The 143,316-nt window shown below is 39.4% G+C and overlaps 7 protein-coding genes across 9 annotated transcripts in view; 5 read left to right on the top strand and 2 right to left on the bottom strand.

The window, feature by feature from the left end:
• kcnk12 (potassium channel, subfamily K, member 12) overlaps window positions 1–4,284 on the top strand; it is a 49,140-nt gene extending 44,856 nt beyond the window's left edge. The window contains exon 3 of the mRNA XM_008429921.2: window positions 1–4,284. This exon is cut by the window's left edge and continues 674 nt beyond it. Within this exon, the coding sequence (XP_008428143.1) occupies window positions 1–219 (219 nt within the window). The 3' untranslated portion in view covers window positions 220–4,284.
• Window positions 4,285–20,004: 15,720 nt separating this feature from the next.
• msh6 (mutS homolog 6 (E. coli)) lies at window positions 20,005–27,970 on the top strand. Its single transcript, XM_008429920.2, has 10 exons — window positions 20,005–20,427; window positions 21,588–21,790; window positions 21,898–22,076; window positions 22,191–24,747; window positions 24,948–25,231; window positions 25,311–25,428; window positions 25,935–26,024; window positions 26,099–26,253; window positions 27,477–27,676; window positions 27,753–27,970. Exons 1-10 carry the CDS (start codon window positions 20,153–20,155, stop codon window positions 27,832–27,834), a joined length of 4,143 nt encoding a protein of 1,380 aa, XP_008428142.1. The 5' UTR covers window positions 20,005–20,152; the 3' UTR covers window positions 27,835–27,970.
• Window positions 27,971–28,808: 838 nt separating this feature from the next.
• Window positions 28,809–41,172, bottom strand: fbxo11a (F-box protein 11a). The gene is made up of 22 exons (XM_008429919.2): window positions 40,838–41,172; window positions 37,799–37,923; window positions 37,615–37,696; window positions 36,372–36,516; window positions 35,830–35,959; window positions 35,250–35,333; window positions 35,042–35,174; window positions 34,854–34,960; window positions 34,627–34,738; window positions 34,011–34,117; window positions 33,508–33,645; window positions 33,114–33,331; window positions 32,859–33,039; window positions 32,607–32,729; window positions 31,629–31,714; window positions 31,431–31,507; window positions 31,195–31,338; window positions 30,983–31,093; window positions 30,771–30,878; window positions 30,581–30,689; window positions 30,391–30,489; window positions 28,809–29,404 (listed from the first exon to the last, which is right to left on the bottom strand). Exons 1-22 carry the CDS (start codon window positions 40,929–40,931, stop codon window positions 29,275–29,277), a joined length of 2,643 nt encoding a protein of 880 aa, XP_008428141.1. The 5' UTR covers window positions 40,932–41,172; the 3' UTR covers window positions 28,809–29,274.
• A 17,742-nt stretch (window positions 41,173–58,914) lies between these two features.
• On the top strand, window positions 58,915–86,850 carry foxn2a (forkhead box N2a). 2 transcript variants are annotated; one of them, XM_008429917.2, is made up of 6 exons: window positions 58,915–59,369; window positions 73,400–73,977; window positions 80,064–80,188; window positions 80,348–80,397; window positions 81,011–81,079; window positions 82,901–86,850. In XM_008429917.2, the coding sequence occupies exons 2-6, from the start codon at window positions 73,414–73,416 to the stop codon at window positions 83,323–83,325; spliced, it is 1,233 nt and encodes a 410-aa protein (XP_008428139.1). In that variant the 5' UTR covers window positions 58,915–59,369; window positions 73,400–73,413; the 3' UTR covers window positions 83,326–86,850. The 2 variants fall into 2 exon arrangements, with proteins under 2 accessions (XP_008428139.1, XP_008428140.1); XM_008429918.2 differs by lacking the exon at window positions 81,011–81,079.
• A 3,550-nt stretch (window positions 86,851–90,400) lies between these two features.
• ppp1r21 (protein phosphatase 1, regulatory subunit 21) lies at window positions 90,401–105,935 on the top strand. 2 transcript variants are annotated; one of them, XM_008429916.2, is made up of 22 exons: window positions 90,401–90,999; window positions 92,862–92,930; window positions 93,486–93,632; window positions 93,797–93,898; window positions 93,983–94,147; window positions 94,247–94,305; window positions 94,638–94,732; window positions 96,047–96,099; window positions 96,211–96,360; window positions 96,479–96,580; window positions 96,664–96,752; window positions 96,859–96,995; window positions 97,677–97,769; window positions 98,731–98,858; window positions 99,443–99,592; window positions 100,270–100,362; window positions 100,883–101,137; window positions 101,535–101,570; window positions 101,687–101,803; window positions 103,316–103,414; window positions 103,504–103,632; window positions 105,768–105,935. In XM_008429916.2, the coding sequence occupies exons 1-22, from the start codon at window positions 90,940–90,942 to the stop codon at window positions 105,795–105,797; spliced, it is 2,358 nt and encodes a 785-aa protein (XP_008428138.1). In that variant the 5' UTR covers window positions 90,401–90,939; the 3' UTR covers window positions 105,798–105,935. The 2 variants fall into 2 exon arrangements, with proteins under 2 accessions (XP_008428138.1, XP_008428136.1); XM_008429914.2 differs by having other exon boundaries at window positions 97,602–97,769.
• A 2,620-nt stretch (window positions 105,936–108,555) lies between these two features.
• ston1 (stonin 1) lies at window positions 108,556–128,090 on the top strand. Its single transcript, XM_008429913.1, has 11 exons — window positions 108,556–108,705; window positions 113,096–115,001; window positions 117,361–117,563; window positions 123,176–123,277; window positions 123,382–123,508; window positions 123,676–123,725; window positions 124,955–125,048; window positions 125,144–125,604; window positions 125,973–126,209; window positions 127,570–127,659; window positions 127,751–128,090. Exons 2-11 carry the CDS (start codon window positions 113,162–113,164, stop codon window positions 127,856–127,858), a joined length of 3,312 nt encoding a protein of 1,103 aa, XP_008428135.1. The 5' UTR covers window positions 108,556–108,705; window positions 113,096–113,161; the 3' UTR covers window positions 127,859–128,090.
• A 1,024-nt stretch (window positions 128,091–129,114) lies between these two features.
• LOC103477044 (lutropin-choriogonadotropic hormone receptor-like) lies at window positions 129,115–141,217 on the bottom strand. Its single transcript, XM_008429912.2, has 12 exons — window positions 141,107–141,217; window positions 140,784–140,976; window positions 140,392–140,463; window positions 136,729–136,803; window positions 136,397–136,471; window positions 135,375–135,449; window positions 135,009–135,086; window positions 134,766–134,834; window positions 134,301–134,375; window positions 132,957–133,145; window positions 132,734–132,787; window positions 129,115–132,182 (listed from the first exon to the last, which is right to left on the bottom strand). Exons 2-12 carry the CDS (start codon window positions 140,951–140,953, stop codon window positions 131,033–131,035), a joined length of 2,082 nt encoding a protein of 693 aa, XP_008428134.1. The 5' UTR covers window positions 140,954–140,976; window positions 141,107–141,217; the 3' UTR covers window positions 129,115–131,032.
• Between the last annotated feature and the right edge of the window lie 2,099 nt (window positions 141,218–143,316).

Raw genomic sequence — 143,316 nt, 5'->3', positions numbered from 1 at the left:
ACTGAAGCACGGAGACTATCAGGGGAAATGATCTCCATGAAGGACCTGGCGGCATCGAACAAGGTGTCGCTGGCGATCATGCAGAAGCAGCTGTCTGAGTCTGCCAACGGATACCCCAGGACGGTCTGCGGCAGCTCCCGCCATAACGGCTTCTCTGGGGGGGTCGGGGCGCTTGGCATCATGAACAACAGACTGGCAGAGACAAGTAACTCAAGGTAGAACTCACAGAGAGGTGGAAAACAAAGCATTCATGCTCCTCTCAAGCCACACTGCAGAACATTGACATGCTAATGAAAGGATAACTTGTTATGCATGAGATATATCATCTTTACTCCTGACTGGGATTACAAACCTGCGGTGAGGATGGCGGCATGAAGAGAGAATCACAGAGCTGATCTTAAAGCATGGTGACCCTATTCTAGACCTAAAGCCCTGAAATAAAACAAGTCACTGAAGAGCTTGGCTGGAATCCCTTGGTGCAATCGGTCAGCTCGTCAGACTTTTTATGGCTGAATCATTGAGCTGAACAGAAGCCAAGTGAAGCAAACTGCACAGTTTTTACTGTCTTGGGGTGTTGCCAGGTCATTTGAATGTACATATTGGATGCTGACGAAAACAAGTATAACCACTGAATGATATAGCACATACTGATCTATGCATTACACTTGTCATGCATTTTTGCACCATTTCTCAACCTTCCATATTTTTCTCCCCTACCACATCCTTTTGGTGATGATTGATTTCTTTTCCGGGGGCAAACAGTGATAAGTAGACTTTCACCGCATGGCCGTGATGTAGCTGATTAAAACAGGGCTGTAGCACAGGATGCCTTTCCAGTGCTACACCAACAGGATACAAAGGGTTATTTCCTCTCTCTGCAGATGGAAGAAAGACGAAGAATGAAAATCTATTTCATGTTAGAGAGGGACTGACTTTCTTATCAGCTATAAGCACATGCTTGAGTGGCCATAGACATTGACTTGTCGGGTAAAAGAAGGCACCATCCAAATCTTTCTTTCTCTCTGCCATGTGTGTTAGGCTTAACAGCGAGGGTGATAAGGAGTTTTAGTGTTTAAATAGTTATTGATTGCAATATCTTAAAAGTATTTGCAAAACAGAATAAATGAGAAAACATACTGAACGTAGGTTGAAGATGTTTAGGAGATACAGTCAAGTGCTAAAGCTTGGTCATAAATTTGTTTCTGATTTCAAAAAGTTTCAGATTTAGTGCCTTGCAAACGTACTCTTACCGCATGAAAAGTTTATTATATTACAGCCACAAACTTCAATGTATTTTGTCGGGATTTTATGTGATTGACCACAGCAGTGCACACCTGCAACGTACAAGGAAACCTTTTCAAATGAAAACTGTTCAGTTCCCTTTATTCTACCAGGTCAGGAATAAAGTTATGAAGAAGTTTATAGCAGCGATAGATTATAAATCATAGGAAGCTCTGTTCTAATCCATCATCTGAAAGTTGGAATTAATATTAATCAAGGATAAATTAATGTCTCATTAATCAGAGACATCCGTGGTAACTCTTGAGGAGAATTTGTTCACAAGACAACTATCAGCTGTGCCCTTCAGAAATCTAGTTTTATTTTGTTTGAGTAGCAAGAGAAAACATTCTGGAAGAAAATCTGAAATAAATCCTGTCTGCAGTTTGCCAGAAGCAAGAGACCAAACATCTAAAACAAACCTCTGCAACTCCACTCCTCAAGAGCCACTGTTCTGCAACTTTTGGTTACATTCCTGCTCCAAAACACCTGAATCAAAAGGCTGAAATACATACTTGGTATGTCAGAAAGTTTTGCGAAAGCTACAGTCACTAATCATTCATTGTATTCTGGTTTATTGCAGCAGGGATGTTGTGGCACTCGAAGACAGTGCTGTGGTGAGATGAGACTAAGATTTAGCTTTTCGGCCTGTAAGCAAAATGTGAGACTTATCACTGTAAACATGGTGTCCCATGGTGATACATGGTGGTGAGAGTGTCATGCTGTGAAGATTTTTTCCCTTAAGCAGGTTCAACAGATCATGATGGAGGTAAAACCAGGGCAAACCTGGAAGTAAACTTCTGAAAGGCAGCAAAACAAGCGAGGCTGCTTCACTTTGCAGCAGGACAAATTTAAACATACAATAAGATTGTTTAGATCAAATCATATGCATGTCTTAGAGTGACCTAGTGAAAGTCCAGTATTCTTCATGAGTCAGAAGAAACATAGAACAATGTAATTTTTCCTACACTTTCACTAATGCACTGCTTTGTGTTGGCGCTAAGTCTAAAATCTGCGTAGAGATCAACAACGTTTGTGCTTTTAATTTGAAAACAGTTTTAAGGGACGTGAATATTTTTGCAAGGCATTGTACAAATTACAAAAATACCAACCTTAATTTATTTGAGGTGACGGATCACTTCAGAGGTTGTCAGCTAATACAAAAGTCACATAAAAAAAAGTGAGGAAAGATCTTAAGTACTTTTAGAAAAGACTCAACTGTTTGAAAAATCACAAAGTATTCAAAACCAGTAAGGCTGGAGCAGATAAAAGGGAGACAGCAGAGCATCTCCAGGCAGCAGAGTCTTTCTACCTTGTGATTTAAATAAGAACCGATGACCAACAGAGAGGCTGAAGGAAGAAAACTTTCTCAAAGAAGTATTCACACATGACAAAATCTGCATTCGACTTAAAATCTTCCAGTAGATCCAGCAGACTGAGTGGTGCTGTTGCAGCTTTTACAGTCCAGCCACTCTCGTAAATATTACAGCTTTGCAAGACTTATTAAAGATAGTTTCTCATTCTTGATGTTTTATGCTCGCTGCTCTTTAGAGGGACACATGCAGAGTTTTGATGATGTTTTGCTTGGGGACTCAGCATCTCTCAAAGAAAAGGTTCCCAAAGCAGGATCGATACATGCCTACTAACGGGAGTCAGATGCTTTATGAACACCTGCGTTCTTTATTCTACGGGCAAACCTTTGTTTGCCATGATTTAAATCTGAAGCTTTATTCTAACTGCTCATGAAAATTCATTTCATTTGCTTCAGGACAAAAAAAAAATCACCTTAGTGTGAAGGTGCTGTTGGATAACATCGAGTCCTCTATACAGTCTGGCTTTGAAATTGCTGTTTCTATGAGATATTTATGTGTTAGATATATGAAGCCATGCGATGTTTGATGTTCGGAAACATCGACTCAACAGAGGAGGACACATTTATAGCTGAACTGTGTTGGTGACAGTGATGTGGGTAAGGGAGGTGGGGGAACGGCAGCAGAAAGTTGCGGCGGCGTTAATCGACCCCTTCCAGATCCAGATTCATGCTCAATGCAAATTTGCGGCCACGGGATCACCCACTGCCACTGTCTTTCTTCAACATCTAACGTCCCTCAATGCACTTTGTGTGTGTGTTTTTTTTCTCTTTCCTGTGTTTCTCCAGCATCTCTCCTTTGACTTTGCACGCACTGAAGCAAACTCCCTCCTGCTTCCTTTTCTTTTCAGATCTGCTGCTCCTGCTCTTACACTGTGAATAACAGGCATGTCATAAATGTATATATGTAAAGAACTGGAATGTCTTTTAAAGACCGTTCACAATAGGGTGTGGACTGAATTCGAAGCTCTGAGTTTTAGTGCATAGATCTGAATAATTTCCTTTGCTCCCTATAGTCTCAACCAAGAGGAATAGAGAAAATGACTCAGGTAGTTAAATTTTCATCCTGGCTTAATTTTGTTTTTGTTTTGTTTTTTTCTGCATGCCATTATGGTAAAGCCATAGCTGTATATAAAACAGAGTACTGTTTCAAATCTATTTTTCTACATATAGCTCAAATATCTACACACGGAACAAAGTCTCTGTTTCAACTTGTCTGTCATACAGTCACTCAGCAGAAAAATGGAATAAAAGAACCAGAATTTGTCCATCCTGCAAAAGCACGAATGCGGGAAAAGAATGAGAGCAAAACATTTCAAAATGCACAGAATTTGTTGCATTTGTTACTGTTTTTGATTGGAACAAGTTTATATTTTATATTTCCCCCAAAAAAACTAATGTTGAAGTGGAGATGTGTTAAAGCTTACAGCAGCACTACAGCAGTGAACTTACACACCCCTAAAATGTTTTAGCAGTCATATGGGTATTCTGTACCAAATTACATATTGAATCCAGTGATGATTTCCCTGCTGTAATTTATCTCCAGGGGTTAGAAGTTGAATTGCTGACAACTCTTTAAAATAATCAATAAAGAGTAAATAATGGGGCTGCACAGTGGCACAGTTGGTAGAGCTGTTACCTTGCAGCAAGAAGGCTCTGGGTTCGATTCCCGGCCCCAGCCCTTCTGCATGGAGTTTGCATGTTCTCCCTGTGCATGCGTGGGTTTTCTCCGGGTACTCCGGTTTCCTCCCACAGTCCAAAAACATGACTGTCAGGTTAATTGGCCTCTCCAAATTGCCCCTAGGTGTGAGTGTGTGTGTGTGCATGGTTGTGTGTCTCTGTGTTGCCCTGCAACAGACTGGCGACCCGTCCAGGGTGACCCCTCCCCTCGCCTGGCACCTCAGCTGGAGATAGGTACCAGCAACCCTCCCAACCCCACCAAGGGGCAGGATGTAAAGAAAATGGATGGATGGATGGAGTAAATAATGTTATGAACCCTCACCTTTCCTCTAAGAGCTAAGGTTAAAGTGGCAGAGGTTCCATTACTTCCTTCAATAATACATCTATATAATCAGCTGCATATCCATAACCTTACTCTCTAAAAGGAAGAAATTCTTTAGCATTTTGTGGTCCTGTAGCATTTTGTGGTACAAAATGCTGATAAATAAATATAATCATGTTTTAATCTGTATTTTTCCTGAAACTGAAAACACGTCAAGCTTTTCAAGATACAAGCAGTGGCGCTCAGATATTGGCTTAGACTTATCATGATATGACTACAGTGGTTTAATGATTTTTACTGTCAACAAAAAACACAAAAATGCACCTTAGATGATTTTTAAAAGCAGGAAATTTACTTTGAACTTATTGTGGATTTTCTATAATACACACAGTAAAAAGAATTGAAATAGATGCTTGAATATATACACATACACCCCCACTAATCAAAAATGCTTTTGCAGCCGTCAACCAGGTTCTGGTGTAATTTTGTCTAAATATTTGACCACTTTTCTTCTCAAAAATGGAAGTACTCATTTAAAATGGTTACCTTCATGGCATAAACTTGTAGAAAAAAAAACTGATTTGACAAAAACATCAGAATTGGGTCACTTCAGGCTACAGTATGAACGTAGCCAAAAACCTCAAATCACTGGCGTTACCTAGCAACCCAGTGAAGCCCAGTCCGTTACCTAGCAACCCCAGCTGAGCTCCAGGACATTTAGTCAGCAGAGAGATCTTATTTTCTCAGAAATATTTGGTGCAAGAAAACGTAATGAACATGTTTGGTGTTGCCCACAGACCTGTCCTAACCTGTTCCAGGGAGCATAATTGCTCATCTTTAAGTTGTTATTGATTACAACACTGTTTTAGTGTTTCAGCAGCACTGAAACACTAAAACACACTCAGGATGATGCTGCCACAACCATGCATGTGTTCTCAAAGTTTGAAAACCTCAGCTTTCGTACTCCAAGCTTTCTTCTTGGTACTGCGGTCAAACAACCCAAACTTTGTTTCAGCTGACCATAAACCATTTATCTACCTGGATAGCTTATGTGATTGATCTAAACATTAATGAGGCTCATTTATCCAAGTACAATGGGGTGTGTGTATATATATGTTTAGCCTGTATTTAAATTTCAAATCCTGTATGGCTTAAAAAAATAAAGCCATACAGGATCATTGAAATTTCAATTATTGTTTTGTGTAGCAATTCCGCTTAAAACAAAAAAAAAAAAATAACTAAGAACTGTTCAAATCTATCATCAGAGGCTTGAAATTAAAACGACATTCAGGTCTATGGTGAGTGCATGAAGACTTCTGGCTGATGCTGTAGTCATATCAAGAGTAACATTTGGTCACCTTATATGCATGTGTGGCTTTAAATCAATTGCCTTACAGAAGTCATTGCATATAACAAACACCTTCCTTTTTTTTTATGGCAAGCAGAGCTTGTGCAAGTCGTACCTCACAATCCTTTTGCAGTTTGCAAAATTGATTTCCATTGATTACAATGGTTTTAATGGCCCTGCTGTTCTCTGTATCTTCTGTGAGAGAAAACAGTTGGTCAAGTAAGCGCCGTTTGTGTTTGGTTGCAACGGGAATTTGGATATCAATGTGTTTGCGTTTTAATTAATTTATTCATGTTCTCAATAAACCCTACGACTAAAGCGAGACGATGCAGAATTCAAAAGTGGGAGCCGCGCAACTTGCCGCACAACAAAGCAGGCCCCGGTGGCGGTGCTGCATGAGCTGCTGCGAAGTTTTCAGTGTTAATTCAGGCTTGAACTGTTGGAAATGATCACTGACGCTGTTTATTTCCCGTAAACACATATTGCGCTGTGTTCACATGGCTCCGTAGGCAGCGGCTCTTCATTAAAATGTCATGCTTCCGTGGCAAGCACGATAATAAAACAATTAGCTTGACACGGGGAAAAAAAAAAAGGCTGGAGATGCTGTTAGTGTGTAATTTGTTGACGCGGTTGACGGAGCGGTGGCAGAATTATCTTTTATTTAGCATTTCCCTCCATAATCGCAGTGTGATGCATAACAATTTGCTCTCTTGGATTTGGGCGAAGAACGAGCGCGTTAGCTTCTTAGTGTTTGCGACATTAAGTTGGTTGAAGGTCGTATCTGTTAGATCTATTCTCCACTGTACATGGCTGCTCAGAACTTTAAAAGTTGTACAGACTTTAATTTCCCAAATTTAAAGGACATTTGTGCCTTTTGTCATCTTCTTCTTTTTCCCCACAAAGGCAGATGATTTGGAGCCACACTCTTGATTTAGAAACTCTGCCATCTTTACTTTAACCCGTGACTGTACTCACCTCAGCACCATTTCATACCTCAGTGTGTCTCATGTTGCTTGCTTCAACATCCAGTTAATGTATGCAAATGAATTCAGTTTGCAAGTTGCACATTTATACAAATGATTGTACTTTTATATTTATGTAACGGAAAATGAAACCTATATGAGACGAGAAAGGAGTTACATTAAATGATAATGATACTGACTTTTCCTCGTTTTATTCATTCTTATTCTGTGCTAATGTCTTGTTTTAAAAGGTTTCTGAGAGAAAATGAGCCAGTAGAAGGGCTCAACATGGCCTAAAGGGGAAAATCTTTCAGCCATTTAAAGAGTTTTCTGAAAAATCTTTGTTATAATAACTGATGTTACATGATTATTGCATTATAATTCCCTAATGATCCTTCTGGAGTTTTCTCAGACAGCAGCACCAATTCCAGGAAATTACTGCCAAGAATAAGTCTGCTCATAAGCTTCAAAACGCTACAGATCTCGTTTGGATTCTTAGGATTTTGTGTGGATTAAACAAAGCTAAAACATGCTAAATAATGAGCTTGTGTGAGGGATTTTCTCTACATTACTCTGAGACAGAAATGTTTTTTCCCCCCTTTTTTTCTTTAATTTACAGTCTTTGTTTTAATTTATCCCCCAGAAAATAAATGTAAAATTAGAATTATACACTATCTGCAGCAGAGGCTTGCCACAATTATAGTCTTGCTTTATCATCTCAAGAGCATAAAAAATTTAGTTTAATAACTTTGCAACAAGAACATTATCTTAACCATGTAAAAAAAATATCTAAATATCCTTCAAATGGACCTTAAACACTACAGTATCTTTATTCTTTTGTGGGAAACTAGAACAAAACATAGAGTAAAAACAGAATATATAAAATACATTTTTTAAATTTAAACTTTTAAATCAGCAATAAATATCAGTTATGGAGACAGAAATTAGATCTGCAACTTGTTGGTTTGAATTTCCAAAGCCAATTTTCCAATGCAAAATTATTTATACTCCTTAAAACGTTTCTGTCACCTTCAAGCTAAAAGCTAAGTGTAATATTGCGATTTTTGGTGAGCGATACAGAGTACTGCATAAGTCCTGCATTTAGATTTAGCCTGGATTTAAAGGAACTCAGTGTTTCAGCAGTTTTGCAGTTTGTTCCAGATTTATGGTTCACAGAAGCTGAATTATGCTTCTGCATCTGGAGAACCTGAATTTTGATATAACCACAGCAGATGTGTAATAAGCATATTTGTACTCTTATATAAAACCTTTATTTTTAATTTCCTTCTAAAAAAAATCCTTGTTCATATTGGTCCTTTATTCTTACTTTATTTTCTCTAAAGTCTTGTATTTCTATTTTTTGTTTGCTCACTATGAGCGCTCGAGAACTAAAGTCAAATTCCTTCTTTGTCCACACACAAAATTATTCTGATTCTGATGTTGAAGCAAATATTTCCGAAAAACTTCATCACATTTTTGAGCAAATTTATTGAAGGGGGACTTTTTTTTTTTTTTTCCTACTAATCGCTCATCATTCGATTGTATTCATCGATCTGATTTAACAGTAAGTTATCAGTGGTTCTCGGTATGCGATTCTGCTGAATTAATTTCCTTGGACCCTGTTGCAGGCAGAACACATGCAGGACCATGAAACAGCTTGGCTTTTACAGTAATGGGCCGATCAGGATGTTAGGCATAAAGGGGAACCTGTAATTGCATTCATTATTGAGATGAGTCTGATCCCAGCAAATTATGCCAAAAAAAAAAAAGCAGCATACATTATCTTGCTGCGCAAAGGCCGAAAGAGAAGCCTGTGCAGAGGAAATGTGCCACAACGCCTGGACTCAGCAGCAATTTTCTGTCTCGAAGGCTTGATTCTCCTGTGAGGACGGACAGAAAACATTCCAGTGTTGTTGCTGAAGCAGCGAACACCCACCTAAAAGGACTGCAGCTTTTCCAGCTCCTTATGCTTAACAAATCGTCAGCAGGGTCTTTGTTTTACCGGAATACTGGCACATTTCCAAAGTTGTGTGAAATAGCGGGAAGAACATCTATTTCACCAAAGAAGTCTATATTTTTTCTTTCTTTTTTTTTTACACCAGCACCTGAAGTTATGCTGTTATTCAGAAAACCATTAAAGATAAATTCTTTCTGTGTTTTCTTTTTCTTCTCAGTTTTATGACTTTCCAGGCGTGCAAACAAACCGCTTTGCCACACTCCCAGTTTCTCCGAGTGAACAGAGAGATTATTCCAGAGGGAGACGGGACTGCAGTGAAATCTCCAGCAGCAGGCTGAAGTGTTTCCTCTGGGCTTCAGCTGGTGTCACTGACATGTGCCTCGCTTCTTACACTGCGGCACTGAATCCCTGCTGTTTATCAGGGACTGCTCATGTCGTTTGTTTTCTTTTTTTCTTTGAGTATCCTGTTAAATGTGAAATTCTCTGTTGAAGCTGCAGTTAGATAGCATCGCTTTGTAGTAGCTCCTGATAAAAAAATACCCACTTTCCTTCGCTCTGAATGCTATTCGTCTTCATTTGACTTTCTCATGAGGGATCTGACTGACAAGCTCTTCATAGACGAGTGTTTTTGACTTTGCCTGTTTAAATTCGATGTCCAATCAATCCTTAGAAACCCAAACAGCAGCAGACGCTAATTGAGTTTGACATCAGGTTCAGATGAGCCTGTAATCGTTAAATAATCAAAGAGAAGCGCATTTGTAATACATCTACTTGGTTCCGAGAGGATGACTATGATAAAAGAGATTTCACTCATACAACCCCTAAAAGACTATCATTTAATCTTTTAATAATTTTCCAGTTTTAAAATTACTTTTATGTCTATGTGACACATAATTCAACAGCATATATTTGATAATGAATTAAAAAAGGAGTAACAATCTGATGTGCAAACCCTTGGATCAATACTTCCTTGAAGAAACTTTTGATTCAGTTTTCCTGAGTTCACATCTGATATTAGTTACGGTGAATCTGTTTTTTTTTAAAATAAAGTTCTGCTGTCCCTAAAGGATTTTTGTTTATTGCTGTCTGCTGTGATGTCAGATGCGTTTTGTTCTTCTTAATTTGATGTTTTTGCTCCGCTGTATGAAATTAAGTCAAGAGAAGTTAATAAAAATGAGTCAAATGAAGATATTGGACAAAAGTGACTTTACAAAAAGAGGAATTTTCTCCAAAAATAATGAAAATATGAAACACAAACTGGTCAGAAAAGCTGCTGAGGGTAACACTAACACTGAACATGAATTTCTGGCAGCCACTGGTTGTGTTCTACATGTGACAAAAATCAAACAATCTCCTGCTTTCTGCATATGCCTGCACTGTGGAAGGTTGCAAAACAGAATTGATTTCTTCCAGCCAAGAGATCTTGGCATGGCAAAAATCTCCTACATCCTTGTGGGAAAATGTGTTGTTGTCTGATAAAACCAAGCTTATGCTTTTGGGCCACAATTCAGAGGCTTGTTCTGTATATTTTGGCCAAAACACAACGCAGAAACTGTTCACCAGCAAAAGAACACAATACCAAAAGCGGTGGCAGTATCATGCTCTGGGGTTGTTTTTATTTTAATGGAGCTGGAGTTTTGCGTATGAAATTACAAACAGTTCAAAATCTGAATTAAAAATAGCTAAAGATCAAGAAGGAGTTCATTTTTCAGCATCACAAACATTCAAGGTAAATACAGAACGACTTCATAGAGAAGAAAGTTATTGAACGGCCTAGTCAGAGTTCAGAACTAAAACCAAAAGAAAAACTGGGAACGAAGGTTCACCTTGCAGTTTGAGATTTGGAGATTTTTTAGCAAAGTAGAGTGGGGTAATGTTGCCAGGTTGACGTTGCATTCCTGCTGATTTTTACCAAAGAATCTTGAATGTTAATTATATCAAAAAGCTGTCCCAAATCATCAGTCGTTTTGCTTTTTTGTTTTAAAGCCTCCAAACAAAGTTGTTTGTTGTTTCACAGTTGAATTGCGCCAGATGGGTTTTCCAACACAAATAGAATGTGCTTTCAGATGAACAGTCATGGACTCATTTTCTACAGCACGAAAACACGGAAGAGTGCACAAAGAGTACCCACTGACCCTCTGTGTGTGACGCTACACAACTTTATTTCACCAAAAGATCTCCAAACACTGCTGGAAATGCAGCTGCACCATATTTCACCGCGCAACATTACGCCACATTAAGACACGTGTTGGACAGTGGACTCTGTATTGAGTTAATTCAAAGTTTATTATCTGAATTATGCAATCTATCTCTGCTCCAGTGGGCGCGTTTAAATCCACAGCTGGAAATCATCTGTTAAAACATATCAGCGCTGCTCAGTCAGTGTTGAAATTTTTTATTTTTTTTTCTTGGAAAATGCAGCAAAAAATAAAGTACAAACTGTAAATCCCGTAAAAGCAGAACAGTAAATTAAGTGACCGAAAGATTGAGATTATCTGACATTGGTAGCACAGAATGCCGAAGCTCCAAATTGATGCTCAGTACCTGTGATTTTCAGCGCTGCATTAAAACCTGACACAAACATGTAGTCGAAATCAGTGCATAAGCTCAGGAAACTCTTCCAAACAGCTGTTATCTCATTCTGCATGCAACACAACAGCATGGATCTGCTGTAAAATATTCTGGGTGCTGAACTGGCCTGTCTGCTGCCCAGATTTGTCATCCACTGAGCACACATAAAAATGAGACTCCAAACAACTGAAATTCAGTTAAACCAAGTGGAGTTGATCTGAGTTTCAAAAGGCTTTTCACGGCGAGTTTTCCCATTTTTAGCTGCTATTTCTGAAATGATCAGTAAAAAAAAAAATGAAATCATAAAATTTGAAGTTTTGCAATAAAAAAGTATTTTGTTTAGTCAAGTTTCAGACTGCAAGCTCAGGTCTTTACATGCAATATTCATGCCTCACCCTGCAGGAGTACAATATTTCAAAACGTCAGGAATCACCTTTCAGCTGAGAAAAGCTTGCCTTACGCTCGCTTTTTATGTCATCAAACTATCCAGAAAAGTATGTCAAGCATACAGCCGAGCTCTTATGGCGTCTGAACAGACCCGGAGTATGGCTGAATTAAAAGGTAGTGCGTGAAAATTGTTAAGCCGTTGTCGAAATGATCCATTTGCATACAGAGAAGCGGATCAGTCTGAGCGATGAGGCAATTACCCTTTTTACATCTTCTCCTTCAATTACCACTGGAGAGGAGGCAGAGGGTTAACAGATAAAGCCGACTCACCAGTTCAGCTAATGCACTTTGATATGATCTTTGATTAGCAGAGAGCGGCGTTTAGCAATACAGGAAATATTGGCTGTCTGCGTGGCTAAATTGTGGGAGTTCACAGCGGATAAAAGGCTAATCAAGTCGAAGGTGAGGAGAAAAGCTTTTAGCTTTAAACACCTCAGTGACTCGGGGCTGCAGGTGTTGGGGACGGCACTTTAATGAATTTTTATCGCAAAAGTCAGAAGAACAACAAAACTCCAAACTATATGCTTAACGAAAAAAAAATTATATGCACTATTTCTGGGAGTGCATTAAATGTTAGCTAATAAAACCTTGATTTAACATATTAGTTTGTGAGTGCAATTTTCAATATTGGTTGAATTCCAGCGTAAGTATTTATGATTACAATTTGCTGGATCAAGTGGTTTTGTTCTCATTGATCATGTGAGTTCATTCAGAGGAGAACAATGATGCTGATTGTCTGTTTTTTATATCAGTTATTTTGTGTGAATGACTGTCAGTAAAAAAAAACAAAAAAACAATTGAGAAATGTTTCAAGAGTTGTGGCCTAAAACATTTCTAGCAAAGCTTTAGATTATATTTCACATGTACTTGACGTATTTCATTCAATCAAATTGTATTTGTACAGCACATTTCAGCAACAAGGCATTTCAAAGTGTTTTACATCACAAAACCACAAAAATACAAAGTCACAGAACACACAGTCAACAATTGAAACATTACATTAGGTCAAGTGTCATCGTTAAATTCTTAATTGATTATGTTTAAAAAAAAAACTATAAACAGGTGGGTTTTTAGTCTAGATTTAAAGGCACTCAGTGTTTCTGCAGTTTTCTCGAAGTTTGTTCCAGATTTGTGTTGGATAGAACGTGAATGTTGCTTCTCCTTGTTTGGTTCTGGTTCTGGTGATGCAAAACCAGAACTAAACAGAAGACCTGAGGGGTTTGGAAGGTTGATACAACTGCAGCAAATCTATTGTGGTGCTAAACCGTTCAGTGATTTCTAAACTAGTAACAAAGTCTATTTATTGAGCTCCAGGGAGCCAGTTTAAGGACTGTAGAACTGGTGTGATGTGCTCTATCTTCCTGGTTTTAGTCAGAACACCAGCAGCAGCATTTTGGATCAGCTGCAGCTGTCTGGTTGATTTTTTTAGGCAGACCTGTGAAGACTGTTGCAGTAATTAATGCGACTAAAGATTAACCCATAGATGAGTTTCTCTAGATCTCGCTTGAGACATTAGTCCTCTAATCCTGGTGATGTTCTTCAGGTAACAGAAGGCCGACTTAGTAACTGTCTTTATGTGACTGTGAAGGTTCAGGTCAGAGTCCATCACTTCTCTCAGGTTTTGGGCCTGATTGCTGGTTTTTAGTTGCAACAACTGAAGCTGTCTGTTGACTCAGCTCCTCTTTAGGTCCAAAGATAATAACTTCAGTTTTGTTATGACATTTCTCACTTTTTTGTCAATACAACAGTCTTTTTTTCTATTTACAGCTCTATACAGTGACAGTATTCAAGACAGAGCTGTTATAGATATCTTATCATCAAACAAGGAAGAGCATGTCTAGTTTACAGGGTGAAACTGAAAATGCCTTCCTGGAGTCAGAAAAATGACTGATTAGCCTTGAAGAACTAAGATAAAGGCCAAATGTTGATTTATCTGTATTCTTTTCAGATTTTTGTGTTCTCTGTCTAGAACAGGTTTATATTTTTCGTTTAAATGATGAAGAACTCATTGTTCCAGGCTCAGAGAGCTTCTTTTTGGTAGGCTGCATCCTCCTTTACCTGTTTGTTTTGGGGGTGGGAGGTTTGCCGTTGTTGTTGTTTACATCAGTGTACAGAGTACACTTAATCAAAAACATGCAAAAACCCTATTAAAATGAAGACATGCAACAGTTGCATAGACATTAATATGTCTGCCGTCTTCATAATTATAGAGAAACCCAAAGTTATTCAATCAAACTGAGAAACTCAGAAAAAAAATCTTTTCAATTAGCAAGGATATATGAATAAAGATTGATGTGAAACGGCATCAAATTCAACATAATTACATAGCTCAAAGCATAATAACTGCTTCAGACTGAGACGATGAATGCAATGCCTTCTAAAAATAAAGCAGGCGTTTTAGTGTGGTTTTCACTCACTTGTAGGGCAAAGACAAGTTCTCATTATTTAGGCCCGAGCTGTAAAAAAAAAAAAAAAAAAAAAAACTATTCTAAAAATGAAGGTGGTTAAATAGCTTTTGAATTGCAAATCAGTGTGCAGCGTTCACAACTCGGTGTCTCTCAAGTGGAGCATAAATCCTACAGATGATGGAAAAACTGTGATAATACAAGATTTTTCTCTCCTGGGTAGCTGATGGTCTGGGTTTGCATATTTTTAGAAAATGTCTAAAATACAGACTAAACAACTCTGAATATGTACAGAATTTCAACTTTTGATTGTGAGGGGAGGAAAAAAAAACTGCATACAAAAGATCTTCCTCAACCTCCTCTTCCTCATTTCTCTGTGTGAGCAGAAAAAAAAAATACACTGCAGCTAATGTTAAACCCGCTGACTGCACTATCACTCAGCTATCTGTGACTGCCTTCACTTCACCTCCGCCTGAGGCAGCAGAATTAATATGTGAATGAAACGTACGCATTTAAGTTCAATAGCAGGCAGAGGAAATGTAGAGCGATGAGGAAGAGTACGTTTATATTAGGGGGTCTAATTAGTCTGCAGGTTCAGGCATTAAGAAATAACGAAACCCTGTTATTATAAAGTCTGTCTTATGTTAGTGGAACGTAAGAGCCACAACAGAGAGAGAGAGAGAGAGAGAACTTGGCTTTATTTGCTCTACCCTATAAAGCTGCAGACAGAAGGGGGAAAGATAAGAGGAAGGAAGGACAGGGCTGAGTTTTATTTCATGTTGTTTTTCTCTCTCCCTCTCTCTCTACAGCCTCAGCAGTGCTTCACAAATTACTCTCCTCATGAGTCCGTTGTGTGTTCCTCATTATCCTTTAGGAACCCCTCGGTCTCTATCAGCTCTGGTCTGGAGCAACAACAAGAGAGCACGCAAGGCATGGCAACAAAGGTGGATAAATTAATCGATAAATAAAAATACTTTGACAGGTCAAGCAGTGGCGGTGCGACCTATCGAAGGAAAATGGGGTTTAAAACAAGACAAATGGAAACAGAATAGCCTTTTTTTTTCTACTCCCAAGATAGATGCAGCAGACATGATTTTCAGATTGAAATAAAATACCCATGAGGCTGTTCTGAAATGACATATATACCAGACGTGGCGACATATAGTGTGAGTCATGGACAAGACTGGAGCTGTTTCAGATGCAGTGTCATACACCAAAACCAGAACTCAACGCATTTCAATTCAAAAATACTTCAATAATCTCAAAAGAAAACTAAATTCTGTCCTGCTCATATTATCCTTAAGGAGTCGTTGTGAATGGTGATGCTGTGAGCAGGAATGATCTCCAGGAGCAGTCAGTCTTGCAGTGATTGTAAATAGGGCTCTGACTGAAGACTGTTGCTGTATGACAGTGTCATGTCTATTATGACACGCTAACAGCTCAATAGCCGGACATGTCCTGGATGAAAACATCAGTCGTTGCCAAGCAAGTCTAATCCACCTCCTTTGCTTTTGCTGCTCCTCCTTAAATCTCTGTCTGGCTTTATGGTTACAAAGCCAGGCAGAGAGATGTTGGAGTTGGGGATATGAAGCTTGCCCATTCTGAGATGGTTTGAACTTCCCCCTTTTCTCTGCATCCATGAAGCCTATTTTTCACCTCCTCTGGGAATTGGGGTCACAGATCAAGTATTCTGTTGGAAAAGCAATACTTTGTTGCCATGGTTACACATTATATCAACAGTCTGGAAGTAAGAAAGAAAGAGCAAAAATCCTTCCTGCTGCACAGCATCTAAAACCAGAGGGACAAATTGTCCAAACATGCAATGCCTCAGCCAAAAAGCATTATGAACACAGTAAACTGACTGCATTTACATATATATATGTTATAGGAGTAAAATATATTTTTGAATACACATTTCAACCTTAATAGTTCACCTTGAAAGTTTGTAACCATTGTAATACTTAATTTAATTACTAAACAATGTTTTTTAAAAAAACTCTGAATACATTTGCAAGGTACCGTGTGTAGGGTCTCTTTGTTTATTCTTGAGTGTGTGGCGCTGCGTTACTTCAAACCACTAATTAGCCTTATTAAAAATGATGAAAGGCACTCTATTGATGCAATTTTCCTAATTTAGAACCACCAGGCATCATAGGACAGCAAAACTTTGCAAAGCACAGCTTCTCTTCACATTTAACCATCTTATTTTGAGAATTGCATTAAAAGCTACCTTGACATTATGCCTTTTCTATATGTTTGTTTCAGCAAACAGAAGTAGGATCTTCAGCCAACGCTGGACTTGCATGTCTTCTTGGCCAAGAATGTAAACGATGAAAAGTAATTCTTTCTGATGCGGGCTTGTGTTGCCGGGTCCAGATTACTTTAAGTATTGAGGAGAAATGCTTTGCCTGTTACCATTGGTCATTTTGACACTTTCTGTTTAGCCTCTTCCGAGAACGCTACTTTTAATCTGTCATTTCAGAATAAAGCGAGAAGGAAAAATGCTCGGCTTTTGCCGCCTGGTGCATAATTTAAGCAAATGGGAGGGCTGCATTTAAAACATAAATTTCTCCTTGAGCAGCTTTAAGACCATGTGATGACCGCATCGCAGAGGGCAGACGGAGTTGTAACATTTTATAGGGTCGTCTAATGCTGCATTTTACCCTACTTACCCATTTTATTTCATAAAACACTCGACTCGGGCCAGACAGGGAAGCTTGTCCTCCAGTGTGTTTGGGATATGAATAGTTTATGAGTGTGTTGTTTGCTGCTCTCAGTGTATTATCACTGAAAGGCAAGGAGATGTGAAGAGACATGAAATAAAGTTTAACATTGAAAATAAACTCACATAATTCCACTCTGTGGTGTCTGTTTTAAGTGATCTGGCTCTGCAAAAAAAAAAAAAAAAAAAATTATAAATGGGTTGACGTGAAGATGCACTAGGCAACCAGGCTGGAAGTTATGCAATAGTGTAGAGTGATCATGTGGCTACAGTGTAAAAACAAAAGTTTCTAATTTATGGTAACATACTGTATTTATACGGTACAATTCTGCTGCCAGTATTTTTCTGTAAATTTGAGACGATTTTTTTTTTTACAGTGTGTGTTTTCATTGACTACAGTTTGCCTTTATTAACATTTTTAGTAACATCTTGGGATATTTCAGTTTAGTTAATGTGACAAATGAGCCTAATCTGAATCCATAATCTAATTTATTAAATATGACTGTAAGTAGTCCAGAATAGTGAGATGGAATTGAAATGAGACACAGTTATCAAAAATATGTGGAAACAAAAATCCTGAGAAAATGTGACAGCAGTTGTCACATTTTCGGATATACTCGATCCATTCGGCTGTCTTTTAGAGTATGTTTCTACCAGTTAGAGACATTTAGTCAATACTTTTTTTCCTCTCAACCTCAATATTCAATTGGATTTAGGTTTGGACGTTTTTACAGGTTAACCTCCTTCCTCCCACCCTCAAGTCTTTTGTAATCTCTAACAGATTTTCTTCTAGGATTGCTCTGAAATGATCTTCTCTCATCTCACTGTGTTTCAGTGATGTGCAGGGTTAGTTTTCTATGACACGTGGCATTTCCCATTAGTTCAGATCAATATTAAAATAAGGAGACAAAACTGCTATTTTCTTACAATGTCACATTAGAGAGTCTCTGTTTAGAAAAATACCCTGCTGGGTACAAAAGATATTTTCACTGATAATTAGTTACTCTGAAGCTGCTGCTTTCCGGGCAGCTGAAAGCTACACCTGAGAAAAAAAGAACAAGGTGAGCAATTTTCTCTTTCTTTGTCCTTATTTCGAGAATCCTCTTCAATTTTGGATAATTGAAACATAATTAGCTGCTCTCATTGAGCTAAAAGACACTGATTATTGAGGTTCTATACGAGTTGCCTGAAGAACAGTGAGAAACACGACCCGCATCAGTCAGATATCTTCCTTACGAATTCTGATTTTACTGTTTAGTTATTGTTTGCTTCTTGTACAGTGGTGGTCTCTAGTCTCACCGAACTGAGATATAACTGCTGTGTGAGTTTCCATCTTAATTAGATGCTTTTCTATCACCCACACACCATACGCCAAAAAAGTCATACGTGGGAGGATGTTTGCTTGTTTGGAATATGTAAGGCCGTCTTTATTTTATGATCTTTATTGTGGTGGGGGTTTTGCATTCTTTGCAGTGGAGTATTTCAGTATTTTGTCCAACAGTGTTGCTGTGCAAACACCGTGACTTTCAGATGAAGATTTTTACTGACATGTCTTTAGATGCCGACTTCAAATACTACAACGTGCATAGCTGTAAGTTAAATTTCAACAGCTCTTGTAATAATCCTGCTATGAACTATTTTTTTGCAGCGCGTATTGGTTTTCTGGTGAGGTTTCTGTCATTCTGCTGCTCTCTGTTGGTGATAAGAGACTACTGCAGGAAAAGCTTTGAGCAACGCTAATCTGCGCTGACACAGAGGTCATTAATTTTCTTCCCTGATAGCTTCCTCTCATCTCTTTCTCAGCCTTGCTGCAGCGGTGCTGCAGCAGAGGCGGGCTGATGGGCTACGAGTGGGATGCACTTATAGCTTCACTCGGTTGTACACATTTGATGATGGAGAGTCCCATATAATTCACATCATTTCAGCTCTTTCTGTGATACTTTGTGGAGAAAGATCTGTATTCTACCACCTCCTCAGATAATAACTACTCCATCACAAAAAGATTATTTTTTTTTCTAGACCAAAGTCTTGAAAGCTAAGAAAAATGTGCAATATAAAAATGTATTAGCAGAGGGGGTTAATATTTATAAAAGCAAAATCCTGAAAGTGTTTACTCTGTGCAAACTTTATACTGTGTGTAAATGTTTACAAGTATATTTATGTATGTTTCAGTTAGCTTTTAGGAGATAATAATTGTTCTGTAAGGTAAAAACATGGTGTGTTATCAATTTGGATTCGTTTTTTTTTGTTGCATTATTTACATAAGGTACTTGGTGACACCATCCATTTATCAACATAAGCCAGAGAGTAGGAAATAGTTACATTTACTCAATTACTTTACTTGAGCAACTTTTTGAAAAAAATTACTTTCAGAGTATTTTTATTACACTGTAATAAAATATAAGGTATCGCTACTCTTACTTGAGTAAAATATCTGGATTCTTTGCCCACTGAATGTGAAACAAACATTTTTAGCCAAAATATTTACCAAAGACAAATATGCACTTTTTGTTAAAGTTTTAAATTGAAAGAAACTGATTTGGAAAAATTTTATTTTGCCTGATTTTGTTATTTTTATGAATTGTCATCTCGGTCCTTAAAATACCAAAAGTTCCACTTACCTTTATATTTTGGTCCATGATGTAATTTTTAAAATATTAAGTTATCATTTTTGTTCAGTTACTCGGTACTTTGAGTAATTTCTAGGACGGATACTTTTTACTTTTCCTTGAGTAAAAGTATGTTGAAGTAGTGATACTTGAGTAAAATTTTTGTGTACGGTACTCTGATAAGCCATGAGGGTGTAGCTTGTATGTTTATGAGAAAAAAGAAGTATTCGCGCCAACAGCGTGACCAACAAGTGAAGCTGTGTTTTGATTTCGTTTCTTCCACGTTACAGTGTCGTCGCCTGTCATTGGACAAAGCTCGTGTTCACGCCCACAACGTCGCGTGCGTTTGTTTCCCGCGAGTGGCGAGTTTAGTGGCTACTGGATGCTAGTTGGTGGTAGTGGCGACTGGAGGATCAGAAGGGCTCTACCTTTCGGAACTGTATCTGAAAAAGGCAGCGAAAGCTGAATTTAATCGAGAGCACATGGCGAAGCAAAGCTCTCTGTTCAACTTTTTCACCAAGTCTCCGCCGCCGGTTTCCAAACCGAAGCAGAGTTCCTCCCCGGCCGAGGCGAACCTGCCGAGCTCCGTGGAGAAGTCCAACTCGTCTCCCAAAGAAGAAGCCAGACAGACGCAAAGCAAGCAGCAGCAGCAGCAGCAGCAGCAGCCAAGTAAGACCAGCAAAGTTAAACAGAACAAGCCTGCAAGCGGAGGATTTAAGAAACTGTTCGGAGACAAGGCCGCGACGACTGAAAACAGGTCAGTTTTTGGAACCGTGTAATTCCTGGTGTCACTTAACGTGTTTCATTTCCCCGTCTGACAAAAAAAAAAAAAAAATTACAGCATGGTCAGCAAGCTTTGTGCTCAAAACGTATCAAAAATAAATTTTGCAGTTCTGAAATGTGTCATAGTTAAATGTTATTTCTGTCGTATTTTTAAAAATAGATGCAGGTTGTGGTTGCAAACCAAGCCCCTCTGTTGTAAACCTCAAACGTGAATCATCTCCATCGCTTATCAAAAGTGAAGGCATTATGACGATTTGCAGGTGTGATAACATGTGTTCTAGTGGTAGACTATGTTTACTACACTGTCCTACAGTGTTCTCTAGTCAAAAATCAGAGTAAAATCATATAAGTGATCAACAACAACCTATCATAGACTGTTCTTGAATAGATGTTTAAAGTAGCTGAAGCTATAAAGCTGACAGTTTTGTAGTAGCAGCTTATTGTTTTTGAGAGTCTGCTTTTTTTCTATTTAACAATTTATCTCCAAGCAGATACAATAAGGGTCTGGGTTTATCAGAGTATAAAATATTCATTAATATTCATTCATAGTTGACCTTTAGCTCAAAAATGATTTAAACATGCCATCCTGGCCATAAGATTGCATCCTTTGCCTCTGGCATAATTGTCATATTAATTTTAGTCATTTACTGATACATTTTTGACAATTGAACTATGCTTAATTTGATTTGATTTTGAAATCAAGCATAGCCCGTTCTTTTTATACTCATCAGTAACCATATGGCATAATTGTGTCAGGATATTTGACCCATCGTCTCATCAGAAACCCCTGAGTTTATTTAAAATATCTGCCATGCTGGTGGTGATCAGCAGGCATTTTGGATTAATGATGAGAAAAGTGGTCAAATATCCAGCCAGAACCATGCGGGAAGGTTTTCCATGGCTACAAAAAGAGAGCGGTTTCTTAGCCATCTTTTTACTTTTCTAATTTTGGCTTTGAGGAAATTTAGCATAATTAGCCAAACTTTTGCAGCAATTCTTGTTTTCAAAACATATTGAAATTGTTGCTTCATAATCCTTCCAATCTGAAAAAACAACAACAAAACAAACAAATACGACAAGATTATAGTTTCTCATACACAATTTGATTTGTGACTTCTTCTTTTCCTCTGGCAGCTCCAAATGCTCATTTGGTGCTGGCGCCCTCGTGTGGGCCAAACTGGAAGGACACCCCTGGTGGCCATGCATGGTGGTACCTCAACCTCTGACAGGCCAGCAAATGAGGGGCAAAGGTCGGGATCAGCGCATTCATGTCCATTTCTTTGATGAACCTCCAACTAGAGGATGGGTCAGCACCAAATACATTAGAGAGTACCAAGGTGAGCTGTTTCTACTAGTCATAATTAAAACAGTATTAATTATTCTGATGTTTCAGTTTGTGTTGAGTCCTTGTGTGGATAATCTAATCTAGATTATGTCTCTTTAGGGTCTGACAGCAGTGATGTTAAACCGGGGGGTGTGTTCTTCAGCAGCAAACCCGTGATCCGTCGTGCGATGGAGCTCGCTGATAAATCCTTTTTCGATAGTCCTGAAAAACGATTAAAAATGCCGGTCTGCAGGGATCCATCTGATGAAGAAGAGGAGGATGAAGAAGAAGAAATGGAGGTGAATATAAAAAGCCTGTTAGAATGAGATTGATGGATTACTGACCTTGCATTTAACTCAATTAAAATTTTAATTCAATCATTATTTAAAATTTACTTGTTTGTTTTTTCTTAGCTTGACAAGCCAACAGTGAGTGATGAAGAGGTCAGTGACATGGAAGAACAGAAAAGCAAAGAAGTGAAGTTGCCAAAAGTCGGTCGACGTTCTTCGCGTTCCTCCGCAGAGCAAGGAGGCAAACCCAAACGCCGCCGCATCATCATGGCCTCAGACAGCGACGGATCAGACGAGGAGTTCAAACCAGAGCAAGCTGCATCCACCAGCGAAGAAGAGGAGGAAGAGGTGACCGTGAGCAGTGAAGAGGAGGAGAAGGAGAGCAGCCAAGAGTCTGAAGCAGACAGCCCGATCAAACCTGTGAAGCGAAAACGTCCTGCAGACAAATCCGCCAGTAAGAAAGCGAAGACGCCAGCTACGCCCTCAGCTGGACCTAAACGAGCTCCAAAGATGATCACAGCTGACGCCAAATCCCGCTTGTCCGCCTTCTCCGCCCCAGACACCTTCGAGAGCCAAGCAAACGGATCCGGTCCCGCTGGAGGGGCGACAACCTGGGATCATGAGAAACTGGAATGGCTGCAGGATGGTCGGAGGAAGGACGGTAAGAGACGCCGTCAGAGTGAGGATGACTACGACCCGACCACTCTGTACGTCCCCGAAGACTTCCTGAACAGAAACACTCCTGGAATGCGCCGCTGGTGGCAGCTGAAGTCTGGGATGTTTGACACGGTGATTTTCTACAAGGTGGGAAAGTTTTACGAGCTGTACCACATGGACGCCGTGATTGGTGTCAACGAGCTCGGCCTGACATTCATGAAGGGCACGTGGGCGCATTCCGGCTTCCCGGAAATTGGCTTTGCGCGTTTCTCAGACGTGTTGGTGCAGAAGGGCTACAAGGTGGCCCGCGTGGAGCAAACGGAGACCCCGGAAATGATGGAAGCGCGCTGCAAGACCATGGCCAAGCCCACGAAGTTCGACCGCGTCGTCAGAAGGGAAGTCTGCCGGATTATCACCCGCGGTACCCAAACCTACAGCGTCTTGGACGGTGCTCCTTCAGAGAGCCAGAGCAAGTTTCTCCTGAGCTTAAAGGAAAAGGCTGAAGACGAGAGCTCTGGACGCCATCGCACCTACGGCGTTTGCTTCGCAGACACATCAATGGGATATTTCCACATCGGTCAGTTCTCAGACGATCGCCACTGTTCACGGCTACGCACCTTAATCGCACACTTCCCACCTGCTGAGGTCCTTTTCGAAAAGAGTAACCCGTCTGCCGAGACCCGCAAAATCCTGAAGGCGTCTCTGTCCTCCGCGCTGCAGGAAGGGCTGAGCGCAGGGACACAGTTTTGGGATGCTCAGAAGACACTGAAAACCCTCTCGGAGGAGAATTACTTTGAGGAGACGGCTGGAGACGGATTCCTCCCTGCGCTGCTGCGGAGGATGACCTCGGAGAGTGACTCACTGTGTCTGTCCCCTAAGGAAGGCTACGAGTTGGCGCTGTCGGCTTTAGGCGGCTGCATCTTCTACCTGAAGAAATGTCTGGTTGACAAAGAGCTGCTCTCCATGGCCAACTTCGAAGAGTACGTCCCTGTTGATGTGGAGTTAGAAAAAGCTGCTGGACCCGCCAGTTTTTTCTCCCAGACCCGTCAGCGGATGGTCCTGGATGGCGTGACGCTGGCGAACCTGGAGATCTTCCAGAACGGTTCAGGGGGAACCGAAGGGACGCTGTTGGAGCGTTTGGACTCCTGCTCTACTCCGTTTGGTAAGAGGCTGCTGAAGCAGTGGCTCTGCGCTCCGTTGTGTAACCCCGCCTCCATCAGGGGCAGGCTGGACGCCATGGACGACCTGATTGCAGCGCAGGCTCAGGCCGCCGACGTCTCAGAGCTGCTGAAGAAGCTTCCGGATCTGGAGCGGCTTCTGAGTAAAATCCACAGCCTTGGCACCCCTCTGAAGGACCAGGACCACCCGGACTCCAGAGCGGTGCTCTATGAGGAAGTCACCTACAGCAAGCGCAAGATCGCCGACTTCTTGTCAGCGCTAGAAGGCTTCAAAACAATGCAAGAGATCATTTCTGCTTTCGCTGCGGCTTTAGGCGACTTTCGCTCCACGCTGCTTCGTCAGATTGTCAGCCTGAAGACGGAAGAGGACGGCCTCTTCCCGGATCTGTCGGCAGAGCTGAAGCGCTGGGAGACGGCCTTCGACCACCAGAAAGCCCGCACCACTGGGGTCATAACCCCTAAGACTGGCTTCGACCCGGAGTTCGACCAGGCTCTCGCAGGAATCAAAACCTGCGAACGGGACCTGCAGGACTACCTGGAGCGGCAGAAGAAGAGGCTTGGCTGTAAGAACATGGCGTACTGGGGAACCGGGCGGAACCGCTTTCAGATGGAAGTTCCCGACAGCGTTTCGGAGAGGAACATCCCCGAGGAGTATGAAGTGAAATCCACAAAGAAAGGCTGGAAGCGCTACGTGACGAAGGAGAGCGAGCGGCTCTTCTCAGAGCTGCAGGGATTCGAGGAGAAGAGAGACGCGGCGCTGAAGGACTGCATGAGGAGGCTCTTCTACAACTTCGACAAGAACTACAGAGACTGGAGGACGGCTGTGGAATGCATGGCCGTGCTGGGTAAGAACCGCTGACGTCACAATTACATATTTATCCATGTCTCTCTGTCCATCTATCTTTCCGGCTGTCCATGTGGAGGTAGAGGATCTATCATCTGTCCATAGATTCGTCTGCTCATTAGCTTTCCCTTCTATCGCTTTCTTTTTCGTTCATCCCTGAGTTTCTTCCGAGTTTCATTTTGTGCCTTTTTTTTCCCCTAGACGTTCTGCTGGCTTTGTCCCGCTACAGTCTGGGTGGCGACGGGCCGATGGCCAGACCCCAAGTGGCTCTACCAGAGGACGATGACCGCGGCACGCCCTTCATTAACCTCACTGGATCCCGTCACCCATGTGTGACTAAAACGTTTTTTGGTGATGACTTCATTCCTAACGACATCTTCATCGGTTGCCCTGGGAACAGTGAAGGTGATGAGGTGGAAGGTCGCGCCTCATGTGTCCTTGTAACGGGACCAAACATGGGGGGAAAATCTACCCTAATGAGACAGGTGGGCTTGTTTTTTCACTAAATTAAAAAATTGTTTTGTATTCTCTGCCAGCGTGTTTTAATAAACGTCGTTTTTCTAGTGTGGACTTGTGATCATCCTAGCTCAACTCGGATGCTACGTTCCAGCTGAGAGCCTTTGCTTCACTCCGGTCGATCGGGTCTTCACTCGGTTGGGAGCATCGGATCGAATCATGGCCGGTAACGCCACACACACCTTTAACCTCTGATACAGACTAATGCATAATAATCCAAGTTCACCCTCTTGAAGAACAATAAACTAATTTCTAACAAACACGTAACACTGAAACTGAATGACACTTTTAATATCCAGAATAAACAAAACAACTGAAGCAACAAATAAAATAGATACTGAAGTCTCTGTAAACAAAATTGTCCTTCAGAAAAAGTAGCTGAGTCCAAAAAACCAAACTGAAGCCTTTTGTCATCAAGTTTTTGGTAGAGAAAAAGTAGAAAAACAAACAATAATGTAAAGGGAAAACATGAATCTCATTTTAATTCATCAAGCGATTAATTGAGGTATTGCTAACTGCGACAGGCTTAGTGGCATCACAACTACACACAAAAAAAATCAGATTTTATTAAAAAAAGAATTGTAATTGAGCATCAGGACCTGCTGTGTGCCCGTATCCATGACAATCTGAGCTTCTTCCTCCAGTCTAAGCCGTTTTTCTGTCCCTCTGCAGGCGAGAGCACCTTCTACGTGGAGCTCAGCGAGACGGCCAGCATCCTGCACCACGCCACCAGACACTCTCTGGTGCTCCTTGATGAACTCGGTGAGACTTTGATTTGCGCTTCCTGCCTGTTATTGCGTTGTCATGGTGACTCATGAGGCTGTGGCGTGTTGTAGGAAGGGGCACAGCTACATATGACGGCACAGCCATCGCCAGCGCTGTCGTGAAGGAGCTTGCTGAGAAGATCTGCTGTCGCACTCTGTTCTCCACGCATTACCACTCCCTGGTAGAGGACTACGCTAACAACGCCGCTGTGCGACTGGGCCACATGGTAAGAGGAGGCATTCCTTTATTCCAATATTCTAAATGTTTCCTATTATGGAGGAATAATTTCAACATATACATTAATGTTTTGTCATTAATGTAATTATTTAATTCATAATTGACTGTTTTCAGTCATGAATTTGACTTTCAAAGCCATAAACGTGTGATTTAAATTTTAGAAAACAAAATTATGACTTTTCTTTTTTCATTTCCCAAGTGGTGTAAAAGAACTTCTCAGGTTTATTGGAATTTAATCCAAGATCCTATCAGGATCTTCCCAATAGAATCCCGTTTCCACCACTTGAAAGAATAAAACACATTGTCTTAATTATAAAATGGAAATTAATATTTTGACTTGCAGTGTCATTTTTATGTTAACGTCGTTAGTGTTCCAAGTCTGCTTGCGGAGCAGCGAATCCTGTTGTTTTTACTCCATTTTTCTCCGCTGAAACTTGTACTGCAGCCTACAACCCGAAACGTCTTCTAACTTTTATTTAGTATCCGGGTTCAGCACCCACCGCACTAATCGGATACAAATGTTCAGCCACATTCATTTGTATGTGCCTGTCATTTGACTCCTCCCACAACACACCATGATTCTAGATGTTTAGACTTCATCTAGAATCAACAGGTGAGAGCCCGTTTTGCCTTTTTAAGAAGTCGGAGCGTTGACATGAAACTTTCTTGTGATGAGATTTAAAACTCATCTCGGTTTAATGAGTTTTGCATCTTGTTTTGCTCCTGAATTTATTTCCATGCTCTGGCAGTTGAATGCTTTTGTAGAAATCACTTTTGCCCTCACATGACAAAGGTATAACTTAAAACGCTATATTTACTCTCAGACAAAAGGATTTGAAATTGATGATGTATCTTGAAATTGAAAGTCCATATATGAGTTTAAACTAAAAGTTTGGTCTTTCAAAGATGAAAATATGTTGAATCTCATTATTTTGAATCTTAACTGTCCCAATCTATTTCTTTCCAAGTCATTAAAATGGGCTTTAAAACTTCAACATAAAGAGTGAAGCAATAACCAAAGGATCACAGTTGGGGAGAATTTTAACAGTTGGTGGCTTCATCTAGATTACAGAACAGCTGCATCCTCCGATCCGGCCTCAAGCTGCTTCCTGAACTAACGTTAGACGTTGCAGAAGAAAGTTTGTGCTTCTTTCCAACAAATCAGCCACTGCCTTCACTTTTCCACTACAACTTGTGTTTTGTCCCCTGTAGGCGTGCATGGTGGAGAACGAATGCGAGGATCCGAGTCAGGAAACGATCACGTTCCTCTACAAGTTCATCACCGGCGCTTGTCCAAAGAGCTACGGCTTCAACGCGGCGCGGCTCGCCAACCTGCCAGAGGAGGTCATCCAGTCTGGACACAGCAAGGCCAGAGAGTTTGAGAGAAGCACCATCAGCCTCAGACTATTCAGGTATGTTTCCTTTTGAAACATGCAGCGAGTTTAGCGCTGCAGCTCCGTTGACGTTTTCCCTCCATTTTTCCTGCAGGAAACTCTGCCAGTTCGCTGAAGATCCTGCTCCAGACAACGCGCACTTCACTTCACTCGTTCAACTGCTCAACACCCTGTAGTTTACCCACAAACCCTCATGTTTCTATTTTTGTTCTTTTCAGGGAGGGGAAAAAACACTACTGCAATGATCTAATAAAGTTTATTTTAAAAAAATGACAATGTTTCATCTAGGAAATTAAACCCTTTTAATTCACACTAGCGCCTACATAACGGTTATTGAATACTTCACAATATATTAAGTCTAGATGTTATGATACATGCATACATTTTCAGTCTGTATGAGAAATCCACAATCACCAGTACACATGAAAGAAGGAGGGGGGGAGGCGATGAAACCATAAAGCGCTGTAAATAGGTACTTGTCTCAGCTTCTGTAGGGCAAAAGCTGTTCGATTCTCCAGCAACATTGGAAACAGAAAAATCCTAAGAATTATGCTTTTACAAGACTTTTTGCTTTTAATTTTGTGGATGTAAAAACAGGCAAGCATCTGATATTAGACAATGAAGCAACACTTTAAAACAGAACCAGATGTAAACAAACAGGACTTGGATCATTTCCCATCGGATGTGTAATTATACTCTCACATCGGTAATCGTTTCACTTTTACTTGGTTTGTAAATAAAAGCTGTTTTGGATTAAGTTTCATGCTTCTAAAACGCATATTTAGCAAACCAACATGGAAAAATAAACGATATGCATAGAATACGTAAAGCAGGCTCTAGCGGTCTTGTCAAAGCACATTTCGGCATCAGATTTTCTGTGTTGCAAAAAATAAAAATAAGTCAACATTGCTGGAGAAAATGTTTAGTGTTATCCTCTTCTCTGATCTCTTTCACAGAAAGAAGTTAGATACTGCGACATGAGTATAATTACAGCAATTCTGGGGAATAACCAAAAAAAATTTATAAAATAAAGACATTCAAGTACAGTAAGATTTTTGCATGAAAATACAAAACTACACAAAAACATAAAATCAAATCTCATCAGTTCTCTTGAAAAAAAAAAAAAAAGCTGAAGTGCTGGAGGGTTTTGTTTTTTTTTACCCCGTATGTTACAAACAAGAACATCGGTCGCCCAAGTGGTGGAAGCATCGGAAGTGGGACATTTTCCTCTGACGAGAACTCTGGATCTGTACATCACTGAAGTATCTTGTTCTTGCGCTTCTTTAAGGAAGATGAGCGAAGGTGGCTTTTGTCTGTCTCACCAGTTCAACCCACAAACCCTGAGTCAGCTGCTCTCCTCTGATCCACTGGTGTCTTTTTTTTCTTTTCTTTTTTTTTTACAAAAAGCAAGGCATCCATCATCAAGACTTTTTTTTTTTCTCTAAACATCTTTAAGCATTTTCATGTCCCAAGTGTTTTTTGTTTTTTTTTGTACGCTGTATTTGCTCTGTCAAAGTGAATTTGTTACTTAGTTCGGGCTTCCTCTTCTGCTGCACAACTAAAAGTGTCTGTGTGTTCAATTGAGCCGAGGCACAAAGGGTCCTCGGGTCTGGGGCTCAGTTGTGCTGCAGCGTGTTGGACTCTATAGGAGGAGCCGAGTCGTACAACGTGTCTGTGTCGTGAGTCGGCTCCCCAGCTAACGTGCATGGATTCGACAGCGTCCCCGCACCGCAGTCGCAGAAAAATCTGCAGAAGAAGAAGAATTAAATTGTGGGTTAAATTATAATGCAAAAACAGGAATATTAGTCCACTTGTAGACAGGAAACGCATACAATTAATGTTGCATTTAATTGTAAAATGGATTTTTGGCCATTTTCATTGATGCAAGTGGAATAACATTTGCAAAGGCAGTTTGAGGTGAGTTTAAATTTTCATGATTTTTTTTGCTTCGTCTTTCAAATGCTTTTTGAAACTATATAAATGATAAATGGACTTAATTTATTTAGCACCTTTCAAGCCAAAAATCCTCAAGAAGTAAGACTTCAGTAAGTGCTGAGCATTAAAAATCAAACGCAGTAAGTGTTCATTGTGCGTCTTTCGGGGGACAGTATGGAGCCGCGTCTGGTTCTAATAACCAATGAGAAACGTGTCAAAATTCTAATTTTGAGACGCATCTGTCTCAAAATTCTAGTTAAGATACTAGATACTAACATCTAGTTAACATTCCTAAAAATTGCACTTGGAAATGCAATTTTTCCTGATAAAAATTACTTTTGTTTGTATATGGAATACTAGGACAGAAAGTCAACTATATAGGGAAAAATTTCCATCAAGTGGGCTGAAATTTTATAAAATTCATGAATATATGTTGTATAGAGAATTGAAGTAGTTAATGGCTTGTTTCCTTCACTTGTTTCCTCTGTTATGTTTTTATTATTATTATTGTTTTGTTTCTACATTACAAATAAAGTTAGTAATCCAAACACTTGCACACAACAATGTGGGGAATTTCACATTTACGTATTGAAGTTTTGTTAAAAAAAATTAAACAATTTCTTTTCTGTAAGAACGTACTGCAATTTTTAATTTAATTATTAAAGTTTTGTGAAATTCACCCACAAAAGCAATTAATATAAACTATATTAGGGATAAAATAGCTTGTTCTTAGGGGGGAAAAAAAGTACATTTACAAAGCTTAATTGAATTAACTGAATATGAATATATACACTGACCTATCATGTCTGATGAACTCCACGTCGTGTCCTTGGTGACACTTCTTGATACAGTTCACACAAATGGCATTGCGGTCTGTTGTGTTGCAGGTGTGACACCTGTGTAGACCAAAAATGAATCATTAATAAAAGAAAATCCAACACAAAAATCATGAGAGATCGTTACTGTCTCCATGATTGAGCTTGTTACCTGTAAAAATCGTGCATTGGGTAGCTGGTGTAACTTGAAATCTTGTACAGGCACTGACCTCTGCTCACAGCCTTTTCAATGGCATCTTGATTGTTCTGTATTTTGTTATCTGAAGCAGACATAGGAGAAATGTAAACATTAATATCTTATTAACAAGTGCTTAGTATAAATTATTTGAGCATGCAACTACCTTTCATTGTAACATTGACGCCAGATGCCAGGAACAACCCCCCAAAACGATTGTTGAAGATCTGATTGCCTTCTAGGGTCGCTGTAGCGTGGTTGGTTATCTCAATACCTTCAATTTAGGAACAGAACATATTGAAAATAACTCTTTTTAAACAAAATAAAAACAAACAGCATTCAAAGTTTATTAAAAACAGCTGCGCGTGTGTTGCCCACCTGCAGCGAAGCCGTCAAATATCCTGTTTTTCCTCAGTGTGGGGTGACTGTTGGTGCTAATGAGAACACCTGCTTGGGCATTTCTGAAGATGTCATTCTCTTCTAGCAAACCTTCACAAAATAAGACTGACTTTTAGATTTACTGCAGTAGTAATGCAGGAAAAATACTAAACAGTATCAATCTGTGACTTTTAGATAAATTGATAAACTACCTCGTCCTCCGTTGAATATACAGATCCCTCCGTCTCTCCCGTCATGGATCTTATTCCTCCGCAGCGTGGGGTTGCTGTCTGTTTTGATCCACACTCCCGCCATTGCATTGTCAAAGATCTCATTGTCCTCAATGAATCCCAAGCCTGGAAAGCCAGGAGAAATTGAGTAAACAAAATGACAAGTGGCAATAGCAAAGCACTATATTGGCAAAAAAAAATCCCTCTGCGATCCCCACCTGAGTTGTAAACCAAAATGCCTCCATTTTGGCCGCCCCAGATCTTGTTCCGTCTGATTTTGGGATTGCTGCCAGTCCTGTAGAAAAGAAAAAGGATGAAAGGAGTACATTAAAACAGACCGTTTATTTCAGTATATATAAATCAAGACTTGGGATTAAGAATGTTCAAGATTATTGACTTTTGTTTTCCTGACAAACCTTATTTGAACCCCAGAGTACATGTGATTGTAGATGTCGTTGTCCTCCAGCACACCATGGCCATTGTCGTAGAAGTAAACCCCAACCTGTGTCAATAACACATATTGGGATTTAATATTGTTCTTCTTGATAAAATACACAAAACTGAAGAGCTTTAAAGGCTAGCACTCTGATCGAGAATTAATGGCATTACCATGATAAAAAAAATGACAAAACAACGTAAACAAGTGATTGTATAATGAAACAGGGTTTCATTCAAACATTTTCTAAGAAAATCTGTAAAGATCGTTTTTAGAGATTTTAAGTATTTTTTCCCCTCTTTCATTATTTAAGCGAGTGACTGTTACAAATTGGCAGCTATATCAGTTCTGCTTATAAACATTTTCAAGATTGTGATGGAATACTGTCATCACTATGTTTGTTTTGATGAATGAAGTTTATTTCTCACTATGCATAACAATATTTAGGTTTTTTTAACCACTCAAATGATTTTGTGATCAAGTCAAACAAAATTAGCTTCTTTCCTCCTGGTATATATAAAATGGAATATGTGTAAATTTTTAATTTTGTTTGGAATTTTTGTTTAATTCAGTTTTGTGTAATTCACCTATTGGAAAGCAGTAAATTACATTTTTAAAGAGGAATAAAAAAAAATAAGCAGATGATCTGCAGTGATGATGTATTCAACAAAATGGACGTAGAATGAAAGTAAATGGCCTAAAAATTCCAAAAGGGACAAAATTATGTTTAATGCTTCACACATTTCTTGCCTTAAACTCTTAGTTATTGACAAGTTCTCTTTAAAATCCTTGTTTTTAAGCTGAATCTTGATAAATATAATAATTTTCCATGACAAAGGAGCTAAGTGAAGAATATTCACCAATAGCACAAAACAATAAGGAAAGGTTAGGGTTTTACCTTTGACCCTTTACTTTTTACTTGCACATAATTGTTTCGTATAACCAGCTGTCATCTTACCTGCTTCCCGCTGTGTATCCTGTTCCTCCTCAGCACTGGCATACTGCCTGTCGTCACCCACACACCCGCCAGAGTGTTACTGTACACCTCGTTCTCCTCTATGACTCCCTGTCCTTTTTCATGCTGCACACACACAAAGAAAGAAAAACAAACACTATTACGTTTCCAAGTAAGAGTAGAAAATCTACTGAAGCTACAAACTAAAAATGGAAGAAAATGAACCAAAAGGTTTGTTTTAACAGCTGTATTTACCACATATATGCCACCATGTTGACCGTCATGGATCTTGTTGTGTCGCACAATAGGACAGCTGTTCGTCCTGATCTGGATTCCTGCCAGGGCGTTGCCGTAGATGTCGTTGCCTTCGATGAGGCCTCGGCCGTCACCAAAAATGTAAACGCCACCTTGGTTGCCATTAAAGATGGCGTTACCCCTGTGTTTGGACAAAACAACATATTTGAGCATGTAGCATGGGAAAACCCCAGCTGTCAGTCTGGCCACACTGACCTTATTGTGGGGTCGCTGTTTGAGGTTATCCACACGCCTGCAAAGTTATTTGCATAGATCTTGTTTTCGATGAACTGCCCGCGTCCCTTTTCATGCACATATATGCCACCAGTCTGACCGTGGTGGATTTCACAGCGAACCACTGTGGGGTTGGCGTACGCCTTCACTTCGAAGCCGGCAATCCGGTTCCTATGGATGTTGCAGCTCTCAAAGTAACCCTACAGAAACACGGAGCAATACTGAGTTAGTGCGCAAAGAGGAAAGATGTATCGAACATGTGTGTAAACAACTACACAGGTCTGTTTTGTCACATTGCAAGAGGAGCAGAAAGTTTGAAACCAAATATTTAGGAAGGAAACCCAGCAGCTGACTGTGAGAAGCTTTTATATCTTACCATGCCGTGATCAAATGTGAAGACGCCGACGTCTCTGCCATGATGGATGTGATTCCTTCTGATGATTGGGTTGCCGTGATTCTTCACCCAAATCCCCGCAAGAGCGTTGTTTGAAATCTCATTGTCCTCGTAAATGCCCTAAACAACAACATGAATACGTATTAGGAATTATTTCCACTTGTTGCCTGTATACCAGAAGCGATTTTCTCAACAGAAAGATTAATTTGTTGGGACTTTTATGTGATTGGACAATTTTTCTAAGACCGGTGATCATTGCAGAACATCCTAACCCTACCCTATCATCCCAAGTGAGAAAAAGTTATTTTTATAATCTCAAAGAAAATCTAAAATTTGTATCAGCCGAGAATAGCCTGACTGGTGGATCTCTCAGTACCTAACAGTATCTGAGATTCTACTCCTTTAGAAGAATGAAGATGAAATTACTGCCACACAAATCTAGATGATCAAATGCTAACATTATACATGCAAAAAGTGTACACTACCTGTGCATGATCAGTGATGTAAAGGCCAACATTTTCACAGTCACTGATGTTGCAGTGCTTTATTGTGGGACAAGCCCCCTGACCACTCACACACACGGCGGACCCAACTGAAACAGAAAAACCTTATGTCAACATGCATAATGCAAAAAAAAAAAAAAAAGTTTAAAAAGAAAAACAAAGTGCCAATAAGTCCAGCATCTCCAGTCATTTACAGATTTATTTATTTTAGAAGAGAAAAGAATAAAATATAATCATTTTGTATTTATCACAGCGGCAGCAAAGTAAAGAGCAAATTAAAGCACAAAGACATAGAAGTAAGTGAGGTCAAATATACAAAGTAAGAAAACCGCAGTTCTAAAAAACGATAGATGCAGATTCTAAGAAATGTACAAGAGCAATACGATAATGTAAGGCAGCTTTATTATATATTGCACCTTTCAGCCAAAGGCAATTCAGAGTTAAAGTACATAAAGATAAAACAACACGATGTAATATAACACTTCAAACCAATATAGCAATAATATGCAAATTATTATTTTTCAATTTGAAATGTCTTGAATTTTAATATAAAACAGCCAGATCTTTCCTAGTTTTGTATTAGAGGACAGAGTGTTACCTGTGCATGTGCTACGGATGATGCAGTGGTCGATGATGGGGCTGCAGTTCACTGTAATCTCCAAGCAGTGGTGCGCATTGTGGTGCTGGGCAGACTTATCGTCAGGGTTGAACTGCAGAGCAGACAACAATTACAAAATAACTAACAATAAACATGCACAACCATGGAAACGAGAAATTGCACTAAACTTGTTACATACGACAATTATAAACCACGAGTCTTTTTACCCTGATAGTCATAAATCCAACGTAAGCGTCCTCTGAGCCCTCCATGAAAACAAAAGTGGAGTCTCTGGTGTTCTCTATGATGACTTTCTCTGCAACCTTCCCAGGAGCTACAGAAAGATTATAAAAGTTTAATAACAGGACAAGATTAGTTCAAATGTACTTTTGAAATAGATTTGAGACGGACATACCAGCTCCAATCATTGTGATCGGCGATTCAATATAGATCCACTCATCCGTGTAAATACCAGAGTGGACAAATATCAAGCCGTCGAAGTGAGGCTCCTGACCGCCTCCCAGAGCGTCTTCTATGGTGTCATAATACTGGAAAAAATAAATAAGTGAGCTTAAAAAATATAGATTAAAAAACATCAGGGTTAAAAAAGCTGTTTGACTTACAAACATGTTATCTCTTCCTTTGTATCTGGCAGGATTACTGTAGAAGTGTTCTGCAAAGCCTGGCTTAACGTGGGCGCCTTTATACTAAAAAAGGAAAACAACACAGACAGAGAAAATAATTTATACTGGACAAATAATAGTCCAAGATTTTCAGATGCAAATTCATAAATAGCAAAAAAATTAATAAATAAATAAAGGAGAATTTTAAAATAAAAATGAGCAGAAATATCTCATTTCTACATTCTTCTATGCACCTGGAGTTTAGTTTTACTAGAGAAACATATAAAAAACATATTGAGCTTCATTTAGGAAATCCACCTCCACATACACACAAATCTACACTTAATTCTCAGAAGACAAACTGCACTACAACATCCTTCTGGAGTCATTTTAATAATATAGTTTTTTTTTTTTAAATATGCTGTTCTCATAATACAAATTTTGACAAAGTGAAAGCTGAAGACATTTAAATGCATCTTCTTTTAGTTTGGTTTAAAACTCTAAAATGATGGGTGAATGCTAACTTTTGCTAGAAACCACAAGGAGGAGGAAAGCTATTTTATAAATGAGATTTCCTCACCAGCTGCTGAAAACTCTCCTTCCACGGGTTTGGCTGTTCATACTCTTCTGGATTTATCTGGTAAAACTTTCCTGCCTCCGGGTGCATCATAGGTCGGGTGTATTCGAAAACCTCCATGTACAATCGCTTCCTGAAATGTTAAAAAACATCAAGAGTAATTAATATTCTCATATAGGTCACAAACACATTAAATACCTATACGTTTCTCCTTTACACACACACTTAAATAAATGTTTAATTATAGTGATCATTGTGGCATTTAGTAGTATCCCAGAAAACAACTGGAAATTTGAAATAAAGCTGGATAAATGAAAGATGAAGTTACTTAAAAATGTATAGGGACCCCTGAAACTTAATTTTAACCAAGTAAAACACAATATTCAATAACAACAACGTGATGTCAAGTTGTGCATCCTTGCAACAGATCCACAAACTGGCAATGTTGACAATCCTCAGGGTTTAGAATAGCTGCTTTACAGTCTTAGAATATGGTGGGTTAAATACCGATATACAAGTCACATTAATTGGACAACAAGGCTCACCAGAGGATGGGGTCGTTGGCCAGCTCACTGAAGCGCTTGCACACACAAGCTGCACGGCACAAGTCCTGCTCCAACAGGTACGAGAAAATTTTCAGCACCACCTCATCTGGAAGCTTCTCCTGTAAATACTGTTCTGCTGGAGCAGCTGGGAAGACAACGACCACGGCGTTAGACCATCGTATGCTTGTGGGAACAGACCTGACATATTTATACCAAGATCACAGGGGAAAAAAAGTTGCTTAAACAGCTAGAATGGGAGAAAGAATAAAAAAATATTTGTGTGAATTTGTGGCACCAAGTCAAAATGAAGCAATAAATGAAAAAAAAAAAAAATTACTACAATATTTTGTAAATAGATGAATTGCTTATTTTAAAATGAGCCACTTTGGCCAACCTTGTGCATAACATGATCTAAGCTGACAGTTGGCTTCAGTACAGCAAGGCTGTGTCACAGACAAACATCCATTTCAAGTCCTTTGGCGAGAGCAGCAGAGGATGACAGGCCCAAATGTCACGAACACCAGACTTTATAAGTTCCTCATATACAAGTTTAGAGCAGCACTACATGTTTAATCCAAAAAGATCAACCCAAATTGTTGTCTATTAAAATATAAAACTGCACTGATGGATAAATAAAGCTTAATTAATTCAAAATATGAATTTATGCTTGCTTAAATCACATTTAAGAGGTGTTCTGGTTTGACAGGGTGTTAAAATCCATCATATTTATGAAGAACCATCCAACTCAAATAGGTCAAAATACTGGTCCAAGTAACAATCAGGATAAACAGGTTGCAAAACAAAGACTCTAAATAATATATAATTGAATTAAATTATAAATGATTTTTCTGCATTTCTAAAGACTATTTAACCCAATTATTTAATCAGAATTATTAACCATGTTGAAAAGTAAACTGATGCACAATGATTTAACTAGACAGTAACAAAACTATTTGGTTTCAAGTACAAATCAGAAGTGGGAAGGGAAAAATGGAGGTGCAAATTGGTGAAGGAGCGAAATAACCTGGAGCTCAGAAAAATAGACAAGCATAACAAAAAGCCACAACTACAAACAAGTACTGCAGTAAATATAAACATCTTTATGAACAGCTGCCACAAAATTTTTTGCATTAGCTTACATTGACAAATTTTTCACCCAACATTTTCACTCCCAACATATGTAAAACATAATGACGAGTGTGCTCTAAAGAAGAAACAAGACAAAAACGTTGTGTGTAAGTACCTGGTAAATCTGGACACTTTCCTGAAACTCTGGGACGCTTAGGTCGGTGTCCAAAGTTTTCTGTTGTTGAAGTGGAAGCACCCTGTAGGCCAAAGGGAATTTCTCATTATTAGTTATAGAATCATCTTTAAAAACCTTTTTCTTCCATCAATCGTTTCCGCCTGCTGCTTTAGAAAGGCCATACCTCCATGTTTGTCTTTGTGGGACACACCGTTCTCTTGGGTAGAGACTTTCTTCTAAGCTGGTAGGGACTATTCTGAGCTCCTGGACCGGATTCTTCTGCAACCATTTCTGCAGGAATGTCCTCATCTACAGTTAATAGATGGGGGGGAAAAGATGGTAATTAAATCAACCCAAACAACAACAACAAAAAATGCATTTATCAAGGACATGGTGGGCAAAAACTTTTGTTCATGTGAATTTTAAGCTCCTGAGAAAGAAAAGTTTCTTATGTACCATTAAATAAAATGTTTCCTATTTGGTATATTTTGTTTTGAAGCTCACAAATGCTGAAATATCAAAATACCTGTTTGAACAGGATTAATACAATAACTCATCAGCTGAATTAACTGTTCAAATTACAATATAAGCTTTCAGAAATAAACTTAGAAGACATAAGAAACACACTAGCGAGCACCAAATAGTATTCATGAGGAGCCGAGATCAAAATCAAGAAAGGTAAATTGTCCCTTTTAAGATCTACTCTGTAAGATACTCTGTAGCTGTCAAAGGTTTTGACCTTTGACAGCTAAGGTCAAAGGCTGTGATAAATAATTGATTAGACTCGTATCTGCTTGATAAGAATCTAATCGATTATTACATAAACAACACAAAACCACCAAATATGCCTTAAAAAGTGTTAACGATGCAGCTGTGTGAACTAGAGCTAGTTCACACAGCTCTAGTTCACAAAAAAAATCACATTATTACTACTATAACAATAGTACTGTAATGAGTAATTTCTGTAAGAATCACAATACCATTGCAAATTACTCCACTTTCTATGTTTACACTTCAAAGAACTAATTTAAGCAACTAATGAGTTTCAGTTTTTCAAACTTTCCATTAACTAACCACAGACAGTATGTATTACAAGTAAAAATTATGTAAAATATGTATTAATGTACAAACCCATTTGTAGTACAGTTTAAGTATGCAAATACGTTTCAGTACAAGCATAAAATAATATTAATTAATTTTACACTACTACAATCTATTCTCTGTGGTGTAGAAACGCTTAGTTAACGGTGCCCTTCAGCACTGCCCAATGAGCAACTTTAATCATCTTTTTCATTAAAGCCCATCTTTATCATTATTATTCTTATTTTTTTGTTCCTTGATCAAAGTTTCATTGCACAGTAGTATTGTAAACATTGTTCATTTTCTAATTTAGTTGATAATTTAGCTGTAATGACACCTAGAAAAAGTATTGTGTTCCGAAAAAATTTCCATTTTAGTCAGAAAAATCAACCGGAAGTCGGACTTCCAACTAGGAAAGTCAGAATTGTTCAGATGCCGACTTCAAGATCCAGTATGGCCGAGCATTGCATCAACAATGGTAAATTGGGGGGGGGTATATAAATTTTACAGAACACACTTACAAGAGTGCATCTGAAATCCATGTTACGGGTAGCGCCTACAACTCTGAACTAAAGAAATTGACACCGGTGTTTGGATCTAGAAAGTATAGCTTAAAACAATCGTAAGAAGTACTACAGACATGGCTACTTAGGCGTTTCCATATTGGAATCCCGACTTCTCTGACTGTTTTAACTAAAACGAAAATGATTTCATACCAGAGTTAAACTCTGATATGAAATCATTCCCAGTTTCCAGTAAATGTAAAGTAGCAATTTTTTTTGTTGGTATCAAATATTTAAAACCTAAATGTATTTGTCATATTCTTTGTTTATTTTTATTTTTATTTTTTTTTAGAATAGCATTAAGTTGCTGCTGAAATACATTATATCATCCCTATGGTTTAAATTCATTTTAATGATGCCATATAAAGTTTCTATACTTTACTTATTTAAATAACCATGGTATGATAAGAATAACCAAAATCATCAGTTTGTAAATAGTCCTGTTAAACTATTATACTAAATATAGGTAATAAGAATGTTTAATTGAAATCCCCTACAGAACTTAGCAGTCACTTTTATGACAACATTGCCATTGTGATGATCAATTTGCTGCATTATTTTTGCAGAAGTAGGAACAATTATTGTTTTTTCTATCTTAAATAAATGTAAAATGTACTACAAGACATGTTTTGTTTTTTTCCACTCTATGTTATTGAAGCCTACTGTATGAAAATTTATAATGGCCCACTCCTATTCTAGTTTCTTTGAATAACATTTGCAAGTGCACATCTCCTGCTGAATGTCATTCAGTTGATATTTAGAGATCAAATATTTCACCATCCCCTAGCGATGCAAATAACGTCAAACTACATTCAGACCATAATTATTACCAGTACATTCCCCTTACGATTGGCAATTTGACAATAAGACTGTGCAAGTACAAGAAAATGCTTCAACTTGAGGCCACTAATGGTTCACTGTTTAATGTCACCCAAAATGCTAAAACCTAATGGGTTATTTCAAGAGAAAAAGTTAGTCATAATGACGGGCAGCGCGACTGACATTTTAACATCGCAGAGGTTATAAAGACTGGGGCTTTTTTAGGGGGAAATGACGGCTTACGGTATGAAAGCAAAGGTACGTATATAACTGTCTAAATACTCCAATAATAACTAACTAGTACGGGCTACCTTTAATTAGCATGCTACTGCAACTAGCAAAACCCTTTAATGCGCCCTTCCAGGCGTTTGTCATCCGTCATTCTACTACAGTATCTACATTATGCTATTCAATTGTGAAACATTAGCAATTCTGTCACACAAAAACACTTAAAACAGCAGCGGTATTGCGTGAGACAAGCAAAAGACGAGTCGACTCGGGACATAAAATCAAGCAAAACAAAGCGCGGCCTAAATGCCAGCTACAAACACACAAACCTCGGCGTTTCCTGACTAGAGTTCACCGACTGAGAACGCCGTGTTAGGCTCACACTGACTAACCCGTCTTTTCTTTATGTCCTACATTTTAGCTTAAAAAATACACGAAACTGCTACGTATTGTCCTGATACAAGACTAAGCAACTGCGGCTGGGAGTTTGAGAAGCCTCCCAGCAAAGCTATCGCTGGTTGAAGGAAAATTACCTCTTTCCTGGTGGTTCCTATCCGGCTGCACCGGGCGCGGCCTTGATACTCGCCTAGGTCTTCTGCTAACGTTACTTGCTCTGACGGAGTTCATTTGGGGTGTTGGTAATCTTGAGAAAATGTCGAAGCTTTCACGGCAGAAGAGGCGACGCCGAACACGCCGTCTATTTCTTTTTGTTAAGCATTTGACGAGCTGCCATCTTTCACCGCGGCTCGAGAGGACCGTATCGCTGTGCTGCTCCCCGTTCGCCCGCACTGGTGTTACGTCTGGCCCCGTTCCTCTGGAGCAGGAGGAGCCATAACAGACAGCGACAGTCCGTCAGGCCTCAGTCGCATCACATGCGTAGACTGTTCGCCTTCTCATTGCCTTTTCTGTTGAAGGCGCTCGATTTAAGACGCTCTTTAGACTTTAACACATTTTTTAAAAAGTATGCACTGTATGGGAATGTGTGGTTTGTCGCAGCTACAGTAGGGCTCTGGTTACTTTAGCTTACAAATGATCTCCATACAGTGTTTATTGACACTACTAAACGAACATACTGGTCCTGAACCTCAGTGGGTTAAGGTATAAAATATGTAGGCTATATGCATCTCACTAAGAATATTAAGAGAAAAGCCTAAATACTTAGTCACGTGCTTAAAAGCTTAATCTCATATAGATTCATTACACAAAAAGATTTTAGTGTTTATTTCTGATCATTTTTATGACTGTTGCTGTAACAAATAAAAACTTCAGTATTAAAAGAAGAATATTATATGAAAAAATAATAATAATACATGTTAGAAACAAGTTTTTATTACGAAGATATGAGCCATCGGTCCACCTTTTTTATATGCATCAGTGGAACCTGTGGAGTCAAGATGCAGTGTTTTATGTCTTCAGCTCCTATCAGTTGTTGGATTTGCTGTCTCACCTTCTTTTTGACAACCACCCGTGGATTATCAATGAGGTTTAGGTCAGGCAGTTTTGTTTACCAGTCAAGCACAGTGCTATCCTGAGTATTAAACCAAAATTTATGCTTTTGGCAGTGGAGGCAGGCTCCAATTCCTGCTGGAATTCAGCATTTACATTAAAAATGTCAGCAGAGGGAAACCAGATTGTTATTGTAAATAATGAAAAAAATTGAATAACTCCCTTCATTAAATAAAGGTGAAATAAAAGGAAAAGGAAGTGCTTAACATTGCTTCCTATGTGCACCTTTTCCTTCCACTCATCTTTCACTGTGCTTGGACACAGCACTCTGTAACAAAAAACAACTTATTTAGCAATTATCTTCTGTTACTTACTTTTGCGGTGGATGTGAGTCAGCTCTCAAGTCAGCAGTCTTCCCTTTAATGGTGCAGACTGTCTAAATGCCATAAAATATGGCATTTTTAAGACCATGAAAAGACATGAAACCTTTTCATGGTCTTATTTAACATAGTGATCTTATGTTTGGTTTTTCTTACATGTAAACCATAATCATCAAAATTAGAAAAAATGAAAACATGCATTGGTATGCAAGTCTTTTATAAGACTTTCTTTTCTTTTTATTTTGTATGTGTTGCTGTGCATCATGTCTTTGTGGACCACGAGTCTGTTGAATAAAGCAATCAGTCAATACATATCACACTATGAGTAATGAGTTTTAGTTTTAATATTTTGACAACATACCTTTTTGATTATGTTATCTGTTTGGGTTCACTTGTGTCCATGGAAACTTTACTAATTTAAGTGACTGGGCCTGAACCCAGACGACATCAAGAAGAAAAATTAAAAAAAAACACACATAAAAGGATCACAAAAACACAAATATATTTTAAAATACGTGACAACCGTAAGATATAAATTAAACAAACCAAACTAGATATTATTGACCAAAATAAAAAAATAATTATAAAAACAACTGACCATGACATGTGATAAAAACAGCATATTAAGTTATTTTGGTTGATTGTACAGCAAAGTTTGGAAAAAAAATATTATATCACAGACAATATGACTGGATACAAAAGCAAGCAAACTATTTAAGCACAATGGGCCAGAAAGCAACAACAAACATTAACAAGTTAAGCTGGGTCATTGTTAGAGAGTTTCATTCTAGTCTGACTAATAGGCCAGTTTTCTCAAAAAAAAGAAAATATTATCACTGTTCTTAAGTGAATTTCTGTCAAATGTTTCACTTCAAAGCAAAAAAGGAAAAACGCAAATGTGAAATAAATCTAAACTCCTTGAAAAAAGCCAGGATTTGGGAAGTATACCTGGAATAGCTAAATAAATTACATTATTGAAATTAATCTTCCTTATTTTGATTAACTAAATGAACAAAGCAAAGAATCACTCTTTAATTTGCATTTCTAAAATCAATATGCGCACTACTCTAATTATGCAAATGAGTCTTCAGTGAAAAGAGAGCACTTATCTGATTAGCAGGAATCATTTCCTCAACAAGTAAACTGTCTGTTGAAACACTAAAAATTATTGTAGAAAAAGTAAATCCACATGGAGTTTAGCAAACGATGCTGGTTGTTCCAAGTCAGTTGTGTCTGCAAAACAATTTAGAGCAACTACCAGTATAATGGGAAGGGTGTAAACGAAAAACAAACTGCTATACCAATGAGAACGTTGTAATGTCAGGACAGAAAACTCAAAGTAATTTCCCTTGGAAATACAAAATGCACAATCTAAGAAAAAAAAGTCAAAAGGGCTCACGCTAGAATCAATGTTTGTGTCTGCTGTTGGAAATCTGCCGAAGGAAATTGTTATTATTTGCAGAAAAGCCAAGAGGAAACCACCAATTATACATAAAAAGAAGAAAACCCTGTTCCAAGGTTGAAGAGAGGCAGCTGTGGTCTGCGGATAGCTGAAGTTTTATTCAGTGATGAATATTTTTGGTGCCATTTACACATTTCTGTTTGTCTATAAATCTGAAGTGTTTTTGCTGATAACAAAGACATTTTTCAAGATCATGATGCATCATATCAGCACTGAATATATATGTTTTCTTTAAGAAAGGCTTAATAACATGGCTAATAAACCCAAAAGACATCTTACTGTGAAAAAAAATGGTGCGTAGTAAAGCTCTACCCTGCAGAGTTGTTCTCACATCTGCTAAACAGGAACGTTGAAAAGACATTATTAAAAAAATTAGTCTTTTCTTGTCATATTTTATTCCCAGCATTGATTCCAGTGATTCCATGTTTTTATTGCACCAGATCTGAAAAAGAACCACTAGATGTCAGATTATTAATTTTTATTAATTACAATAATTTAATTTATTAATTTGGTTCAACTGGTGAATAAAATAGTTGCGTGTCATATTTGAGGTACCCTGAAAATTCTCCTGGAGAGGTAATGTTGTATGTTTGCTAAAGGTCTGAAATGGATGTATGTCTCATTGTTAGAGAGACATGAACCAGTGGAAATATCTCCTGGTTACTGAAAATATTTCTGCAGTGGAAATGTGCCCTAAGTAGAAGAGGTGACTCAGAAATTTACATTTGTTTGTAGTTTTCCTTGCCCATGACGAGAACTGCCATGTAAAAGCAGCCTCCACCACGTTAATGCAAGATTCAGCTCATATGTGGGTGGAGCTTATAGTGTCAGTGCACTAAAAGCAATATAATGCAGCAAACCTTAATAAAGTTAAGGGGTTTTATTTACCTGAGATTTTTATTTATTTATGAGCAGTTGAACTTGTACTTCCTCATTTATTTGTAGTTGGCCAATAATAAGTCTCCCTTGCATCGTGTCATTTGCTGTGTTGTCCACTAGATGTCCTCTTAAGTCATCATCTGAGTGAATGCTGTGTTAGTAAAGAGGATCACATGACTGCCCCATGCCTTGTTTTTTGTTGTCTGAATTAGGCTAAATGATGCCAACTCTCCTACAGACATCTTTCACTCTTGGTTGTAAGCTCAACGTAAGATCTAAGGTCTGTATTTATCCTCAAAATGCTGTCATATTTAGAGTTTGTTGTGACCATTAAGCAGAATTGCTTAGAAGCTGAGGTGTTGTTAAAGGAGGTTTATATTATTTTAAAGGAGAATAATATAATCATTGCTTTTGTTGGAAGGGATGATCTCAGAAGTAATTTCAGGACTTGTTTCAAGGAGGAGAACAGCATTTAGTGTTGTTCCAGGAGGGTTTTAGGTGTCTATCAAAAGGATTCTTGCAATTCTTCATCTTGTAACATCTTAGCTACATATCAACTTCATCTATTTTATTGGGAGTTTACATTTCTATTCAGCCCGACATCCCTAAAAAAACCTACTTAGGTCAAAATGCTAGTAGTGTAGTGGAAAAATAACTCTTCACATCATCCTGTATACATCTCCACAGTAAAACACAGTAGTGGCAAGATTATGCTGTGGTAATTCTTTTCTTCAGCAGGAATAGGGAAGCTGATTAGAGTTGATAGAAAGATTTGTGAGAACCAGCCAAAGGCTCCAAAAGACACAAAATTATCTCAGAGGTACCCCTTCTACACATGTTTCTATTTTACATCACAGCAAATTTATGTATTAGAATGACCAAGTAAAAATCCAAGCACAAGTCCAGTAAAAAATTGTTGCATGATTTGAACATTGATATTCATAGATGCTTTGAGATCTTTTACAAAGAGCAACATTCAATGGATGTGCAAAGAGATTGTTAAAAAAACCCAGAACTGCAATTGTAGAGAAATAAAAAGTCTTGACTCATGAGGACAGAATTAATATGATCTTTAATTCTTAGAGCTTTATTTTGGGAATATTTGGTGTGGGCTCAGCTATCATCGACCTACAAACACATTCCAGTCTTTTATCCTCTCCACAGGTGGGTTCACTGTCATTCGGATTTCGAGACGCATGACCAAAACAGCTATGATGTTGGTCAGTGAGGTAATCACCTCACAGGTTTCAAACACCCAAATTAACAACAGAATGGATCAATGCCACACATGTGACTTTAACTACTCTCAGGATGTCCCTAATCAGTTCTTAGGCCTTAAAGTCATCATAATCCTTAATCTCCAAGACAGTCAGATTCTGAAAAAAGACATTTGGAAGAGAAGTGAATAGACTTTAATGCCAAGAAGGACAACCAGATGAAATTACATAGGGCCATGTGTGAGTTAAAGGTTTATTGATTTGCCTGTGACTTTGCCTGAGGGGGTTAAAGGTGACTGACCTCATGAAAGGAGTCATCTGGAGGTCTTGTGCTGATTATACGTAGATAAAAAGAGGTAGCCTCGGGGTCTTTTGCATGAAATTACGTTTTCAAATGGTCAGAGTTCCTTTTGAAGGTTTTTCTTTATTACATTGCAACTACAAACTTCTTTGTACTGTATTGGGATTTTATGTGATACACCAAATTTATGTGATAATTTGGTGTATCACAAATTATCACATAATTTGTGATACACAAATTATCACATAATTTGTGATACACCAACACAAATTAGGAAGCTGTGCACACAGTTGTGCACAACTTCCAAAATGTCTTACAAATAAAGCCTGAACATTTTCCTGACTTTGCTGTACGGACTGTCCATGATGATATTGATGGACTTACTGTCACAATTTCACATTTTGTTTTGCTTTAGTGATCGCCCCAAAGACTCAGAGGTTTGTTTGAGAACAGATATCATGGAGACCAAGGAACTCTATGTAACTCTGAATGAGCTACATAGTGCCACAGATAAGGTGGGAGAAGGTCAGAAGTATTAATTGTTCGTTAAAACACATCGGAGTTGTAAAAAAAAAAAGAGCAAGAAGAAGCATATTTATTGAAATAACCTTTTGATCATTCGTTAACTAGCCCAGACCCAGATCTAATTTAGAATCTCTGGAAATAATTGAAAATTTGTGTTTCCACAGACCGAGTTTAAGCTTTTTTGGACAGAAAATTAACAAAAAGTTCAGTTTTTAGACGCAGTGAAATGTTTTTCTTTAAAATATATTAAAATAGAAATTTCTATTTATTAAAATAGAAATTCACTTTTAATAGTGAATTTTAATTCACTATTAAAATTCACTATTTTAATAGTAAATTTCTATTAAAATAGAAATTCACTTCTTAATATACAGAAATATGTGCATTAGGAAATGTACATATTTCTGCACTATTTTGTGTTGGTTCACAACACAAAAATCCCAGTAACTGCTGTTTTAGTGCAAAATAACAAAATAGGATTTCAGCTGGTATGAATAGGTTTACAGGGTACAGTTGCTACATTAACAGATTACTTGGCTTGAAATGGCAGCATGTGTTCATGATTCATTGTTGTCTGCTATTGAGGAAATGCTTTGACTCAGTGTTGTTATAGCTAAAGGGGAACATTTATCATGCAGCACACAGATATTTGACTATCTTTTACTTCTATTTTTATTCACGGGATTTGACCACGACGTATATTCAGGAGATATGCACCAAAACGAGCCACTCCGTCCAGGCATTAACTATGTAGAGTTTAGCTCCGGGGATCTCTGTTATTTTTGACACTAATATATTGAAGATATGACAGTGAGGAACATGTGTTGGCTTGGTAACCAATCTAGTATCCAGTGGCAACAGAGGTCTATTGAATGCTGGGTGGCTCTGTGCTTCTGTTCCAACCGGTCTCCTGTGTCATCAAGTCATAGAGGCACATTTACGAAGCAGATCTTAAAAATGGTGGGGGTGTTAGGTGTGTGTGAGGCAAACCTGAACTGCTATCTCAAATGTTCAAGGTGTAGAACAATTTAAGGCTGTAACCTGCAGGTGGTAGCACTCTCTCTGTGTTGCTTCCTCCATCTGTCAGGTGCACAAGCAAACAAGGTCTATATTTAATTTCTTTTTTTAAACAACTCCCCTTTGATAAAGTGCATTCTTTCTTCGCAATGCAGCTGGGTTTGAAACGTTGTTCCTGTTTCTGGTCATCACTGAGCCCATTACTATCTAAAGGCATCTACTGGTGCAGAGGCAGACACAACAGGATAAGCGTCTTTGTCTCAGACTCCTGTCTGTCAGAGACACCCCACAACCAGCAGCCCCTACCCCCTCCTAGCTTCTCCTTCATTTGGGCGGCTGTTTCAGAGAGGGCAGATGGCTCATTACCATAAATAGGACAGAGAGAGAGAAAGAGAGAGTCAGTAAGGGGGCCATGCGCACCAAACCAACAGGACCAGGATGCCCGAAAACCAAGAAAATGGGAGTCCGTTGCTAGGAGAGAGGAGAGACAGCTTTATGGCAACACAAAGCTGATTCCCCCCCATCCAACCTCAGTTCGCTCCCGCCCCCTTTATGCTCCTGTTCTGAGGACTGAGACTTGAATCTGTTGGTTGGAGACAGATGGTCAATGGGCCCCACCGTCCTACAGCTGGACGCAAGCTGCACCAACACAGCGAGTCCTGGCAGGGCTGCATCACACCTAATCCCGTCCAACCTATGAAAGGCAGGAGTGGAAAGTGATGAAGTCGTGGCCATCAGCTAAGAATAGATCTGCACTTGTTGCCCACAGGAAATGTGTGGCTGCACAATAGATGGTAATTTTTTAAAGAGGTTGTAGTGGTGTAGCACACTTGCTTGGGAGAAATCTTTCACAAAGTGTGATTGCAGACTCCTTTTCTGCCCTGCTTTTATTGTTCATTGTTTTTTTTTGTTTTTTTTGTATTGATGTAACATGTAATTTCACATAGCATTGGCAAAAGTAGGGTTGTAACAGAACTGCTTATGGCTACTGATGTGTTTTGGGGGAGTCTCAGCGCCAACTCTGGTGTTTACCAAACTCTTTGACAAAGACGTTGCCTTCTACAAGATAGTGGTCCAATCCAAGAGTGATTATGAAAAAATTAAATCAGTATTATTTATTTTGTCACTGCATTTCACATCTTGATTTTGGCAGCCATGTTACAAGAAAAACTGGACTAGATTTGACATCAAAGATTTTATTGTGAGCTTCCTCAGATCGGACATTCCAGTATAATAAAAGGTTTTTTAAAAGTCTGAATGGGGTCTAATGTATGCATCTATTCTCTTCTGTTTATCCAAGATCGGGTCATGGAGGGTGAGGGTTGGGGGACACAGACATCCCTGTGATACTCTCTAGATCCTTCTCTGAGTTATTAAGGCTTTCCAACACCAGCAGGGATGGATAGTATTTCCAGTAGGTTCTAGGTCAATCCCAAGAAGATCAAAAACCTCTAAAGGTAGTTGTCAAAGAGGCATCTCAGTCAAACACATGATCCACCTTAATTCACTCTGCTTCGAGGTCCCATATATGAAGAAGTCGAGTTAAGTCAAACTATGCTGCAAGCTAATTTCAGTTTCTTTCATCTGGGATTTTCAACCATTGTTGTGAGTCATGTTTCATGACAACAGGTTAGGGTTGGAACAGAAATAAACCAGTCAGAGCTTCAAATTTTGCCTTAGCTATCTTCACAACCACAGAAAGAATGGCGCCCAAATCCGTCCACCCATCTACCACTCTCTCAGTCTTGAACAGGACACCGAGATACTTAAATCTCTCTGTTTGGCGTAGAGATTGACCTCTGCCCCTCTGAAGAACTGCCCCTTGAGGTGGCGCAGGGGTTTGAGTAGCTCTGTGACCCAGGGGCTTTGTTACCCAGGGCTTTTCCTTTCAATAGGATTTCCCAAGGCAAATAAGCGTGAGGCAAATAAGCGTGAGTCACAGTCCTACGGTGAGGACTCCGAGAGCAGCATTGAGAAACCAAAAGTATTAATAGACCGACTTGTTTCAGCATGCGGCCTTCATCAAGGTAATTACAAAACATCAGACAGTTTGATTTTAATGGAAGAGGTGCAAAACTGAAAAGAAATCAAACAACCAAAACACATTTTCAAAGATACAACCTGACACATAAGAGGGTGGAATAGAAACTGGAGCCTAAACAGACTCTGAGGCTGATTATTTACACATTAAAATTTGTGGTAGATGGTACATAGCATCAGCAGTTACCATTTCCTAAAGGTCCAGTTGAAAACAAAGTAGACACAAAGACAATAAAAACATGAAATTAATTGTATAGTCATGGCAATTCAGAAACATTATAGACTTGTGTCATGCTTTATCTATTCATAGGACTCCAAAGCACAATTCAGTTATTCACTCATTCACATGCTGATGGTGGCCACAGCAGCATTGGGGCAGACTGCCAGTAGCAAGGCTGTCTTACAATCAACGGCCTACGGCCATCACCAGCAGGAAGAGCAGAAAAGAACCCAATGACTGAGATGGAGGGAACAGGGATTTGAACCAGCAACTCACAGGTTACAGCACAGCTCGGGTTCTCACCCTGTCAGATTTGTTTTGTTCTCCGTGCATATTGGATTGAAGTGAAGCTGGAACACGGTCATAGCTAAACCTCAATTTCAGAAGGGTAACAGGGTTGCCCTCATGGAGCCAGGACTCACTCATCACCTGCAGGGCCGAACATCTGGATAAAAGCAGATGTTTACACCTGGCAGCATTATCTGGTTTTTGGAAGTAACATAAGTTACTTAAACTGAACAAATTAACCCTTTTTCAAGCTTTTATAAAGCTTTGGTCATTTTATCTCTCGGAAATATCAGAACATTGCTCTCTATGATTTCTTATCTCAGTGTGGTCAAGTCATTTTTAGCTTAGGTTAAATCACAATAACTTTTTTGTTTCGTGACTATAGGAGAGAAAGAGGTGATCTGAAGTTAGGTTTTTCAAGTCATTGCTGATTATTTGGACTATACCATTGTCTTCTTCATTGTAGCTCATTTCATTTTGTGTTTTGTATTATTATGTAAACAAAGTGTGCACAGAAATAGGACAGACTATGGTCTCAGAGGAGCTTCTTCCTCCTTATTTAGAGGTCAAGGAACTATCTCTGAAAAAAACACTTCTGCTTTTGCTTAAACTTCTGGTTGAAACAGCAAGAGCAACCAACTGATTGGTTAAGAAAACAAATTTATTTCTGGAAGATTGAGATGTTAGTTCATACTGCAGATTCAAGCCTCCCTTTTTATCACATTTGTGTATTTACATCAATTTAATATAATAAGTAAGAGATACTGGCAAATATAGCGCAGTGAATGATTTCTAATGCACATATTTAAGTACATGTGAATATAAACACAAATAAAATAAAAGTTTTTATAATAGGCTAAAAACAAAAATAACATTAAAAGTCATGACTTATAATTTAATTTACTATTACTGATGTAACTTTGAGATGAAGAATATCTGGAAGATGTTTAATTCCACTCCATCACATGATATGGGGAAAGATGCATGTAAAAGGGAGGCAGAAAAAGGACAACTGTCCACAACCAGGGAGAGACAGCATGTTGGCAGCATGAGAAATAAGCAGGAAAGAGGCGTTCCTGCATCACCTCACCAGCCGCCCTGGTTGCATAGGAACAAGAGGGCCATGCCTACCCTGCAGACACACTCCTTTCCTCTCTCATCTGCCACGCTTCATTAAACAGTGTTCATCCAGGCACGGAGAGGCACTGCACCACTTTCTCCCCGCTACAGCCGTGCGCCCGCTCGCAGCTTTGCCTCTCGATGAGGCTCCCCTCAGACTCAGCCAGCGTATACTGTCCCTCAGGCATCAGGTCACACTCACTTTTCATGCACAATGTAGAGAGACAGCCGTGGGAGTTCTGTACTTGTGTCTGCACATTCAAAGCACTGGATCTCAATGTTTTTATCAGACATACCTACATTATCAAAGGTTAAGTCTTATTAATCGCAGAGAAGATACAAGGAGTTACAATATGTTCTATTCAATCCATTTTAATCTGAATAAAACAGTAGATATATGGACTTTTGTTTTTATTATTCATAGCAGAAAAATGAACTGAACTGCATAGACAAGTATTAAGACACCAAAACTAGGAGAGAGTTAAACCAAAACAAAACAATATCTTTCAAATACTTTTCATAATTTCCCACCAGTTTGTGTTTAAGTTTATCACTGCACAAGTTTAAGTGGTTAATGATATTGATTTTCTGATTTTGCATTTATGCGTTTCATTGCATTTTGTTTTGCAGCCATTTAGTTTTTCAATCCGGTTTAATCCAGACTTTGAGTAGGCCAGCCTAACCTTCACTTTTCACCCATTCAGAGATGATCTTGCTGATCGTGCTTTGGACCATTGTCCAGCTTTATGATCCAAGAGAAATGGAGCTAAAGGTCACACACTAATGCTAGGACATTTTCTATAAGGCAGAGCAGAATTCATGTTTGCCCTTTAAGTCCTGACGCAGCAGAGCGCCCCCCAGACCATCACACTGACGCCACCATGCTTGACTATTACTATGATCCTTTCTTTTCCTAAATGCTTAGTTAGTTTTAGGCAGTTGCAGTGGGGACCCACACAAACACTTTCCTAAATATTTCTCTATTTTCTTCTCAGTTAACAGAATATTTCCCCCAAAAGTCCTGCAGAGCTTCAAGATGTTTTTGTATATTGTGTGCATCTGCTCTGTGCTCATTAGTTCGTATTATTCCTAACATGATGTGATTGTTGATCTGTGTGAAATTTGTACTGCCAGGCTTTAGGGAGAAAGCTTATTGCAGTGTAAATACATGAGAAAACACAACACCCACTCATTCACTCTCCCCGAAGAACGCAAGCGATCCCTCTAATGTGTCACTGCCCACTGTGGAGCTGGTTGTGCCAGACGACACTACAGGGCACAAGACGGCTATTGTCCCACAAGATAAAGTGTGCTTGTGACCAAGGCAAGGCGGGGCCCAGCTGATGCTGTGAAAAGATAAGCAAGTGTCAAAGGACAAAGCTTTCGGTGTTGTTTTATTGTTTACAGTCGAGCCCTCTGACGAACGTTTCTGCATACGTCAGATCCACATTTTAAATTGTTGGTGGGACTTGTCAGTCGTCTTTCCTTCAGCCTCTTCCTGCTTCACAGCTAATTGACTGCAAGTGTTCATTTGCCTGGAGGAGCAGTCATTAGGGCTGAATAACAAAATTTAGCTCAGCAGTAGAGCACCCGGGGATCAATGGGTTAATCCAATTGCCCCCGCATGTTGTTTATTGTATAACAGGTCAGTTTGAAGATCTTTATAGTGAAGTCCTACAGTTTTAATGTTGTTAAAGTGCAGAAATACAGCATTCGAGCAGTGAAGTAAAAAAAGAAGCAAAGTTCCCTGGATGTGTGCTTGGTGACATTTAAACCCACTATATACTGAGAGGAGGAAAAAACTCTTTTTGCACCTACTTGTTACTTTTAGGAAAGTGCTGTCACTGCATACAAGATTAAAACTAACAACAAGTCAATGATTGCACAAAGACATGAGTTGATTAATCAAACAATTCTTATTTTAGGACTGCATTATTTTATTCTCACTGGCTTTTGTATGGATATTAGTTAGCAAACATTCAAACACTTATAACATTCTAATCTAATATTTCTTTTTCATCTACTGAATCAAATCTTTAACAACTTATTGCCATTTTTGTCTTATGCATAGTAGCTATTTAAGAAAACCAGAAGTTTCCACCATAATATGCTAAATATTGTATATATTAGACTTGAGTGTGTCAAAAAGGTTTTGTTTTCCCTTGAACCTTTTTTTTTTTTTACATTTTGTCACATTAAAACCACAAACTTCAGAACGTATTTTAATGAGGATTTTATGTGACAGACAAGCATAAGCTAGTGTATGACTGGAGAGAAAAGGATAAACATTTTTTTATTCTTCACTTTTTGCTTAATCTGTCTTTTCAGGTTTTGCACATCCTGAGATCATTTTTTATGCATCCCTTTTTTTATGGCAAAATAGACCAAAAACATTAGAGTGACTAGTGAGCATCATTGGCCATCAGTTTCTGGCTACAGATTCTAATTACATTTAGATCTTAAATTCCACTGCAATTGTTGTCTGTACTTTGACTGGTCCATTCTAATATACTGATATGCTTTTATTGAAACCATTCCATTGGAGGTCTGGTTTTATGCTGAATTTGTTATTCAGCTGGAATGAGAACCTGTTTCGAGTGTCAAGGCTTTCTTCCAGCATATATTTTACTTGAGTAATTTCTTGAAACAATACATTTTTATATGTTTTGCTGCACCATACTTTCTAGTTTTACTTGAGTAACATTGTTATGAAGTATTGTTACTCTTACATGAGTTACATTTCTGGCTACTCTCACCAAGTAACTGCTCATTACTTGGTGACTACTGAACAGTCACCAAGTAACTGTTCAGTAGTATTACTGAATAGTATTCAATAATACTATTATTGAATGAAGAACAAACATGTTTTAACCAAAATTGCATGTGACTCACATTGACAGTTTATGGTAAAAATGAGACCTCCTGTTTGTGCTTCATCATTTTAATGTTTTTTCCTTCCATCTGCTGAGCCTGTTGTATCAATTGGAGTGAAATACAGCAAACCATGTATATATTATCACTGATCTAGCATAATATATTAACATAATATATTAACATAATATATCATTTCTTTTGTTTTACTTTGGAAGGATTGCAAAACTGTTTCTTCTATTGAAAATTGTTATTTTGCATTTATATTATGTCTTTGTATTAATTTAAATTTCCTTTACGATATACTTTTTTACTTTCTGTTAAGTAATTTCTTGGCTTACTACATGTCCTTTTACTTGAGTAAAGACACATTGAAGTAGTCCTGCTTTTACTTGAATACACGTTTTGGCTACTCTACTCTGTTCAGTTCTACGCTGACAGCATTGTGTTTTGTGGTTTTCCACCACACAAAGAATTTTGCATAACAGCCCAAAATGTTTTGGTCTTATCTGAACAAACAACTTTTTCTTTACTTCTTCTTTCTGTTCTCTGATGATGAACTGATGATTCCTCTGTGAGATGTTCAAAGCAAGGCACATTTTTGATAACTTAACCCTTACATGTCACCACAACTTTATCTGGTATGTTTCTTAGTCTTGCTGTTTATGAGAATTTGCTCGGTTATAAAAATAGATGGGTTAATTTTATTCCGGGGCAGCAGAGCAAAAGGAGAATTACAGATTTATAGTTTTAGCAATTTAAAGCTAACATAACCACTTCTTTAAATATTTTTTAAAATGAGCTATTTAAAATTTTCCCCATTGTTTACATGTTAATTCCACCAGAGCTGCACACATGTTTAGTTCTGCTAATACTAGAGTTTACCTAGCCTTATCTACACAAGTGAGAATCAATAGAGAATTATGGCACATTTGTTTAACTGTAAGAAGAGATCATTTCTCAGTCTTACCTGTTAGATTTTATTGCTTGTGTGTTAAAGTAGGCACTTATCTGCTGCCAGATAACAGACAATCAGCACACTGCTGACACAATTCATGAGACGAGGCTGGCAGAAAGGATAGTCAAACAAAGGCTTCTGTAGGCAAACATACTCTTCAGTTGTGAATAACTGCAGGCAGTGGCTCAGAGACCCTCTAGAGAAAACAAACCTAAGAAACAAAAGGCCAAGGCGCTACATTGGAAACAAGCTGACCACACCTGAATGCTCTGCTTGCAGTCAGAGGGTGTGTTCAACTCACATTTACTGTCTCAGACTAAAAACTTGTAATTAGCCTCCACGTATTTAATGTGGGATTTAACAGGGGACACTTAAAGATAAAAATGAGCAGTATGAGGTTCTTGCTTTAAGCTGTCTCCCTTCACAAGAGAGGCTTGCTCTCCAAAGCAATTATGTGTGGTTTGCACACCTCTGGAGTGTTTCCTGTCCTTGGGCAGCCTCCGAAACTTCACAGTCAGTTGTACATCATGTTGTGGGGAGAATGCAAATACTACCTGCTCAGCCAGCTACCACCCTGAGAATACGCGTATATCTAGGAAAATGACATGCCACCAAGCATCCATGCAATAATGCACACATGCAAATTACATTTTTCTACATGCACACCTGTGCATACTGGCCTTCTTCAGTGTTCGCCCTAATTCTCTTGAGAATCTTTTCCACTTCACAATTCAAATGGGGGTCAACCTAATTAGGTCAGGGATCAGATTGTCTGTTGGTTTGCTGAAATTCTTTTAATAGTGCACTCTAGAGAGTCTTGAAGTAGAAAAATAAACTGAAACCAACCCTAATGAATTGCTACTTGTATTTTGTTAAATCACAAGAAAGTGGAAGTATGTTTCACAATACCAGTTCTTTAGGTCACAGAGGCAACGTGACGTCCTTTTTTGTGTAATTTACTGTTTGTATAAATATGAGTGCATTCCAAAGAAATTGAACTCATTGGTTTTCACGTAAAACCCTGTCCCCATGATGAGATGTGGCAATGACACTATACAGATACTTTTCTTCACTTAAAATAGAGAAGCTGGTCATGATTAAATGGGTCAGAAGATCAATTAAGCTAAAAACAGGAAAGAAACCCCACTAGAGAGTGTGAAACATTTGAGTCTGGAGTGGAGTTTCAACTTCCAACAGAACAACTAACAAAAACAACCAGAGTTATTATGGTATTTAAATCAAACCATGTTCAGGTTTTGGAATGGCCCAGTCAAAGTTCAGAGCAAGACTTAATAATTCCTTTTTATAGTCAATCTGATATAAGATGAACAGTTTAACATAGATAGGCAAAACCTTAGGCCCCTAGATGAGCAAACTGGTATAGATATACTCCATAAGGCCTGCAGCTGTCCTTGCACCAAAAGTCAGTCTGTCATAATGCCTTCAAATTTTCCTCATTTAAATGAACAGAAAACAGAAGTCATTATGTTTGATCCGTGATACTCCTACAATTTTAACCTTAGATAATTTATGTTAATAAAAAGAAAAGAAAAAAAACCTTTGTGAAGAAATTGGAAGTGAAGTTTGACAGTAACCTAACTGTTGATGAGAAGGTCGATACTGTAAAAAATAATTTTTTCTCCAGCAACTTGCAAAAGTGAAGCCATTCCTTGGTTTTAGAGACCTCGAGAGAGAGAGAGAGTTATCAATATGTTTATCTCATCTTGACTACTATTTTAATACTATTTTAATGGTCTTTATTTAGCTACTCTAATTATATTTTTTAGTTTGTCATTTTATTCTTCTTTTTTAAAAAAAAATTTGTAATGATTTCCTTTGCTTGTATCTCATTTGATTATTTTAAATGTGTAGCACTTGTATGTACCATGTAAATAAATTTGACTTTGACCAATGACTTATGAGATGAAAAAAAATGTAAATAGTTTCTTGAAATAACAGAGAAAAGGGAAGTGAGTACAAACGCATGCCACAATTGGGAGTTATTCATTAGTATTTTCTTAAATCAATCATTGTGGCATGCAAAAAATTATTCTTCATGCTACGCCTGTCCCTTTGGCTTAAATTTAGAAGTACTTTTGACTGAAGAATACATTGAAATGGGCTTCGGCTGGACTGTGATTAACCCTGGAGGTTTACACCCTATTACTGACTGTGTGCCAAAGTGCCTCTGTTCACACTCCAGAAAGCAAAAGTGTAAAGAGAGAACAAAGAAAGAACAACAAAGGCAGGAGGACGGACTGAATAAAGAACAGTGCACAAACACAGGTAGTCTTTAATAGAGATTTTTATGAGCTGCAGGCCTGCTAAAATGGAGCACTCTTATCAGCTTGCTGGAAGCAGGGCAAGGGAGGGCGAGAGCTTCCACACTTGCGATCCGTAAAAATGGTGTGATTCATTTTCCGCATGAGAGGGTCTCAGAGGGGCAGCATCAGACCAGCCAGTCCACACAGATTTATGGACCATTAAAGCAGCAGGCCTCCTGACCACTATGGCACTGTTGGCTGGCTTCTAAGACACACTGCCCCCTTATTCATGCTCGGTCAGTACTCTCCATCACAGACTAGCATCCCTATTGTTCATCCCTTCATCAGTCACACTTTTACTGCCATCCATGAACTCCGCTCATAGTCTGTAATTCAGTTTTTCTCCACAGTACTCTTAACATTAATTGAGCTGTGTGCAGTACTCTTATTTTGCTAATCTTGTACAGCATGATAACCATGAAGTTGCCATCTTTTTACAGATCAGAAAGAGCTTTATAGCATTACTATGAAAGTCACTGATGGTGGTCAATGGACTATGTTGTTTTAGCCTAACAGTTTCACAATCAGATTAGCACCAATGCAGGCACACAGACTAATGGGTCTGTCTTTTTAAGTCATCCTCAATCAGCTGTTTCCGTGGTGATTAATGCATCTTGCTCTCCTATTTCTCATTCGCCAGCTTTGTAACTTCATCATCATCCCTGGGAGTGATACGAAAAGGAAAAATGGGGCAGACTGGATGCTGCCTGCTGGCCCTAAGAATAGCTCAGTGCTCAATAGAAAAAGATGCAAATGCTCAGACGAAAAAAACTAAACAAAAAAAAAACTAAACAATGTCTTCACTTTCATTTAATTATTCACCCTTTTCTTAAATATATTTTTCATTATGTAAACTGTATACTGAAAAAAAAAACAAAAAAAACATTGAGAAAACATAATAGATTGGCATACATTTTCAGGCTGTCTTCCTGCCATTCATGTTAACATGACAACACAAAACACACCACTGCTACCCAAGCCTGTTTGTCCGGTTCAGCGAAGAGGAAGTGCAACGTGCGCACCAACGCTGTTTCAGAAGTATTTACAGTGCGACTGCATGGTAGGCAATTGGGGTTAAAAGAAAACAGAGAGGCTATTAGATCAGTTCACAGAGAGCTACTCATGTGCGCTTATGAAATGGAGTGGCTGAGATGAGTAAGGCATCACCATTATGTGAAAGTTACAGTTTGGTGTGAAGTCAGTTGGCCAGTAAAGCTGCCCTCTAACGATAGCCAGGCAAAGATACTAACCTACAACTGCCAAGTTCCCTGAGGGGCAATAGTGGCACAAGTGTTCAGACATAAAAATAAACAGATGTGTGTGTTTTATATTGATAAAATAAGTTCATTAAGTAAAGTACTCTAGAGAGCTGCAATTTTTTTTCAATAATTTTATGTTTTTTTTGTCTATCAAATGTTTGTCCAGGGGTCATGCCCTCCCCCCCCCCCATCATCGTTTACTCTAGGAGGGGCCCAGTTGAGGGTCCACTATCGTCATGAGGCAGGGCGTGGTGACACATCCTTTCTCTCCGCCCCGAGGTGTTTGTGCAGCCTGCCCTGAATAACGCGGGACCCGTCCGGCTGCTTTGCTTTCACTCTTTAATAACAGACAAATCAACCCATTAATGCTTTCCAATGAACCGGGTTTAAAAGGCTCTAAAAACACATTCTCCTCCCACTGAACGCTGTGAGCGCTGTAAGATAAAACTAAAAAAAAAAAAAAAAAAAAAAAAAACATTGCACGATGCAAAAAACTGGATGGCGTGCGCGTTCGCGGCGCTCCAGCGCTGCGGCAGTTGCCAGGGGAGATAGGAGGGGAGGGGTTGTGATTGGCTGAAGTGGACCTGTTGCCATGACGACGGCGAGGGGTTTGGTAGCGTTGCCGTGCGCTGTGTGATCTGCGCGCTGCGTGTATGGAGGAAGCAGCTGCTGATCTGATCTCTGACATTGTGTGAGACAGACATCTGAATTAAACTCTGCTTTTACACACACCGCTCCAGGGTAGCGACGTGCATGATTGTAAGTATTTTTTTTTTTTAAAAATACACATTTCTGTAATCTACGGGATCAAAATGTGCTCGGCTGGAAAAGGGTTAGCGTTGCGAACAAGCTAAAAGTAAAATTGGTCAAGTGACTTTGCTTAGAGAAGCCAGCATGGCAGATCAAGCGACAGCATGTGGCCACCTAGTTAACGTTACTTCTCTGTTTTCTCCGGGAAGAGGACAGAGACTGAATTACAGAAGCAGAGAGCAGCTCTCGGCTGACACTTGGGAGATATTTTTTGTCGCTACGTAATTCTAAATAGTTTAAATGTCATGCTAAAGCTAGCAGCAGATTTACCTTCACTGACTCATCGAGCGACTGCTAGCGCTACTTCTTTTCACGGTTGCGCTGTGGGAGACTGATAACGAAACATGTTGTGAACTTACAACACTAAATAGGGAACTAAACTTGGTGAACTAACGGGTGTAAAGTTACTTAGTTACCAGTGTTTATCGGAAATTGCTGAGGATAATTTGCCTCTGACTAACTTTGAGTTCATCGCTGCGTTAGTGCTGTGGTTTCTTGTAAGTTGTGGTCTTCAAGCAAGACGCTACAAAGCATATTGGATTTCAGTGCGAACAGCACTTTCAGCTTATCTTTTTTCCTACTGGCTTTTAGTCTTAATTGCTCCATTAAAACCGCCTTGGTCGACTCATTTGATCTCAAGTTGTAGCACAAAGCAATAATACTAAGTCTGTTCTTTTGTTGGTTCTGATGTGAGACACTCGTTCCTTTTTTTTTTTTGGTATCTATAAATAGTTGAATATTTCATGGTATGTATTGACAGCACCAGAGGTTATGAGGTACGGTGGCTAAGCTAGGCACATGATGTAATGGATTATCACAAGATTGTCCCAGATACGGAGCTCTACAATGTTGGTGTAGAAAAATATGTGTACTGTGGTTGGTTTGCTTGTGCCATATGCCAATAGGTTTTAACATACTTTTACTGAGATGTAAAGTATTTAATTCATTCACTAACTAATATGGTAGTCTTTATAATTGGCTCAATATGTTCTGGGAGTGCTTTTTACTAGATACGCAGCCAGCCCAAGGTACAAGCGAAACAAGCAGCTGCTTATAGCTTCCAGGCCAGACATGGCCCCTTAGAGCGTTGATCCTTTCACACAGAATGTGTCAAAACTTCACCCTTGTTTTTGCGTTGATCAATAATAAGATAAATATTGAATTCACTGAGAAGGTTTATACATAGAAAATATCAAATATTCTTTAAAAAGTCCTGATTTGCTCAGGACTTAAAAGAAATGATGTATTTGATATATATATATATCAAATACTAGAGGTGAAAAGGAGCATAATATATATTCTTGCTAAAATGATAGCTTTGTTGCTTTACATTGTTACACCTTTTAGGACATTTTATTTATCAAGGGACAAGCATAAGATCACTCCAGGCCAGCAGGGGGGGCACTAAGGAGCGATTAACATGATATGTCAAAACTTGCAATTTCTAGTTTGTTTTTGAAGAATGAGGCTATGTTTACTTTTGCATAGAACGTTTATACGTTACAGATGCGTAAAAAAAACAGTTAGCTTGTAAATGTTTGAGTTATTTAGAATACAAAATAATTTACAATTGTAATATTTGTAACTGTACAAAATTAAAAATGAAGAGTTTTACATCAATATGCTCCCATTTATCTGGTTAATTTAATTTTTGTCTTTCTGGTAAGGCATACAATTTCCGGCTCTACGTCATTGTTGCAGAGATGAGTGGCCAGTTCTGCCTAGAGACCAAAATTCAATAATCAAAGTATGTTAGTTTTTACATTCTTTGCATATGAGCAAGCCTCATTTGTTTAGTGTTGTTATTGTTTGGTTTATCAAGTTAGAGTTGTTTGACTCACTTGTCAGGTGAATGAATACTTTAGTTTCGCTCCAGGTGGTAATGTCAAGGAAGATTGTCAACATGCTAGATGTGTAAAGTTCATTTGCGATTTCATCTCAATCTATTTCTATTTTGTATCCCTGAATAAATCACTTGGTACCCATGTAAATTGGCATTTGAATTCTCTGGGTATTATGGATATAATTGAAAAAAAAACTTCAAATATTGCAAACAATTTAAGTTATTCATATCCATTTAGTTGTGTCCTCTTCTTTTGATTGTTGTTCTGATCCATCTTTTGAGCTGGTGACATGTAGAAATATAAAATTACACTCACTGATCAAACTAAAATCACTGGGTTCGCTTCTGGCGCTAGACGATATTTACTGTAGTCACGTAACCATATTTTTTACAGTATAGCATAAGTACATGCTAGAAAATAAAAAAAATGGGTCAGTTGTTAAAAAGGGTGTAAATCATTCACAGTGTGGGTATGAATTGATGCAATAAAAGTCAGAATAAAACATCTTGTAACTTTTTTTTGTATCTGAGAACATCATATAAGACCCCGCCTCAGAAAATCCTGGATTACATGTGTAAGATTTATTTTATTGCCTATTTAAAGCATGCAGCTGTAGGCGTCGGTTAACATATTACATGTAAAATGGTGATTACTTGGTGAAGTTCTAAGAAAAAAAAATCTATGTTTTCCAGTCATAGTATGCAATACAGCACTCTTTGATATGTTAAGTCTCGTTGGCCGTTTAAGCCTTTTTTCTTGCTGTCTGTCACTATTGGACTCACTGAATTGTACAAACCTCATCTAAAATTTATTGTGTGCTCAGAGGTTTCTCTGTGTACTTGATCAATAAATTATAGAAATTTTCGTTCACGTTTTGTGAGGTGGCGACTTCGCTGTACATCGAAGTTGTCGCTTTCTTCATACTTGCCAGTTGTTAAATCTTTAGTGGTAAATGGAAGACAAAAGCAAGTGGAGCCTGAGGGTCAAACGCAGACAATAAAAGGAACAGATGTTGCCAGTCAGCCATTAATTTATTGCCAGAATTTCTGTGGTCCAAGCATCTGTTGTCTTTGCTTTTGTTTTGTTATACCTTCGCATCTATCCTCTCGTGAACCCCGTTTCAGTGTCGAGCAGCTTCTGAAGGGGTTTGGTGGCTGCCAGAACTTTACTAATGCCCATTGCTACGAATAGAAGCTGCTGAAGAGTGACAACACGGATGTGAGATAATGTCAGAGTTGAATTGTTCCTAGATATACTTGAACAGCCTCAGCACACCTCTTTCTAATTTAGTATGTGGGAAACGGAATTTTGTGAATAATCAAGGTTTTATTAGCAAACCGGCTTGTGGGGAAAAGTTATGTAATCTCACCCAACACCCCTTTTATCATATTGTTCTTGTAGTTTAAATTATAGTGCCACTATTTTTTTCCATCTTGCCTTTTTTGCTGTACACTGCCAGTCAGCTGGGTGAAAGACAGATTCACTAGTGGAAACTAGTGAATCTGTCTAGTGGAAACAGTCAGATTCACCACATATCAGTGTTTTGTTCCACATTAGACAGTTCTAAAACTCCCGTTGCAAAACAGTAAGCAACAATGTCCAACTGAAGGTTAACTACTACCTTCAAGTCAATAACCAACTAATGTCATCATGTTGTGCTCGTATTGTTACTCAAAAATCACCAGAACCGCAAAACATGATATGCACAATAAACACTGGAAAACCACAACTAAATTCAGTAGTTTTGGTTGTACTTTTTCTGTAAGTCCAACAAAAATAATATAAAAAAAATGTAATAAACAGAAATTAGATTATTTTGTTTTTCCTTTTAAAAATGCCACCAAAACCAAGAATGTTACACCGACTGATGGCTGGCCCACAGTGTTTGAAAAGGTTACTGGCTGAATTGAGGGTGAGAAAGTTTGCCTGATGATGGTGTAACTTGAAACTGAAATTTCCTTCCAGTTCGTGTGACATGTGATATTATGTTCTTCTAATTTCAGATTTTCATCATGTAGCCTTGATGATGAACACTTCCGGCTGTCTGCAGCAGCTTTGTTTATAGTTTGCACGTTCTAAAAAAGTTTGAAAGTTCATGTTCCATTAACATTTGGAGTATTTTCCTTCCACGGTGTCTGGTATCAAATATATTCTAAGCCGTAATAGAACACCACAGAACTTTCCTCTTGGCTTTAACAACTTTGTAAACTCTTTATTGTGTTTTTAATGAGGTAGCTGTTCCTTTGTACTGCGTTGATGACAGAACAGGAAGGTGCTCCAATCAGGATGTAAAAATAACACCACAAAACGGAATATAAAATGACCATGCCACATTAGACAGTATATTTTTTGGTTCAAACTTCTTTTATTCGTGAAGTGTGACTCTGATTGACTTTCCGAACATGGGTTGGCACCAGTCGTCAGCTTAAAATGTTGCCGTTCTATTATCTCTTATCACAGGACTATGCACTTTGGCCCGGAGCAAATGAAAGGCTGAGTCCTCTGGAATTCACCGCAGCTGAGCGTCTGTGGCATTGAATTCATTTCGAAAGCCGATCCGTGCGGCAGAAACTTTTTGCCGATTGCTCAACACAGGCTGAACCTAATTTCTCCTGAATGAATCAACTGAATGGGGGAAAAAACCCCCACACCCCCAAAAAAAACTCACAGCTTTGTGACTCTGATTCGCTCAGAACCCTGTCATTACCAAGTCAATGTGACTTTGATTATACCGACAGATTAAGCAGCTGAATTTTTAGTTGCCCTTATTCTTGTAATGTAAATTCATAGTTAGGCAGAAACAGGAAGTTGGTGATTGCGCCGCTGAAGTGACTGTTTTTCCCATAATTATGCTGCAGGGCTCCTTCTGCACTGATTTGCTTCTCACAAAAACTGATTATAAGTTGACTTCTCTTCTTATCAGCTAAATTAAAGTGTAGACATTTTTGAACAATATGATTTCCTTCTTGTTTTGCATCGGTCAGCTCAAGTTGTTAAACTCCAAAGTTTTATTTACTTGAGATGAATTAATGGAGCCTGTGCTCTCTGGTAATGCTGACCTGTGTGAATCATGAAGCCGAAGCCTTTCCGTAGTAGCTTGCTGGAGTGATCACCCACGCAGCCCCTGCGTGATTTAGGGGGACGTCCCCAGGAGGATGTAGTTCGCTGTCTTTTTGGGTCTGTGACATTCTGCTGATCAAACATGCGTGGCGGCTCTGAATTTCAACTGCAAATGTAGACGCCTTCTGAGACATTGTACGCTTTCGTGTTTGCTGCCTTCTTTACATTTCTGTGGGCGTCATTTTGTTTCTGTTGTTTTTAGACTATCTGCTTGTTTGTCTTGCATTAGTTCACGTCTCTTTCAGGAAGCTGTAAACGTGACGTTTTTGTCACCTGTTGAGAGATGTACTAAACGCAAGAAAATTACTGGGAGTTTATTTCAGAATCCTGGTCAGTTTTAGTGTGCCTTTTGCCTAAATGCTGTCGTTTTACTCTCTTTCTGCTCCACTTGTTCTCTTACATCTCTGGATTGCTGGACATTTTGGTCCCTGTGGTGAGCTGAATCCCTCCCTCCTTCCTCCCATTCTCTGATCCTCACCGTCTTGAGCGCCTGCCTCATTTCTGATGGGTGGACTCAAGACACAGCCCATTAGGGGCCGCCTTACTGAAGGCAACAGTGACATGAGCATTTCCTTGATTGGGAGAAAGGAAGAGGGGAAGACGGCTGTGTCCTGTGTCACAATAGGTCTTTGTCTTATCACTTTTGGCTGAAATAATGGCATGCGTGGATGTCGATGAGGATACAGGCCAACAAGCTTGTATGTAACAATGGATTAGGTTGAGGTTTATGACTATGTTGTTAATATTACTTTTATGAACAAATATCTTTATAAGATGTGTTTGGAGAGGCTTCAATGTGTGACATACTCTGATGCAACCAGAAAAGCAAAATCTGGTCTGTCTAAAAACCTGGGTCTCAGTTCGGTTGAAGTGAAATTGGATACGTTGAGTGTATTCATATGTGAATCCTAAGTGGACAGGAGACCAGTTCAAAAGCAGCAAGCAGACTGTAGCACAAGGTATTCTGGGTAAATACAACCAAAACAAATGCATGTCTAGCATTAGCAGGACAAGTGGCTTGTGGTTGTTTACCAATGGCAAAAGAGAAATCCTACAACCGCTAAATTCTGACGCTCTCTGTTTTTGTTTATTTTCTGAATATGGAAGTTTCCATCTTCATTGTCTTCTTTGGAGGTTTTGTGTCGTTTCCTTAAGTGGTTCTCGGTACAGTGCCACCACAAGCGAGGGAGGGGAACTTGTTTTTCAAAGGGTTTGGATCGCTTGACACAATGCAGTGTGAAAGCGAACCACACCAGCTGAAAATGTAACAAATGTTGCAATTTTGATCCCAAATCAAACCGAGCCTATCACAGTGTGTGAAAACACCTCTCCTATTCTCATCAACCCAGAACACAGGGTGTTGTGTCTTTGTGGTTTGTGGCAGTGCTTGTTATAGTTTTGTTTCATCAGTTGCTGTACATGGAGGCCAGATTTGTAGAGCACGATGATTAAATGCAAGCAAGCAGATTCTTCTCTCTGAGAAGAATCTTCTCTCTGAGAAGAATCTGCTTCCTGAGCTGTGCTTTTGTGCAGTTCCTCCAGAGTTACCATATGCTACTTCTCTGATTAATGCCCGCCTTGCCCAGCCTGTCATTTCAGATGGACGGCCATATCTTTATAGGTTGTTGAACACTAATGTTCCCCAAAAGATTTCTGAGGCCTTTACGGATCTATACTGAGGATTACATTTACAAATGAGGGGACTTCTGAACACCACCCTTTTCAGATTTGTATTTTTTTTTTAAATGTAGTTACATACTACGTTGTGTTTATCTGTTTGGGAATTAAAGGCTGTGAAGTGACAACTTTTTGAAAAATGAGGGTTGGTGTAACAGAGGCTGTGTAGGTGTCATGGAGAATGTCCAGAATTAGTTCTTAAATGATGCAACATCTTAAACTTTATCACAAATAATACAATTTACTGTTCATTGTGCAAGGATTCAAACCAAGTAGACTTTTTTTTTGTAAACTAACATTTATTTACTCAGGGCTGCTGCTGTTCAGTAGCGAGGAATGTCACATGCAGATACCAACTCTTCACTGCTGCCCAAAGTGGAGCAATGAGCTTAAAAAGTTTGTGTTATATAACTTCCAGCTTCTGTGTGAAAGCTCTTTGCATAAAAACTGCTTTCATTAACCGGTGTACGTATATGAGAATATGTAGTTGTGAGGCTATAATTGAGGCTGTTGATGCGGTGGAGGGCGGGGGGGTTGAGTGTTGGTACTCTGACCCTACAGACACATGACCAAAGAGATAAGGTTTCAGTGTTGGCTGAAGGGGGGGTTTTCCGTGTACTTTGGAAGGCCTCACCTCTGTTTACAGTCAGAGTGGAGTTTGTTTGTTTCAGTTTAAAGTCTCTGTGTGAACATAATGTCACAATCGTCTGTTGTTGAGGTCGTACGCTTGAACACTTCATGATCAGCTTGCGTCTGATGGCCGATGAAGTTCGTAGTTTTGCAAATGCGGCTGCTGTCGCTCCAGCAACGAGCTCCCCCCGTCTCGCCTTTCACTCTGACCGATTCTTGTGTTTTGACGTGGAGGAGACTTCGCCATGTTTGTGTGAATTTGTTCTGAAAAAGCGAACTTCCTCAACAGGCAGGAGGTGCTTCCTTCCCTCCGAGGCCCCTGTTTGAAAGTGCGAGGTGAATACTGAGCACTTCGGAAACATGATTAGAGGAAAAACAACTGCGTCTTTGTAGCAGCTGAGTGTGGGGCCGGTTGTAGTGCTTTGTGTGAGCGTTTTCACACTTTTACCAAGCAGCTTTATTTCAGAATGTAGCGCTGCTTTAACTAAAGCCTCATTAACCCAAGCATTAATGGTCATTTTATTCATTTCCATATAATTTGACTTTGCTATTAAATAAAAGAATTGCCTCACGCTGAAACAGCCTCTCCCTCTGTCCCACTCTGCCTACGCTCGCCTTTGTGTCATTCACATATTTTGAGCTCCAACCAGACTGAGTAGTCAACTAAAATATCAGTTAGGGTTTCAAATAACAGCCGTCGTCAGCGTGGGGCTTTGCGACACACCTTTGTATAACTGGTTTGTGTCAACTGCTTTATTCCAAGTGAAGAGGGTGTGGCGTGAATATGCGAACAGTAGGCAGTTGTGTTTAGAATTGCTGGCATCTTTACTCTTAAATCCGGCTCTGTTGTGCCCATATAAAAGATTCTGCACAGGTAATTGTCCGCCTAACTGAAGCATCACTTTTTATGAAGCGTTATAAAGTGAGCCTTAATGGCACTTAGACAGGAGCGCCATGGCATCCAGGTTGGCAGCTGCCTTTGTCAGACAGGTTTGTGGAGAACAGCAGCAGACTGCTGGCCTCAGCAGTTTCCGCCTGTATTGATCTCCCCACATTAGCTCTCTCTTCATGCACAGACATGAGCACAATTGCTTCCCTCACAACACTGGCTGTCGTGGCAACTGAGTCCCAGTCATGAGATTCACTTCTAGGGAAACATCTCAGAGCAGCGCTTCGTTTCTGAACCTCCTGTATGTTCTCTGGCACAGCAACTCCGCTGATTTGCCACTTAAAGCCATCTCCATATGTCTTTGTGTATTTTTGAATAGACCAAGTGCTTAACGGGATAAAAGAGCAGTTTGAACAGAGGGTGGGGGGTGTCCCGTGGCACCTGCTGTTAGCCTGCCCGTTTGCACATGAATATGATGAGTCTGGCTGGCTTTTTTAACTTGCAGATGAGCCATCAGGTCAGCACCATTAAAGCTTGGGTGTATTTTCAAGGATGGGCAGCAGTCAACAGGCCAGGATGCCTTATTAGCTGCCTCTCGACTCCACTCATGAGTCTTCCTTTATTCACCGCGGTCCCAGCCGACTCTCTTTGATGCCTTTTTCATAAGAGCAATAATAACTGTGATCACTGCAAAAGCACTGGTAATTGAACAGCTGCAGGCACGACAAAATACTTCCTGTGTTTGGATGGATGCAAGACGACTTCCTCGCTTGTCCACCCTCCGTCTGGTAAAATTCAAATGAAAGTCATTTGAAAGAGGCGACTCAAGGGGGATAAGCTCTCTCCGACTCCCAAAAGCCAAGCAAAGAGGTCAAGTGGGTAAAATCGACTGATTGAAAGCTTTCATGTGCTTTTACTTGTGGAAATTAGCACCAGCACCTGGCCAAACAGGTGAAAATTCATGAAGGGGCAGGTAAATTTGGTCAGCTTACAAGCTACAATGGCAGGTTTACAATTCAAACAGGAAAACAGTGTCAATTTCCTCACCTGACCCATTGCGTCTGATCTGCCACTAGACCGGTGTCAATGCCACTGGTAGGAGAACAGAATAGTAATGCGGCATTGCATTCCTGGTGTAAAGCAGGCGGCAGTAAAGTTAAAAACCATGTAATGAAACACGATTGGGTAGTTTTAGACAAGAGAAATGAATCACTGTTTTTTGTTTCCCACATCACTAGCAAGTTTGCTGATGTTGAGAAATAATAAACCTTTTTTGTTCCCAACTTTTTAAAATCTTCTTCCCAGTTTAAAATAGTTTCTCTTGTAAGGAAACTTTTGTGTTACTCCAAGCTGCCATATTTCATGAGACTAAACTGAATCAAATACAATTAAATGAAGGCGTACATTCAAACTCGTCACTTTTATGGTTGTTTCTGTTTTCAAAAATGCTTGGAAAAATAAACCGTCCATTTTATAACGTTACACTTCCTTTACACTGCAATTCTTTGTACTCAATAATTATAAATAAACATCAGATTTCCGTAAGTTATTTAGTCTGAAGCAAATGGCGGCTTGTAAAGTTTTTTTTTCTGCGTCTGTCACAGATTTTTATTTCCACTGCTGGCTTTTAGACTAATCACTTCACTCATTTTATAGTTCCACTGCCCGTTTCTCCCATAATGCTCCGCCATGCAGGTTTACGGCCAGTCACGGTCTGTTTACATAGAAACAAGGGCCATGTGGGCTGTTCACAGCGGACTGTTTGGCCGCACCTTTTAATCCATCGAGACGGCACTCAAGTCTTCGTTTGGCCACACCTGTGTGGATGTCTGGTGTAATCCGACCTACTTGTCAACAGAAGACATAGCGCAAGCTTGGGCTGTTATGAAATTTATACATCATAACTATCTTGAGTAAAATTATTACTAAAATCTATAAAATGATCAAACACCTTTTATTTAAAAGTGTAATGAATCCTTATGCTACAATCTTATCCTGACTTATTGATTGGGAGAGTTATATACAGTATATGTTACATTTATGATTATTAGACGTAAACAAAAATCCAGAATAAACTTCTTAAGTAGTAATTCTCATGTGATTATTGCACAGAATAATGTTCCTTTTTCTCATTTTGCTATTTATAGTAGTAATGGGATTGTAACTCTGTAGGTTCCCACCTGCTCTTTACATATTTCCATGATTTCTATAACATCTAAACAGGCAAATAATTCTTCCTTCAGTCAGTCTCAGTTGGTCTTTATTTATTGAGCACTTGTTAAACTGTGAGGTTGACACATCAGACAAAAACAAGGAAAAACAGAAACGACAATGACTAAGAGCTAATGAGTTAAGCAAAGATTAATATGTGATGAAAGTACAGAAAACCTCAAATAAACAGGTTATATAACTTTAAAGGACAGAGGAAATGCAGTTGTGTGAAGATGAAGAACAAGTATACATCAGAAATGGACAAAAATGTGCATGATTGATTGAAATTAAATCCACAAATATTTAAAGGAAAGAAGAACCAAAACAGTAAAGACCGGGAACATCTTCCACATTAAATGTGATGGGCTAAAACATAACTGACGCTTCCTAAGACAAACTTTATAGCATACAGATCACCAGTTTAGGCTTTACTCTAAACTGGTAAACACATGACTTTATACCATAGGAAGGACGTGATGAAGCATATTTAGCTAAACGCAAGGTATAATCAAAAACCTTGATACAGGCAAACCACTCATGTCCACCAGTTATACCTTCAAACTTCACTGAAAGTGAAACAGTTTGAGATTTTTAGTAAATAGCAATTAAACTGGTTATTTTCATTGTCCCTTCTCTATTTTTCTTTCTCACTGATGTATAAATGGAAATATATATAGCTGTCTTACATTAAATCTCAAGTAAACATTTGGCATGTGCTCAAAAACCTATCATCTATGTGCTTTTTAAGAAAATAAGAAAGATGACTCATCTGAGGGGTTTATTATGACGCTACAAAAGACCTCTATTCGTAGTCTACAGTCGTTTTCAGAAGCTCAAATGATATTTTTTGTTTGAGTCTGGGGACTTGTAGATCTTTTTACTGGTTGCAAATTAAATCAGAAAGAAGAAGCTGTCTTTTGAAGGGATATCTGTGTTGTTGAGCAGATATTTTTCTGTGACACTAACAGGCAGTCCTCATGCTGCCTGACATATCTGTTTGCTCTACTTTACTGAGAGCTGTGATTCATCACAGACTGTGGAAAACCTACCCAGCCTTTCTTCCTACCACTTGTTCTCTTTGTTGTTGTTTTTCGTTTTTTTTTAGTCTTTTGGACTTCATTTTTTCCAGTTTAGCGTAGAATCTTACTTATTACTATTGTCTTCTCTTCCTTTGTTCAAGTGGCTTCTCCATTTGTCATTGGGAACTTAATAGGCTCTTTTTAGTTAGTGAGCAAAATTGCAGAAGTGAATGCAGTGCAACAATATAATTCTGTTGTGCAATACTTAACGGATAAAGAGATGGACTGAGGTACATGTTAGAGAGACAACAACTTAAATGAAGCAATATGCTTCATTAATAAAGACATGAAAACAACACATGCTTTTAAGGCAAAAGAAACCAGATTAGAAAATTATTCTTAATCTCAGTCAAACAAATCTGCTCAGTGAGAGTCGATGGGTTATTGTGTAAAAACACTAATGCCTCCCCTTCGCCCCCCCCATCCTCGTTGACTGGCTTTTACAAACTGATTTATGTGTATGCTCACTCCCTCTCCTGTCTCCTGCCTCCTGACACACACTCTTGAGTTTGACCCAATTCTTATCCTATCTCAGAAATGAAAGACATGGCTATCCACCGCACACGGTGCGCCTTTACCGACTTCAGCCCAGATCCACAACCTCTCAGACCCCTCCCACCCCCCCCAAGGAAGAACGATAACGGATCACGACGTTGACTATTGGTTTAAATGGGGGAGGGGAGTGGAAGGGTCCACAGTCATCATCTGTGTTGGTGTTAGCCAGCGTGGATTACTTATTTTCTTACTGACTCTTGTTTATGGGATTTCTGCTCATGTTGAAGGGATGACATGGTTGTCATGGTGACAACCAGGACATAAAGCTTGTTGTGAGCCGAGACAAAGAGTGAGCTCTTTATGCTCTTGGCCTCACTAAGCAGTGTGCTAAGCCATCACTTATGGTCTATGGTTTTAAAAAATTAGCAACTAGAGATAAACTGATCAGAATGTTCGAGCACATATACAGGCCGTAGTTTAATTTGCGGCACCGATTTTAGTTAATTACGAATTCTCTATAAGAATGGAGAAAAAAAACACATTATTCCAAAAATACTCTCACTGCTGTGAGTGGTCCTTAATTATTTATGTTAAGAGCAGAGGCGACAACATGCTGGGTGTGGAGAGAGAAGTTGCCGTACCTTGGGGATTCACACTATTTTAGAGGAAAAACTAAATCATTTAGTCCTGTATTATGAGATTTCTTGACCCTCCATGTTAGGTGACACTGTGGGTGGATCATGTCACCTTAGAAGGATGAAATTGGGCACCTTTTATCAACTCTATTATAACTTTGTGTTGTAAGCTCTCTCTTGCTCTCTGGCAGCCTCAATGAGCCACAAAAATGTCTCTCACTGTTGTATAAATACCGTTTCCTAAACCAAGCGCTCAAATAGCCTAATTCTGTTTTCACGTGTTGCTACCTTTGAGCCTCCTTCCCTCAGTTGTGGGATCTACAGAAAAGAGTGTTGCTGTTGATGCTACCTTATGGTGCTAAGCTACAGCGTGTTCACTGATCAAAAAAAAAGATTGGATTGAATGAAGATTGATTGATTCCAGGCTAATTTCTCTGTATATCTTTATAATAAATACCCAATAATGCGAGGTATCCTGTCTCCAGCAGTCATTAGACAAGAGGTGGGATGCACCCTGGACAGTTTGCCAGTCCATCACAGGAAAACGTAAAGATACACAGGAGAAACAGCCAAAATTTAGAGAAGACATGCAGAAGGAGAACTTGCAAACTCTGTGCAGAGAGTTAGGATTCAAACCTTCTTGCTGCAACACAACAGTACTACCAACTGTGCCAATGTACAGCTCCTCAATAATACAGTATATATGTACTAGTTTTCCCCTTTATACTTTTTAATAGATGTGCACCAATGAAAAGCTTGGATAAGATCTATGCTGTTTTACATATCCTGCTTCCGTCTCTGCCATTCTCAAGTGTCATTCTCTAAGTAAGGGTACTTGGCTGGGATTTGCTAATGATAAATCACTGCTAAGGTTGAATTTCTTTGTGCCGTTAAATGGCTGATATCTCCCGGGTCTGCAGCCTTTTTATGCTACTTAATCTTGCATGCAACTAATTGAGACTTGATCCTCGCTGAATGCTGAGCAGTTTTTAAGAGCCATCCACTCTGTAAGATGCAGGCCTGCAATGACTGGATGGTCTCCTGCTCATTTACACATAATGAGCAGCTGAATCTTGACTGGAAATGAGGTGGGTGTTGAGGAGTGGAGCCTTAAGTCAGTTCAGTTGCTTGAGATGGTGTCTTCAATGGTTCTCCATGAGAGTCAAGAGGAGGTGGGGGGAGCTGAGAGGCTTTTATCGTTCTATCCAGGCATGAGGAAGAGGGAGAAATTCAAGAAGTGCAGCAGAGACAGTTTCGAGGCATGGGCTTCTAGAAGAGCCCATCCCTCGGCTTCTAGAAAAGCCGAGGGAAAACTTTAAAACTTTCGTTAGCATACAGTTGTCTGAGCTCTTGCTTTCAGATTGTTTCAACTCTAACAATCTCTCTCTTGTTTCTCCAGACCTCTTTGGTTTAATGGGTCCAATCATTGGGATGTCACCAGATAAGAAAACGGAAATTCCGGGTATGCAAGAAGAGCGGACGGGACTCAGAGGTGTCTGTGGTGTGGGGACCCTGCCCGAGGCGGAGTGCGCATCCAGTCCACTGGCGACGAGCGTGGATCGTGCTTCAGGTGCAGAGGATGAGGAGCTCACCAACCTCAACTGGCTCCACGAGAACCTGCTCCAGAACTTCACTCTCGGCGGCCCAGAAGCTCAGACAAGTGGAAGCCCCCTGTTTGACATTGAAGGAGACTACAAACAAAACCAGGGCCCTTCGTCGTCCTCGTCATCTTCATTGCAAAACAGGGGCCGGGAACGGGACTCGCTGAAATCTAAGCCCCCTTTCTCGTTTTCCCTCCTCATCTACATGGCTATCGAGCAGTCTCCCAGCAAGTCTCTGCCAGTTAAAGAAATCTACGGGTGGATTCTGGAGCACTTCCCTTACTTCTCCAACGCTCCCACAGGCTGGAAGAACTCCGTTCGTCACAACTTGTCTCTAAATAAATGCTTCCGCAAGGTCGACAAGAGCTTGGGAAAGGTAGGTCAGGAAGGTGTTCCTTCTGATTTTAGGAGACTGGAAAGTGAATTTGTTTTTGTAATTCAATGCAAAAACTGTAACTAACATTCGATATAATATATGTGTAATATTTTTAGTTTTAGTAAATTTAGAATAGGAACAGCTTTAGTTGTCCCACAGCGAGGAAATTCGAGTGTAACGGCAACATCAAGATATGTAGGTTCACACGAAAAAGTTCCAGAAGTGTTAAAAAAGTATATATAAGAACAATCTTAATTAACAATAACAATAATAGTAAAAAAATACTGTACTCAGTTATAAAATATAGATACTATGTAGTTAGTAGAATAGAAATACTCTACTCATGATCCAGTTGGATGACTCTTTTTTTTTAATTTGCATATTGTGCATGTGTATTAAACTTAAAAAAACTAACTTGATGATTATGTTAAAATAGCTTTATTACCTACAATGTCAGTCAGCTGAAAAGTATGTCCATTTAGACCATTGACCTCAAACTGCAGTCCTCACGGGTCCAAGTCCTGTAACTTCCCTTGACCCACACACTTGAATTAAATGCTGAAACTGCCTCACCAGCATCCAGTCAAGCTCTACAGAGCTCCAATGATCAAATATTGGAGCCAGGTGTGCTGAAGCAAAGAGACGTCAAAAAGTTGGGAGGACACCAGCTCCTAAGGACAGGTGTATGAGACCACTAACATAGACAATATGGACCCAACCCTTGGCTTGGGCTCCTTTGGCTTGCCTGCTTTCAGCTTGCCTGCTTTGTTTTGCAGACACATTGGGAAGCTGTGTCGTTTCTGCCGAGCTTATCAGGTTTAGAACGAGTTTGTTTGCCGGCTGTTCATGCAGAGCGATACCAAGGTCATTAAAGCAGATGTCAGTGCTTTTTGCAGTGGGGGGAGGAGCCAAGTCCTGCTGGAAGAAGAAGTTAGCACAGGCAACTCCAGGCCTCGAGGACCGGTCTCCTGCAACTTTTAGATGTGTCTCTACTTCAACACACCTGAGTCAAATAATGAGGTCATTAGCAGGACTGTGGAGAACTTGACTGCACTGAGGAGGTGATTCAGCTGTTGGATCAAGGAGACATCTAAGAGTTGCAGGACACCGGCCCTCAAGGACCAGGATTGCCCACCCCTGAGTTAGCGTCTCCATGAAAGTTGTCACCAGAGACGATTAAGCAGATGTCTGAGCTGACCTAGAATTTAATAAAACATAGTAGAGTAACCAGCAGATAACATGACTCCCAAAATCACCTGACATACAAATGCCTGTGTGTGGGAGACTCCTGAATCACAGACTCTAGTCCTCTGGAATGCCTGTCAAACCTTTGGATGGGCTTTGCTTCATCGTTTCCCCAAGGCTACGTTTGTCACTGTTGCTTGTGTATCGCTTTAACTTTGATACAGTGTCCAGCTTTTCCAACAGTAACATTCTGAGACTGTTCGTCATTATGTTGTCATTGTTTGCTGGACAGCTGTCAAACAGCAGTCTTCCCCATGATTGTGTAGTCCGGAGGTGTCCAAACCTTTTGCCCTGGGGCCCAAAACTGGCAAATTTAAACTACTGGTAGAAATTAAAAATGAAAAAACTTTATTGAGGTTTTTAGTTTTACCTGCTCAATAATAAATACTTTTTTAAATGAAATATGTATATTGTTATAGATCCAAAACATAAAGAAGTTCTCAAATTGTTGGCTTGTTAAAAAAACAAAAACAAAAAAGAAAAACGGACAATTTCCAAATCTTCTGGGCCACAGTTTGGACACCACTGGTGCAGACCATAGCATACATTTCAGTATTAAAAGTTATTATTTTGGTCTGATGTGCTATTCATATTTTTTGTGGAAATAACTTTGTGGTTTTAGCTAGCTTAAATCACAAATGATGTTTCAAGGATATTCTAGTGATCACCTTATTTAAAACTTCCAGGGATCATTAGTATGGTTGTTTTTATTGGGAGGGCGGCATCTTTAGACTGGGGTTAGGTTGCAGCACTAAGCTGCAGCGCAGCTCCTGTGGCAGAGTACTGAGCTTTGACGCAGCTGCGGGGACCTCTGTGACTTTGTTACGATAAGAGTGGAATCCAGTCAAGGTTGCAGATACTCCTACAGAGGAAATGCAAATACAGCACAATAATAAAGGATGTTATCTCCTGAAGCACCTCAAGGTAGTGCAACTATTTTAGTAGGAGGGGAAATGTCCAGCAGCTGAACTTCTAGACATCAAATTTAGGGAAGGAAGCAACCAAGACATGCTGCAGCAGCAGTGTTTGTGTGTTAAAGTTGATGATGGTTATTTAACATGCATTCTTGCTTGAGAAAATAACCATAACTATTCTGGCAAACAAAATTGAAATTTTGGAGAGAAAATTTAACAGATCAGAACATGAAGGAGATCTTGTAATCTAGACATGTTGTAAAGCCCAAAAATAGGAGAGCACTGCAATGACAGGAAAGCTATAGAAAATTAAAGTTGCCTTTATGCTGCTACACATCATATTTTTGTCCATTATGACAGCAGAAATAGTAATAGTAAATAAAGAGCTGCAGTTTATTTTAAGGTTTATATGTTTTGTTTGTGCATAATGCTTTTGGAGAGTAGCTTGGATAAAAAAAAAAGACAAAAAACATATTCATATTTTAAAGCAATAATGCTGGTTGTGTGGTGAAGTCTGTGGTTCATGGTTTTGTACACTTGATGTTTAACTTTCATAATTTTAAAACACACTTAAGACTGAATGATTGAGATGCTATGAGTGCAAGCTAATGTTATCTTGTAAATTAGAAGTAGAAAAAGTTACATATTTCTTCCCATTTCATTGTCTTTCGTTGGCGGTCCACTTCTCTACTACAGATGGCCTTGTTTTTTATTTTCTGTTTGTATTTTTACTGTACAGCTTCAATTCAGTTGACGGATCAATACAGATTACGGCACAAAGTAATTATAAAGTGAAGGGGAAATGATTCGTGGTTTTTCAAGTTGTTTTCTGTGTTAAGTTCTGAAAAGTGTGGTTTGTATTCAGCCCCCCTGACTCAGTGCTTTGCTGAACCACCTTCTGCTGCAGATACATTTGCATGTCTTCTGTAGAGACTGGATTTTTAGCCTGTTCTTCTTTGCAAAGTTCATCAAGCTCAGTCAAATTAGAATTGGTGTGTTTAAAACAACAATCTTCCGACAAGTTCTGAATTAGAAATGGGTCTGGACTTTTACTGGCAAACGAGGTAGCCTACATGACTGTAGTTAGCTTGTGGCAAACTGGAAACAGGCTCATCGAATTTAAAAAGGTAAAAATGATGCCCTCTAATTTGTAATGGATTTTTTCTTTAAAATTATTAAAACACTGAAAATGATTGACTTGTGTTAATCCACACAGTTTTGTAACATCTAGTTGCAATGTTGCTCCTCGTGTAGTTTACACAGTGGTTCCCATTCTTCCTTTGAAACATTCAGACTAGGGCTGCAACTGTTGATTACTTTAGTAATCGATTATTCTGATGATATATTGATTAAATGGATAAAGAAATTGGCACATTCTGCACAGTAATTATTTAACCACTTCAGCCTTTTTAATATAGTAGATATACATTAAAAGATGTGAATAATAAAATAATAAAGTTATGACAAAATAGTAAAGTTATTTCTTAAATAAAAACGGAACATTTTGTTACCTGAAATGCAATAACATAGCATTCCTTTAGCGTATTTGTAGCAAAAGATTTTTTTGCAGTTTAAAAAAGTTAATTCTGACATCAACATGTGAAAAGTTCAGCCCTTTCTGCTTTACTTAACATTAATACAGTGTAGTGCTGATCAGTTGGAACAGCTGAATAAGTGCGTAATAGGAAATTTTTTTTGACAGAATTTGAACTTGATTAAGCTAAAGCTTTGCTACTTGACTAGTTCTGTGTAGAATTACAGACAAAAATATTTTTTTAATCTTAATTTCAAAATGTGTATATTTTTGTACAGTTTTGGCTTAATTACTGCTATGAGGGTGTGGTTATTTCTGCAATGGGCTTTTTTTATGTCTGTGTACTCCAGTTAACGATTAATCGATTACTAAATTAGTTGACGATTATTTCAGAAATTGATTCACCGCGATTAACCTGATTAATCGTCTTAATTGAAACTACCCACCATTTAGATAATCGGACGTGGTTTCTGGAATTCTGTTCTATAATGTAGAAATTGCTTTACTACAGTTCATTTGGATGTTGGCGAGGGAGGATGGCTACGGCTGCCCTTTACTACTTTAACTCGATATCACCAGCTAACAATGCGTCACTAACACGACAAGATTTAAAACCTGGCAGTTTAACTTTCACCATGCCGCTCGGGGGATGCTGAGTGGGTGCAGCTTGAGCCTGGGGTGCCAGGGCCGTGTTTAGCCAACACCTGATCGTTTTCCCCACCTTGGGTGGAGACGGCTGCTCCGACTGTGTGAGTAGCAACGTAACGCAGCACAGGCTGCTCAGCATGCAGGTGCACAGTGTGAGTCCTTCGTCTGCTGAGACACCAGCACCAGTTTCACATGACACTAGCTGGTGGTTTTCGTTGCCATGGAGACATTTCCTTCTTCCTGCATCAGAGCCGGTTGGTAATCTGAGTCAAGGTTATTCTCCTCCTCCTCCCCTCCCTCGCACTGTTCTCCCGTACCGGGCCCAGAACACGCCACTATCAGATAAAGTGGCACACAGTGCTCCTCTCATCACACTGGTTGTTGGCGCAACACAGTCACACTGATGCTTCCTGTTTGCTGAGACTGTCGGTGAATTCGTAGCCGATGTTAGCAAATTTTCCACAGTTTGAGACCCAGAGAACCATTGCCTGGACGTTTGTTCAAAAACTGCTGTTACATTTTTGTGAGTGGATAAGTGGATGATTTCTTTTTATGCAGAGCTGCACAGTTTTTTTTTCTGTTTCTACTACAATGTGTTTCATTGTAGCTTATAATAGGAACGTTTGACACAATTCATTTCCTCTTTGTCATTGACCAGTTACTTTTACTTTCTCACTTCATTAAGTGAAGTGAAAATTATTCATATGCTTACATATTTCAATGTATTTATTAGGATTTTGAGATATGTAGAGCATAACTATGGACACTTTATACATGACACTTTTAAAGTACGGTCTTTCTGATACTTCTAAATGAAATCTTTTATCTAAATTGCCTACAAATGTCATCTAAACTGGAAATGGTTTCCAAATGTGTGTAATTTGATCTCGGTATAAATACAGCTGTTCTGTGAAGACCTCGGAGGTTTTCAAGGAAAATTAGAGGACAAACAGCATCCTGATGACAAAGGAACACAGCAGACAGCTCAAGGATAAAGTTGCAGAAAAATTCAAAAGTAGATTTAGGCTATAAAATTATATCCTAAACTTTAAATGTCTCAGGAGAACTGTTTGATCCTTCTTCTGAAAATAGTCCGGCACAAATCCAAATCTACCAGGGTTGGCCCAGAACTCCTAACATTCAACCTCAAGCTACAATGAAGTGGTATAATTCTAAGCATGTTAATGTGGCAGAATGGCCTAGTCAAAGTCTTGAGGATTCATAAATTCTTTTGCAAAGAAGAATGTGTAAAATTTCATTCTTGTTATGCAGGCCACGCTTCACAAGTTTTTAATTGTATGTTTGCTGATTAATCTCAAATACAATATATTTTATGATATTGTAGGGTAGCCCTAACTCTTGAGTCCTTGAATATATTTTATGCACACTTTTGGTTTTATTACTGCTCTGACTGTGTTGTTCTTTCAGCAAATAGCCTGCTTTTGAGTTTGTATACTCCAGTTAACGATTAATCGATTACTGAATTAGTTGGCTATGATTTCAACATTTGATTAATCAAGATTAATTATGATTAATCAAAATAACACTGTGGTTTGTGTGTGTGACAAAATGAAGGTTTAGGAATACTTTGGGAAGGCACTGAAACAGTATACTTAGGACAACATTTTCAACATTCAGCTTTTTTGATAAGCAACACTAATTCCAAATGAATGAAAGATTTCAGGTTAGCAAGGATTGCTATAGCACTGAATGATTCAACTGCATGCATTTGTTTTGTCCTGCAGGCCAATGGGAAAGGTTCCCTCTGGTGTGTTGACCCTGAGTATCGTCCCAACCTAATCCAAGCTCTTAAGAAGCAGCACTTCCCAGCCGCACATGCCTTCTGCACGCCACCCGCCTCCCCGCCCAGGTAAACTGCCGTCAGCTGCTGTGTTATAGGAAACCAGCGTCATAAATCACAGAAGTAGCTCAAACAACCGCGTTTGTATCAGAGTGGGCCTTTTTGAATCTCTGCTCCTCAGACTCGACATCTGAGCCTCAGTGTGTGTGTGTTGTTTGTGTGTTGCAGTGCCTCCTCACCTCCTCGCCATCTCTTTCTACAAGGCTGCTCATTCAAAGGTGAGGATGAACCCAACTTCATTCCTGTTTGTGGCGCTATATCCGAAATGTTAAAATCAAATGACCATACATGTGTCCAGAGTTCAGCATGTGCTTGTGTTTGCGTTGTCATGATTTTTGTCCAACATTCAGCATCTTTTTTTTTGCTCTTCAGCTCTTGGTTTGGTGTGTTGCTTTGAGCTCATGGATGTCTCATGAACACCATAACATTGTGAGCTCTCAATCGATGTCACCCCCGTTTCCACAGTCCCCCCCCGCCCTTCTTTTTAGCTTCTTGGATTTGTAACCTTGACGACAAGCAGAGGTTTTGCTGGTGCTCAGTGTCGAGCACTCTGTCTCAGTGTAATCATTAATAATTTAGAGCTGCTGAAGTGAGCTATGAGGCTTTCAGACACGTTGTCAGGTCTGGAAATATCAGATGCGCTCTCACTGTCGGTGGGTGTTGTTTTTTTGCTACTTGGGTTTTTCACCCGATTTACACTGATGGGCTCTCCCTGCTCATGGTGTGAAATTCCTGAAGGATTCCCTGTCATCCCAGCCCTAGTAGAGTTGCCATTCTTCCATGCTTCCATGGCTTAGGATTGACCATCGTGCATGTTTTCTCCTCTTCCAGAGTCTGACATTGATGCTGCCACTGCCATGATGCTCTTAAACTCTGCCCCTGGGCACCACGTTGACCCATGTAAGAGAATCCACACTCATACTTTTTGGTTTTTGATCTCCTGCCTCTTTCATACCACCCTGTCATTGCTTTCTTTTTATGTTGCTTCTTTGGTCGGTTTATGTGCTTTTATATGTCTGTATCTGTTTAAACAAGTTTCTGGTTCTCACTCTGGGAATAACTGACAAATGTGACTTTCATAAGAAGAATATTTTGACGTTTGGTTCGCTTACAGTACCAGTAAGAAGCTGATCAGCTTCTTACTGGTACTGTAAGAAGCTGATCATAGTGAACACAATGTTCACTATTACAAACCAACGGGTAACACTTTGTTTGAAGGGGTGTGCGTAAGACTGACATGACACTGTCATAAACATAACATAACACCTGTCATGGACATAAAGAAGTCTTTATGAATGTTTATGACAGTTGTCATGAAGTATCATTTGGTAAATAATGACACTTTTTATGCAAAGTTGCTCTAAAAGTTGCATTGAAAGTCCATTAAAAATGCCAACTTTGCATTAAATTATCATAATTTACAAAATCATGCAAATTTGGCATTTTTAATGGACTTTTAATGCAACTTTTAGAGCAATTTTGCATTAAAAGTGTCATTATTTACCAAATGACACTTCATGACAACTGACATAAACATTCATAAAGACTTCTTTATGTTCATGACAGATGTTATGTCATGTTTATGACAGTGTCATGTCAGTCTTATGCACACCCCTTCAAATAAAGTGTTACCGACCAATGTTTATTTAAATATTCCCTCGATCAGTGGTTTCCAGTTCTGGTCTTCATGATCCACTGTCCTTTCATTAGAGGTTTCTCTGCATCCAAAGAATGAATTACCTCCTCAACATTACATTAAGAACTTTGCAATTAAACATATAGTAATAATAATAATAATAATAATAATAATAATAATAATAATAATAATAATAATAATAATAATAATGCATTTTATTTGTCAGCGCCTTTCAAAACACCCAAGGAAGCTTTACAACATAAAAACACAAATTAGACAGTAAAGAAATGGCTACAAAGACACAAAACCACAAAGTTACTACACAGTTAAAGTAACAAGGCTAACTTGAACAGATGAGTTTTGAGTTGTGCTTTGTAGGTCAGAAGAGAGTCAATATTACAGATATCAGGAGGAAGAGCTTTCCAGAGTTTGGGAGTAGAGTAAAAGAAGGCACCTGTCCCCGTGGCGATGAGGGGGACAAGAGACACAGAGGTGGATGGAAGAGGAAGAACCAAGGGAACGTGGATGGGTGGTGATGTGCAGAAGATCAGACAGATAAGGAGCAGCAAGGTTGTGGATTGCCTTGAATGTAAACAACAGGATTGTAAATAGAATTCTGAATGAAACGGGAAGCCAGTAAAGTTGTTGCGAAATTGGAGCGACGTGGTGAAATGAAGCCGTTTTGGTAATGATGCGAGCAGCAGAGTTTCGAACCAGATTTCATTTAAGTGTGGAGGCAAAGAAACACCTAAAACATGTATGTTTAAATAACGTTTATATTTTCTGCACAGTTTTGGCTTAATTATTCGTATACTGTTCTTTCAGCATCTGACCTTTTTCTGAGTTAGTGATTAATCGAGCACTAAATTAGTTGACAATCTTTTCAGTAATTGATTAGTCACGATTAATCCGATTAATGGTTTCCAACTTGGTTTTCCTCTTCGGATCAGGACAAACCTGACATCTGCTTTATACTCTGACCATAAATAGCACATTCAAACCTGGCTGGGTTTGATTCCTGCTTTTCGTTTCTCCAGGATGTCACCATGAAGTGTATTCAGCCTGTCACTTCCTCCTCTGTTCAGGTAACTCCGACGGCCCGCTGGACCTCTCCCGACCCGACTCTGTCCTGGTGAGCAGCGATCCGAAGCAGGACCATAACTACAGCAGCGCAGCCCTGCAGCGCTGCTCGTCCCGCTCCTCCTCCTCCTCCCTCTCATCCTTGGACGAAGGCGGCTGCGAGCGCAGCCAGTCTCGGCGCGCCGGCAGTGAGGGTTTCCACAGCGACGAGGACTCCGACCTCTGGGACGAGAGGGCCGTCCAGCAGACTTCTCGACGTCCGCCCGCCATCAAGTGGCCCATCAGCAAGCGACCCCGGCGCGAGGTCAAGCCGGAGCTAGACGAGGAGCTGAAAGAGGCGGCGGGGTCTTTGCTACACCTCGCCGGTATACGCAGCTGTACAGAGGGGTCCAAACGCACTGTCAAGAGCACAAAACTTAACAGGAAATGAAGTTCCCCTCGCCCCCGATAAGACTCCGGACCCTGTGAATCCTGACCCCTGACCCCTGATCGTGTGTCCCAGTGTGCCTCCTTCTCCTCACCTGATCGTTCACTGGCCATTTTGAGCCTCTTTTGGTTGGGAGCGTCCTCGTCCAACTAACAAATGGCAATAGTATCGTTCACACAGGAGAACAAAGCCATATAGAGTAACATTGGGGGGGTTGGATGTTCGGGCTGTGGAGAACCATCGAGAAGACCCCAACCCAGAACGACCCGCCTGCTTTTTGTCAGATTTAGAAGACTGTGATTCAAGAATCTCTCTTTCAAAGACAAAAACGGGGGGGGGGGGGAAAGCTGAAGGTTTTTATAACTCAAAGCGTTGCATGCTTCCTCCTCAAACTTGTATCCTCTTCCAAGTGAATCTATTTATGAAGCGAATGAGTGCATGTTTGTAACAGACAAAACCTAACCTCCTGGTGTTATCAGTTTCTCCTCTTTGTGCTACATGACGACAAAAAAACAAAAACAAAACAAAAGTAATGCCACTATTTGGAAAGCAACCCTCGCTCTTTGAATCCTTTTAAAAACATGCAATAATGAATCCACAACCTTAACTTTTTCTCTCTTCTTTTCCGTGACGGCGTCTTTCTTTCAGCTGAGCGTGCGAGTTTAGCTTTTCATTTAAGAAAAGGAGCAGAGGAGTATTACGATGTTGGTATGCGATCCGTTTACGGCACACAAACCGTGACTCCTGTTTTTTCAGGATGTGAAAATAGTATTTTTCTGCAACTGCCAAATTTAGTTGAAAACCTAGCAGCAGTTCTTTGTGCTAATTATTATTACCGTGTGAACACATATTTGGTGAACATCTGACTGCCACGCAATGCCAGATTCTTAGGTTGTTGTCCACAGATTTTATTGTGGCAACCCTGATTTCAGCCTGATCCTGAGATGATGGCTCTAAAACAGCCGAAATCCGAAAGAGTGCCAGCGTAAAACAATACGTGCTCCTTCTGATGTGCAGCGCCCCGATTCCCCTCCGTGGATTTTACACCTCGTTTTTCTTCTGAGGCAAATGATAATTTGCAGCTTAGAGTTTCAGTTTCTGCTATGAGATCCACTGATGGGAGACCGTAAGCAACGGGAAGACTGCGTGGAGAGAGCGAAACTTTAACTTTACAGTCACTCCCGAGTTACTAAAGAGCAGTGCTGACCTCAGGGCCTGTCTGGCAGGGAGTGTTTCGTCGTTGCTCTTCCCGCTAGAACAAAAAACGGAAGTGGACACTCTCTCTTCGCAAGCTTGTAAAGCCGGTGTCAGCTGATTGCACGCAGCTCTCAGAAGGGAAGTTGTTGTGTTGGAGCTTTTAGGTCGGCTGCAGACCCACGGGATTCACGTCGGCCTGGGCAGGAATGATGGTCGTTACCCGAAAACTCGGATGTTCACAGGAAAAGTCGGTAAAGTGTACGTGGTTGCTGCCAAACTTTTTTTTTTTTTGTGCCACTGACTTCAAACAAAAGGGGGGTTATGGTCACTTTACAGATGCCTCTTAATAAATTAGAAAATCATCAAAAAGTTTATTTTAAAATTTCAATTTCAAAAAGTGGAGCATGTATATTGGTTAATTTCACACAGAGTGATATATTTAGATGTTTGCTTTTGCTCAAATAATGAAAACCCAGAATTCCGTTTCTCAGAAAATTACATAAAACCAGTGAATAAATGATTATTTTTCTGCTCTAGAATCTTGCTGAGGTGTCAAGGAAGCCCAGCGGTCTTCAGCTCGTCTTGACTTTACAACTCTCCCATGCCTGTGGTTATCGCTGCTGCTTATGCGCTGCTTTCTACCACAGTTTCTCCTTCCACTCAACTTTCCATTACCATTCTAGGACGCTGCAGAGCTCTGCGAATGGCCAGCATTTCTAACAGTGACCTTTTCCTGACTGTCTGCTGGACAGCTGTCAACTCAACAGTTGCTCCATGAATGTGTAACATATTGTCTTTAATTATGAAATATTTAAATGTTCTGAGAAACTACATTTTGGTGTTCATTAACTTAAACCATAATCTTCAAGATATTAGAAAAATAAGATTTGAACATCACTCTGTGTCATAAAGCTGCATAACATGAATTCAGCTTTTTCAATTGAATTATTTATATAAATAAACTTTTCAGTGATATTCTAACTTATTGAGATGCGTCTGTAATTCCCTCGCTGCCACAGCAGTCAAGTTTTTTGTGGTAATGTTAAGAATCTGGTAATCTCTCCAGTTGTTTGGTTGTGTTTTATTTTATTTTATTATTTTTTTGTTTGTTTGTTTTGTTTTATTTTGTTTTTTAAAGAATTTTGTTTTTGCCACTTTAGACTTGGAGCCATTAATTGAGGTAAAATCTGTGGTTCCCAGAACTAATACCTGCATACACTGGTCTTGTTTAGCTGTGAAAAAAAAAAGAACAAATTATTTGTTCGTTAGTCATCACCTTATTTATAACTTTAATTTATGGGATATTTGAATGCATACTCTATCAAACACTGGTCATGTGAAAAAATGACTTAAGCACATTTATTTTCTTTACTCTGTGAAGTCTGAGTATTTTTTCCCTTGTTTATTTTACAGCAATACCCTTTTTTCTTGTTACAGTGATTACACATTTTGCCAATGTATAATGTCTTTTCAGCGGGTTTCTTTTCCTCAGTTTAACCATGACTGCCAGTTTTTTGTGTTTGTTTTGCTTTTTTTTTATTAAGCTAAATAGAAGCAGTGAATTAATGTTGAACCTGGGAGTTTTTTATTTTTATTTTTATTTTTGTTTCTTTTTTAGGTTGCCAAAACTGATGTACAGCAGGGGAGGTTGAATTATAAGCCAACTCGTTGCCCTCGTGCTGTAGAAATTCTCTGATGTTGATTCAGTAACTTTCACAATCCTCTCATGAATGGTTTGTCTTTAACTTTTTGTCTGAAATTGAAGATTAGTGGTCAGAATCAGATTAGAGTCTCAGAGGGAAAATGACTTTTATGAGTTGCTGGGAATGTTTGGGTATATCACTGCAAAAACTGGATCACATCATCTAAAGCCAACCAGGCAGCTGCTGTTTGAAGTAAGGCTAACATTCGATTATAACAACAATTTCTAAGTAATTATGGAAAGACATGTCGAGTAAAAATCTCGTGTTCTGCAGCGTTTGCAATTGGTCTAAAAGCAACATTTGCAAAGCTGCCAGATAAGTTTTCACTCAACTTAAATGATTGGTTGCTTCATTGCTCATCAGCTGTTATTGAATATTGATTGTGATTTTTTTATTTTTATTTGTTGCAGTTCCTTTGGGTGTACTAATTCTTGCATTTGACAAAGCTGCCAACCCAGTATCAGTTTGTGTCTGTTGTCTGCCATGTCCATCGGACTGACACACCTTTTGTTTTTTTGTATGCTAACCTCTGTTGATAAAAATGTTTATAAGATTTATTTTCGCCAAAGATATGCAATTGCATTATATATGGTATTACAAAAATATTAATAAAATCTTGTTCTTGTTACGACTTGTTCTTGTTTCTCATATTTTACGTTATAAAAAGCAGTCAAGAAGCTTCGGTGTCTCTGTATTTTGTCTCAACTTTATTGAGATCTTATGTAATAGACTAACACAAAATAATTAATTGTGAAGTAGAATATATATTTTTTGTCAAATACCCAAACTGTGGTGTCGATATGCGTCTTAGTATGTTTTCTTGTTTTTGTTTTTTGTTTTTTTATATGTCTACCAGTTTTGCACATATTGAAACTTGAATGTTTGACAATCCTGCAAAATTCAGTCAATTTCTAAGTCTAGATTCTAAACTGTGTAAAAATTCTGGGACCTAAAGTAATAATTCATTTTGATCTGAATCACTCTATTGTAGCTACACCATAAGAATTTTTTTCACACTTTAACAGGTTTAATTCCAGGATCAACTTATATTTATGTTATACATCTTCCCATAAGCTGACCCACATTCATTGTTCCCACTGAAGCATCATGATGCTGCTACCACCATGTTTTAAAGTGAGAAAGGTGTGGTCAGGATGATTTCCTCCACACACAGAATTTTGCAAACACTCCAGAAACTTCAATTGTATTATCAGAACTGAGCAGAGCAACTTTTTCTGCATGTTTTTTTTGTGTGTGTGTTTTCAATACTAATAGTTTTTGTGCTGATATTCTTCCACCTTAACTGTGGATGTGCCCCAGCTCCATGTTGCAATATACACTGCTCAAAAAAATAAAGGGAACACTTAAACAACACAATATAACTCCAAGTAAATCAAACTTCTGTGAAATTGTGAAATCAAACTGTCCACTTAGGAAGCAACACTGATTGACAACGCGGACCCTCATCGGGTCAATCAGTGTTGCTTCCTAAGTGGACAGTTTCATTTCACAGAAGTTTGATTTACTTGGAGTTATATTGTGTTGTTTAAGTGTTCCCTTTATTTTTTTTAGCAGTATAGTTGCATGCCACACTTTTTAGTATTTTTCCCTTTCATTTCACAGCTCTGCACATCTTGTGTCAATCCAACACACGAAATCCAGAGAAAATACAATGTTTGTTGTAACATGACAAAATGTGAAAATGTTCAGATCAACTCTGCTACCTGTTTATAGCAACATCCTACTGCTGCTGGTTAGGATCAGCAGGTTGTTACACTACTTTGGTTCATCTGCCAGGCATTTCCCCTCAGGTCCAGCAGTTCGGCTCTGTTTTGACTGCACAAGCTGCGCTCAACGCTTCAAGTGGCAGCTCCACATCACTTCCCCTTTTTTCTTCTTCATGGGCGCACCAGGAACCCACCTCACGCACATCGACATAAATTCCTGGGCCGAGCCCTACAAGTCTGACATCAGATGTGCTAACGACACTCTCCTCTGTTAGTTAATTAGTCATGGAGGACTGCGGGATGAACACGGTGTGACCCTGAACAAGGGCTTGTCTGACTAGCCCTCTGGCCCTCTATTGTTCAATAGAGTCCTGTGTGTCGACTGGAAGAGGGAGCGAGAGGAGGGGTGGGAGCTTCTCCCTACTGACTGCCTCAATTCAGCAGGAAATCAGAGCAGCAGCATCCCCCCTTTTCCCTCTCTCCCTCCCTCCTACACAGGCCCTAGCAACCACGCCACGCCGACAGTTGCCAGGCAACCAGACAATGCCGGAGCCACTGGCTGCGGTGTAAGAGAGAGTTTGTGTTTTGCATGTATACATTTTAGCAAAGGATGGGAAAGGAAACAGTTATGCTATGTGATGAAAAATCTAAAGAGATTAGAGTGGATTAGGTCAAATTAATCGTGTAGGATTTGTGATGAGATGGATGCATTAGCAACATGTCAATTCACTTCTGGGCTAAATGAGGTCAGTGTGAAGTGAAATCACAGAGACTGTCCTTCACATGAAACAGACCGTCTATGATTCCTGGTCCTGTTTTCATTACAGTTGCTGGGAACATATTCTACTGAAATCCAGCAATAAATCAGGCTAATGGTTTTATTTTAAATGGTAATTTATTTTAAAAGTCTTTTTGAATGACAAGAAATATCTCTATTTATAAAAACTTTAAAGTTTTTTATATTTTAAAAAAGGGGGAAAGGCTAACTCCAAAAATATTTCATGTTACTGTAAAGTAATTCATATATATTTGGAATCTTCCTCTGTTTATTTATAAAGCTGTGTTTTTAAAGCCACATGAAGGACTTTGCTCTTCCAATGAAAAATGGAACGAAAAGCTCAACATGCTCTCCCTTCGTTTCAGAGTAAATTAACAGGAATAAAGACTCAATTATTCATGTACATCACCAGCTGCTGTTGCCAGATTTTTATAAATAAATAACTTGCCTTTAAATACCAAATAACATATTGCACCTTTAATCTGCATATTATTCAAACCAAAATATGCAGTCTACTTGCCACATTATCCTATTTAATGTCTATTTAACCTCACTGAGATTAAGCAACCAATTCAATAAATTGCAAACAGAACAGCAGGTGGATCAAAATAACAAAACTGTACATTCAGGGAATGTTCAGACTTTGTTAATTTAGAGTATGAAGCTGCACTGACTAATTTTTCTCTATATTTTATTGCTCACATATATGTGTAAAATAAAGCCATAAGAAATTCCATCTGTGGCTTGGCAAAAGCGATGCAGTATAGGCAGAGCAATGTGAAGGTGCGTTAGTGAGATTTTTTGAATACATGCAAAGTGCTACGTGTGGCTACAAACCAGTGCTTTGCATCAGCCTGAACCCTAAAGTGAAACATAATAGATGCAGCATCATGAAAACCTGTAAGAGGTTGCAAAACATCTGAGAACTGGTTTGAGGTTCAGCTTCCAGGAAGATGACCATCCATTATCTACCTGCTTATCTTTATTGCATAGCAGGAGGAGATGGCACCTGTAGTCATTGGGCGAAAGGTGGGATGCACCCTTGGACTGTGAGGAAGCCAGGATACCTGGAGAGAACCCACACATGCACAGGGAGAACATGCAAATTCCATACACAAAGTGACCAGGGTGGGATTCAAACCCAGAACCTTCTGGGAACATTCTGGGTTTGAATCAGTGCTACCAGCTGCATCACTGTGCAGCCTAACATAAACCCAGACCTATCAAATCCAATCTGTGTAATTTGATGCTCACAGATTCTCCCCATCTAATCTACTTGAATCTGCTAGAGCTTTATTTTTTATTTATTTGTTTCTTTTGCAAAAGACAATGGGACAATATTAGTCTCCAAATGGCCCGGGATCAGGATTGACCCGGGGACAACTGTGCTGAGGACTGTAGCCTCTCTGAATGCACCTGCTCTATCACTGAGCTTTGGAATGCTCCTGTTTTATTTTTATAACCTAAAAACGAAACACGTGCGTTTGAACCTTTAATCCTTTCCGTTCACTTCTATTTTATGTCGATCTATTACATAACAGCTCAATAAAATTCATTGCAGTTTGTGGCGATTAAAGTTTCAGGAATAAGAATACCTTTGAGTTGTTCATTCATTACTCCGAACGCCAGATGGCGCTCTGCTCATACCGGCCCACCAGTTCCATGCACTTTGACTTCGTTCTGTTGTCTCTGATCGGTTCTCATTTGAAGAGGATTTTGCGGGTTAGCTGGATAATGAGAGTCTTCCTCCAAACGGATGGATATTTAGGACTGTCTCATTATCTCAGCGGTGGCAACACTCGCTGTTAAAATTAACCCAACGACTCTGCTGATTAACGTGGCTCTCTTTAATTAATAGTGCGTGTTTAACGTGTTGCTTGGTGTATGGATTTGTTTTGCTACATAGCTAGTTAGCTGCTACCTAATAGCGCTAATTTAAAACATGCAAGACAGTGTAACTCTCGGTTTTGAAAATAAACTTAAATTAGATTATCAACGCGCTGTAATCTCCTCTGTCTGTCATCATGTATCTAAAGTCAGTTCTTCCGAGTAACGGAACAAGGCGCTTCGGAGTTGCCGATCTGAGCTAGCCTGCTAGCATTTAACAGTTCCGACAGCGTGAGGGTTCGGGCTGTGGCGACCAGCTGATCGGCTCCCTGGGTCAGCTGCTTCCAGCATCAATTGTTTGGGACCGGATACGTTTCCAACTACAATGGCTAATGTTACAGACCTGCAGACAAAATACAGCAAGCTGGCGCAGGAGTATTCAAAGGTAAAAAGGAAAAACATTTAAACGTAATTTGCCATGTGATTCAAGTTCAAAAAATGTTGTAATCTGTTTATAGTAATATATACAGGCTCAGAGAAAATAATAATAATATTGTCACAGTGCATGTTTTACAGCAGCAACACATTTCATACCATGTTTTTTGATAACTTGTTTTCTATAATTTGCTTTTAGTTTGCCACAGAGCCAGTCTAAGGGTATATGAGGCCCCCAGGAAAGTACACCAAATAAATCTTGGTGTGGTGACAAGTTGAGCCCAGCAGTCAACCACACCACCATTAATATCTCTTTGAAGTGGTTCATGATTAATATTTCACAGTTACTGTGTGCAAATAATGCAAGCTACTTCAACACAATTGTCTGATAATGTTAAATTACATTTACTCTTTGATTGTTTTCAATGTAGCCTTTAATTTTTTTTTTTTTTTTTACCAATTTTCATTGTGTGTAGGGGTGGGCAATATCTACTTAGATTCATCACAATAAGAACTACTTATTACTTCTTGTTTAGGTAACTGTGTGTCACAGTAATTATGGCAACAAACACAAATACCGGTCTTGGAAAACATTCCCATTTGTAATACACTTCTCTAGTCACATAAAAAAGTGTGATTTATAGCATTAATTTGCACATAGTAACCGCATTTAGTCATATTTTTGAATTTATTAACATTTATTCAGGCTTTCAATGAAAAAACAGTGGAGAAAATTGTCAAAATAACAATCCTGACTATACAAACGGTACTGTTTTATTTTAAACATCACCAATTGGAATTTATTGTGACAGGGATGCATCAAAATTCTTATAAGCAGTTGCAGAGTTTACTTGATCAAAACACAATTTGTTTTGATCCAGAATTATATTCTCACAATCAGTCAAAAAAAAACGGGAGTAATATAAAGTCTTCTGAAAATGAATTTGTGAAATTTAAGCATTTTTATGACAATTTAAAGATTATCAAAATATGCTGAAAAATATTTTGCTGTGAAAAGGTGAAAGTAAATGGCAAAAAAAAAAAAAATGGAAGTAGGAAGGGACAAAATGACAACGGTCAGTTTGCAAAGAGGTGAAGTGGAGCTGATAACTGATGGCACACAAGTAAAAAATGCTCAACTGGATCAGGATAAGTAGTCTGCTCTGAAAGTCTGGTTCAGCATTCATTGTAACAAATGCCAGTATGTATCATTAATTGGTGCAACTCCAGAGTACAGTGGAGTAGATAGAAATTCTATCTACTCCACCATGTTCTCTGTGTAAAGGAATTTGCTCCCCTAAAACATTTAGGAGTATGTAATTTGAACTTCCGCATGTACTTAATTAGCGGTTTGCACGCCCCAATTCCTAAGGTGCACGATATAAAACATTTAAAAAGCTGTGCCTCAGTGAGCTGGAGCTCTGCACGTCTCGTTTGATGTTTTAACTACCCATAATGCATGATGTGTTGAAGACGCCGTAAACACTCCTGATGGTTACATTTGTGATCTGGCGACAGTAAAGCCTGTCTGTCAGTGCGTTCTGTGGAGCATTACTTCAGCCCTTTGTTTCTCTGTCAGCTGACATCACGGGGAGTGCAAGCCGCTTCCTCTTTAGCTCTCATCTCTCCATTAACTAAGCGCCATATCCTGAACCAGGAAGTGCTGACTGTGTAACTGTCAAACATTCATGTTCCCAGTCCAGATTTTAGAATTCAGTAGGTTTGTGTGACTTCTCATTCTGGATAGAAAGAATGAAAAACTTCAAAGAACTGGTAGTAACACACATCATTTTTTTCTGTATTTGTAAATCAGATTCAGATTTTATCTCTGTCCGTGTGTCAATGTTTTTGTTTTTTTGTGTTTGCTCTCAGCTCCGTGCCCAGAACCAAGTGCTGAAGAAGGCAGTTGTAGATGAACAGGCCAACTCTGCCTCTTTAAAGGTACATTACAGATACTGCTATGACCACCGTTTCATCTGCATGTAAAGTGTTTATCATATCTGAAAAATTGTTAAAAAAAAATAAAAAATGCGTCCTCTTTAAGATTTTGCATATCAGTGCAGAAACAAGTTGACAGAATCAATCCAAGGCTAGTTGGAAATAGTTATGGAATTTTCTGGAACCTATTGCTGCACACTGCCTGTCAGCTGGGTGAAAGCAAGTTACTATACTTTTCCCAAACACATTATTTTTGCAAGAGTAGGAATAATTGTTGCTTTTCTGATTGGAATAAAGCAATTTGATCAAATTATGTTTTTTTTATTTTTATTTTATTTATAGTTTCAACAAAACCTTTGTATTTCTAACAAAGGTTTGGCTAGTTAGAAATCTACTGGAAACTCGTGTGTTTTCCTGTTGGAAAGAAGGGAGCAGACCCTTTGAAAAATATATTTTTCTCTCGTAATTTAGTGGAAGGACTGTAAGACTGGGCAGAAACTTTTTTGTTGTCTAATGTCTTCCTTTTTATTGCTTTTTCTTGTTCTTGTGGTTTGTCAGGACCAGCTGAAGCAGAGGGACCAGAGCCTGAGGAAGCAGGAGCAGGAGATGGACAGCCTGAGCTTCAGGAACCAGCAGCTCGCCAAGAGGGTGGAGCTGCTGCAAGAGGAGCTGGCTGCTAGTGAAGGCAGGAGCAAAAAGGGGAAGGTGAGTTTTTACCAACGGAAATGAGTGCTTGGTGAAGGGGAGAGGTTTTTATAACTGCTTAGTGGTCAAAGAAGTATTCATAAAACGATATAGACCTAAGGTTTATTGAGGAACATTTTAGGTTAATTGTTTAGAAACCTGACCAGTTGCTGTTTTCCTTCCAGGCTAAAGGAGACTCTCCACTGCAGCCAGGCCTGCAGACACAAAGTGTTTTCAATGAAGATCTGCAAAAAAAGATAGAAGAGAATGAGCGTCTTCACATACAGGCAGGCATCTATACTTTGTATAATTTCTTACTCTGGAAGTATGTCTGATGACCTCTGGCCTTGCCTCTTCTCCACACCTATTAGTTCTACGAAGCCGACGAGCAGCACAGGAAGAAGGAGGCCGAGCTGAGGTCCCGGCTGCAGAAGCTGGAAGGAGAGGCAGAGGAACACCGGGGTGTTGTTGATGGACTCGCAACAAAGTATGTGGAAACCATCGAGCGCCTGCAGGGTGACAAAGCTCGTTTAGAGGTGAGAACCAGATTTCATCGGAGACGGATCAGTTTTTAGATAAAAAAAACAACAACAAAAAAAAACACATATTAAATGTATTTTTATATTTTCCAACAGCTGAAAACACAAACTTTGGAGAGGGAGGCGAAAGACTGTCGAATGCGAACAGAAGAGTGGTATGGAAATAATTAGTTTTGACATTATGGGGACAGATTTCATAAGTTTTGCATGTTTAGAGGTCAGTAGTGTCTTTACAAATGACCTTGATTTGCCCGGGTGCTTTATAATATGTGAGAAAACTTGGTTGTGATAGGAAATAAGTTCTCCATTGCTGTATTATAATATTGCTTTGTTATCCATTGTAATTCAGGAGCAGTCTCAAGAAAGAATAAACCCAGAAGTATTGAGCGCAAACTGCGCTGTATTAAATTTCTTGGAGAAGGCCGTAGAGAACGGTTGTTAAACACACAGACTGTTTTTTAATCATGTTTTCGGTGTGTGTCTGCAGCCAGCAGCAGTTACGGCGCTGCCAGTCGGAGCTGAGCAGGCAGGTGAAGCAAAGCAGCAGCGTCATTCAGGAGAAAGTGCCCTTTAACGACACCAGTAAGTGACTGGGATTGTCTCTGAGCAGACGCCAATTTAAAAGCATTTATGCCTCAGAATTTTCCAGGCACGACTGTCAGATTACGTTCTGGTTCTTAATGATGCGTCTCCATGTTGATTCATCACGGTTGGACGATTATGCAGCAAACGACTTCAAGCTTTGAGTGCACAAGTTTAAACTCATTGTGTTTATATTCTTAACATGTAGTCACACATTTCATGCAGTCGTCAACATGGTGTTGGTATAACTCTGACTGCAGATGTGGCGGCTCTAATTCACAGAATTAGTAGAGCTTATTTAATATGCTATTTAACATGGTTGGTTTTCTGTCCAGACATTTCAGGTCAGGTCCGTAGGAGAATCTGAAACATTTCCCAAAAATGAATTTTGATGTGTGTTTAGGAGAAATCAAACTCTTATCGAGTTTCAAACCAGCGACACCCAACATGTTGTGTTGAGTTTAAAGAAATGTGGTTAGAATCATCAGAAATGGTTAAGAAACCACTGAATAGTTAAGATTACCACGAGCTGGAAACTTCTGCAGCAGTTGTGTTACTAATAAAGCATGGGCTTAGACGGTGCGGCCAGTTATCAACGACAGCATCATGTAAAACTGAAACCTGCAGCTAGACAGGCCAAACACCTTCTGGTGTAAAGTTTTGATGGTCAGAGGAGAAAATGGCAAAAACTAGCCTGGAGGAGTCTAGATTACACTTTCAAACCTAGTTATATACTCCCTGTGTTGTCAGGCATGGTGGTGGAAGTATCATGCTTTAGGGCCTGTTTCAGTGACCGTGGTAACGGTGAGCTGTACAAGTCGATTCCTCGGATTAACCGCAAACAACAACATGATTGAACCTGGGAGACTACTGGGTGCTCCAAATGGATAATGATCCTAAAGCTGGTTTTAAATAGATAACATTAATCACCTGGAATGACCCTTGACCTTAACTGTGCTAAAACGTGTGAACTATCCTTAAAAACCTTACCAAGTGGCTCCTGATGGTAGCAGGAAGTATCTTTTCTCTGCAACTTGCTAAAGAGAAAAGATATTTATGCAGTTTCACTGGGAGTGTACATTTGATGGATTGTTTATGTTTATATTTGTTTTATTATACATATTATGTGTTTTTACTTGTTAACCTCCCAAAAAGAAAGACTCAAATAGATAGTTAAAGGACCCAAATGAGTGTAAACATTTGATTAAAACTCCTGTTCAGCAGAAAGCTCATATTTGTGTTTAAAGCTTTACAATATTGTTTTGTTGATGCATTTTGTTGCTGTGATTTGATCAAACTTCTTTTATTCTGCAGAATTTAGCGACTATAACAGCCTAAATGTGCCATCACACAACCGACGGCACCAGGTGAGTGAGAAACAAGTTCGTAGCTGTTTAGTTACTGGAAAACTGCTCTGTTGCAGAGATTACACTAAATTGCACAGTAATTAAAGGAGCTTTGCCTTTGTTTGGATGCAGCTTAAGGCTCGGGACGTAACAAGTCAAGCCCTGAGCTTCATCCAGGACCTGGTGGCTGCTCTGCTGAACTTCCACACCTACACTGAGCAGCGGGTCCACATCTACCCCCTGGACTCATCCATCGAACCCATTTCTCCTCTGAACCAGAAGGTGGGGCCGTCGCACACAGACACATCCAGCAGCTTGGAGACGACTCTTCAATTTGGTTCTGTAGAAGGACTGTGAATTATTGTGCAATTTAAGAAGTAGAGTTCTTGTCTCGCCACAGTTTTCTCAGTATCTCCATGAGAATGCTGCCTATGTGCGCCCCCTGGAGGACAGCTTTCTGCAATTGTACCAAAGCATCACAGAGGACACCGTCACAGTGCTGGTGAGGCTCTGACTGAACGTTTTATATGTTCAATAAAAAAAACAAAACAATAACTCTAAATTACATTACATGTTGAAATTAAGGAGACTGTTGTCATGCTGAGGAATTTCGCTGAGAATTTCTCCTCCTACACACACTTCCTGCTGAAGATTCTTCCCTACCAACTGAAAAGGTCAGCGCTGTGTTTGAAAGAAAGCATGCTGGGAAGTGGAGGAGGCTGTACTGATAGCATTGTCTGCTCTGGATTTTTTATAATAATAATTTTTTATTTTTTTCAGTTTGGATGAAGAGTGTGAAGCTCCTCTTTGCACTGCTGCCCTGATGGCAAAAAACCGGGAGTTACAGAGTGACATGAAGAAAGTTACCACCGTGTTTGAGAAGATGCAGAACTACATCAACCTCTTGGCCTTACCCAGTAAGTTAACTTGCAACAGCTCGGCTCTTTTTTTTGTTGTTTTGTTTTTATTACTCAGGATTGTTACTGAATTAAGGATTCAGAACTTCTTTTGGTCAATTTGTCATTTTATTACAATTTTTTTTTTTATTGCAAAATGTGGACAAATGTGCAGTGATACGTTTAGTGATGTGAAAAGATTAGCACACTACATTAAATATTCATTCCTTGCAAAATAAATCCTCAGATTGACGACTAATCCATTTTTCATCTCAAGAAAAACAAAATGATTTAATTAACCTGTTCAGTAAAAATATGAGCTCTAGATGAAAAAAAAAAAGTTGATACACTCTACATCCTAATAGCTACTGCAGTGCATCTGCTTCTGGGAAGCTGCCTGCTTTTAATTACATTTTACTGAAAATTTTAGAATCTCCTCCACTCATTTAGTTCTTGTTACATTTATTGAATTTATTTATCTCTGTTGTTAGTAAATAACCAGATGTTTAAATATGTTAGAATGACACACAGGCTTTAATTGCAATATGTTATGTTCTCTCTCTCTTTTTTTTTTTTTTTTTTTTATACTTTTGATAATAATAATAATAAAATGAACATGAAACGCAGGTTCTGATCGAGCAGAGCCGGTTGCAGGTGTTAATATGTTGTGCTTGTTTAACAAACGCGCGGCGTGTGCCTCAGGTGTTCGGCAGGACGCCATGCCACAGAGCAGCACCTCAGCTGTCTTCACCCAGCTGGCAGCTAGCCTGCACAGCCTTCATGATGCCATTAAAGGTGAGCAGCACCTTTAGCCGCTTTTGACCCGCGGCCTTTCTCGCAGAATTTCTTTTGTGCGTCGACTCAACATCAAGCTGTTCAGTGTTTATGAAGGAAACGCCAGCCTGTCTTCGATGTGTCTTCGTCGCTGTTTGTGTACAGGGCCAATATAGACATTAGTTATCTTCAGTGTTACAGTAGGGACCGTGACACCATTTGCATGCCAATCAAAGGAGAATAAATTTGTCATATTTACCAGTCGATGCTTTTGTAAGTTTCCTTTGGACCTTTTGGTCCAAATACAAAAGTGTAACTGTGTGTTACACGTCATCAGAACTCACTACTATGCACTAATTCTTAGTGGAGATTAGCACCTGGGTGATCTTTTGGTTTCTCTAATTAAATCACAGTGAAACCAATTTGCTTATTTTTTTTCCCCCCTGAAATGACAATATCCTGTGGAAACCTGAAAATTTATATACAAATCCAGATGTCATCATTGATAAACTAAATATCTGTGTAAAAAGTCTGTTGTTCAGTCTAAGAATATTTATCTACAACATTTTTTATCATCTCACTTCTCACGTACTTTCTCCGGCTACCAGTCCAGCTTAGAATTGAACAGAAAATCTGATCTAAGTGATAAATAAGTTGACCCCCCACCTACATTATTGATCTGGTAACGCCATACTTTAGACCCCTACCGTCTTTTGATCGAGTTTTCAGTGTGGACCGATGAAATCAGAAGTCCTCAAATCTGTGTAACGCTCTCCCTGTTTAGATGGCTCACTTTTTTAAAGTGTTTTCTCTGTGATTCGTGTTTGAGACTGCTCTGCTTATTGTCCCATTGTTGCATTTAATCTCTGCTGTGTTTTGAATTGGATATAAAGCATTTTTCTACCTTGCGTTTTGGAAATTCAGGCTTTAATTTTGGTCATCAATGGTATGAATGCCTCACCTGCTGTTTTTGCTTCTCCAGAGATGTCAAAACATTATAACCAGAAGGCAAGCATAGAGCAGGAGCTCCCCACTGTCACGCAGAAGCTCTGCACCACCACAGAGTGCCTCCTCGGGTCGCTGGGCTCGTTGACCAGCGTCACCGGCAAGGTATGGCCACCAGGGGGCAGGCAGCAGTCGGGTTTCTGGCGTCTAACCTCCCTTGCTGAGCAACATGTCTGATTTGTTCACTGTAATGCTTTTTTTTTTTTTTTACTTCACTGCAATAGGATCACAGTTGTAAAATGGCACTAATGTGTTAACAAATAACAGGAGGACTCAGCTGGGCAGTGGTTAGAATTTAGGAAGATAACGCCCAATTCACAGTTTGCACAGCTGCTCTCTGGTCAGATTAATGGGATAAATGATTTCTCTCTGCGATCCAACTGGGTGGCAGCATCTGCTAACGTGCAAGCATGAGATTTGCTTCTGCAACCTGAAGGCAACTGTGAAAGACGCCTGATTGCTCAGAATGTTTATTTTCCAGAATAACGGAGGAATCATCACCATTCAGTTTCTTCACGTTGCTTAATATTGCTGTCAACAGAATGAGAATCAGATTTATAAGACAGCTGTAAAAGGTTGAGTTCGCAATGAAGTTTTGCATTGGATAAAAGAACTGAGAACTGATTTGACAAATGTAGCCATTCTGCGTTAAATAAAGTGATTCTTAAGATCGTAATTATTGTTCACAGATTGCCACTTTCTTCAGCAACAACTTGGACTTCTTCACGTCTCCAGGCTACAGTCCGAGAGGATGCGCAGTGAGCCTCAACCCGCTGCAGGCAGAGAGCATGCTGGCCAACAAAAAGAAAGCAGCTGCCTACATCGACGCCATCAAAACGGTTAGGCATCAATATTGCTGGTGTTAAAGATTTTTTTTTTCTCCTTATTTTTGTATCATAATTTGTTTTCAGAGGGTGTCTGTGCATCCTTAAGAAGTCTTCACAGGTCTTTTGTTAGTGCAGTACTGTTTAATATTGTATGTAGATTTTATTTCCCTCACTGAGTTTTTCTGTCAGGCTAAAGTTGTGCGCAGACATCTTCATTACTTTCTGTGACTTCATCTGGTTGAGGTTTCTGGTAACTAACTGTTAATATACCCTTGTTAAGATTTGTTTTTTTGTTGTTGTTTTATTGCCGGTGCAAATTTAACTTCGCCAGGTGGCTGGACGACATTTGTTTTCAGATCCTGGCATTGTGTGGGATAAAGCAGCAGAGATTCATCATATGGAGAGTGAGAAGAACAAAGCTGCTGCCAGGAGCCACAAACACACCAGAAATGTCACAGTTTTTGTTGCTTTGCTTGATTGTAGCACAGCAGGATTCCCAATCATCCCCTATATTTATAGTTTTTTTTCTGTCTTAAATTTCATTCATAGTGGGATTAAAAAGGTCTTTAAATTTGACTTGCTGAAGCCTGCAGATGTACCGATTTATATTTTAAGGTTTATAACAATTTTATTTTAGCACAAGTTTTATTTACATGCGTTTGTTTGTTTTTTTGTGTGTTTTTGTTCAGGCGAGGCCACAGTCGGTTCCTTACAGGGAAGCCCTGTCAAACCGTCGGGTTCTCACCAGCTCCACTGAGAGCAGAGAGGGTCTCACTCAGCAGGTGAAACACAGAGATAAAACTGATTTCTACAGATATCTGTGAGAAGAGTTTACATATTAATAAGAGCTATAATATTCCATTTAACTGAGCTGTGTTTAGGTCACCTGTTAGCATTGAATTCAGGGTTAAAAGTTACCAACATGCAGCCATGTTCATCTGTGTCTCTGGTAACGAGAATGAAAATGTGAAGTTGAAATTGTTAAAACATTGTTTTAAGACATGTCGAAATGGTAATAATTCAAATACTTAATGTTTTGCAATATGTCATGTGAAACGTGAGGAGTTGCTCTTTAGGGACGGGGTGTGAAATGTCGAGAGCCTGGCTGTGTGTCTGCAATCAGTCCTTGGAAAAAGTGTGTTTTTTTTGTTGTTTTTTTTTTGTTCGTTCTCTCCTCATCAGAAACAGTTCTGTTACGTTTCCTCATTTCTTCATGAACACTTGCCGTCCTTTCGCTTCTCCAAACCTCTGTTTCCCCACGAGCGTCACCGTCCTCTCATCACCCCCGTCGTTTCGGTGCAGGTGCAGCAGAGCCAGGAGAAGATCACCCGGCTGGAGCAGGAGAAGGAGCACTGGCTCCTGGAGGCCCAGCTGGGGAAAGTGCGGCTGGAGAAGGAGAACCAGCGCATAGCCGACCTGGAAGCGCAGCTGGCAGCGGCTCTGGGGGGAAGTCAGAGCTCCCAGACAGCCGCAGACGGCCGGCTCACACAGAGCCACGAGGAAGCCGAGACGGCGCAGAAAGCCGCAGGGAAAGAGACGACTCTCTGCACCAGCCTGGTACCGTCACTGTTCAAGCTGCTGTTTGTTTTTCGTTTGTAGGGAAAGTTTTTTTTTTTTTGCCCTTGGCAGCATATCTGATTAGCTTCAACAAAGGGAGTATTATCACTCTTTTCTTTCAGCTCCCACTAAGCAAGTTTTAGCTTTAAAAGGAAAAAAAAAACTCACTCTTTCATTGTGCTGATGTGGCAGAAAAAAGTTTTATTTTTTTAATGTGAGTCAGAACAAAGTTCATGGTGAAGTCACGAATCACAGCTGTTTGTTTTTCCAAGTCTACTTTGAATTTAGCTATTTTTGCCATCCCATCTCCCCACACAGGCCCGTCGCTGTCTGATGCCGTCTTTTTAACACATCAACACTGATGAAACTCCCATTTATTTATCTGTTTCATCTCCAGGTCGGCATGTTGTGCACAACACCTACAAATGAGCACGTAAGTCATACCATGATTAACCAAATGGCTCCACATGAAAACAGAAACGATCATTATTTATTCGGGCTTAGTAAAAAAAGAAAAGTCTCATTCTGCTGTTGTCGTCTGTGTCGCAGGTGGGAGACGAAGAGTCTCGTGAACAGCTGATAAAGACTCACTATATGACGAGAGTGGGAGAGCTCACCACCCAGCTCCAGGTTTCAGACAGCAAAGCTGTTCACTTTCACTCAGAGGTGAGGACTGCATCCTGTCTGACAGGAGGAAGGGTTTACAAGCAGCGCTTTGCAAAACTATTGACTTCATTAACTTTTCCAAACCTGTTGAATAAGAAAAGTGTCCCATGCATTCTTATTTAAACCCCCAGTTACTTTAATACAAAGACATGCATTCCAGTGCAACCAATTCCTGAGAATTGATTTTACCAGTAAACGGAGGCCACCTGCATGTAATCAAACCTCAGCCTAAGTCCAGCTGTTCACACACTAGGTCTTGATGCTCAGTTCAGATTTTCTTTTAGTGAAATTAGATTTTTTTTTTCTTTTTCCTCTTTATTGCATAACACAAACGCAATCTGTGTGAATGATTTGCGACCCGCACGCGCAGAAGAACGATGACGTCACACAGCAGCGCATTGTTTACCAATCGATTTCAAAGTTTATTCACCAATGAGTGCTGACAACATTATTATAAAGTTATAGCAAGATGAAGGAAGATGATAAAAAGAAAGCACAACTAATAGCAGTGGTGTTTTGTGAAACGTTGAATGCAACTTCTAAGTCTGTTCTGATGTGTAGTCAGAGCCAGGAGTGTTCTGATTGTGATCTGATGCGCTTCAGTGAAACAGACTTGTTTCATAATTTCAGAATTATAAATTCTTCTTTCAGCCATTGTTTACATCTGGTCTGGCTTCTTCTGGTTCAGAATTACAATTTATGCCTCATGGAAGCGATATAGAAGTCGCGTAAAACGTGGCATGACCGTTCAGACTGCAGATGCTTTCGATTCCCATTTAGTTCCACATATGGAAGTGACTCGGATTGGATTTTTTTTTTTCTGGGTGAAAAGATCAGATATGGGTCAGATTATGGGGAAAAGCTTTAGGGAACAAACTGCATCATGATGCACAACGCAAATCTGACCTTGATTGAAGAGTGGCAAGCGAGAAAGTTAGGTGTGCAAGAGAAGATGTTCTGATCCGAGACCAAAATTGAACTTTCTGTCCGATTTGAGGAGAAGATGGATGGAGCTTTGCTGGAACAAAACCTATTAGAGGCTCCAGAAAACCTGAGAATCAGGAGACTCACCTTCCAGCAGGACAAAAACATGCAGCTGAGATCCAAACATATCCATGTGTTGGAGCACTTCAGTCAAAATCCAGACCTGAATCTAATTAAGAATCCGTGGCAAGACCTGAAAGTTGCTTTTCACCAAAGCTTTTCATGCCGTCTTGATGAACTTGAGCTATTTTGAAAAGAACAGGTAAAGATTTCTAACTCTGCATTTAAGATTTTAATTTGTTATTTATAAAAAACAACTTGTGCTTTTTTATTTTCTATCGTTTATACCTTGCGTCTAACCATCACTCGCATTTATTTTTCTTTTAATTAAGTTGTTAAGGTTATCATTAGGCTTTGTAAATTTATAATTTTTTTTCTGAAAGTTGGATCTCTTAAGCATCTTTTATTGAGGTGTTTATGTTTGCTTGGGGTACGGCAGATGTTCACTTTGTTGTTCCTGCCTTTTAGTGCCGAGCCTTGGCAAAGAGATTAACCATCGCAGAGAAAGCACGGGAGACTCTGAGCGAAGAGGTCAAACTGGCTAACGAGAACATCACTCGGCTGCAGGTAAAACACAAACCAGCATCTTCTCTGTATGCACGCATGGATCTCTTTCCAAATCAGAATACACGCCAACACTAACCGGTCTCACGCAGGACGAGCTGACTACGACTAAGAGGAGCTACGAGGACCAGCTCAGCATGATGAGCGACCATTTATGCAGCATGAATGAGACGTTGAGCAAGCAGCGAGAGGAGATCGACATGCTCAAGCTGGGTGGCAAGGTACTGCGTCGAGAAGGGTTTTGGTTACAAACCGTTTTAAAGGCCGGGTCAGGATCAGGTGGCGGTTTAAATGTGACTTTGTGAGGTCTACAGTCAGGAGGTGAGCCGAGAGGTCATCTGTGGTTTGTCTGGCTCCTACTGGCGTTTTATGTAGGGCGCACCCGCTGGAGTCGTCTGAAAAAGTCATTAAGCCGAAGCCGACAGTAAAAGAGAGGCCTGTTCCCGAGCGTGCATGTTCTTGCTTGTATGCGCACTCATCGCTGCACGTCGGGAAGTCACAGGTCAAAACATGTTGTTCTTTGAAGGTAGCCATTTTCTGCTGGAACTTTACAAGCTAGCGTCTGCATGTTTGGATTTCTAAAGAATCTCTAAAAGTGAGCGCCAGCTGCCTGCTGCACTTAAATGCAACACCAAACTTTGTTTTTTATGCCAATCTCTGATATTACAGTGAACAAAACAGCTCAGATTTGACCTTTCACATATTTTAACTGGTCACTTTGAAATATTCTTGCTGGACCTTTTACATCAAGTCACAACAACATCCCAAGCAACTAGTTTCCCTAAATCTTCCCAGTATATGTTTTTATCAAATAGAATGACTAGAACCTTAGAAATGAAAACAGTCATGATGTGGTATTTAGTCTATAGTGATAATTGGTTGACATGTTTGGTTTCTCCTATAGATAAAAAATGCTGTGAGAGGAAATAGTAGTTTTTATTTTTCCACGTTTATCTAATGTGCCTACAGCAGCTCCTCCTATTGGCTAATCATTCCTTTGTGACGATTCCTTTCCGTAAATTGGTTGGTTTAGAGAGCTTTGCTGTGTTAACAGGTGCAGAACCGGCACTCGTCACCTGGTCAGACCCAGATGCAATACAGTCGAAACCACAAGTTTGCATACACTGAATAAAAAAAACACATGCACCATTTTTTTTCTCACCTTCTGAAGTTAAATCAAAATCAAGTTGCTCTTGTTTATGATCAGGTAGAATTACCAAGATTATTTCTATTTGGTAATTCCACAATGATGAGAGAATAAGCATGTCAGAGATGTGTTTGTATATTAATGCTTTTAAAATCAGAAGTGTACATACATTTCCTCAGGTTTTGATAGCTTTCTTTATGTTCAAATAGTTCCACTTTAGTTTCATCACATCACAGCATATTTGTCCAAACAGGAAAACATTTGTTTGTGTGGACATTTGTAACGGCAATCTGTTTTTTAATGCTTCATTAAAATGCAAAATACAATACCAATTAACTCACATGTGTCAATAAACTTATCAGAAGTTTCCTTGAGGCTTTCGCTCATTGCTTAAAGAGACAGCGATCATCCTGATATAGATTTCTGATTTTGAAGATGTTAATAAATATCTTGACATATTCTCCCTCTTTAATTCTAACTGACCTGAAGCAGGAGAAGTTTGGTCTTATTTAACTTTAGAATGAGCAGAAACAAAAAGGTACAATTCTCTATCAAAGTTGGTCCTGTCTTCTGTTTTTATTTCTTTCTCCTTCCATCGTTAAACTCATTAAAACAAAACAAAAAGTAAAAAATTTAAAGTCATTTGCTCCGAAATAAATGTGAGCTCTTCAATCAGTTTAAATGTTTTTAATTAACTTTTAATTCCCTGGCCATAAACTTCCCTGAAGTAGCAGCTTTAGATATTGGTATTGTGGCTCATTGATGTAAAAGTTTCTCAAAGTGTAACTTTACCTGCTTCCAAAGTGTGTGGAGTGGGACAAAGACCTGGTGAGGTGGAAACTTTATTGACTCTGGAAGTTTAAAGAAACCAACTTATTAACAGGCCAGTGGGATAAAACACTTCAAAAATGTATTTTGTTTTTTTCTGAATTGTTTCTCAAGCAAGTTTTGTATGTATTATGAGTAAAGTATAAAAGTGTGGACACATTATGCACAGTGTGAGAGTTGTAAGAAACTTTGTTCACCACGGCTGGCTGAAGTTGTCTGATTTGGCACTTCAGTAAAGGGCTATTTCACAGTTTTTAAAGGAATTAATTCAATAATCTTTAACTCGGTGGACTAGATCAAGTTTAACTTGTTTATTTTACACTACACCATTTGGAATTCATAGTTTTTTTTGTTTTGTTTTTTTTCTATTTTTGTTTTTAGGCGAATGCGAAAAAGAACAAGAGTCGTTAGAGCTGCTTTCAAACCGTCAACATGTGCGGAGGATTTCCACGCTGCAGAACCTCTTGGTACCGACGCAGTCTCTGGACCTTCAGGATCACTGCGAGTTCAGAGACTCGAACACGTTTGATAAAAGCTTTGTTTTTCTGTTTTCTTGTCACGTCACCTTTTTAATGATTATGATTATCTGGAAATGGTTTGGCTGGCCTCTCGGGTCAAAGAGGATAGAAAAACGGCTGAAGTGGAAGTTTTTTAATGCTCACCGAAGTCAAGACTTGAAGACCAAACCCTGTTAATGTGTGTAATTTTCTGACTAAGTGTGTGTCTGAGTGTGAGGGAGAAAATTGAACTGTGCACCCATTGCTGCTTCTCTTTAAGTAGGTGAACGGAGTAAACGTTGGTGTGGTCGTGCGTTTGCAGGGTGTTGCCTCCTGAAGCGACTCTTGACACCACGCTTTGCAACGTGAGAGTATTGTTTTACAATGAAATGGCTAAATCTTTTTGGATTTGAGATTATCTGTGCAGGTGGTAACTGTGTAAATCTGCCCCATCTGATACATGGATAATGTAACAAACTGTTGAGTATGATCAAATAGCTTACAAAGATGCACTTGAATTCATTGCCCTTTCCGGAAACGTTTTCATTTTCAGTCCTCTGGAAGTGGATGGAAGAAAAGGCTTTCAGCACTGATGAGCTCTGTTTACCTGAGCAGGTAAACAGAGAAGTTGTCTGAGTCTTAAGAAGTTGATTGGTAACAATAGTTTTTTTGTTGTTTTTTGTTTATCATCACCAAAGGAAATGTGGATGCATACTTTAAAGCTCCTTACATTAATCTAAGATGTAAGAATAAAAGGAGTTCATGTGAATTCATCTGAAATCATGATGTAATTAAATGTTTCTTAAAATTATGTATACAAAAATATGCATTTATTCAGAAGTTACAAATCTTTATTTTACCCAGATTTTTATTTTATACAGATTCTGCAGCTGTTTTTTTTTTTTTTTGTTGTTGTTTTTTTAAAAATATTATTATTTCAGTAGCTGTCTATGTAACTGGGAAGAGTCATTAACAGATTGAACCACAAAGATTATGGAAATTGTGACTCGTGACAGACTTTTCTATGTGAAACAAATAAAGAAGCGTTGCTCCAGAGCCGTTCATTCAAGACTGAAATTTGAACACAGAGATTTGAAAACACCCTTTAAACCCACAGGAGAAAACAAATCTGTATTTCACAGTGTAACATGTTAAAAGGCACATATGTGAATTAAAATAAAAACCTTGCTCAATACTGAAGAGTGTCAGATTCACCTGGTTATTGAGGTTGTTTTTATTTTGGCGTGTTTTTTTTTTTTTGTTTTTTTTAACTCGCCTGACACGTTTCATGTCTGGCAAATGGAGGAGACCGGGTCTGTGAGTAGTCTGTAATTTAAAACACAAAAACAGCCTGGAACACCCTAACCACTAGGAGCTGAGGCAGTACTGTGTAAGAGCAGGGGGAACACTCGTTTTTAATGTCGTCACTTGTTTTTGAAAGGTGAAAGAGTCATTTGGACCTCTTAGGAATATGCTAATTTTGGAAATTTGTTGACATCCGAGGTCAAAGTGGATAAATAACCAATAACAACCACTTGTTTTAAGTTGATGGTGTAATAAAAATGGTCAAATAAAATGTACAGTATATGTATTTTTATTGCTACCAGGAAGTAAAAAACAAACAAAAAAATTTAAAAAGTAACTATTAGTGTATTCTTGAACTTATGCTTTTTGGTTAACGTTTTTTTGGGAGTTGAGCAAAAACAGCAGTACCATATAATAATTATACATGGTTTCAAATGTTTCTGCAAATCAGAAAATAAAAACCAAAATGGTATTCAGCCTGCATGAATCAAATATGCCAATAGTATTTTTCAAGTTTCTCAGCTGGTTTGAACTTTGACTACACAATCAAAGAATAATGGCAAATGTGAGAATAATGGCCACATTTGATTTAAATTATTTAAGCATAGCCCTGGGTGTATGTTGAGGGTTTGTTTTGCTTGAACATGAATCTCCACCCCAGTTCCAAGTCGTAAGAGATTTTCTTCCTGTTTTGGCATATATTTAGCTCCATCCATCCTACTGTCAGCTATCATCAGATTACCCTGTCACTGTTAAAGTAGAACAACCCTGCAACATGTGACTGCCACCACCATGTTTCATAATGTGGATGAAAGTGTGAGATTCAGTTTGGGTTTCCTTATAGTTTTACGTGATGGTTAAAAGATTCAGCTTCAGTATCACCAATAAAGTGGTTTCTGAAGGTTTATGTGTAATGGAGTGAGTGTCATTTTTCCCCTTTTAATTGTTAACTTAGAGATTATGAGCTATTTAGGCTTTATGGCAAGCATTTTAATGAAATATACTAAAGTTTGTGGTTGTAAAGGGACAGAAAATGAAAAAGTTATGGGGTGTGAATACCTTTTCGAGGTAAACTAAGCGGGCTCTTGCTGTTTTTGAATTGTGGGACATGCAGACACCCGCTGTATCATCACTAGCGTGACTCACCAAAAGTATAAGTGGAGAGCAGAGACTCATAAAGACCAGAGTTAAAAATATAGCAAAACCTAAACCAAAAATAGTCTAACCAAAATCTGGTCTGCTGTTATTTAGTCGCAAAGTCTGCCGTATTCTCCGCTTGCTACGTTTCTACGCGCAATGTGGCCGGTTTCCAAAAGTCCGACAGCCTTGAACACACCACCGCTCTGTCCCGTTGGAGGACAGTCTGTAAACTCGGGAGGGGAAGCGCTACGCTGTGAAAACTCCCAGGATTTACACTCTGCCATTTTGAGTAAAAGACTGCCGACAGCGGAATTCAGACGTGTCCATCAAGTGGCGGTCATGACCTGAATTAAAGCAGAACAGCTCGGCGGGACTTTGTGAGTATTTATGGATTTCTTTTGCATTCAGAAATGTTTTGCAAAAAAAAAAAAAACTAAACATGGACACTTAAAAAAAAGAAAAGAAAAATCAGGGACAGGGGCAACAGTTTCGGACTGTTTGTAAACGCTGGTGACCTCGGTGTTTAGTCCGTTTTGGTTCAACTGTAAGTGTTGCATGCAGTGATACAGCTTTAAAAGTTGTAAACACAACAACTCTGAGTGTGTGTGTCACAACAGTAAAACTAAACTGGGACCCGAACTGGGCCTCTGTGTTCGGGTTACAGGGGCCTCTGTTGTGGATGACAGCATCCTCGTTCTGTTTTGATTCTCTACCAGCTGCTGTGGGAGAAATTAAATAGTTCACCCGGTGACTAGAGTGTTTGGCTGGGATTTACTGACCCCCCTCTGCGTGCAACAATGGTGCAAACAGTGCATCAAGATGCGAAACGAGATGGAGATCCAGTTAATTTACGAAAAGGAATGGCATTTTAATGTGGCTTTTCTAATCCGTAAGTTCAGCTGAGAACTTTAAAAAAAAAAACAAAATGAAAGAGACTTTGTTCACTTTTGGTTTCAACAGCTAAATCTGTGTAAATGTGGCTGGCACAACGAAACTCAAACGGAAGTAATTCAACAAATTATTTTAGAAGTACCTTCTGGGGGGCTGCTGTATAGAGTATTTCTGCACTTTACGACCACTCTATAATTCGTTGTAAAAGTCTAGTCTAATAAAAGGGATACAATTTATTTTATTTTTTTACTTTTCATTGTGTTCTTGCTTGTAGTTGTTGTTAGTCATAATAGTTTCTGTGCACGAAGTCGAGAATGGTGTGGAAATAGCGTGAAAGATAAAAGACAGGCATCCCAACATTAGCCGAAAGTAGTCGAAGAGTGGCTACGTCAGGTATGGAGTTCCGAACTTGGGCAGTTCGGAAATTCACACCTTTTTGTACTCGGAAGTCAATTTTTCAATTTCAAGTCGGGAAAACCACAATAAGTCTCCTAAAATGAGAATCCTAAAAGGAAAATCGATGGAGCAATCCTGGGGTCACAATCCAATATGGCCGCTGGTTTGGCTGCTGTTTCACCGCTAATAGCTGAGGTAGAAACATTATTATCGATGTCTCTTAAAGCTGCAGTATAGTATGTAATTTTTTTTACAAACAGTATGTTTTTTTACGCATTTGTTAGAACTGTCAATATGTGTTAACAGAATAATGTGAGACAGATTACCTATGGTTCTACTGCCATCTGCAGAAATTCATTCACCGCCCCCAGTCAGAAACAACCAATCAGAGCCAAGAGGAAGAACTTAGCACTGTCAGTCACACTGTGTCAGTTTTAAGAAACATGTAAAGAAAACATATTGTTTATAAAAGTTACATACCGCAGCTTTAAACATGTTCTGCTATTTGAAGCCAAGTTCTCATTTTTTCATACTAGAGCAGAAAAATGTTTCCAATAGTGAAGCTAGTGGAAACATTTCAGGGGACTTAAAACCACTCTTTTTGCCTCTCTCTCTGTTTCTAAAATCAAGCCGTTTCGGCAGGTTCTAATTTATTGTTTGAAAATTCTGATTTTTTAGGATGGTTCTGGCGCTAAACTATGATGATATTTGCCCTTTAAACCAGCTTGGTTTTGTAAAATCTACATTTCCTCTTAATAAATTCACAGTGTAGCTGCTTATACAAGCAGAATCCTTGCCCACAGACTGTTTTACTTCTCCTGAAAATAATCTTGTATTATTTCCACAAGTGACAGTCCAACTTTAACTTTAACTGTTCTTTTTTTCCTCATTAGCCTTCCCTAATTGCCTGGGAGAAAACTGCACACACTCACATTTTTAATCTATATATCCTTTTTTATTTCTCCCAGTCAAACTGCGTCTGAAACAAACTCTACGGGTGCAACAATAAAAACTTTATTAAGTGTATGAGCGGAAAAAAGCAACTGCAGGACCCAGACTCCCTATTAGTTTTGCTTTGCTTGAAGGCAGCTCTCTTTTTTATTCTTTTCTCTTCTTTTCTCCTATTTTCTTTTCTCTTCTCTTCTTTTCTCCTCTTTTCTTTTCTTTTCCTTTCTAAGCTGGTGGTAGTGATGCCCTTGGAGATGGGTCATCTCATTTTCAACCACTGCCCTGGATTACATCGTCATTGTTCGTCGCAACAGAAATCGTTTCGCTTTAAATTAAACTTGAGGGTATGCCATGTCCTTTATTTTCATGTCATCCCAGGAAAACCACGGGCTTACTCGACGAGCAGGAAACATGCAGAGGATCCAACAGGAACCTGCCTCGTGTCATCAGGAAGCATCTGCATGCTCATCTTTTTTTTCTTTTTTGTTTTTTCTTTTCTCTCAGCTCAGCAGTTTTACTCTGGAGCTGTTTCAGCTCAGTCATCGTTTGTGGCTAAATGACGATAAGTACTGGTTTCTGTCACGGTCAGAACATTTCACCTCCGTTCCCCGTAGGGGACAGCTCCACTGTGAAAACTTGGATGCTTGCTGATGTGTTTTTGATTCAGTTGCACATTTTTTTCTTTTTTAAATTAAGAATTTCAAAGTGCGAAAACGTCCAAACAAAACATCTCTGTTCTTGTATTATTTTGTGCCTGTGTTAAACTGCAGTCTCTCTTTCTGCATGTCCGCTTGAGTTTGACTCAGGTTAATAACCAGACGCATCAGAATGAGATAAAGTGACATTATGGATAATATTTGTTGTTCACACAAGTGGAGCAGGCGGGTACTTCCTGTGTGCAAAGCCGCTGGTCCCAGAGGAATGAGTGGAATGTGTTCTTTTGTCCTCCATAGATTTAGCAGCGTCTCATTTCTGCGCCGCCTGTGAGAGAGCCCAGGAAGAAAACTGGAAATAAGCCTGTCAGTGAACTCCCCCCTCCTGAAAGAACACATCCTTCTCTTTGAATCAAAGCCGACTGCCTTCTATAAGTCGGAGAGGACGGGCGAAGTTGCGGATGCGTGCGTATGATTTACAAACATCCTCCCATTAGGAAGATGTTCTTCTGTGTTTGACTGAGTGGCTGTCAATCTGCTCTTCCCGAAGTGGATCCAACACAAGACCTGAGTTTATTAATACCGAGGGGAACTTTCCATCGGATGTCTCCAACTTGCAAGTGGTGGCTGTGATCTTGGAGGGAGGAGGGAGGCTGTAATTGAGGCTTTCAGCTCGCTTTTCTTTATTGGGAGATGGAGCTTCAGCAGTTTGTAAGTGGCTTCTCTCTGTGGCCTTTGAGCCTGATGTTTCTGAGAGCAGAGCTGCCAGCACATCAAAGGACAGACGATGATTGATTTGCAGCTAAATTAACTGCAAGACTGTATGACGATTGCAGCATGTTTAATCTCTATCTGCTGTCAAATTAATTATTTTTTTGGAAATATGTCCCACATCCATGACGTTCATCCTACAGCGGTGGCAGAGACATTAAACAGCCGTTATGTTTCTCTAGCTTCTTGCTTTGCCAGCTGCTGCATCACATTATGGGCCAATCAGGCCCTTTAATGTGGCTGGATCTTTGCTGCAACGGCCAACTTCTCTCAAATGCATTTTGGAGCAAGTTCACCATAAAATATTTAGACCATCCTATTTTTTAATAAGATCTCAGGAAGTTGAAAGTGCACAATGTGCAGTTCTTTCAAACCTTTGAATCTAAAGTTGTTGTTTTTTTTAGATTCTAATCAAAATGCAGACAGAAAAAGTAAGTGACTGTTCCTTTTGAAAGTGTTAATCGGAGAGATCAGAGATGTCCAGCTCTGGTTGTCAAGATCTAAAATATACATGACAGGGACTCTTCAGGACAGGAGTTGGACATTCCTGGTTTAAATCAGTAGGGAACAAATGTTGCTGGACATTAAATTGTTTCAAAAATTAATGCAATAACTTCAAATGTTGTCTTGAGATGATTTTCAAGTGACATATGAATCTCAAAAATTGATCAACTTTAATTTTCCAAAGAACATTAAACATCGGAACTGTGTTTTATTTGAATAAAACATAAAGTTTTGTGGTTGTAGTATGAAAAAAATCAGAAAAAGTTACACAGTTTTTACCAACTTACTTATAAAATAAAATAAATTGTATTACAATTCTAAATCAGATCAGGTCAATCAAATACAATACATTTAAGTTGACTACAAATTCATGGGTGTCTTTTCTCACTGCAGCTCCAGCCTCTTATCTTCAAGGTTGAAAGATAATCTTCAGATCAAGCCGATGGAGTGACAAGCATGAGTTTTATTTTAGGAATTTACCCTCAGGAAAAATGCTCTTAATGTCCTCAGGGTCATGTTTTCTCTGTGATAATTGGAGCTTGTGTTCAAATGTAAATCATTTTTTAATATTTCTTTCTGACTCCTGGTTTTGTTCCTTTGACAGATGGAAAAAAACTTTGAATCGGAGGACCTGTGATCCAGGAGCCGTTGTCCTTTGAAGCGTCCAGCCATGTGTTCCACCAACCATTCCAACTGGGTCACCTTTGACGACGAAGTCACGCCGGTCTCATCGCCTCAGAAGCCCCTGCAGTCACCCTCTCTTATCAAAGCATCAGTACCACGTCCCAATGGTCTGAAGTTGGTGCTTCCTCCAATCAAAGACACTTCCTGGAGCTTCAGCGGTTCACTGGAATCGCCTCAAAGCCAGTCAGGCTCCAGTGGGAAGTCTTTCAGACCCTGCAGCAGCGCCTTGAGTACTCCTGTGACCAGAGTCTCCACCAGCACCAGCCCGTTTCACTTCCCATCGTGCGAAAAAAATGCCTTCATCCGGAGTTTTTCCAGCCCATCGGGCGTCTCCGTGCCCTCACCGGCACCAGAGACTTCAAGTCAACCCGCGGATGGGCCGAACCCCTTCCCAGCTTTCAGGGGAAACTCTGGACACTTCAACCCCTTCTGGGACGATTCCAGACGGAGCGTGGATGTAAGCAGCTCCTCCTCAGACTCAGACACAGACAACAGCCTACCGCGATTCTTTATTCGGACCAAAGATGGCAGCACGCCTCCTCCCCGCGACCAACCCCAGAACCCTTTCTCCTTTGTCTGCAATAAACTGGAAGACCTACAAGTAGGAAATGAGGGACATACGGACATATCAGAGGGAAGAAACGAGGTTATAGGCGATGGTTCGGTACAGTTCGTCCCCAGGGGTCTTTTCCGTAGTCAGAAGAGGGATGGCTGGCCCATCATGCTCAGGATTCCTGAAAAAAAGAACCGCATGTCGTCCCGACAGTGGGGGCCCATCTATCTCCGCCTGCTCCCCGGAGGCGTGCTGCAGATGTTCTACGAGAAAGGCCTGGAGAAGCCGTACAAAGAGTTCCAGCTCCTCCCCCAGTGCAGGCCGTCGGAGCTGAAGGTGGAGAACTACAGCGAGCCCAGGAAGGTCCTCACCGTCAAGGTGGAGCTCTTCTCCTACACCGAGAAGAAGCGCTTCCACCCGAAGCTGGAGGTGAGTCACGAGGCGGAGGTGGAGCAGCTGCTGAAGTTCGGCTCCACGGCGCATGAGGACATGGAGGATCTGGTTGTCTCCATGGAGGAGGAGATCTTCAAGCTGAGCGTGCCGCATCAGCAGAGGCGGCAGTACGAGGAGCAGGAGCTGTCGCTGCAGGTCACTGACCACATCTGGATACACCTGGATAAGTTGGGGACGGTCATGGAGAGGGCAGCTTTCACCCAGATCCACTGTCTGGCCTTCCTGAACGGACAGGGCGACTGTTTCCTCGCCCTGAACGATCTTGGCTTGCTGCATTCCAACTCCAGCTATGGGTACGAGGAGGACAGCGACCTCTGGATGGAGATCACCGACCAACATTTTCACCAATGCGTGAACGAGACTGAGTTTCAGATGTCCCGGCTCATCAAGTTCTCCCCTCCGGATGCGTGCCGGGTGGAGCTGATGCGGTACAAAACGGCGGTCCTGGGCTGTACCGAGATTCCCTTTTCGATCAAAGCCGTGGTCACGGTCCAAGGAGCCTACGTGGAGCTGCAGGCCTTCCTTAACATGTCTGCCACCTTCCTCTCCTCCCTCAGGACGTCCGACACCTCCCAACCGCTGTGTGAGAACGTAGTGATCCGCATCCCGGTTCCAGGCGACTGGGTCAAGGTGACGCAGACGGTGGCCTTGCTGCGGCAAAGGTCGCTGAAGGCCCGGATGAATAGAAACGCCTGCCTGGGCTCGGTCAGAGCCGCGGACTCGCAGCCCGTCATGCAGGTGTCCATCGGATCCGTCAAGTACGAGAATGTTTATTCAGCCATCGTGTGGAGGATCGATAGACTGCCTGCCAAGAACACAGGTAACACTTCAAGAAGAGATTGATTGAAATGAACTGGTTTTAGATTCTCATACGGTAACCTTAAGAAATCCTACAGCTTGAGAATATTTCAACAAAAAACATAAACCAGAAAAGTATAACTTGATATTTCAAAACAAAAGCATAAGTTGTTGCTGCTGGTACTAAAAAATACAACATACATTCATGTAAAAACAAAATTAGGACATCCGATGAAAGAATCTAAGACTCGTGAGAAATATAAGAGGAATTTAAAATCAGCTAAGTAGAAATGCTAACGGAGGACAATAAAGTCTGAAAACAACATCTAGCATACCCGAGATCTACCATCTAACCAAATGTACTCAAACTGCATGAAACAGATGGCAGAAAAGTCTCCAAAATCCCTAAAATCTCGTTATGAGCCTTTTACTTCTGCTGATATGAAAGTTATTCCTGTGCAGCCAGAAAGATGTTGTTTTACTTTAATGGGAGTATTTTGCTGTGAAAGAAAAACACAAAGGTCAATCTGAAGGTTTTCCAAATAAAAGAGGGCAAAGAAGAAGAGACTAAATATGAGAAAATGTTATTTTTGACAGAAAAAGGAAGGGTTAATATTTATTAATTGTATAATACCAGGCAGTCAGGCTCTGGTATCCATACTATAGTCGGCTGATTCAAGGTCATGCTGCAATTAAAATACAGTATAATTTTGCAGAAATATAATAAATCTGACAAAAGAGCTACACAATTACAATTAAAAGGGAGAAAAAACTCTTGTATTTTAACCTGGAATGTTAAATGATCGAATGTTGGAACGCCTCTGACTTACAACCAGCAGTAACTGGTGTGTGAATCCCATAAATGTTCAGAGTAATAAGTTGGTGTCATATTGTTTGAAATCCTAAGGACAACCAAAAAAATTTTAAACTGATCCTTAAATGGACAGGAGGCCAGTGCAGCAAGGCCAGAACAGCGGTTACTATTTTTCTTCCCATTCAAAGGTGAACAGCAGCATTTTGAATATTTTGTAGACAGAATGGAAAACTATAAGTAATCTAAATAGGATGTAATTAAGGTGTAAAATATTTTTGATGTAGTTGATGTAGTTGTATTTTTAAATGTTGAGCAACCAAAATCATTTAGACACTCCGGAAAGCCTTAGGAAATGGGCTCAAGACCACTCATAAAATCACAGGAAAATATTTGTTTTTTGGAAGTAAAAGTAATCAAAATGAGTGATAAATCAAATAGGTGGATACAAACAAAAAAATCAGAAAACATGAAAACGTTTCACAAAGAACAGCTGACAAAAATATTTTAGAAATGGACACAGAAACCAGATTCTGATCAGTTATTGGTAGCAAAAATCTGATTTTTTTCTTCTATTTGTGTTCTTGATCAGAGATTTATTCGCTCACAGGTCACGCAGACAATAACACGCCTCACAGTTAATGAGGGAAGAAGACTAATTTAGCTATTTTCAGTATCAATGACGGTTTTGAAGAGAAAGCACAAAAGCTCAGAGAAGCTCCATTTTCAGTGGCATGCTGGGTATTTGTTCAAGCGGTTGCAGAGAATTCAAAAAATAAACGAAAGTCTGACTGTGTTTTGCTTCATCCTTTTAAGGAATCTGACTCTTCCTGTCAAAGATCATACTGAGTTAGGATGTGTTACCATCCGTTCAAAAATGTCACTTTTTAAGATAAAAATCTTAATTCCTCTACAAACAGATAGAGACTGATAATGACTAAGCTGGGCGCCTGTGGATCAGCGGGAAGAAGAATTGTCTTACATCAACTCTGTTATTCCCTTAATTGTTAAACTCATCTTTTCTTTATTTAGAATGGATCTCATATCACTGAGCTTCTTGTGGTACAATTTTCAGCTCCAAATTTAGTGAAGCATAACCTGTCTTCTAAAGGTAGCTTGAAATAATTTTTAGTCGTATTTTATCTACAGACACATCTGTTGCAAACCTGTAGGATTAAGTTGTATTTGTAGATTACCTGTGATGTAAGGAAAGACGGCTCTGGGCTGTCCTCTTAGAAAATGGTTTTATTTTACTAAGAATGCATTTTGTTGTTAACTCTGGTTTTCCCCCAAAGGTAGAAGTATTCTGGCTTTTTTATATTTGATAAGAAAAATTAAGAGTCTGATAAAATAAGAACTGGCAGGTTAGCTTTACAAAATCAAAACTCAGCAGGTTTCAGCTTTATTGTCTCTCTTTGCACCTCAGGGCCGCTGCATGCTTCACCCTGGCTCATCCATTTTTGATGAGCCCCTCAGTACTTTTGGCTTCCTTGGCATTGCATATTTTTCTGCTGTTGTACTATTGTTAACTACAAGAGCACATTGTCCCCCCCCCCCCCGCCTCTTGCAGCAATGGATCATCCCCATTCATTCTCCTGTAAGCTGGAGCTGGGATCCGATCAGGAGATCCCCTGTGACTGGTACCCCTTTGTCTCCATGGAATGTGAAATCTCGGGCGCGGTCGTGTCGCTGACCAGGGTCAAGTCCCTCGGCACTGTGAACGACATTCAGCCGCAGAAACACGTGACCAGCTGGACGCGCTATCACTGTCAGGTGAGACGAGTCCTCAGGAAATTATACAAGGTGGATTGAAGTCTGCGCACACATGCTAAGAGATGGAATCAAAATAAATTACTTCAGAGCCTTTTTGACCCACATCGTGACCCCTGACCTGAATTGCTCGACTGAAAAACAAACTGAAATCTTTTAGGAGGAAAAAATGCAAAATAGAAACAAATAATGTGGCTTTTTTATTCCTATTTGTTGTTGCCAATGTCACTGCTGCGTCCTATTTTCTCCACTTGGTAATGAGTGACATTACTTTGCTCTATGATGAATTTAATGGCTTGTAAATTATTTTGTGCCCATCTCCTGACTGATACATTTTGACACTGAGATGCCAGATGTCAGGAAAAAACAAGCTTAACTTTTGTTTAGAATTAATTCGATGCACTTTAAATAATAGCAGAGTTATGTGGTTAATGCTGACAACCACATGTCAAGATATAAGAAATTTGTGCAGCCATATTATTTTAGCCTTAGATTTTGTATTTTTTCCCCTGCAAAATGAAATTTTCAAATTTAATTTGTACAGATCGTATGAAGGGTCTAATTTTATTCACAATAAAAACTTGAGATTTTAAATGGGATTTTTAGACTTTTTATTTCCACCGTAGCTCAAACTCTATATTGGTTTCTCTAACTGTGTGTTTTTGTTTCTTTTTTTTAAGGTGGAAGTGGAGAAAAAATGGATTGAAACAGACTCACAGAGGCAATCTGGTTGTATGACGCAGTAATTTCCAAAACAGCATTTCTTTTGCTCAACACTCTTCCCAAAATCATCCTAATGTGGATCAAAAAACGTGAGGGTACTGAGAGGCTTTGAGGTTTTTTGTCAGGTTCAGATAATTCTCCAGTAACTGGTTGCATTTCTCATGAAATTCTGCATCCTTAACCCTGAGACCGAATGTCTCTAGGCTTAAAACAACAACTTAACATTCTTCTTGCCTAGCACTTTACATAGATTTTACAATAGATTTATTAATTATATTACTATACTACTGTGTGTATATAAAATCTTGCATTCGCATCCTCTCTGCACTGCTCTCCAGAATGACTCACAGTCTCATTGAAGTCATGCTAAACAGAATTTATCCAATAATCAGCTAAAATCATCAATTATTTTCATCATCTTAGTTGGCGGTCAGGCCGTTTCTTACAATTCTGTCAAACAGATTTAAGAATCATTCCTTTAAATTTATACTAAAGTGTCTTCTATTATTGATAGGTTACATGAAAAGAAAAGTATTTGAAGCGTTCTTGGTAATAATGAATGCATAAACTCATGTCTTAACTTCACTGTGTGACACTATGAGCCTCATTATTGACAAGGCACAAAATTGCCACAATTCAACCACAAATATGAGTTAAATATTTTTTATATATATAAATAGATACGATTTAGAAAGTGTAAGGGCAGTGTAACAAAGAATAAATTATTGTATTATTTCATTAGCAGCCTGATCTGTCCTGTTCAGTGTGTTATAAAAGCTGCTATTGATGTTTCATGGTGGGCTGCTGCAAAGGAATTAAGTCAAAATATTATATAACATACATACAACATTAAACTAACATTTCATGATGTGTATTTAGTATTTTTTTTTACATACTAATATGATAAAATTAACAATTTCATTAAAATTGTTGGTACATTGTCTGATTGTGGCAGTTTTAGCCTTCCATACTTACCAGCATTTTGTCATCATCAATACAGAACTGACCCCTGACTCTAAACGAAGGCTGCTTTATGGACGACTGTAATTTTATTTAAGCAAATCAAATCTTTATTACGAGGTCTTTTTTACCTCTTGGCTGGGAAAAAAAGGTCTGAATAAAATAATTAATTAAAAATGGTGAGGGGAATTTTTTTTATTTTTTATGTGAGGTACCTGGCTTACGCTGGTTATTATGTGCATCAAGAATAAAAACTGAATTAAACCTTAACGACTCTGAGTAGTTATTTTGTTCTTTTACACCCATTAAACTCGGGACAAATTCTTGAGTTTAAATCTACGCAGAAAAAAGCCAAAAAAAGCTGATATAATCGGACGTACCTCTGACTCTCAGTGATTGTACCTTTGATAGCGGGATGAGACATCCAGTACTGACACCGTGCTCCTCAATACATTACATGCAGTGCTCTGGTAATGATTTTCTGAAGTGCTACATGGTGTAAAGGTAAGTGGCCAGCAGAGAAAACATCTGAGCCGGAGCTGAACAACACCGGATTGGCACGATTAGAGAGAGAGAGAAAGAGCTGCACACGGATCGCCATTGTTTCACCAGATTACTCTGGTTTTATAAGGCGAGCACCAGCTTTCATTTTGGCTCTTGTTTTCATGACTCACTCCTGGCAGAAGCTTCGACTTGCAGGAACTCATCCAGTTCTTCCTTTTGTGAAAAAGAACGTCCCAAAACGATGTATTCTGGTTATTTTACCCGTTCATTGTTTACAGTCTCTACGAAGATTGTGCTTTCTGACGTGTTAAGTCACAATCAGAAACTTCAACATGTTTATGGTGTTTTCATGTGAATACAGAGAGGATTGAGGAGTGATGTTGATGTGTTATCAGCCTCAGAGTTAATACTGTACTTTGTTCAAACACATTTTGCTGCTGGTACAACAGCAAACCCTTCAAGGCGTGGTTCTGTTTGCTTTGCTCAGCCAGACACTGATTTCTGTTTTTTTTCTTTAGGTGGGAAATTATCTTTGCAAAAATAACTCAAGCTGATTGAAATCTGAATGAGAGCATTTATAAACTGCAGCTTAGATAAGTTTTCACACATTCCCAACGGTACTGAGGCCTCAGCTTTGACCATTTCATTCAAACACATGAATATTTTTTCTATCTGATCCTTTCTGTTGTAACTCTAGTTGTATGTTTCAGGCTGTTCTGCTGAAAAGTGAGTCTAAAGTCTAGGTTTTCCATCTCTGCTGAGGAAAAGCCTCCCCGCAGCATGATGCGGCTACCACCTTGCTTCATTATAGGGATGGTGAGTTCAGGGGTAATGTGAAATATTAGTTTTCTGCCAAACAGATAGTGCATGTGGCCATGAAAAAAAACAAAAAACATGATTGTACCTGACTGCAGTGAGCCAGGGCTACTTATGGCTTTCTTTCAACATTGGCTTTCCTTTTACCACTCTTCAATTATGAAACTGGGTTTAGTTTTATGTATTATGAAGAAGCTGAAACAGAAGGTACATTTTACGAATCTAAAATTTATTTAAATGACCAAGTAATTTCTATTTCCAAGATGTGTGCTGATAAATTAAACATGCGGTTGCAGAGTGGATGGTGATGCCGCGCATCTTAAGAACAAGTCTTCACTTTTCTATATTTGCAGCAAAAACTTCTGAGTGCAAACTTCAGAGCAGCTCTGTAGCAAAGTGACAGCCACAGTAAACTGCTCTGTGTGGAGATGCGTTTCATGTTGCCGCTTTCAGCTGCAGCACTTTCGCCCTCGGTAGAGGAAGAGTCGACCTCGGGGCCTGGAAGAGAGCCGTAATCGGCGAGCAGCCAGCTCAGAGGAAGCCGGGGTCGAGGGTGGTGCTGCTGTGAATCTATTGAACATAAAGTTTTGAAAAGGATAAGGGTCTTTTTGCAAAAAAAAAAAAAAAAAAAAGGATAGATATTTTTAACTGGTTTTATGTTGTACTCTGGGTTCAGTGGTTCAGCTTGCAGTGTTGTACCAGATTCAGTTTGCTGTATTGTTTTTTTGTTTGAAAGTAACCGTAAAGCAGGGATCTGAAACATATTTTCTTTTAAACAGGAAAAGAGGATGTAATGATGGGAGACATGTTAGCTTTTACCTATAAAAAAACGAGGAAAGCACTATTTTCAGAGTTAGAACGGGATTATGAAGTATAATGATCCTTATCAGTAATAGTTGATTTTAGAGTTCTATATTAATTAATTAACAAAATCTACTTTATAATTATTCTGCTGATATGCTTAGGGTTATTATCAATGTGGGAGACCCATTTATGGCCAACGTGCTGGTTGATGTCTTTCAATATTTCCACAGAATATCTTTTCTTTTTTTTTTCCATGATGAAATCTGTTTTATAAAATGCACCAGTCCCTCCTGCAGCAAAGCACCAAAACATTAACATTTCCTTCTCTATGTAAATGTATATTTATGGTTATTATGGACGTATTATGAATATTTGTTCATTAGACCATAAAAGATGATTTTTAGTATTTTTACCTGGATGCATTTGCAAACAAGGGTTTTTAATTAGTGTATTTTTCAGGCATGTTGAGGTCCACACTTCTCCTGATTTCTTGGTTGTTGTTTCTTTTTTCCAAGTTCTTCCATTGGGTCAAACAAAAAGGGCAGAATGAAGTGTGCCTCTCTTTAACACAAATGTTGCTAATTACACCTGTTTCCGGTTGAAAAAGCAATGTACCACCATGATCTGAGCTTTCCTAAAACATTAAAAGGTAAAAAACTGTTTGCCAACTTCTAGAATTGAAAAAAAAAAAAGCTAAAATGAAAATGGTTATTTAGCAAATAACTTTGGTCATTCTAATTAATCTCTCCTGTGAACAGTGAAAAGTTATGTGTCTTCTATGCACTTTCTAGTCATTACAGTTTCACCCAGACTACAGCAGGTCATACAGGAGCTATCATTTTGTTATGTAGCTGAAAATGCTTCAACTGAATTCCTCCACATCTCCAGGCATTAATGCTACAGATCACATTGTTGTCTGACTTCGGAGTCTACCAGGACTGCTGGCTGACCTCGTCTAGACCTGCCTTGTATTTCCCCACTGTAAACAAGGAAGTGCTAAGAGCTCCTGTAATTGTAGCACAATAAGCCCCAGTGGAAAAAGAAAAGTATGTCATGCAGCAGATGTTCTTATCAGACCTCCAGTAACTAAACGGTAAGCAGGAAAAAAAATTATTTTATAGATTAAAAACACAAAGAGGGGTTTTTATAAACGCCCTATCAACAGGCAAAGGTAATTTTACTGACTCTCATTGGATACACAAATCCCCCTCCATTATTAATAATAATAGAAAAATAGCTCAGCTCAATAATAAACACTAAGACACTGAAATAATCCCAAAAATACACCATACTAATAAAAATGCAAAGTAGTTTTGCACTATATTGAACGCAACTTGTCACATACAGACATTACCTCAGTAATGTCACCAATAATATCATGATTAGTGGTTGTTTTGTATCATTGGTGTTTTGAAGGGGGGGCTTTTTGGATCTCTGCGCCCCGGGCAGTTTTTTTTTAACCCGCCTATGACGTCACATCGGGTTCCGCTCCTGTGGGCTGGATCTTGATGATGATGATGATGATGATGATCATCACTGTCACCTGTGTGCAAGGTCAGGAAACAGATGGAGGATTATCAGCGTGATTGTTCTGCACTACGCTTCCAGGTTCACCGTTATTGTTACGCAGTCTGACTTAAAAGATGCTGAATAATTCAGGCCCAGTGGTAAGAAAAGTCGCCTACGTTCCCAAAAGCTGCTTTATTTAAGAAATGTTTATTAATTATATCTATAGAGAACATATTTAGCTGATCTTACGGGTTGTTTTTTTTTTTGTTTTGTTTTGTTCATCCTAATCATTTCCGCAGGCCAAACTCTACCTGTCCATCATGGATGATGTGATTGACGGCATGAAGGAATTGTTTCTGGATGAAGGCCTGGAAGATCGAGTGCTGGACGACTTGAGGCATGTGAGTAAAGCGGAAAACAGAAGTTTCCAAGCGCAGCAAAGTTAGGCCACCTAGCGGGGGAAGTGTGAACTACACCACGAAGACGCGCCGCTGTGTCTTTGCAGCTTTGGGAGTCAAAAGTGTTGCAGTCCAGAGCAATGGAGGACTTCAGGAAGAACATCAACTCCTCCAACTTTGTTCTCCAGCTTCCTGCCAGCTACTCACAGGCCGACCAGAACCAGGAACTTCCAGGTGATGATCCACACCTTTTAAGCATTTTGCTTCTCTAATCAGTCTTTATGTAGCTTAATTAAGTTTAATCATTGTGTCACTGTAAGAAGAACAATTTTCTTGAAATAATGTAAATGGTGGGAGGCTTGTTTGGGTGTCGCCTGTTTAGCTTCTGTTTTCTTTTTCAGCTCCAGGTTTGACACAAACGGGTCAGAACATCCACAGCTTACCGGTCCAGGTAAGTGTCATAGAAGCGGTCAGTTTCATTCAGCTCATTCCTTCCTGGAGCTTACTGGTAACTTAGCAGGAACTTATCCAGAACTTTTCCAGATCTTGGTAAAAGTACATAGAAAAACCATAAGTTCTGGAAAATATTTGGTAATCTATGGGGGGGGGGAAGAAATCCTGTTGCATAATGTTGGGACTGAATGTAACTTTTATTAAAGTTTCCTAAAATACCTGGTGAGTTTTGTGAAAGCTCCTGAAAAGTAACTTGTATTCCTCTTGGCAAAAACGGTTTGAAACTGACAAATTTTGCTTTTTATATTTATCACTTCAACAAAATCATTATTTGATCACCATGCTGCAGTGCCATAATTTTATGAAGGATTACGAAAAGCACAGAGATTTTAATGGGATTAACGTCCTGGGAGTTTGACTCGCTTAACTTCAACATTTTTAGACTTTTAAGTAATTTACTCCTGGTGTTTTTTTTAAATGTATGGCTTCTTTAAAAATGTATTTTATTGAAATTGATGACTGAATTGACACATAAAGATCATCTGGGTGCTTCACTGTCAAAGTCCCAGGATATTTTTCATGTTTTCTTTAGAGTCCTGTGTCCAGATGTGGTAAATGGTCTTGGTTTTATCTAAAAAAAACACTTTCTCCTCTTCAAGCAACTGTTTTATTTCAGGATCACAATAATCAGCTGCCCTGTCCTCGTTACTTTCCTCTGATTGTCTTTTGGATTAAATTAATTGGGTTAAAGTTAATTTTCATAAACTTGGTAATCAGTTGCATCTGATCTCATCATTGCAACAAAGAATCAAAGCAAATTGCCTAAAAAAAACTAAAGATGTAAAACTTTGAAAAACACTAAGAACATAAAATGAACAGATTGGCTCTGGGATTTCAATTTTTTTCTGCATATTTTAAAAATTTAATTGGAATTTTTAAATTTTTTTTCTTTTGATGTAATAAAAACATTGCATTTAATTATAAACTTGTGATTTCATAATCTTACGGTTTATTTGTTTAGCTTTTTTTTTTTTTTTCACCCATTAGGTACATAACCTAAATATTAGACATGTGGAGAAATAAAACTGTATGTTGCCAAGAAGAGACATTTTCATTACTATGACATCTTTATTATTAGAACCTGTATTTTGTGAATTTGCTGTGGATTTAAAAAACAAATGTAAATCTGAAAACTATAACATTGTATTTTCTCTTTCATTTTACTAGAACAAAACCAAAACTCTTGCTACTTTTTCGCTCCCCGCTGCGCTCCCCTACCCCATTAAGATACCGGCAGGCGTCACTCTACAGACGGCTTCTGGTACCGAACAGCTTCAGTCTCCATTGTCTTCTTGTCCTTGGGTTTTTTAATAGCAGCTATTGGAAAGTAAAAAATCCCTTTTCTGTTTCCTGAAGGGCAACTTTACAAAGTCAATGTTCCTGTCGTCGTTACTCACGCTCCAGCAGGGCAGCGGGCTGCGTCCCGTCTCTCTCAAACCGTCCCGGAACAGAGCGAAGCGGCAGCTCCACCAAATCCCATCCCGCTTCATGAGCCGGAGTCCTGCTCTGCTCCCGATTCCTTCGTCACGCAGTCGAGAACCGGTCTCACCCCGAGTCAGGAGAGCGGCCTTCCTCGGGAGCCTCCAGGTCGAGAGGTCACACTGGGAGGAAGTGATTCGAGCGCCCAGCCTGAACCTGGCTCTCCCTGCAGTCAGCTGTTGGACATCCAGATCTCTGCAGAGGAGGCTGCTCTCGCACAGAGGACGCAGAGCAGAGACATTGACGAAATCCTGAAAGAAGTCATAGAGGAGGAGAGGGAGAAAGCCAGCAGGGTGTGGAAACTAGCTGCTGGGAACCAGTCTGGAGCTGATCTGGGGGTAACTGAGCATTTTTTCTCTTTGTTCCTCCAAACTACTGTGTTGTATACCACTTAATTCTTACATAACTTTGACTAAGATGACTAATGTGATGCAGAATTTGCATTTGTGAAACATGCTGGTGTTATACAAACACTTTTTTTTAAAAAATGAACATCTTATTGCTTTAAAAAATAAAATGTTGACTCTTTCAAAATCACTGCAGATATTCATAAAAATTGAAGTTTTTCTTTGACTTCCAGGTAAAAATGTCACTTTGGTTCTGTAAAGGTGGGAGATCCTTGTTGGATTGTTTCATTTTAATTGTGAGCATCAACTTCATGTTGCGCCACATAACTCCAACTCCTCCTTGCGTTTCTTTTGCAAAGCTGGACTTGGACTACACCTACAGAGAGCTGTCGGATATTGTCCAGCTGGATGGCCCTGCCGACGGCTCGGACCCAGAGGAGGAAGGGGAGGCTCCCATGGAAGAGAGCGACTTCCTGGGTTTGATCAACGCAGAGGCAATCAGAGCGCTGCAGGAGGAAAACTGCAGCGACGGCGACAGCATCTCCTCCAGCAGTGACGAAGGCGTGGCGCACGAACTCGCTAACGTTGAAGACGAGGTGAGGGTGACCTTCATGTCAAGTCTTATGTTTTGTCTCATTTACTGAGCTGTTTGAATTGTTTGTCCGGTTGTAGGTATTTTCCTGTTTTTGATTTACTCTGTTTTCAGTCATTTATTTGGGGAGGAAGAAAAAAAATTCTAATTCTTCAATACTTTAAATTATTTCCCTTTGGGATCAATAAACATCTGCCATCCTGGAGCTATGGTTACGCATCACAGCAAAGGAGCAAAGTATAAACGGTATTGGCAAAAACCAGTTCAGCTACGTACCATCCATGTTTTTTCTGCTGAGTGGTGGTTTCTGCCATGAAGCTCTTCTTCTCCTCTTCATCGTTGATACATCAACACTGATCATAGCGAAGAAAGGGAGGCCTGCAGCCCCTCAGCGGTGCACAATTAAGTAAATTAATTCAATTTCTACTTTTGATTACTAAAACCAAGTAATTGTCGAACAGTATTTTTGAATTACTTTGATCAAATATTCTGCCTCTTTCAAAGGCTTAGGATGGAGAAGAGGACAGCAGCGCCGCCCTGGTGGTGATAAAAAGACATGTAGTTGGTATGAAACTGCAGCGTTTGCCACAATTTTGTCCCTTAAAGCAGTTGCCAATGAAATAACTAAAACGTAAACTGATTAAATGACTACAGACCTGTAGTGGTGACGTTTAGCAGAATAGTCTGGTAACAAATTTAAAGATGCGGTACAGATTAAAAAACACGATGTGCATGTTTTGTTACTGCACCACCAGCGGTTGTGTTCAATTTCCTGAAAACTCTTAATAATCAGTGAGATTATGTAGAAAATAAATGGAATAGCTGATGTATTTAGACTAAATTTAAATGTATATGCAGGACATATCAGTGGCTGAATAAACCGTCATGTAAGCATTTTTGATTATATAAATTGTTGTGATCATTACTTTAATATACTGTTTTGTTTTACATTTACATTTCCTAAAGTATCTTTCACCCTAATTTTCTAATTTAATTTTTTAAAAGTATAAATATTATCACTTTTGAACAAAGAAGGTATCTGTGAAGGTTGAAGTAAATTCTAATGAATGCTGTTTTCAAATGCCGCAAAGAATCGTGATAATTAATGTTGACGGAGAAATTTAGTTTGCTTTTAAATTATTATTTTTTTTGTTTCTCCATAATTGAGCAGCTGCTGTTCTGTTTCCACTCAACTCCTGGTTGAGTGGATCATTTGCTTTTATGATGACTTTGAAGTATTCCTAGGAAACATCTCTGCTTTTCATGATTTTCATCACTGGAGACCCAAATATTTAAAAAGGGCCTGCAGCTGTTTTGTAGGCTTTATTTTTGTTGTTCAGCTTCCCTGATGCGCTGTCGTTTAGGATCCTCTTAATTCTGGAGACGATGTTGTCGAACAGGACATCCCGGATCTTTTTGACACCGACAATGTGATCGTTTGCCAGTACGACAAGGTAAGAACATCCGTTCTCTCGCTCTCTGAACAACCGACGCTAAACAAAGTCCAGCGCTGGACATAAAATAAAATATTTCTTCATGTTGCAGATTCACCGCAGTAAAAATCGCTGGAAGTTTCACCTGAAAGATGGAGTGATGAGTTACGGAGGCAGGGACTACGTGTTTTCTAAAGCTGTAGGAGAAGCGGAGTGGTGAGGAGATCGCTTCGTAAAGGAAAGTCATGAAAAATGAAGTGCAGAAATTCAGTTAAGAGACGCATAAAGCCGTTTCTGTTTCAAATCACTGTTGATTCTTGTCATTATTTATCAAAGCAAGGCTGAAAGTGGAAACTTTGAAGTTCCCTGTAGTTTATTTTGCTCCAGTTTACTGAGAGAAATGTGACGGATTTATGTTTGAGAGAATTTTATTAAAGAGACTTTTTCTCTTCTGCTTTGTTTTTTTTTGTTTCTTTTGGCCTGTTTTCTCCTTTTTGTAAAAAAACAACTTGGATATACGCTGCTAATCTGAATGAATATGTTGTATATCTTATTGCAGTGGAGAAATCAAACTGCTTTAAAAATGCATTTAGAATTTACTCACTGAGCATCTCGATAGCATTTAAATTCAAAAAATGAAACTTGCTAAGTAATTAAATTTAAATTGTTTTTGCCTTCTGATAACTCATTAATTTCTTTCGACAAATAGATTGCATTATAAGAAACTGGGAAATAATTTTTGAAAATTTGATGAGCTACAAAATCAAGTGGATCACTGCTGACCTGGCACCAAGCAAAATGTATTTTGATTAAAGAAGCTGACTTCTTGCACCTTGCAAAATCAATTTCATGGAAAGTTTAGTGGAAGGAAAGCGTGGTTAACTGTGCTTAAGTAACAGGGCACAAGATAGACAAAGTGTTGGTAAAAAAATATGCATGCAGCTTCACAATTTGGTAGCAAAACAAAGATTTTAAAATGTTGTCCCCATATTCAGACGTCTTCCAAGTCTGTTCAGGCCTGGGGAATTAAGTATCTGAATTTATTGAGACAAAGAAACCCTTAGAAAATATCACTGAGGAAAAGGACGACCTGTTGCTGGCTCCTAAACTTGCCACAGATTTGCACATAAGAAATTAATGTGCTGAAGATAACAGATGGAAAAAAGTGTTTGGTAAACGGTTTCAAAACTTTCCTTGAATAGAATCTTTTGATCTAAGAAAATATTTGCTGAAAATATGAATAATGTAGAACGGAACTTTCTGTGAAAGATGAAGGTCGTCTTTGCTAAATACTCTCAGGAAAAGAGCTCTGCGGTGATCTAAAAACTACAAGCAACAATTGAATGTTTTACTTATAAAATGAAGGGTTTTTTTCCCCACCGAATGTCTTAAGAAATCCCACCTGTTGCTGTTTTCGGTAGTTGAGTGTGAAACTGGAAAGGGAGATCCAAGAAGAGATTTGAGAAATGCCAAAAGTAAATGATCACAATTTTATTTCAATAAAATGGACATTTCAGTATAAAGTTTGACTTTTCAGATGTTGGTACAGTCTTCAAACACTCCTGTCAAAATGTCTCCTGAATCCAAAAGGTGGCGCTAAAACTCAACTTTGAGTAGAACCATTTAAAAAGATATTTAAACCTTTTTTATTATATACAAATGTAAAAGTCTTGATTTAAGAAGGATAACTCTGAAATCATTAATAGATTCATGGTGGATCTCAAGTGTGTACAGCCCTATGAAAATGGTAGGAGTTTGAAAAACAAAATGAGAAATCCTTTTAAAATTGTTTCCAACTTTTAATGTGGATTTGAAGATTATTTGCAATTCCACTGGAAAAAAGCCTTTAGGGGAAAATGTAAAAAAAAAATCACTTCAGTTTGCAGACCTTGAAATACTTCTTGAACGTTTGAATTATTTTCAGTGTGTGCTTTCTGGTCTGTCATGTCTGTTTTGGTTCTGGACTTTGACTGGACCATTGGGAACAAAACTTCCTTACAGCAAAGTGGTTTTTAATTTTTGGTATGCAGTATGTTTGGACAAAATACTTTTTTTTTTTTTAGCAGAAACTAAAATCTTTAGGTCAAAACTGCCTGGTATTTGAAACCATTTACAATTTGGTCCACTGTGACCAAGAATGGCAATCCCACAGGCCTACAGGATGATGTTGCCACCACTATGTTTCACTGTGTGAGCCCTGCTTTGTGTTATGAGCTGAGTTTTTAGCACCATGCTCAAAATGTATGGAGAGTGAAGACTGCCCACTTTCAATAAATAACTTGAGAAATAAAGATTTTAAATGACATTACATTTTTAGTTTTGGAAATGCAGAAATGATTAAAATAAATGTTTGAAATTCATGATGTGCTTTAGCACAGGTACATAAAATTGTCAGAAATATTAAAATGTATTTAATACATTTAATTGTACATGTAAATACATTTATTTCTGTATATCTCCAGTTTTAGTAAATTAATGACATTTAATATTTCATGTTATTTACGGTAATTCTTCACTCTCCATACTTTGTTTTCACCTGAGCGTTTTACATTCAGACAGTTTGAGTCTTAACCAGACTCATTTATGGAAAGTATTTTTGTCCTCTGTATTCCTTTGTGCATAGATATCTAATCTATATGTCAGAATTTGGTGATCCAGTCATTAAGAAACAGGAAAGTCTTTTTCATTGCCAAAACTGCAGACTCTGGTCAGACGCAACTTTTTCAATAAAAGCTAGTTTAGTTTTTTTTTGTTTTGTTCTTTTAAGCAGCTCAGTCATTATCTGGGGTCTTTCTGCAAGTTACATCATTATTGCAACCGTCGCCAATATTATTGCATGTTTTCCTATTATCATGCAGCCTTAAATTGAATCAAGATTCTTCATCAAAGTATTAACTCACAGGTGTGCACAGTTATGCAAGTAGAATAGAGCCTCCGTTTCACCTAAACAAATATTTGTAGAAAATGTTCCACATTTAGGGTGGAAAAAGTTTTGAAATAAATCATGGAACTAATGTATGTTCTTCACAAAAAGCTACCATTTTAACAGGGATGTGTCAACTTTTTAGATCCACTTTAAATATCTCATTGATCAATAGTTTAGAGTACAACCAAACAGAGATGCTTTACATTTCTTCAACAAGCTTATTTTTTGTTGTTCTCTGCCTATCTGCTTCTTTTTACAATACCTGTACAGAACAGAGGATGCACTTCCCTTGCCTTCAAACCTCCTCAGTTTAAATGAACATTTTCTGTTTGCGAAATAAACCACATGAGATTCTATTAGATATTTGCGTGACGCCAGCAGTCTCTCCACCACTTCACCTTAATTCTCAAACGCAGCATCTTCAGAGAGCAGATGTTGCCTCCGAGTTCCCAGCCCGCACGCCGACAGTCATGTCGCTCCCTTACTTAGTAAGCAGCCCTTCATCTTAATGTGATGGGCATAGAAGCTCAGCGAGTGAGGTTTGCTGTCGGCCACTTTGCTGATGCAGGTGTGCTGCGACGCCACCGTCTGTGATCTGTAGAAATCGGAGTTGGCATCGCAGCAGCCGCAGTGGCTCAGCAGCCGGCACACGTCCCTCCTGAAGGCACGAGTGAAGATGGTGTACAGGAAGGGGTTGCAGAGGGAGTTGATGGGGTAAAAGAGAATCAGCAGGATTTTGGAGTGGGACACGGTTATGAGGGGCATGCGCAGCGCGGCCGAGATGGCAAAGAAGGAGATCGGCGCCATGCACATGAAGTCTGTGAATATGAGCACGGCCATGCGCTTGGCGATCTTGGTGTCGCCGTGGCGGGTGGGTTGCTCCGGGTTGTGCACGCTGAGATAGATGCATACGTAACAGAAGCAGACGACCAGGAACGCGACCACGTTGAGGATGAGGACGGCCATGACGTAAATCTGAGAGCCCGTCGTGTCGATGTCCATGGGCAGGCAGATGCTCACCTTGCTGTAGCTGCTCACTCCCACCAGAGGAAGCAGAGCGACGAGCAGGGAGAAGCCCCAGCCGGCCGCCATCATGGCCGCCACGTGGTGCAGCCGCAGCCTCCTGTTGACGTGCATGGCGTTGGTGATGGTGTGCCAGCGCTCCAGGCTGATGACGGTCAGCGTGTAGACCGACAGCTCGCTGGCGAACACGGTCAGGAACCCGGCCGTGCTGCAGCCGGGCCCCGTCTGCCAGCTGGTGGCGTGGTTGTAGTACTCGTGGCGGGAGTTGAAGTCCATGAAGGCGATCAGCATCAGGTAGAGCCCCATGCACAGGTCGGCAAAGGCCAGGTTGCACATGAGGAATGTCGAGGTGGTCAGCTTGTGGCGGCCGACGAGCAGGATGACCAAGACGGCCAGGTTACCGGCCACGGCGAAGACCGTGATGAGCCAGGTGAGGCAGCGCAGGAAGGGGAAGCCCAGCAGGTCCTCACAGGGGTTGAACGCATCCGGCATCGGCGTGCACATCACGAACGGGCTGCTATGACAACCAAGCACAAGGTCCGGGTATTGGAAGCTTATGTCGAAGATGAGATTCATGCCGTCATCAGTGGGCTCCCTGAAGAACGAAGAAATCCAATGTGACGATTAAAGGTTGTTTGAGCCTCACTGGTGAAATGTATCATCTGAACATCAAGTAGCTAATCTAATCTGACTTACAGAAACAAAAATGGATGCTGATTGTCAGCAGTTCACTTCCCACAGATAATGAAACAATGTGTTCTGACTTATAGTTCTTCATAACAAAATGATAACATAAAAAAAAAAATACAAATGCCTTCTGTTAATGCAAACATTAATCAAAACCAGAGTGCAACTGGTGCGTTTTATTAGAGCTGTCTCTCTGTTCATGGATGTTTTTAAATGCTGAGGTCTGTTCACACATCTTTAAGGGCAGATGGTGACTTGCAAAAGTAAAGATGCCCATTAAACTTTTTACATTGAAACTTCAGTAGCTATTATTGGTAAACAGTATGATAGACCAACTCGAGGGGAAAAGCTGAAGCTTTCACAAAACGGCTGTTTGTACAGCAAGATAAAATGACACACAGGTAGACTTAAAGATGGCGGAGAGGATGATTTCTGATGTTGATCTGGGTTGCAACTTACATTTCTGCGTTGCTGAGATCACACAACTTCGTAAAGTTCCTTGAGGCATTTTCCCTTGAAGGAAAGGAGAAAAAAGAGAGCAGAAAACATTCATTTGTAAGAATCATCAATAAACCTGACCGCTAATTACCGGCCGACTGATCTGTATTCAGGAGACACGGCCTGGTTCTCTTATGCAGATGTAAATGGATTTGTCACATCGCTGGGAGCGCTGGCCGCTTACCTTTGCTTCCTGCGCCACGTGTGGAAAGCGCAGCAGTGGCTCGGGTAAGTGAGCTCGGCCTCCAGCAGCTCGGCGAGGCCGTCTAATGGCGGGAGGCTCTTCAGGGCGAACGCAGAGGTGGCTTTCAGAGATAGCACTTGACTCAGGCCTTTACTCGGCAGGGAACTGAGAGCCGTGAACGAAACATCCCTGAAACAAAGAACACGAATGAGAGGGTTGGGGAAAAAAATGACAATGACGGGATTTCATTGCAATAAAATGCTTCCGCCTGTCTTTGGATTAACCTTGATCTCTCTGGGTGTTTTTCATTTTCAATTTGAGCTCAGCAGGAGTTTTGCAAAGCCAGTCTATCAACAAGGGAAGTTAACTAATATATTTCTGTGCAAAGAAATGTAACATCAGGGTTCTTCTTTGCTTCTCTATTTGACTGCATTCACTTTAAACTTATTAAAATAAACCAACAAAGGCAAAGATGTTTAGAAATTCTGAAATAATCAAGAGAACAAGTTGAATATTCCACTCGAAGTCGGACCAGTTTTCTCTACTAAATAAATCGTATCAAATTGGGGAATCATTTCTAAAATTTCTGGCATGTGAGATTTGGCGTTGAAAACTGAAGATTAATTTATTTTCAGTGATCTTACATCTTTACCAGGGGTGTATATAAGTCTGGAGAACTGTGCTTATCTAGCTATAGTGTAAGAAAAGCAATATGAATCTATCCATCCATTTTCTTTACACCATTGTCCCTCAGTGGGTTCGGGAGGGTTGCTGGTGCCTATCTCCAGCTAACGTTCCGGGCGAGGTCACCCTGGACAGGTCGCCAGTCTGTCGCAGGGCAACACAGAGACACACAGGACAACCATGCACACACACACTCATACCTAGGGGCAATTTGGAGAGACCAATTAACCTGACAGTCATGTTTTTGGACTGTGGGAGGAAACCAGAGTACCCAGAGAAAACCCACACATGCAAAGGGAGAACATGCAAACTCCATGCAGAAAGACCGGGACCGGGAATCGAACCCAGATCCTTCTTGCTGCAAGGCAACAGCTCTACCAACTGCGCCACCGTGCAGCCAATATGAGTCAAATCTAATGAATTTTATCTGTATGCCCTTCGAAATTAAAAGTTCATAATGAATGTTGTGATCCCTTTCTCAGCTGTAAATGGTGCATCAGATGCACTCGGCGGATATATGCTTCTGTGATTGTGAGCAAATTTATAAAACGTTCAAAAAACCCTTTTTGTGTAGATGAACGCATTTGTGCAAAAAAATCTGTTGAAACATCCCTTAACACCACATACTGGTGAAAATATATAAATTACAAGAAAACTTACAGATAGCTTGGACCTGTGGCTCCTTCAAAAGCATCTTCCTGAATATGACGGAGGTTCCTGTTGTCCCTCAATATTCTACAAAACACAAAGAAGTAACCTCAATTTTCTGCTTCACACACAATTTGAACGGAAACTTGAGACGACATGATAATGACCAACTCTGCCCCCAGTGTATTATTCATCTCCTTTTCTGGAGCCGGCACTGTGGAGGATGGGGTCTTATTTTTAGACTGCAGGGTGTCTGTATGGATCTCGTCTTCATTGACGTTCAGCATTATGGAACAAGGCAAGAAAACAACGAGGCGTCCAATCTTTGTTTAGTCTTACATAAGGGTTGTTTACTGGTACGATTAGTAATTTATGATTGGAGTAGGAAATCCTTTGCACTTAGCTGTGACGGGCTGCTTTGCTGCAGCATACTGCATTAGCATGAGGCAAATTTTCCAAATGATCCAAACTGCTTACAGACTGTTGAGCTTGGTCCCGTTGAACGCGTGAGATTGTATTTCCTTGAAGCCGTTCCTAACCAGGTTCCTGTTGAGGACACACTGTTATTAATTCTACTTCGCCGCCAGTGGCACATATTGCCAAGGTCAGCGAGCCGAACATTTAAATATGCAAACATGCATCAACGAAACAAATAGTGACAAATTGCTGCTTTTAGCTCAGATAATGAAGCAACAAAGAGAATAAGGCCCCTGCACTCACATGTCGACGTACTCCTTTGTGATGCCCTGGAAGGAATTGGCAGGAATGATGTCGATCCTCATGTTGTCTGCCATTTCTCTGCAGGCGCAGGAGATAACGCTCATTTAGGCTGCTTGGCTCCATTCTCTGGTTAGACTAAATTATACATATTTATACAAATAAGGGATGTTTGAACTGTGTCACAGTGAGACAGAGTACCAGTCAGGGTTGATAGCAGTGTGACATTGACAGAATAAAAGTAAAACTGAGCTCAGAGGAAACGGCTCTCGTCCAAAAATGTGACCTAAGGAAAAAGGCATTTTTATGACTTGCAAATTTACGTTAAGCTGGGGCAGAGAAGCCCCGATTTGAAATAAAAATACTCACAGGATGATATCTGATGCCAGGGTGGATATGGTTGTCAAGTCTGGGAAGTGTGTTAGGCCTGTGTTTGAGATGCTCCTGCATTGACAAGTGACGGATACAGGCGGCCATGAATAGATAAGAAGACGTATAGAAATGATGCAAAGCTTCTCTTGTAACTTTCTGCAAACTATGTATTTAGCAAAAGGAGGAAAATGTCAGACAGTACCAGACCAGAAGGACCTAAAGTTAGGTTCAAGAATTATTGAGAAAATTGAATCAAAAGGTTCATAAATGTTATTTATATAATCAGGTTACTGCAGCGCCTGTATTTTTATTTTATTTTTTTGTATAATTTTCTCTAAAAGGGTTTTTCAGTTAAATAGAGCAGAATAAATGTCACATTAAAGGTGGAAAATATTCTATTTTCTGTTTTTTAAGATCTCATTTGTTTACATCAGAAAAACCTAGTAAGTTCACGTGGGGAGGAGGATGGGGGCGGATACATTTTTAGGGCCACATAATTGTGAAATAATTGGGTTCATCCTCTGGGGATCATTTGTAAATACGTGTGAGATAAATGTGAAATTTATTCCAAGTCTCTCTTTGGAAGCTTTAACATGGCAACATCTCAGAGTGTTTTCAGCTACATTATAGTGCAAATATCTATCACTTGTAATGAGACAAAACAAACTTAAAAGTAGCTTTTCAGCAAGATGTGTAAGCTTATTTTAAGTTAATAATTGTGAAATATAGATTTAAAAAAGTACTAGTTCCACTTGCAAGTATTTTTTTTTAAATGCCACTAAAACTAGGACTTTTTTTGTACATATTCAAGAATTATTTAAGTAGGTAAGTAATATATCTTGCTGCAAAGTTACTTTTTAAGTTCGTTTCGTCTTATTTTAAGCGCACTAAGATATTTGCATGACAAACTAGACAAAAAATACTTGGCAAATTTTGTGTTTTCGCAGTGAAAACCTCAGAATCCCAAAAGCTATCATCACGTCTAAATGCGTAACGAACAAAAAAACGAAGTGACTTACAAATACTCCAGCCTGGGCAGATCCGTGAAGGCTCCCCTTTCAATGACCCTCAGACTGTTGATATTCTGCACTGAGCTGCAGAAACAATAATTGGGAAACAAATCAGTAATTGCGATGTCTGACATGCAAAAGCGTTCGCATTCGCACAAAATATTTATGTATCGGCTGCACTGAAACTCAATGATTAAACACTCTGCCTTGTAACTGACAGAATAATCCAATGAAACTTAAATGACATGCAAATGAATATTTCTTCAATCATGTTTGAAACTGATATGCAAGCAGTGGATGGGGGGGGATTTGGTAGAAGGTAAAAAAGTCGCTTAGCCTACATCTGTGCCAGACTGTGGAGGGAGAAAAAGGCGTGCTTCTGAATGTGTGTGATGCAGTCACTCTGGGAGATCTCTCTGCAAAACAACAACAAAAAAGAATCAGTCTCCTTCAGTCATTAATTAAGAACATACACTGGAATTATCTCACATGAAGCTGGTAAGTAATTTTTTTTTCTCTTTTGTGTTAGGTTTGATTTAGAATGCTTAACTTCTAATGCATTCAGACAGACAAAAATAGGACGGGGATGATTGATACACCATTGCAAACCATCAGGGAAATTCCCAAAACAAAATCCCACCACCAATTCAATTCACGTTTTCTAGGCCACTAGCGCTCACATGCCAGGAACTCATGTGTGGAAAAGCTCCAAACATACATCACTGATGCTTTTGGGTCAACAAGAGTAGGTGAAGATGTTGGAAAAAGTAGGACTAAACAAAGACACGGAGACAAAGTTACCAAGACCCTTTTTTTTTTTTTTTTTTTTGTATTCGTCCTTGATTACTTTGTTGCCTGATGGCTGACTTCGTAAAACGTTCTCCATCTCCTGCCTGCAATCATCATTTTCGACTGCCGCTCAGCTGTAATCAGCCGATACCTTTTGCACGTCCAACGTCGACGTCCTTCCATCTTCAACCGAGAAACAATTAAAGTACTCCATCTGTACCGCGGATCCTCGTTCCCTTCATCCCGTCTCTTAATTGCTTCACATATAGTGTCATAATTACTGCTTAGAGGTCATAAAAAGCCTCCTCACATGATCGCCTAAATGAAGAGCTGCTGTGATTTCGAGCATGCATCACCGGTGACAAAAGCACACAGTCATGTCATTCTACCATTGCAGACTTAATGGCGAGGAGGAAATGAAGGATTGCAGCTGTAAAGCTGCCGTTTCATTTAGGTTTAAGGCTACTTGGACAGTTAGGACCTCTTTTATTTTAAAACTGACTAAATTTGGGCTCCATTTAGCAGATCAGACTAAAGTACAGTAAGTATCTGAGACTGATAAGGCGCGTCCCTGAGGAACAGAGAGCAAAGTCAAACATGCTCAGCACAGTATGAAAAAGTCACATGCAAAAAATTTTGATGATAAAAAAAAAAAAAAAAAGGAAACAGACGATTAGAGCTCAGGTGTCTCCTCAGAGTTGAGTTCAGGTGGGCATTTTGCATAAGTAACCTACCGGTTTCCAACTTGCCCCCTCTTTCTGTGCACCGTTTCCTTAGTTCCACTACATTTCAGGGTTTTCTCACCTGATTTGATCGCGCTCCCCTGCAGCACTTCTGTGTGATTAATATGACAAAGTGATAACATAACACTTGGGTTTGTTCTTTTAAGTCATTTCTTGGCGGATTTGCTGCTGTGCTGAGGATAATTATGCTGCTGAGACATCCACCGCTGAGCTCCAGGGGATTTTACAACCCACGGGCTCCATTAAAGTCACCCCTTCCATATAAAGAGAGGATTTTTTTTTCTTTTCTCTGGGCTCCTCTGTGTGTAAGAGAGTTGAGATGTTTGAACTTGACAGTCGGGCGGTAGTACATGAATGATGCACTGTTCAGGAGTCAGTTGGTGGTCCTGATCTTCTCTAACGTCGCCAGAAAAGTCTTGCATTAGGAAAGTTTCTGTCAACAATTAATGGCCAGTGGTCTAACACTGATGCGTCTGCAAATACAGATCAATTTCAGTGAGATTTAACAACCTCAAGCAATCGCTTTTAAAGAAACATGCTTGTTAATAAAATGTTGACAAGAAGAGGAGCAACACTTAACTCATATTTCATCATCCTACAATGATGGGAATTGTGTGTGTTTCAGAATCAAAAGGAATTTTATAAAGTGATGGGAGTCCAGGGAGGAGAATGACTCAAAACATTGTGAATATATTTTGAGTTTATTACAACTAAGACAGTTTTAAATTTTATGTTTTAACTTTAAATCTTATTCAAATCCTTGGAACACATGATCCACAACAGGTGTTCCTAATTTGAACCCGAGTGCTTTTTTAAGTTTACATCCACTCATCACGACCAGGATAATTATATTTCTGTAAGGCTGATGAATAAGTCAGATGGATCAGACAACAATGTATGATCTATCTAATGTAACTAACACATGGTCACAATTTCTTAAAACAAGAATCAAATTCAAAGTTTAGAATCCGTTTCAAAGAATTTTTGACTTGCATAGGCTTAGCTGTTAACCACAGTCAACAAGTTTTTAACAGGGTGGAGGTAAGGCCATTATGAAAGATTAATCTTAACTCGTTTTGTCTGTTCGAAAAACCAGATTTGATGGGTTTCCGGTCATTTTTCTGTTAAATTATGCAACTTTGCCCAAGTTTCAACCAACTATTTGTTGTGGTTGGGAGGTGGAGATAAATTTAGAGCTGGTTTAATTATTCCATCTATTTTGCGTGATGCACCATTACCACTGGCTTTCTGCAATCACAAGATCTCTGATAATTGGGTCAGATATCTACATCATTAGCTCATCTGACCGTGAATGTTTTTCTGCAGAAGATATTTCTCTTCGCAGCTGTGATTTTCATTTGAGCTTGAATGTGTCGAGTTTAGGACAGGGGGCTTCTCCTGTGTTTAGATCCCATCACACCAGGGTGTTGTAAATCAAATCATATCAAACGTTATATATAACGCCTTGCAACGATGACTCGTTTTGTTTTACGAAGTAAGAACAAATACGAAACGCAATAAAAAGGAAGTAGTGCAAAGTAAAGGCTAAGGAAATATACAACTATGTTGAAAAAGTAAAGAGAATATAAAAATACTAAAAATCAAACATCAAAAACCTTTTGAAATAAATGGGTCTTGAGTTTGGTTTTGAATGAGGTCAGAGACGGCGTGCTAATCACAGAGAAGACTATTTTTTCAAGGCTGTTGGAACAGAAAAAGTCAAATCGTGGCAGAATACAAAGCTCTGCTGGGCTGGTGGGTTTTCAAAAGTTGTGAAGGTTATGAACGTTGCCTCCCTGGTAACACTGTTAGGTTCTGGGGGGTTTTAGCTTTGAGTTGCTGAGTTGTTAATGTTAACGAAACGGTAAGAAAAATGGAAACGGTAAGAAAATGTTTATTCCAACTTATATTAATATCGCAAAGTTTAGCATTAGTAGAAATTAAATATTTTTCTTGAGATCATGCAACCCCAGTGAGTACTCACAAAGATTTAGCAAAAATATTAAAATTGCTGAACATTAGAACGTTAAAAACTGAGTTTATCATCAATAAGCAGGAAAACAGAGTGAATTTAAAGAATTAGAAGCATATTGTGTTGTCTTTTAAAATAAATCATTGCTCTTAAAAAGTCTTACATTGCCAGAAAGATATTAAATACTGACGTCCCACACAGAAAAGGGCCAGTGTTGATGTATTTTCACGTTAGTAGGCTTTTTATCTACGTAAATTTCATTCACTATTACTCTGAATGTTAAATACATTTTCAGATAAGGTCACTGCGCCAGTCTGGCAATATATATTTACCAGCATTATTGTGCGAGATGAATAATTACACTGATTAAAATGTTTTTATTTTCTTATGCATACAGTTATGTTTAAAAGAAAATGAGTCTCTCTAAAACCCCTAATTGAATTTAATATAAATCCACCACTTTAAATTTTCTTTTATATGTAAAGGAGAAAGCCACTTACATTATGGTAATGTTGATCAGCTCCTTGAAGGCATGAGTGGGAACTTGTTTCAAGGGCAGCTGGGTGAGCCTTCTGTAAGATTCATGAGGAAAGCAGTTAAATCCACAGCTATACTGTGACATATATAAAAAATAAAATAAAATAGAAAATAGGCAGCAAAAATGTCTCTTTAAGTTGTCTCTCCGAATTACTCTACATTTATCATATAAAACGGTGCTAAGAGGGGAAATTTACAGTGACAGTTAAATAAAAAATAAAAAATAAAAAGTTAAGTTGAAGAGGGACTGAAAGCAGCGGAGAGTAAAAAGTTTATAGGATGGCATAACCTGAAAGGAAAGACTGCTCTCTGTGACTTGTACCTGTTGAAAGCCAGAGACAGCTGGGTTACTTACAGTCGCAGCGCAGATGTTGCTGCGGTCCTGGAGGCCAGCTGAGTGTCTCTGCTGCACTGAAACGTGTCGGCGCTGCAGCGGCAGATGGCCGGACAGGTATAAGCCCAGCAGGAGCGCAGCTTCAGGACGGCGGACAGCGCGACCAGGAGCCAGACCGCCTGGGGAGCCATGCGTGACACCGGGCCAGCGCTCACTACGGGATGAAAATTAGAAAAATAATGTTAACACACACATTAAGAAAAAAAAAAAAACTAAGACTAAAAAAAACCCTGCGCAGTCTTTTTGAAGTTGATAAAACAACCCTCAGGGTGGCTTTATCTTACCAGGCCAGAGGTACAAGGCTAAATAGTCTCTCTCTTCTACTCTGCTTTTTTTTCTTTCCCCCTGAGCGCTTGGATCAAATGCTGCCTTCAGGGACTGTTGTAATTGTGAGGTTGCTCGCCCTGTGAAAGTCTGGTGTGAGTGAAAGCCTCAACCTGTCTTTTTCGTTTTGACCGCAGAGCAGAACCTGCGTGACGTTTGGTGGGTGGTGAGCATGAAAGCTGATTGTAGGAGATTTGATAAAGTCACTTTGGTGAAACTACGGAAGGAATGTAACATTATGCTCTTTACAGCTTTGAGTGCCTATTACTATGGTTAGAATCAGTCTGTTACTGCTAATTTGTCTCTACACTCATCATAAAAATAAATTGTACATTATCATTGCATTTATTTGACCTGTTTTTTGATCATATTCAAACATATTTTTATCTTTGTAGAATGGGCTTAATTCTGGCTGGATGTCTGTTTTCTCTTCTTATCAGAAATATTTAAATCAGCTGACTTTCTGGAAGGCACCAGCTATTAAGCATAGTTCATGCATTTTCTGTGGGATTGAGGTAGCTTATTGTTATCTAACTGTATGCATTAATAATGTCTATCTCAAGAAAACTCAGTTGGGGAAACCCAACTGAGTTTTCATTTTAACCGATTGACCTCAAATGCCACTTTTAGATAGGTAGGAAATGGTCAAAAATCAGCACCTTAAAGCTCTGCTAAAAATGGCAAACACCATCCTCTACCTTGCTTGGCAGCTGGCACAATGCTGTTGATTTTGAAAGTCTCTAATTGGCATCTCCCAACAAAAGTTTTCTTTTCTCTTTAAATCAAACAGCTCAGTCTTTGTCTAATCTGACTTTCTTTTTCAGCAGGCTCCAAGCCTCAGATATACATTTTATTCTGCAGCAGACAGTGACGCTTGAGTTCCAGAAACTTCTTGGTTAAGATACATTTGGTGGTTCTTGGGCTGTTCTTGAAAATCCCAAGTCATTTTCTTTCATCGTATTGTGACAGTTTTGATCAAATAAATTAAAACTGGCAAACAAATGAGTGTCCAAACCGTACAATGATTCAATCAAATCCAAAATATTTTATTTTCGGATAAATGGATATTAAATAATTCCAAACATACATGAAAAAATATTTTTAAAACTGATCAATCAGATTAGCATTCAGCCTACTGCAATGATCTCACTAAATTTCTGAAGCAAACTATTAAAATTTGGGTTTATGAGCCAAAGTGTAGATAAAGTTATTGACATCACTCCCAGTGAACTCTGGAAAAAGACAGCTAATACAGTGTGTTGGGTTCTTGGCTTTGAAAAGCAAATTTGAATCTTGTTTTAAAGCAATAAATAAATCAAGACCCGCTTTTACTCATTTACTCTTACAACATCTTACATCGCTAGGGACAACCCAAGCCAAAGCGCCACATGTTGCCGGTTTGTCAGATGGAGAGCTTTGTGTCACCAGTGTAGTTGGTTCAATCTGCTGTGCTGCCAGCAGCCCTGAACCCATTTTACGCTGTCTTGTCCTGCCCCATCATGCCACTTTGACCCGTGTCACCACAGCAGCAACATCACCGTCTTCTTCTCCCTGCAGCAGTCCCCAGCCGACACACACACACGCACGCACACACACACAGACATAAACTCCCAATTCTTTGAAGAGGTTACTGCCCGGTACTGTTTAGCAAGACTCTCGCATATTCCCTGCAAGATTTACAGCAAAGCACACTCGCCGAGAGGCTCCGGCGTGTTTAACCCTGTAGAGAAAAGAAGCCGTGACAGAGGGAGGCTAATTTATGCATGTGGACTTCAATCTGCCCACATATTCCTGCTAACAGCCACGCTGTGCTTCACTTCGCACCAAGAAGGTCATGCACAGCAGGAAGAGAGAAAAGCAAGACGATTCAATTCAGAAAATCAAAGCTCCATCACCTCTCGATGCCACGCATGCTTGGGAGACAACAGAAATAAAGATGTTATGCTTATTGTAACAGATGCTCTGTTTCAGTTGTTATACCTCTGCTGCTTTTACACAGTGAAAACCGCTGGGTTAAAAATAACCCAATTCGTAACCCAGCGCTGGGTCAAATATGGACCGAGGTTTGTCAACAGGTTTGACAGACCTCTTGGAAAAGGTGTTCTCAAGCGTCTGAACTCCCTTTTCCAAGACAGAGCAGAGGAGGTTGATGCCTCTATTCCCTATAATT

Source organism: Poecilia reticulata, linkage group LG15, assembly GCF_000633615.1.
Source record: "Poecilia reticulata strain Guanapo linkage group LG15, Guppy_female_1.0+MT, whole genome shotgun sequence".
NCBI classification, from domain to species: Eukaryota; Metazoa; Chordata; class Actinopteri; order Cyprinodontiformes; family Poeciliidae; genus Poecilia; species Poecilia reticulata.
This window is presented reverse-complemented; position numbering and strand designations above follow the sequence as displayed.

Bases quoted from the DNA above. Each gene is read 5' to 3' on its own strand.
- msh6 (XM_008429920.2), top strand. From the start codon at position 20,153: ATGGCGAAGCAAAGCTCTCTGTTCAACTTTTTCACCAAGTCTCCGCCG. The intron at 20,428-21,587 runs GTCAGTTTTTGG...TTCCTCTGGCAG, and splicing joins GCCGCGACGACTGAAAACAG to CTCCAAATGCTCATTTGGTG. The intron at 22,077-22,190 runs GTGAATATAAAA...GTTTTTTCTTAG, and splicing joins ATGAAGAAGAAGAAATGGAG to CTTGACAAGCCAACAGTGAG.
- fbxo11a (XM_008429919.2), bottom strand. From the start codon at position 40,931: ATGAACTCCGTCAGAGCAAGTAACGTTAGCAGAAGACCTAGGCGAGTA. The intron at 37,697-37,798 runs GTATGGCCTTTC...TTTGGCCTACAG, and splicing joins CCACAAAGACAAACATGGAG to GGTGCTTCCACTTCAACAAC. The intron at 35,960-36,371 runs GTGAGCCTTGTT...TTAACATTTCAG, and splicing joins GCCAACGACCCCATCCTCTG to GAAGCGATTGTACATGGAGG.
- foxn2a (XM_008429917.2), top strand. From the start codon at position 73,414: ATGGGTCCAATCATTGGGATGTCACCAGATAAGAAAACGGAAATTCCG. The intron at 80,189-80,347 runs GTAAACTGCCGT...TGTGTGTTGCAG, and splicing joins CCACCCGCCTCCCCGCCCAG to TGCCTCCTCACCTCCTCGCC. The intron at 80,398-81,010 runs GTGAGGATGAAC...CTCCTCTTCCAG, and splicing joins ACAAGGCTGCTCATTCAAAG to AGTCTGACATTGATGCTGCC.
- ppp1r21 (XM_008429914.2), top strand. From the start codon at position 90,940: ATGGCTAATGTTACAGACCTGCAGACAAAATACAGCAAGCTGGCGCAG. The intron at 92,931-93,485 runs GTACATTACAGA...GTGGTTTGTCAG, and splicing joins CCAACTCTGCCTCTTTAAAG to GACCAGCTGAAGCAGAGGGA. The intron at 101,138-101,534 runs GTACCGTCACTG...TTTCATCTCCAG, and splicing joins CGACTCTCTGCACCAGCCTG to GTCGGCATGTTGTGCACAAC.
- ston1 (XM_008429913.1), top strand. From the start codon at position 113,162: ATGTGTTCCACCAACCATTCCAACTGGGTCACCTTTGACGACGAAGTC. The intron at 123,726-124,954 runs GTAAGTGTCATA...TCATTTTACTAG, and splicing joins TCCACAGCTTACCGGTCCAG to AACAAAACCAAAACTCTTGC. The intron at 127,660-127,750 runs GTAAGAACATCC...TTCATGTTGCAG, and splicing joins TCGTTTGCCAGTACGACAAG to ATTCACCGCAGTAAAAATCG.
- LOC103477044 (XM_008429912.2), bottom strand. From the start codon at position 140,953: ATGGCTCCCCAGGCGGTCTGGCTCCTGGTCGCGCTGTCCGCCGTCCTG. The intron at 135,450-136,396 runs GTAAGTCACTTC...TTGTCAATGCAG, and splicing joins CTGCCCAGGCTGGAGTATTT to GAGCATCTCAAACACAGGCC. The intron at 132,183-132,733 runs GTAAGTTGCAAC...TTCGTTCTTCAG, and splicing joins GATCTCAGCAACGCAGAAAT to GGAGCCCACTGATGACGGCA.